Source organism: Triplophysa rosa, linkage group LG21 (genome assembly GCF_024868665.1).
Source record: "Triplophysa rosa linkage group LG21, Trosa_1v2, whole genome shotgun sequence".
NCBI lineage: Eukaryota > Metazoa > Chordata > Actinopteri > Cypriniformes > Nemacheilidae > Triplophysa > Triplophysa rosa.
In genome coordinates, this window is record NC_079910.1 from 6,490,817 (window position 1) to 6,618,426 (window position 127,610).

At 39.1% G+C, this 127,610-nt stretch overlaps 12 protein-coding genes across 23 annotated transcripts; 4 read left to right on the forward strand and 8 right to left on the reverse strand.

Annotated features, from left to right (window-relative positions):
* Positions 1-740: 740 nt before the first annotated feature.
* Positions 741-7,394, reverse strand: selenoi (selenoprotein I). The gene is made up of 10 exons (XM_057363493.1): positions 7,246-7,394; positions 5,448-5,516; positions 4,869-4,977; positions 4,378-4,452; positions 4,032-4,294; positions 3,836-3,944; positions 3,686-3,734; positions 3,180-3,360; positions 2,846-3,028; positions 741-2,689 (listed from the first exon to the last, which is right to left on the reverse strand). Exons 1-10 carry the CDS (start codon positions 7,300-7,302, stop codon positions 2,582-2,584), a joined length of 1,203 nt encoding a protein of 400 aa, XP_057219476.1. The 5' UTR covers positions 7,303-7,394; the 3' UTR covers positions 741-2,581.
* A 592-nt stretch (positions 7,395-7,986) lies between these two features.
* Positions 7,987-24,657, reverse strand: si:ch211-197l9.2 (protein SOGA1). The gene is made up of 11 exons (XM_057363445.1): positions 23,688-24,657; positions 22,440-22,664; positions 20,295-20,453; positions 18,065-18,130; positions 16,856-17,974; positions 16,650-16,736; positions 15,579-15,740; positions 15,230-15,481; positions 10,378-10,421; positions 8,917-10,273; positions 7,987-8,804 (listed from the first exon to the last, which is right to left on the reverse strand). The coding sequence occupies exons 1-11, from the start codon at positions 24,450-24,452 to the stop codon at positions 8,664-8,666; spliced, it is 4,377 nt and encodes a 1,458-aa protein (XP_057219428.1). The 5' UTR covers positions 24,453-24,657; the 3' UTR covers positions 7,987-8,663.
* Positions 24,658-25,593: 936 nt separating this feature from the next.
* osbpl2a (oxysterol binding protein-like 2a) lies at positions 25,594-34,764 on the forward strand. 2 transcript variants are annotated; one of them, XM_057363491.1, is made up of 15 exons: positions 25,595-25,728; positions 28,673-28,767; positions 29,060-29,159; positions 29,255-29,330; positions 29,497-29,631; positions 29,710-29,807; positions 29,904-30,086; positions 30,199-30,306; positions 30,474-30,563; positions 30,667-30,793; positions 31,333-31,452; positions 31,545-31,668; positions 31,780-31,870; positions 32,087-32,212; positions 34,178-34,764. In XM_057363491.1, exons 2-14 carry the CDS (start codon positions 28,731-28,733, stop codon positions 32,187-32,189), a joined length of 1,392 nt encoding a protein of 463 aa, XP_057219474.1. In that variant the 5' UTR covers positions 25,595-25,728; positions 28,673-28,730; the 3' UTR covers positions 32,190-32,212; positions 34,178-34,764. The 2 variants fall into 2 exon arrangements, with proteins under 2 accessions (XP_057219472.1, XP_057219474.1); XM_057363489.1 differs by lacking the exon at positions 34,178-34,764 and having other exon boundaries at positions 25,594-25,728.
* Positions 34,765-35,204: 440 nt separating this feature from the next.
* cables2a (Cdk5 and Abl enzyme substrate 2a) lies at positions 35,205-49,542 on the reverse strand. 2 transcript variants are annotated; one of them, XM_057363487.1, is made up of 9 exons: positions 48,090-49,542; positions 45,004-45,096; positions 43,485-43,562; positions 42,626-42,722; positions 42,066-42,231; positions 41,362-41,459; positions 40,947-41,053; positions 40,498-40,702; positions 35,205-40,128 (listed from the first exon to the last, which is right to left on the reverse strand). In XM_057363487.1, the coding sequence occupies exons 1-9, from the start codon at positions 48,611-48,613 to the stop codon at positions 39,988-39,990; spliced, it is 1,509 nt and encodes a 502-aa protein (XP_057219470.1). In that variant the 5' UTR covers positions 48,614-49,542; the 3' UTR covers positions 35,205-39,987. The 2 variants fall into 2 exon arrangements, with proteins under 2 accessions (XP_057219470.1, XP_057219471.1); XM_057363488.1 differs by lacking the exon at positions 43,485-43,562 and having other exon boundaries at positions 48,090-49,541.
* Positions 49,543-50,232: 690 nt separating this feature from the next.
* xkr7a (XK related 7a) lies at positions 50,233-63,356 on the reverse strand. The gene is made up of 3 exons (XM_057319414.1): positions 62,105-63,356; positions 56,341-56,540; positions 50,233-53,578 (listed from the first exon to the last, which is right to left on the reverse strand). The coding sequence occupies exons 1-3, from the start codon at positions 62,821-62,823 to the stop codon at positions 52,614-52,616; spliced, it is 1,884 nt and encodes a 627-aa protein (XP_057175397.1). The 5' UTR covers positions 62,824-63,356; the 3' UTR covers positions 50,233-52,613.
* Positions 63,357-65,559: 2,203 nt separating this feature from the next.
* LOC130545086 (delta-type opioid receptor) lies at positions 65,560-70,242 on the reverse strand. Its single transcript, XM_057319415.1, has 4 exons — positions 70,160-70,242; positions 69,773-70,000; positions 67,938-68,293; positions 65,560-67,723 (listed from the first exon to the last, which is right to left on the reverse strand). Exons 2-4 carry the CDS (start codon positions 69,979-69,981, stop codon positions 67,155-67,157), a joined length of 1,134 nt encoding a protein of 377 aa, XP_057175398.1. The 5' UTR covers positions 69,982-70,000; positions 70,160-70,242; the 3' UTR covers positions 65,560-67,154.
* Positions 70,243-72,458: 2,216 nt separating this feature from the next.
* Positions 72,459-73,136, reverse strand: LOC130545322 (neuropeptides B/W receptor type 2). The gene has a single exon (XM_057319759.1). The coding sequence runs from the start codon at positions 73,134-73,136 to the stop codon at positions 72,459-72,461; it is 678 nt and encodes a 225-aa protein (XP_057175742.1).
* Positions 73,137-88,264: 15,128 nt separating this feature from the next.
* Positions 88,265-99,491, forward strand: myt1a (myelin transcription factor 1a). Of its 4 annotated transcripts, none has more exons than XM_057319886.1 (23): positions 88,265-88,360; positions 90,608-90,699; positions 91,161-91,215; positions 91,350-91,380; positions 91,465-91,527; positions 91,630-91,865; positions 91,987-92,931; positions 93,061-93,195; positions 93,291-93,381; positions 93,471-93,590; positions 93,687-93,901; positions 94,271-94,479; positions 94,609-94,836; positions 94,933-95,087; positions 95,209-95,271; positions 95,798-95,866; positions 96,177-96,239; positions 96,699-96,782; positions 96,941-97,162; positions 97,436-97,527; positions 97,616-97,719; positions 97,831-97,974; positions 98,126-99,491. In XM_057319886.1, exons 3-23 carry the CDS (start codon positions 91,161-91,163, stop codon positions 98,267-98,269), a joined length of 3,468 nt encoding a protein of 1,155 aa, XP_057175869.1. In that variant the 5' UTR covers positions 88,265-88,360; positions 90,608-90,699; the 3' UTR covers positions 98,270-99,491. The 4 variants fall into 4 exon arrangements, with proteins under 4 accessions (XP_057175869.1, XP_057175871.1, XP_057175872.1 ...); XM_057319888.1 differs by having other exon boundaries at positions 94,289-94,479; XM_057319887.1 differs by lacking the exon at positions 88,265-88,360 and adding an exon at positions 88,367-88,632.
* A 395-nt stretch (positions 99,492-99,886) lies between these two features.
* On the forward strand, positions 99,887-105,646 carry pcmtd2a (protein-L-isoaspartate (D-aspartate) O-methyltransferase domain containing 2a). The gene is made up of 6 exons (XM_057363358.1): positions 99,887-100,142; positions 101,048-101,361; positions 102,910-103,012; positions 103,118-103,289; positions 103,373-103,496; positions 103,738-105,646. Exons 2-6 carry the CDS (start codon positions 101,055-101,057, stop codon positions 104,163-104,165), a joined length of 1,134 nt encoding a protein of 377 aa, XP_057219341.1. The 5' UTR covers positions 99,887-100,142; positions 101,048-101,054; the 3' UTR covers positions 104,166-105,646.
* A 131-nt stretch (positions 105,647-105,777) lies between these two features.
* Positions 105,778-119,669, reverse strand: asxl1 (ASXL transcriptional regulator 1). 4 transcript variants are annotated; one of them, XM_057363354.1, is made up of 12 exons: positions 119,121-119,669; positions 115,451-115,740; positions 115,233-115,350; positions 114,933-115,092; positions 113,741-113,817; positions 112,689-112,773; positions 111,989-112,108; positions 110,985-111,151; positions 110,805-110,901; positions 110,614-110,719; positions 109,576-110,506; positions 105,778-109,445 (listed from the first exon to the last, which is right to left on the reverse strand). In XM_057363354.1, the coding sequence occupies exons 2-12, from the start codon at positions 115,606-115,608 to the stop codon at positions 106,434-106,436; spliced, it is 5,031 nt and encodes a 1,676-aa protein (XP_057219337.1). In that variant the 5' UTR covers positions 115,609-115,740; positions 119,121-119,669; the 3' UTR covers positions 105,778-106,433. The 4 variants fall into 4 exon arrangements, with proteins under 4 accessions (XP_057219337.1, XP_057219336.1, XP_057219338.1 ...); XM_057363353.1 differs by having other exon boundaries at positions 105,778-109,451; XM_057363355.1 differs by lacking the exon at positions 111,989-112,108 and having other exon boundaries at positions 105,778-109,451.
* Positions 119,670-120,067: 398 nt separating this feature from the next.
* On the forward strand, positions 120,068-121,301 carry thap3 (THAP domain containing, apoptosis associated protein 3). 4 transcript variants are annotated; one of them, XM_057319119.1, is made up of 4 exons: positions 120,068-120,319; positions 120,438-120,645; positions 120,719-120,889; positions 120,975-121,301. In XM_057319119.1, exons 1-4 carry the CDS (start codon positions 120,246-120,248, stop codon positions 121,266-121,268), a joined length of 747 nt encoding a protein of 248 aa, XP_057175102.1. In that variant the 5' UTR covers positions 120,068-120,245; the 3' UTR covers positions 121,269-121,301. The 4 variants fall into 4 exon arrangements, with proteins under 4 accessions (XP_057175102.1, XP_057175103.1, XP_057175104.1 ...); XM_057319120.1 differs by having other exon boundaries at positions 120,722-120,889; XM_057319121.1 differs by having other exon boundaries at positions 120,438-120,636.
* A 165-nt stretch (positions 121,302-121,466) lies between these two features.
* On the reverse strand, positions 121,467-127,267 carry dnajc11a (DnaJ (Hsp40) homolog, subfamily C, member 11a). Its single transcript, XM_057319118.1, has 16 exons — positions 127,149-127,267; positions 126,386-126,515; positions 126,078-126,151; positions 125,841-125,942; positions 125,627-125,764; positions 125,389-125,511; positions 125,235-125,308; positions 124,955-125,144; positions 124,775-124,860; positions 124,237-124,353; positions 123,995-124,150; positions 123,723-123,792; positions 123,438-123,495; positions 123,198-123,340; positions 122,831-122,960; positions 121,467-122,673 (listed from the first exon to the last, which is right to left on the reverse strand). The coding sequence occupies exons 1-16, from the start codon at positions 127,218-127,220 to the stop codon at positions 122,648-122,650; spliced, it is 1,689 nt and encodes a 562-aa protein (XP_057175101.1). The 5' UTR covers positions 127,221-127,267; the 3' UTR covers positions 121,467-122,647.
* Between the last annotated feature and the right edge of the window lie 343 nt (positions 127,268-127,610).

The window sequence follows — 127,610 nt, forward strand, 5'->3', positions numbered from 1 at the left end:
TTACTCAAGTAATTTTTAAACTAGTGACTTTTACTTGAGTAAAGATTTTGGCTACTCTACCCACCTCTGCTCACAAAGACGTGTCAAAATCTGCAATATGAAAAAATGATACTGTGGAAACACTTATATTTAATGGGGCAGCACAGCGAGATACAGTTACAACACGGCTGGATTTGGTTTTACAATATATCAAGTGGTTTTAACCCAATAGTTTTGAGGAAAAAGAACCGCATACAATTTATTGATCTCCACAGCATCACACAGAGAGTAAGTTGATAAATGTATTATTATCGATTCCAATATGGCTTGGAAACTGTCACAATAGGGAGAGCTGGAGTTAAAAAAAAGTGATAATACAAAAATAATATATGAATACTGACTGGACATACATTAAAGAATCCAGCAGGCAAATTGACAGTAGCCACCCCTGATAATGAATGCATGTGAAAGTCACAATCAGATTTAATGTTTTGCAATCAGTCATGGATTGTAGAAAATAAGATTTACCACCAGTGAGTTTAGTAAGTGTAAAGGAGCAAGGATTTCAGTTTTAATGTTGTTGTGGATACAAAAGGAAACTATCGCCATCTGCTGGATAAATAAGGTAATGACCGATAATTTAAAACGACCGATTTCTCCATATTCTTGTTTAATGAAGTACCCTTAGTGTTAGCACACAGTTCCTCACAAAAAATATATAAAGTTAGCATGTAGTGGACAGCCAAATTATTCAAACAATGTTCACATTACAAAAAAAACCGTTTACTGTGGGTACAACATTGATAAAATACATTTGCCTGTGTCATTTCTCTTAAATTCTGGCGATATTAAGAGTATAAAGACGTTTTGGTGTATTTCACTGTTATGGAGATTAAAAACAATAAAAAGATGAACAATAACAATGCTATTACAACATGGATAGGGTTACATATATACATGTTTAACCATCAATTGTTCGGATTCAATAACTGCCACTCATCCCATAGAAACAAAACCTGGAGGTATGAGGTTTCTAGTGTGAGAGTATACAAATGTAAAACATACACAGATAAATACATACATACATACAGTACATATGCACACACGCATACAAATGTATATACACGCATACATTTAACTCACGCACAGTTTGAACAATCAAAGATAGCTTTAAAAAAAAGACAATCCTATTACCCCTGCTTAAGCCCACCAAAAGAAAACAAGATACCCTAAAAGAGGCAAAGAAAGAAAAAAAGGGTAAATGTTGGAACGAATTGGACTTAGGCCATGACACTGGTTGTTTGTAGGTTAAACGGTCATGTTGGTGGCACAGAGACTAGTGCTTTTATCGTGTTTAAAGAACGGAGCGAGGTTGACTCGCTCACTCAAAGTGCACTCTGTCCTGGTTAGGGTTTGAAGCACACTCTTCATTCAAGCACAAATAAACTCAATAAAAGTCAACTAGTGAAGCAAAACAAAGAAAATACAGATAGACGGAGGTAACTGAAAATCGGCATGCAGACACACCATCACCAATGTTAAAAGGAAACAAAAATAAATCCCTTTACCGGTCCAAACGGCAGAATCGATAATTCCACCTTTCAATTTGTCGGAGGTCATAAGTTTGAGCTGTGTGCAACATACTAGTTTGTGTTCACTGAAATGGAGTCAGTCTTCTAGCAATTCATCAATTGCGGTAGTCAAAATGTGCATTATTCTGTCATTATTATAATCCTATAGTCATAGTCACAGATCAGCAAAAGCACCACAATTTTAAATAAGCCATTATCTTCCCTGTTCCCACACACATATAAATAATAAGCTTCTATTAACAGAAATTGAGGCTGTTTTCAGTCTGTATATACTGTCCAAAATCAGTAATGCCTCTTTTTGCTTCAATTACAGTGGGAAGCGTTTAAAAAAGGAGATTACTTTTCCAAAATGAGCTAATGAATTGTAAATAAAATCTTCAAGTCAAATTAGCTGAAGACATTCATCACATCTTCTGTGTACATCATGTGTTGTGCTACATGTTATGGAGCATGCTGGAGTGAATGTGTGAACTCTTCCAAGAGAACCTACGAGTGAGAGTAAACCAACTGTACAAGGCTCCTGGTATCTCAGCTGAAAAGCACATTTCCTTAGGAAACAAGCATAATTCTCACCTTCACAGATACCAGACAACCAAACAGTTTCACTCCTGAGCTAGCAACACAATACAGCTCTTTCTGTTTCGAGAAATTGACCCCGTCACACAGCTGCAAATCTAGGCACTGTAGTTCCTGGGCTCAGTGGTTCCTGTTGTGCAGCTGCATTTTTTTAGATCAGCGAGTCCCATGGTTTAGCGGTGTCTCTGGGCTTGAAATGGTCCTATGGAGCAGCTCCACCTCTGGGCGCAGCGGGCCCCGTGGCGCAGCTCCACCTCTGGCTCATTGGTCCCAGTGATGCAGCTGCATGTCTTGGCTCAATCGATCTTGTTTACGGAGCAGCATCCACAGAAAAAGAAGGCGTGTTTGGTCAGTAAATTTTGGTTTCCTGGTGTTAGCTGTGTCTCCTTGGTGACTGGTGAAAGTCGGCTAGCTGAAGACTTTGCAGAGATAGCTTAGACCTCAGCAGCCTTCAGGCCGATTTTCTCCTCGTCCTGTCAGTCCGAATTGGGCTTTTTCAGTGAGAAGGCGCATATTTTAAAATGACCACTCAACTGCCTCACCTGCACAGCGACAAAAGGACAACGAGGAAGGATTTAAGTAACAGGAAATAATTATGCAAAGAGAAAATATATTTAACAATTGAATATTAAACAATAGAAAATGAACACGCTGAAAATATAAAATTCACAATAGCCTTAATATGTAGGTATACTCACAACTGATACACCATAGTGTATGTGAACAAGGAGAACAACAGAAGTCCATATGTACAGGATGACAGTTTCACTGTGCTGCACGGTCCCAGAGATCACCAGCATTACCACAGCTGTCATTGGCAACAACAACAAACTCAATGGCTTGCATCGAGTATTACTCATCTGGCATACAATGAGCTTGCACTGAGAGAGAGAGAGAGAGAGCAAGACAGAAAGAGCATGTTAGGAGCAGACATCAAACAAGATGTTTCAACAGGAACTGAAAGACACCCTTTGTTAGAGCTGCACAATTTGCTTATTTCCACCCGAGAGGCACAGAACTGTGAATACTCACAGTAACGTTGGAGAAGGCTGTGCCCACCATGAGATAAAAGACTCTGGGTTGCTTTTGGACAATGTTTGTGGGAGAGAGACTGATCCACAGTGTTGACAGCACAAACAAGACGGCCGGAGAGAAAACCGGCAACAAGGCCTCGTATACCGAACTGTGCTTCAGGGTGTTATTGCGGTACGCCCTGAAAGAAAAACACAGAGAGACAAAGTAAGAACAAATGAAGAGTTTGGTTCCAAAATGAGATAACTCTTAAACTTTTTTATTGTGCATTCCAATTAATATCAATCAAACTGCAGTTGGTTTGTTTTGATTTAAGCCACAATAACTAAAAAAAATACAGCTAACACAATAAAACATGTAAACATAATAAAAAACATGATTTTTGAAAACAAAAATTAAAACGGAGTTATCTCATTTTGGAACCAAACTCTTCAAATACTCCTGTTCACAAACCATACATTATTTATAGAATTTTTTTTTTTTTAATTCTGAATAGTTAAACTTACTTGAAGACATTAAAGAGGCTCATTGGCAAAGTAACAACAAACAAACAGGCTGTAGTGAAACAAATAGGAGATAAAAAGTCAGCCAATGACAATGTAGCATGTGACATTTTAACTATGAGAACAGCCAATAAAAGCGCAACACTGGCTCACCAATAATCATGACAGTGAAGAAATCTCTGTACTGAATATTCCAAATAACTGGTTTATACCACGTCTCCACACCAACTACTGCTGTGACAATGTACACGACAGAGATCGTCTGGCAAAGACCAAACTGGAGTTTATTTATCTTTGAAAGTCATATTTTATGTTCATCAACTTATCACAAGTCAATATCAAAAATTACCACTTGGCTGAGGTCATAGCCCCACGGCAGAAACAAAATCCCAGTGTTGTATTTCTCCCAGTGAGACAGTATGAATGAAAACAGGACAACCCATAAGAGATAATACAGTGCTTCCACGCTCACGCCAGTTTCACCCCGTCCGAAAACAGAATACACTGCTGCAACGAAGAACACGCATGCCCAGCTGTCCAAACCGTGGTCAAACAGTTCACCCAGCGGAGTGCTGGAGTTCGTCCTCCGAGCCTGTTTTCCATCCACACCGTCTGCATAAAACACCACAAAAATGTAAACATATGCATACTCGTGATGAATACTTAAAAAAGATAACACACGCACACACACTTACCTAAAGTATAGGCTAGAAAGTTAAACAAACCAGCAGCTATCCATACCCAACTTGGCACATGTGTGTAACCTTTCCCTATATCACAAAAAAAGACAAATACATAAATTCCACTGTGTCAAGCAATATCAGTTACATATTAACATCAAATATCTTGAGACAACTGACTTTTCAAGTTATATTGTGAGCGTTTATACTATGAGCAACTACAGTGTACCTTGTGTGTATGAAGCTTATACATTTAGTGTTTATAAGCGCTTTTACTGTATATGTGAGATCTGTGACTATGGGCTAGTTGATGAGTAAAGAAAAGATGAGCTGGAAGGAGACCTTGATCTTTCTCATAAAAACATCATAAATGCAAACTTTTCCTTTGTAATGACTGCAGCATTAACCAATAAGTAACTATACAAAATAACCTCTGACATCAACCAACATATCAAACCTCACTAGAGGTAATCATGACTATTACGAACACCGTTTATAGACCTCACCTGAGGCATAAAAGTCAAAGTCATAGAAAGACAGCAAGCTGAAGGTGAATACTAGGAACATGAACCCTGTGAACGTGATGAGGTTTGGTGCCAGCCATGTGGGCAAGACCTGAGACACAGAGACATGAGAAATGAGCGAGTTGCAAATGGTCTGATCTCTCTTGCGGTAATCAGACCCAGACGGAACATTCATTAATGTTGCATATACGCAAGTCAATGAAAGCAAAACACTGTGTATTTTGAAAGTGCCACTATATGCACTTGTATCTTCCTTGTGAAAAATTGACAGACAAGAAAACGATCAAACTTAATACTCTAAATTAAAACACAAATGAATACAATATGTTATGCTTCGTTATGCCTGAGCAGACATTTGTGTTTGATTGTCTCAATATGAACCTACTAAATCTTTATCTCATCTTTTAATCATGTGATCCTTTGGTAAGGTCTAATTTCTTTATCTTTACAACTGTACGTGAAGTGTAATTTCACATCAGTGACAACAGGAAGGATCTACAAATGCTCTTGTGCATTCTGGTTAACCCCCGAAATGAGGATCTTAGCTGCTAGTTTTCTCACCTTCACCACTGTGTTCCAGAAGGGGTGCATAACATAGATAGAAAGGGGGTTGGAGTCCACCGCACTGTACTGTGAAGAGCAAAAAGACGACACATGAGATGCAGAGTAAGACAACACGCGTCATACCACAGTCTGTTCAAAAATTGTGAAAGCTCAAAGCATTATACACCGTGTCGGCTACATTAAAAAACCTCCCAGAAGTTGCAATAGGCATTGAGTACAAAAAAGCTATTGTCTGCACTTATTTGTGTCTATAGATGGCTTGAAAATAATGCTGCTCAAAGGAATAACCAATTCCTCAGCATGTGTCCTTGGGGGCCTAAGGATAGAGTAAACCATCCAAAACATATGGACCTGGGACAGTCCGAAGATAAACTCTTTGCCTAAAAGGCATGTTTTTTAAGCTTTGGCCTGCATGAGCAAAGTACATGCAGTTATGCATATCAAGCAGGGATATAAACAACACACTTATAAATATTTAGAAAATATGCATTATATATTGTGATCAAATTGAACAACCCAATATCTGTCTACACGTGTGGTGTTGTTTTTGTAAATATAAAACTGGAAGAAGCAGATAGACAGTTGGGTGGAAACAGCACACACCTGCAAGCTTTCAATAGAGCTATATATTTAGCTCTATGCTAAATAGTACTGCCTACGTCAGAGAAAACGTAGCCAATAGCCATACAGAGGTCTAGTCTTGCAGTATGTTCAGTATGCCCTACAAGTATGTGCAAACCAACATAGAATAGTATACACCTAACAGAGCTTCTGTAGCTCAACTGGTAGATTGGTAGCGCTGAGTTACCAACGGCAATGTCAGGCGTTTGATTCCTAATACTGATAAAATAGCTTGAATACCCTCGCTTTAGAAAAAATGATCAGGCCAAAAAGTGGACATGCTGAGACAAGTCCTCACACTACATCGTAATAACATCTCTAAAAGGTTATTTCATTTCAACCATTTAAAAGAGAATTACTGAGGATAAAAGACTGAACCCTTTAATACACTTGCAACCTATAAAACCTGTTGAAGAAGAATATTCACTTTCGTGTGATGATGTAAACCTGTGATGATCTAAACAAGTCACGTGTCATGTTTGTTGCAAGCAAATGGTTAACAATTTGATAGACAAATAGTTTGTCGAGCCATGAAGAGAAGTAAATTCTGACCCATGTATTCTGCAGTAACGCTTGGGTAATTATTACATGAGCTTTACCATGAACGACTAAATCACGAGAGTGTGACTCACATTCAAGTCATGTTTTAACTATCAAGATCCGTGTCTGAGGCGGAACCATGAGCCCATCCCTTAACAAATCAGCCTGACTAACTTAGCCACAAAATAAAGCACGCAAAGCACCTACAACAAAGCTAAACACTGGAACGTGTGTTTACATTTAGCTTTTACTAATTACTTTTTTAACATAGTCTCTTGATGTTTACAAAACGCCCACTTTTATTACCATTGTCAACCCACAACGGTACGTTAGTCCAGCAACGAAGCAGTTAATACTACAACGTCTTTAACTATATTCTTAAACATTGCAATCTGGAAAATAAAAACTACCGTCGTGGTTTACCGATTCGTCCAAATAACACAAGGGGAAAAGCATTGTGTTTCTCATAAACTTATGTTTAAATGTGACAACGAGCAGCTGCTGCCCTTCTCGTGAGCGGCACACACCGGTAGACCTCATGCTGTCATGATAGCAGTAATAGCATAGCACAACTAGCCGACACGCTAAAGTCCGACGCATTATGCTTAATATCGTGAAGTAAGGACGGCCTCACCTTGTATTTATCAAAACCTGAGAGCTGCTCTTGGGTGACATAGTCGTAGAAAACCATGATGACCGCAACACGGCTCTGAGACGGACCGAAATGTAGCAGCCGTGTCGGCTCAGGGTATCCGCAGTGCTGTGTGTACTGCGTAAGCGGCGGCGGTGCAGTGGCGTGACGACTAGTGCTCCGCCCCAATGGAAAGTGATGTTTCATAATAAAAGCCCGCATGAAACGTCAGTAAAACATCATACAGACACAATCCCACTACATTTACTATACTATTGTTTTGAGATATTTTTTAACAATTATTATAGTTTATATTTGAGCAAATAGCTCACACGTGAACCATGTTCATTTATTTTTATAGTCAACCACTAGAGGTCACGATAAATCTATGTAAGATTCTTAACCAAGGACAAGTTTTGCTCAAAACAGAAAAGACCACAAAAGAGCACAGGCACAAATGGAAGAGTGATCATGTAGCCATCCTAAAATTGTAGCCTGAGTAAAATGTTAAATGCTAATGCTGAAATAAAAAAGGAACACAAAGAAACATGGAAAAAACCCTACTCACTAAGCAGAATCAGAATAAGGATATATATTGTCTCATGGAATCATGAAAAAAATCACAGAATTCAAAACAATTTTCTTACAATTTTTTTGTGGTTACAGAGGGATGGGGGGGGNGGGGGGGGGGGGGGGGGGGGGGGGGGGGGGCGCATTATTAGGGTGGCATGTTAAATCAGTTTACAGAAATCACTCTCTGTTTAAGATGCTTGGCCCCAAGCAACTGATGTTTGCATCTATTAAATACAGATCTTGTTACATAGGCATCTAATACAATACTAAAAAAACATGATTTCTACACACAATGTATTGTGGATAAAACTTTACATAAAAAAGCTACATAAGTCTTGACACAAATAAATAGTTTTTAGATAAAAAAAACCTTGCCTAATTATCTTTAATTTAACAAAGTACCTTTATCAAAACTTGCTATTAAAAACTTTACAAAGTGGTAACATTGAATTGATGAAGAGTTACAATACAATAACAGCACCAGTAGATCTGTAAAAACCCTATTTGTTTCTTTGTTACAATGTTACATTTATTTTAATGTCATTAACTAATATTAAGGGTTCACGCTAGACTTCATTTTCATATTTTGCTTTGCTTATTGTTGGGAAAAATATGCTGAATACTGTGGAATGGATTTAAACATGGTAAACTATTTTCAACAGAGCTGAGAGTAATACACTGTTATTAATAGCTGGACACAATCAAATTAGACAAAATATTTAACATATATATTAAAATATTCATAAATATTTATGAATGAGGGGAAGACATGTTGAACCTGCCTATTCCTAAATCATCTTGTGCAGTCTGTGCAATGATGTCAGATCACATGATGACTCCACCCTTCATTAAACAACAGGTTCCCCTTTTCCACCAGCTAGGAGGTATTCACGTGGGCGGGGTTTGTTCTGACCATGCTTGATGTTTTTGTGCGAGTGTCGGGTAAAGCAAGAGGTCAGAGAGCGTGAACTGCAGTCACAAGCTCCATCCTGATGAAGAGATGAGAAAGAATAGCGAGTTAAAGTCACTAAAGTTACTAAAGAGCCATTGAGAGAATGTGCATGCACTGCAAAATATACAAATTCCAGACATTTTACTAACCTCCAAGCTCTTGTTTTTGCTAACTGAACCCTTGTTAATTTGGCTGCACACTGAATCTTCTTTTTGGCCCGGTTTCATAAATCTGCGGTTAACAATCTTGGTGATGCTGTCATTTCTGACCAATGGCACCGCTGGTATACGAGAGGGGGGTTGTTCGGATTTCTTCGAACCCACCAGACCGATGTTATCCCTACGTGCTGCCGGCGCTTTCTCCTCTTCAGGGTTGGTCTTCTCTCCTCGACCACACACATTGCGCAGAAACTCCTGGACTAGACCGTACTTATGAATCCCTACGTTTTTCCGGCTTCCAGGTTTATCACTGGCCGGCGCTGATGTCGAGCTTGACCTGCAGGTTGTGGAACGCGTCCATGCGGAACCTGGGGAACAACGTTGGGGCGCGGTCCACAGGCCACGTTCCTTAGTTCCGTACTCCAGCCTGGATGAGGAACTTAGGGAAGATGAGGAGGACAGAGAGGAAGTGGTGAAAGAGGATGTGGAAGAGGAAGACTTGGAGGAAAAAGGAGTGTAAGCAGAATGTCTGCGCTGGATTTTTGGAGAGGCGGCGTGTGGCTGAAGCCGTTCGGCCAGACCGGGTACCCGGTCCAAAGAAGCTGAAACCTGTTGGGTTCTTGCAGATACAAAAGAGGTCACCCGGGGTGACCAGTGCTTCGAAGCGTAAAGGTTTTGAGGGCCATCTGTTTGTAGCCCAACGGTGGTCACCTGTGGCTGGGATTGAGTTTGAGTTCCTTTGCTGACGACATTCACGACACTGCTTCCAGAATCCCTTGCTCTTCTTTCCAAAGAGCTCGATTGAGAAGTTTGCAGCACGCTGGCGGTGATTTCCTTCATGTCGTCACTCAGGTTGGCTGAGACGTCTAAATGACTGAAAACCAAGTGAGACGGCGACCCAACACTAGAGTTTCGAAGCCCAAAAGAAAATGGAGAACTGATGCTATTGACTGAATCTCTCTCCACTAAACTCTGGCTGTCAAACGGCAAGCTCCTCAGCCAGGTTTCATACGACATGACCCAATCTTGGTTTACGAGGCCATAGGAAACAGCATTCATATGTGGTTCATGGCTCTTCTCACAATCTTCCTCTATTTCTGCCATCACAGATCTCATATGGATCCTTTTTGCTGATGGGGGGCTGTAATATATACGAATGCTGGTTCTCTCTGGAGCAGTGTGGCTTCTTTGAGTTGAATTTTCACTTAGATTCAGACCAGGAAAACTGGGAGTCATAATAGGGCAGTCCCAAGTCTTGCAGGGACCTTCCCGGTCCAGAAGAGCAGCCTCTTGACTGAGATACTTCCAGTTCTTGTTGGATTTTGGCGTGACGGTTTTGAGGGACATCCTGTTGGAAAAGAAACTCTTTCAATTACATTTCAATTAACAGAGAATTGTATTTATATATTATTAAATAACACAGATGACATGCAAAGAAATAATCACGCTGACCTCTGCATGTTTCCAACACTTTCTGTCTTTCTGCATCCACCTGACTGAAAGTGAGACCAAAAGAATGCTATTTGTATGATCATTGTTATTCGTGTGATTATTTGTTTTTTAATGAAAAATGTATGAAAATAAAAATAATTGTACAAACACAAAGAAGAAATAAACAGCACAATTGAGAAGAAATCAATCGATCTCAGAATAAATGTTGTTGAAGAGACTACATAGCATTGAAGATACACAGATATATCAAAGTGTCTCTAGTTTACTGTAGGAAAAGTATGTCAGGGTGACAGTTCGGGATTACGGGAAAATAAACAGAAAGACTAGCAAGAAAACTCTTTGGATCAAGAAAAAATACAGCCTGCTGTTTATTCAGGCTTAACTTAACCCCATCAGAACCTCTCACTGTCTACATGCCAGTTTTATTTTTAACATTAAAGTTAACAACAGGACTTTTTGTTCAAAGTGAAGACTGAAACTGCTGGCAACTGATATAAAAAGCACACTATCTAAAAGTAGATATAACAGCTTAATAAAAATCATTTGTATTTCTATAATCATTTGTATAAAAGACACTCTTGTTCATTTGAATACTAATTCCTCATGCCCCTGTCTTTCACTTTGTTTGTAATGAAAAAAGAATGATTAAAATGAATGTAATTATTATTTGAAGGTCTTTGTTATCTATATATTTTGCATGTTGCTCTAATTTGTTTTTGCACAATTAATTTTGTCTTTGTGCATTATAAAACAATAAAAAAATTCTCTCTCTCTCCATTTGCACAATCTTGCACCCACATGTACTGTAAAAGAAAGTAAATTCCTTCCTTGAACTTTATCTGAGCTCTTATAAGTCTGTGTTTCACTCTCTGTGGTCAATGTGGTTTGGCTAAACCCTTTTTAGAGTCATGATTAAAGCTTATGTCTCCGCTCAGCCTGCTCTCCCACAGTTCCAGATAGGGATTAGCCTAAATTCTGTTGCCATGCGCTATTTTACAACCCTTTCACACATGGCTCACGAGACTGTGTCGGTTTTCCAACCTCTCTTAGTGGTGTTGTGAAACAAGGCCATTTGCAGAGCATTATATATAGTAATGCATGCGTTTTAAGCCTAATAAGCAGCACAATTTAGCAGTATTTGAAAAACTGGATTAGTTAAAAGAGGGATTTTGGGATCTGTTTTTGTTAACAGCTTTATGAGTCACAAAAACAAGAAAGAAAAGTTCAAAGCTTTAGGTGTATAAATGTAAATAGATAAAGTTATAATCTTCTAAAGAAAAGAAAACAAACTAAGACTCTAGCGATGCTGCATTTACACAGATAGTGAGTGGGATTCACAACCACATTTACCAACATGTTGTAATTCTATTCAAGATGGCGCCGCGGATGGCTGCCTCGGTTTGGAGTGCTCTAGTACTTATGTCTTTTTTGTTTGTTTTTCCTGTTTTAAGCTACTCTTCTTTAATCACTTTTACCAGGGACGAATTGCTTAACATTAAGCAATGCCCTTCTATCTATCTTTTCCCTAATTTTGTAAATTCAGATGTCTTACTGGACATTTTACTCGGAGGAGCGGCAGCTCTGTACAAACGCTCTAAAAGACGCAAGCGGGGAAAGCGAGCGGGTGCGCTCGTCAGACTCCGACGACGCGGATTTAGGACCCCGCTGCCGAGTATACACCTGGCGAATGTCCGCTCCCTTACCAACAAAACGTACGAAATACTTTTACTCACCAGGACAAACAAAGATTTTTCCAACTCCGCTGCGCTGTGTTTCACAGAAACATGGCTCAATGACACCATACCGGACAGCGCGTTACATCTGCCGGGTTTTCAGCTGTTCAGAGCGGATCGCATTGCCGAGTCAACAGGGAAGACACGTGGTGGTGGATTATGTTTTTATATAAACGAAGGTTGGTGCAGAGATATAACAACACTGAAGAAGATGTGCTTTTCGTACTTAGAAGCGTTCTCTATCAACTGCAAACCTTTTTATTCGCCACGCGAGTTTTCCTCATTTATTCTCGTGAATGTTTACATTCCTCCACATGCTTGTGCGAGCGCGGCGCTGCAACAGCTGGCGGATTACATCACTGACACGGAGCAGCAACACCCGGATTCTCTTATTATTATTATTGGGGACTTTAACAGAGCAAACCTCTCCCGTGAGCTGCCAAAATACAGGCAGCATATCACATGCCCCACCAGAGACAGCAACATTCTGGATCACTGTTACACCACAATACGGGATGCATACCACTCTGTTCCCAGAGCAGCTCTGGGTCTCTCTGATCATTGCCTGGTTCATCTTCTTCCGACCTACAGACAGAAGCTTAAATCTGCCAAGCCTGTAGCAAGAACAGCAAAGAGATGGAGCAGCGAAACAGAGCGGGCCTTACAAGCCTGTTTCGACTGCACGGATTGGAGTGTCTTTGAAGCTGCAGCCACTGATCTGGATGAGTTAACTGACACAGTGACATCCTACATCAGCTTCTGTGAGGACATGTGTATTCCCACCAGGACTCGCTTAACATACAACAATGACAAACCATGGTTTACAATGAAACTGAGACAGCTTCGTCAGGCCAAAGAAGATGCTTACAGAAGTGGGGACAAAGTCTTGTATAATCAGGCCAAAAACACACTGACAAAGGAGATAAGAGCAGCTAAGAGAAGCTACTCTGAAAAGCTGAAGAACCAGTTTTCAGCCAACGACCCTGCATCGGTGTGGAAAGGCCTGAAAGACATTACCAACTACAAGCCATCATCCCCTCAGTCTATGGGTAATCAACGACTGGCTGACGACCTGAACGACTTCTATTGTCGTTTTGAAATGCAGAGTCTCACCCTTCACACCCGCCCTGACCCTATCTCTGCTATACCATTAACACCTCCTCTTGACATTCAACCTGCACTTAAGATCTGCGAAGAGGATGTTTGCCAGCTTTTCCGCAAACAAAAGATCAGAAAAGCACCAGGCCCAGACAATGTCTCACCCTCCTGCCTGAAAGTCTGTGCGGAGCAGCTGTCGCCCATCTTCACTAATATTTTTAACAGATCTTTGGAGCAGTGTGAAGTCCCTTCATGCTTCAAACGCTCCACCATCATCCCTGTACAGAAGAAACCCAAAATATCTGGACTTAATGACTACAGGCCTGTTGCTTTAACATCTGTGGTCATGAAGTCATTTGAGAGACTTGTACTGGCCCACCTGAAGGACATCACCAGACCACTTCTTGATCCCCTCCAGTTTGCTTACCGAGCAAACAGGTCTGTGGACGATGCAGTAAACATGGGACTGCATTACATCCTACAACACCTAGACAGACCAGGGACTTACGTCAGGATCCTGTTTGTAGACTTCAGCTCGGCCTTCAACACCATAATCCCAGACCTCCTCCTGCCCAAGCTTACCCAGCTCTCTGTGCCAACCTCTACCTGTCAGTGGATTATTAACTTCCTGTCGAACAGGCAGCAGCTAGTGAGGTTGGGAAAATTTAAATCCAGCACATGTACCATCAGCACCGGAGCTCCTCAAGGATGTGTTCTTTCTCCACTGCTATATTCACTCTACACAAACGAATGCACCTCTACAGACCCTTCTGTCAAACTCCTGAAGTTTGCAGATGACACCACAGTCATTGGCCTTATTCAAGACGGTGATGAATCTGCCTACAGAAAGGAGGTTGCTCAGCTGGCTGCCTGGTGTAGTCAAAACAACCTAGAGCTGAATGCATTCAAGACAGTGGAGATGATAGTGGATTTCAGAAGGAACCCTCCATCACTTCCTCCCCTCACCATCCTGGACAGCACTGTGGATACTGTGGAGTCATTCAGGTTCCTGGGCTCCACCATCTCTCAGGACCTGAAGTGGGAGTCCCACATAGACTCCATTGTAAAGAAGGCCCAGCAGAGGTTATACTTCCTCCGTCAATTGAGGAAGTTCAACCTACCACAGGAGCTACTGACCCAGTTCTACTCAGTGGTCATCGAATCTGTTCTGTGCACTTCAATTACTGTTTGGTATGGCTCGGCCACCAAATCAGACCTACGAAGACTACAACGGACAGTTCGTAGTGCTGAGAAAATTATTGGTGCTCCTCTGCCCACACTTCAGGACCTGTACGATTCCAGATTGAAAAACAGGGCAAGAAAAATCATCATTGACTCCACACACCCAGCACACAAACTCTTTGATCTGCTGCCCTCTGGCCGGCGCTTTAGAGCACCGAACACCAGGACTTCCAGACACAGAAGCAGCTTCTTTCCCCAGGCAATCTCCCTCCTAAACAGATAACTGCTCCTTAAGAGCAATATTCCACTTCCACTACTCCTATAGTGTGCACTATAGTGCCTTATTATATCTACATCTTATGTATACATGTATATAACACTACCTCTACTTACTAAATTATCCATTTGCACAAGTGTACATACAATCTGTTAATATGTTTATTCTACTATATACTACCCTGTACAATGTCTCTTATATGTTATTATCCCCCATTTTCTGTAAAATAAAGACTATTTTATATATGCACAATTTAGAATCTTTTAGACTGTAAATCGTATTATATTGTATTGTCATTGTGTTGAATGTCTGTACTAGAAGCTTCCAACACCAAAGAAAATTCCTTGTGTGTGCAAGCACACTTGGCAATAAAGCTCTTCTGATTCTGATTCTGATTCTTCTAATTCCTGAAAGATTAAATAAATGTAGCTTGTCAGAACCAAGCTGTGTAAGAACATTAGCTCTCCAAACAGGTCTTATAACAATATTTTCTTGCTGCATGAAGTGAAAAATGCTAATGCAAAATATTATTTCTGTATACTACTCCAAGTGCTGCTCCTACCTGTATTTTCTTATTTTGTTTGGTCGCCTTCGAACCTTTACATTCCAGCCGCATGTGATTCAAGTGTTGCAAGAGTTCCTGCCGCTCAGAACTCCAGTTTCTCTCGTGGACCTTCAGACGTTTTGTCAGATCCATAACTGCAGTGTAAGACTCCGCTAACAAGTGCTTAAGTTTTTCAATGTGGTCCTTTTGCAAAGCTGTGTTCTGGTCTAATGGACCCCTTGCTTCCACCTTCCCAGCTGTACCCTCGAGCTATGAAGCAGAGGCGATACAAGATGCATTCAGAATCAGAACATATTAAACAAATTAAACTCCTAAAGGACATTTAGGGGGATCTTTTGGTTCTCACTCTGCTTATGAGGCTCTTGAGCTCCGCACATTCAACAGCCCAAGCTGCTTTGGCATTTGCAAACTGACGGGTAACATGTTGGGCCGCCCTGTGTTCTCCCAAAAGTTCATCGAACAGATTCTGCAGAACTGCTCTTAGGTCTGACAACAGAGCACTGCTCACCTGTGAGAGACATATACACCTTTTAAGGTTTGCATGCATCCTGACTTAACTACTGCACTACCTATGCACTATTCTGTAATAATTTATTTTGTATATGGGCAATTCCGCGAAAATGTCAACCTAGCCACGAAAAAATTAAGTTTTTACCAGCGGTTTTTACTATGGTAACAGCACAGATTTTAACATTTGGTGGTTCAAATACCCATGTGAGATCTCTCTTCAAATTTGTAAAGCATTTGTTTCATTTTTAGTGCATGATTTTTCATAGTCAGGTAAGTGCCATTTTCAGGATCATCACATCCATAACGCTACATATTCCTCATAAATGGACACATGAAAATGATTATAAAGTAACTATTTTATGTTCTATAAAGAGGCATCCCTTCTCCATTCATTGGGTATTATTGCTTCAGGATTGTGCATTTTATTTTACAGAAATCCTACAAAGTTTATCGTCTCACAAAAACCGCGTCCTTTTTTTGTCACATCGATAACGCATGTTTATTTCCCTTTTTTAAATATATATTTTTTCATAGACTGACATTTTTTTAATGTTTAGACTCTATCACAAGGGTTCAGTAAAATATAAACAGATGGTTCAATATAATCATAACAAATTCATTCTCTGAGCATTTTTATGTCACGTCCATAACGCAAAATGTCACGTCCATAACGCTGGAATTGCCCATATTTAGTGCGAGTATATTCACACTAAAAAAAGAGATGCTTTATGCACTTTTTTCAAATTGCTACTTCGTTTTATACACTGTAAAAATTATTCTGTGTTGTAGTAGATTTCATGAAATGAATTGAGTAAACTTTACTTAATAAAACTGTGTTATTGTTTTTAACCTCATTTTAAGTTAAAATTATGGACAATTATTAATACAATTGTTTTTTACAATGTACCTGACTTTTGCACTTCTCTTGTGGTGTGTTCTTGCATCCCAGTGACTCTGTGTCCGTTAGAAGACAAAGATCATTTGGACAGTACATCTGAAAATAAAATATATATTCCATAACTACATTGTGCTGGAATGTCAGATACAAGCTTCTTATTAATAAACAGAAATACTCATTCAAGAGTCATGACCGCAGTAACAAAACAAATTTACCTCAAACATGTTCTTGCCATCTCCTGCGGGTTTCTCTCCCTGTCTCCATTGCTGAAGGAACCATCTGAGTTGCAGCGTGAGTAGGACTAAACTATCCTGATCACATCCGTTGCTATGAGGAACTCTTGGATGAATAAAATGTTCTTCTACACCTGGATGCCCCTGTTTGGCTTGATTCCCTGTGTCCTTCTCTTCAGCTAACGTGGCTTGTTCCAGATCAGCTGCTGGGCCCTCTGGCGTGGAGTTTAACAGCATCTCAAACTTTTCTACAAGTGCACGCAGTTGGGCTTGTAACACCTCCAGTCCATTGGTCAGGGGACTCAGCATGGGGTCCAGAAGCCACTGATGCTTCTCGCATATTGGATCTACCTCCGTTTTGTTCAGGTAGGGGGAACCAGGAGGGGTCATGTGGGTACATGCGGATGAGAGACCATTTTTAGCCGGAGCTGTCAGGAACTGAATGGTTGATCTGACAAGCAGCGCTTGATCATGAACGGCAAGAAGACCTTCTAGATCCTTCACACCAAGCGCACATTGAGCTTTTCCTTCGTCTCTGCTCTCATCAGAAAGCTCCTGTTCCCCACCGATTGGCCCCTCTCTGCGTATGTGACTCATGAAAGAGTTCTCCACGCGCTCCTCTTCTGAATTTGTCTGGTCCACTTGCATATTCTCATTTGTCTTCACTCCATCATCCAGATGTCCACCTCTCACCATCTCCCCCTGCTCACCAGGGCTGGTCGGCAATGCCAATCCTTCACCTGCCACCTTCATCAACTCGTCTTCCTCCAGACCTGCTCCTCCTTTCTCAGGCAGTTCGCTCATTTCCGCTCGCAACCCACGGTTCTCCACCTCTAGCTCCACAATCCGACGACTCAGGAGCGTGGCCTCCTCCTCCACCAGGCGTAAATGAACTTTGGCCTCTGCTTCTCGGGTGTGGGAAGAATTAACGGTGCCCGCTTTAGCCTTGTTTTCATCTACCTCACCATAAAGCAGACGGTACTTGGCGAGCTCGTCGCGCATCATCTCAGACTCCATGGCCATCTTAGATAGCTTCTTGCACATCAGTGCCGACTCCTCTTTGGCAAAGTGAAGCTGGCATTTTAAATCAGCACTGTCATCCTACAGAGGAAAGACAAATGGTCGGCATTAAAAACACATCACAAACTCTTGAAATAGATAACCATCAGGTTGATTCCCAACCCAATTTACCTGTGGGAAGAGTTTTTTATCACTCTTGCTGGATGTTGATCTCATACTTCTCCTTTTCAGAGAATTCTGTTGATGCACAATACTGTTATTTTAGCAGCTTCAACAAGTATTTAAGTTTAGACACTGAAGTTCATGTATGAATGTCATCTCAAAATATCAAACCAAGTGCATTTGCAGAAATATGATGCTAGGTCTCTGCGTACAGTAATTTTAGTGGATTTTTAAAATGAAAGTTTACCCAAAATAAAAATGCTGTCATCATTTACTCATCCTTTTGTCATTTCAAACTGCATGACTTTATATATTTAGAAGAATGTTGTTGGCACCTATTCACTTGCATTGGTTTTGTGTCCATGCAATAGAAGTGAATGGGTGCCAGTGCTGTTCGTTTACCCACTTGAGTAAAGTATGACAGAATTCTCAATGTTGGGTGAACTATCACTTTAAGTCAGTTTTTCACAAGTTGAATGAATCCTAGCAGGGTAACCACATATAAAGTAATGGACCTGTTCCACAAGCCAGAAAGTGTCCAAATGTCTTTTTTCTTCATTTTAAATAACATCTATTGTAGTAGAGCATAGCGCTTACAACCCCGAGGTCATGGGTTTGATTCGCAGGGAGTGCACATACTGATAAAAGGATGAAATTTATAACTTTGAAGCACTGTAATGTCAGATGACATTGAGCATCTGGCCAATGGAAAAATGCAAATGTTGTATCATTAAAAACTAACAACTATTACATTTTATGCATCTGTTTTACATTTCTTTTAAATGCCACTTGATTTAACGTTTTGTTATAATGCAATCACATATATTTATGTTTGACTAAAGTGTACAGATACTTTTTGGGGCCAGTGCAGCATCACCTATAAAACATATTCTTGCTATTGTGACTAAAGATGTCCTCCTATGGTCATACTGTAAGTGTTTGTATGCATTACATTCATCACAGTTGTTATTTTCCGCTCTACCACTGTCCAGTGTATTTAAATTCTCAGATAAAATGCTTATATCCAAGGAAAGCATTTACCTAGTAAACACACTCAATTATGGTCACATACAGAGATGCCAAGAACTCAAATTCTGCTACAGCAAACATCCATGCTGCTCTGAGTATGTTAAGAATGCTGGCTAGAGTCAGTCTATCTGTCTGCTGCTCCATCTAAGGTCTCACAGAGATCCCTACTAGCATAAATAGTAGAGGAGTATACAGACTATAGTTTAAAAGGTTCCCTAAATGTTATAATTATAACCTCAGTGATCTGAATGTCATGGAGCTGTAACAACATTTTGTAATTAATTTTATGATTTACGGCATGATTTGCAAAACGACTTTTGACTTTTAATGGACCAGTAACAAGTGTTGCACGTAGATCCTCATGTTTCAGGTAGCGTGACGATGGCCTGATGTCTTCATAAGCTGCTGTAGCTGATTTGTTCGGCTGGTGAGGATCAGAAACGGCCAGCAGCTGTCCGAGCCGAGCCGCTGCGATCCACCTCTAAGCACTGGATCCTGGATTAAACTGCATACGTGCTGAGACCTACAGGCCTTTGTTGCCAATAAAGGCGGACGTCTGCTTAGTATGGCGGTGTCTCCGTGATTCATTTTGAAAATCAAATCAGATTGAAGGCTGTGGAGGATTTGAGCATGCCTTGATGTTCATCAGCATCTACAAGTATTTTTAACACGGATGCCGTAATTGCATTTCATCATGTGATATCTGGCTTGCAGCCAAAACTTACATCTCCCCTTCAGACATATTTATAGATGGTTAAAGTACTTTGACACACTCTCTTCGCTCTTGTCTTTCAATTGCCCTGTGAGGTTTTCTTTGTTCTTTCTCTCTCTCTTTTTCTCAGTGTATCCACAAGTGAAGAATGACAGCTGTGGGTTGAATTCTGACCCTCAGATCACACTACGCCCTACCCGAGCAGCCAGCTGTCTGTTACACCCGTTACAGTTGGGGTAAAGGTCAAACTGCCATCCAAAATGCATCATGTTATCAAGGAGTCTAGGCAACAAAACTGTAAAGTGATACACAGTAAGCACAGGTGTGAAATCTAATGACAAATGACAGCATGATAGAAATATTTATTGCCAGTTACACACACGTAAAACCATTTTTATATTTTAGATACTAAAAAACTTTAGTGTTAGGGTTTAGATTCTGTTCGAGTTCAGTGAAGTTGTTTATGACTGAAGAGCAGCAAAGATTTGGTGATTGTACCTCTCTTGATTTGTCCATCTCAGTTTGCAAGACCTGCTTCGCCACTTCCAGACTCTGCAACCGCTCGCGCAATTCCTGGTTTTCCCATTCAAGCTGGGAATTTTTCTTCTGAATGGCTTCGAGTTCACCATGCAGACGAAGGGAAACACTTTTTGCCACCTGGGAAAACAATATTTGGATGGAGTCATCTAAATATAATGCAATCACATATTCGTGCCACTTAAAAATAACTTCCCGTGGCTCAATCTGACATTTAATTTTCCCTTGAACATTTTAAACAAGCTCTATTTGTAGAAATAATGACACAGGAATTTTATCTGGACTTTTTAGACAATGTTGCAAAGGGTACATTTGGTTGCCATGTTTCTGCTGTTGCTAAGTGTTGTGGTTTGTGATACTGAGGGTGTGAGGTGGTTAGTTTACAGCTCAGAATTTAGAAGGTGGGTCGAGTCTCACATGAAGTCCCTCCTTTCCTATCACCATGTGCCCTTGAGCAAGGCAGTAATGGACAGATTTCTCAAGGGGTTGCTAACAATGTCTAGGGAAAGCTTTTAGAGTTTATGTGATTATGCCGTGACTTTCAGTGCATGACTGTATTCTAATTCTCAGGACAAAGCTGGCTGTTTTATCAGTATTGCATTTTTCAGCAGCAGCCCCATTAACTCGTTTTTTTATTTTTACGAAACAAAAATATATTGAAATCTATTGGATAATGCAAAATATTTAATAATACAGTACTTTCCATATTTTGGAACCGGTGCTTATATTTCTCAATGTACTGTATTCCTTATGGATAATTCAATATATTGTAACTTTGTGATATATGAATAATGTATTATTCTATATATTTAATTTTCAAATATATATTTAATATGTTGATAGTTAATATATAAGAAAATATTTCATTTTCCATGAGAAGGAAATGTCCAGCTCGCAGAACACTGAGGAACTTGAGGGAGTGCTGGTGAGTGATGGGCACCCTCATTGGCCCAGTTTTTATAAGGAGGTTATCTATTTCTCCAACATGTCTTTAAAATAGATAGACCATGGACATGCCCACAACTCATACAAGCAGCTGCACTCCAACACTTCCTCCTTTTGATATTGATGACTACAGTCCTTGACACATATACACATGCAAACATACATGAACACTTCAACCTAGATTATGTACTGCCGTTCAAAAACTTTGGGGGAAATTTAGGATTATGGATTTGTTTACATTTTATGACTTAAAAAGTATTAAGAAATATTGATTCTGCACTATTGCTAGTTTAATAATCAATAAACAAATTGTTGACATTGATTTTATTGCATCCACAAGGACACACAATGTTTTGAAACATTGTTAAATCGTGTTGAGATTACATGTATCGCCAGGTTTTGCACAAATTTGTCACTGGCTGCTCAGTTTATCTTCAGAATTGCCTCAATGATGGCCGTTAGGGCGATTCTAAAATTGCTCCGTTATGCTACTCATTAAAAGAAAAACCTATATAACATGATGAATATACTGTATAATATATAGTAAAGTTTCTACACTTGCAAAATAACATTTTCACACTAGACAAAATACAAGCTAAGTATCGGTGAAGCATGTTTACAGGAAAAAACAAGAGGATTTTTTTGTGTAACATGGAGCTGACTTAAAAGAAAACAGGCGCTTTATATGGGTTGGCCTGCTGTGTAGCGTTCCTACAGAACACTCGTTCTTTGATTGGCTGCGTGGTTTAAACCAAAAAATGCTCAAGCCTGTCACAAATCACGCAGCAGTGATTCCCTGCCAAATCGAGAACGGAGGCTTGAACATATGCTGAATCATAAAAACAAAGAGCATTGACTCACATAGTGACTTACTATACAACATTTTATTGCCGCTAACCGTTAAGCAATTTCAATAAACATCCTGTACCCAAGAATGCCATGGACTGCATCCAAAACCCTAACAGTGGTTTTCCTCTACGCACAGACCACTGTAGCTGTTGTTATGTAGCTTAATTGGACCACAATCATGAGGAAAACATCTATTTAATTATACTGTAAATATCAATGGCACACTCAAATGGTATGTTTTCCTTTATATGTAAAACGTTTGTAAGCGTGACTCTTAACTCTGTCACACAGATGCATTCGAGCCTTTCTTACCCTAATATCATATTCTAGTGTCCTGATAAGCTCCCCATCCACCTGCCCCGTCTGGGCTATGCGAAGGCTCCGTCTCTCTGCTTTCCTGAGTCGGTACTGAAGGATGCGACAGGCCTTGTTGGCCTGGTCAAGCTGTTGCCGTAGCTCCTGTAGCTGGTACACATCCTCCTCCATGTATATGTCCCTCATCTCCAGCATCTCTGAGCGGAGCTCCTCCATCTCGTCCTAAGCAGCAGCAAAAAAACGTATTAAAAATAATTTATTTTTTCTAAGTAGATATGCAGATAAGTGTTTTAGCTTACACATTTCCATATTTGTGTAAATGTCTTTAAAGTTTAAATGAACCATTTGCAAATCTTATTGATATCAATGCAATATAAATAATACGAGAATATAAGTAAAAATCCTTTTGTGCAGATATTTGCATAAATTTATATTTAGATGGCCTGAGAGGCATGACAGACATATGCTGCCAATTACATTGCTTAATGATGCCTTCCAAATGTGTTTTTTTTTTTTGTAAAAAATTACTGTAAGTCTGTGTTGGCCTTACTGATGAGCGCATTAACCCCTAACCCCAGTGGCACGTGCCAAAGCTAACTCACTGACGTGTTGTTTATGGCCTTCAAGGATAACCTGACAGCACTTGTGTTGACTTTTTGATTTCTACTCAGCACCTGGCACTTAATCACAGCAAAGCTTGTCTTGTTCGCTTCGTGTACCCATCCACCTTGTCAGAAGTAATGAGAGATGAGACAAGCCAATTACCCGAGGAGTCAATCCTACAGTCTAAGCCGAAGCATCACGTGCAATTTATTTACTTTTACAATTTAGTTTAAAATATGAGTGAAACAGTGGAGTATGTCACCCCTTAAAAGCACGAGGAAGGCTCTTTTATACAAATTAGGATTATGGTTTGCATTCTTATTTGGAATTAAATTATGTGGTACATGGTACAATGGGAATTTTATTGGTTTTAATTGAAACTATGGTATCTGTGGGTCTCTGGGCTACTGGTTAGGTGTTATCTGCAGATGGGATCATGGGAACCAACAACATTACTGGAATAAAGCCCAAAACACGTTACGTAAAGGAATTTTGTAATGGTAAACAGCTAATGGTTTGTAATGGTATTTGTTATTATGAACCATGGTAAATCAACAGAATTTCTAAATAAAACATTTTTTACATGACTTTCATCATTGCTGGCTAAATGAAAAATCCAACACATCGACAAATAACCATTACCTTTAAATATTCATTTTCTGATCTTAGATCTTCAATCTCCCTCATAAGATCCTCATGCACCGCATCAGTTAAGTCACCTGCCACATCCGAAAACGCCAGAGATGTCCTAAAGTTCAAGCGACTGTCCAAAGAGACGTAAGACCTCTGGTCTCCAGGAGAGATGCTTCCCTCTCCGAATCCAAGGCCGGGGGATAAGGTGGTTTTATCCTCACCATCTTCGTCTCTATGTCGTGATATTTGCTCAATTGAATCATTCATCATCTCTTCGTCGGCCCCGCAGTAGCTGACCTCTGGCTCACCACACTGCGCATTAGTGGAGTGCTTATGTTCTTCCGGTGAGTCGGAGATCTCAGAGCTGCTGTCAGTGGAAGACAGTTTCCCGGAGTCCTTGCTCACATCATCAGAAGTAATGCTTGCATCCGATAGTTTCCTTCTCCCGGACGATTTACTGCGATTCCTTCTGCGGGTTGACTGATTGGATTTCTCGGGGCGTTTTATCGACTCTTGTTTCATATGGATGGCACCATTTGTTGCGCGGCGGCTGTTTACCGTGCCAGACGATCCACGCTTGGATTTGGTAGAATTGATCTCTTTAGTTTTGCTCTGTATGGGTGTCAAGTTGGTTTTCGGAGGCTGTTTTGAAGTCATCTGTCCCGACTGCTGGAGACTGCTCCCGTCTCCATAGTCTTTATCCTGCCCGTCCCGTACGTGATAGGATGAGCCTGCATTAGACACAGGATTGGATTCAACGTTTGTTTTTGTCATTTTTGGCACTCAAAGACGACCGACCGCAAGGAGCTTTCATTCGTTAACCTTTCATTTTTACAGTTTTTTTTTCCGAGGAGAAAGACTAGCCTGTAGCGGTAAAAATCCTCTCTCTCACGACCCGAGATCTCTTAAGAGTTTTTGTAAGATAAAGTTAAGGTAAATCTGGATAAAGAGGTTAATTTAGCGGTGAAGTGACTGAATATCAACTTTGCAGCCACGTGCTTTTAAAACTCAAAATCTCCGCCCACAAAACGGGATCTCTCTCTCTCTCTCTCTCTCTCTCTCTCTCTCTCTCTCTCTCTCTCTCTCTCTCTCTCTCTCTGAGTTAGTGTGAACCACAGAATGATTAAAAGCGATTACGATAAATTACGGTAGTGCCACACAGGGTTTGTCTACATCCCTGCGTTTGTGAAATATTTGTTAAAATATTTAAGGTTATTTGTATTGTTTTAATTTTTTCGTGTATCATTAACAGGCATAGGACTGATCATGACGACTAGGCTATAACGTCTGTATAAAATCTATGAAGACAAAAGTGTTTCGATTTTATAATACAATTAAATTAAAATTATTTTTTATCTGACATATTCAATCAATAAATGAGTACGTTAAAATTATAACTACTGACACAAAATGCAAGGAATTTAATGTCTACAGGCATTGTCCTGCCATCTAGTGGCTGCAATGAAATTTTCTCATTTAAAAGTCAAAAACTTTTGTCGATACTCGCAAATAATAACCACAATAAAATGTTTGATTTAAAATTAAATTAAGCTGTGAAACAGTCAAAGCAAAACATGTGTTAGAATGTGTAATACGTGCATCATTAAAAGCTACAGATTGGCTTTCTTTTCATTTAGATGTAAACATATAAATCAATAAGCTCTCTAATATAAATTCAGTTCAAATGCTTAACTGCCGTAGCCGAAGGCGATATTTATCGTAACGATTATAAATAACCCCCAAGCCTGACCTTTTAGGACCGACCCCTTTATATAACTTCAACATAGCCCCGCCCCTACAAGAGGTTAATATCGTGCGTTTGCAGAGGATTTGAGAGGGGTTTGCAGAGGCCTTTTACAATAGGCTACTACTTCTGCCAATCAAAAATCATCCCGCCTCTTTTTGCATGGGACCCGTCCATAGCCTTCCAATCCCGTCTGTCATTCCTTACTAGCGAAATGTCTCCGCCCCCGTGTCAGCCTTCCCAAACTGGATGCTTGTTGTCTGTCCCAGCGGAGAAAGGATCGATCCAGCTTTACGTTATTCAAAGGTAACGCGATGCACGCACGTTATACAGCTTGCCACGCAAGATCGAGTTTACATGATGTGATATTTTGTGCAGTGTGTTTTAAAGACATCGGACGGGTTGTTGAGTAATATGGGTGTTTGTTATTGACCGCTTCGCTGGCACTGCTAGCGGCTAAAGCGGGTCAAAACAGCTCGAGCCAGATACTACGTGCCTTGCGTCTACATTGGATCTGATGCCGATCGAGTCGAGTTATTCATAGTATCAGTGTTTGTTTGTATATCTAACAGGGCATAACTTGATGTCGGCTCGCCCTTATACACGCATCGCTAGTCTGTTGGCTAGGCTGCTGTTATGGCAGTAACGTTACCTGGCTTGGGTGTGTTTAGTTGTATGCAGTGTTTGTGTGCTTATCAAATTATAAAACGGAAATTTATATGTAGTAATAGTGATTTCCTATAACTAATAAGTATTCAATGGTAAATGTAATCGGTCACACTTGAGAATGATGGAGAGAGAAGCCCATTCATCCACCTGTCTGTCAGTTGACAGCAATAATGCAAGCACATCTACCTGTCAAAAGTCAGTGCAGTTGTTACTATGGAGTATTTCTGGGCATCACTTTTGCGTAGCCAGAAACTTCATCTGTTTCCAAAGCAATAGCCACTTGGTTGTCATAGTCACAGTAAATGTATAGAGTTGTTAGACTAGTTTTATTTTTTATAGTGTCATAATTTGTCTGAAATACATTAAAATACTGGATTATTTATTATGAGAAAAGTATGAAAATCTAAATGTTGCTGTCTATTTGTCAGCATTGCACATTTTTGTGTTAGAGTAAAGCTTTTGTTTGACCACTTAATCCTAAACATCTATTGTGATTCATGGGGTTGTATAATTCCTAGATTAGATGATCTGGAGACTTTTTAGTCTGGTACATTTGACCAGGCTACATTTTAGCCTGGTCAAACCTTTAAAAACATCTGCAGTATTTAGGGTCTGTCTTAAGACTACATAAGGCTGAGGGCACAGCTTTGCACCCAGCTTTCACATCAAGGTTTATCTTTGTTCCAATCCAAACTGACCTTTGGTCAGTCATAGTCCACAACACACTTGTCCACACAAAACTGCCGGGCTACGTGCTGCTCAGCCGGCCAAAACGTCCTCTGAGGCCTTTACCACATGGGCTATTTGAATTTGTGATAGCTGTAACAGCAAGTGTCTGCTTTGCTTTTATTAGTTGCAAATAATTTGCATGGTGCTGTCTTCCGTTATATTGGTGATGGTTTTTTAAACTGCTTTGCATTTGGTGTTTTACAGCAGAATACAGCTTGAACAGGACCTTAAAATACTGCGCTTTTATAGTTTTACTTTTTATCCCTTTTATATATGTTAACGTCATTATTCCTGTATGGTGGTTTCTTATAAATAAGCCGACGTAGTGAGGTGCTAGAGTCGGTTGCTGTAATGACAGATGATTGCTGACACCCACTCTCTTTGCTATGAGCCGCCATTGGCCATTAAAGAATTAGCTTGGTCGGACACTTTCATCAGATGGTTTTGCCAAGCACAGCTGTTTAAGGTCTGCAGTGAGGCGATAGTGTGCTTTGATTTGTTCTGTGTGTTGCGTAAGGGAGTTGAGGTCAGCATTAAAGCAGCCATTCCCCGTGATGCCAATTTTCAAACTTTAGTTAGTGTGTAATGTTGCTGTTAGAGCATAAACAGTATCTGCAAAATGATAAAGCTCAAAGTTCAATGCCAAGCGAGATAATGTCTTTAACAGAATTCGCTTTTCAAGGACTACAGAGAACGGCTGGAATCAGACTATAGTATACTTCCCGGGTAAATGATGCCACTATTCCGAGTTCTTGAAAAACCTCCGCCCTAAGGAATACGCCAAAAATGGGGCTATGCCTTCCTTAGAGAAGAGGAAGAGTAGTCCGCTGGAGTAGTGTTTGGTTATCAGGGATTGTAAACATTTGACTGAGCTGCGCGATTAATCACTTTCACTTTCAACACAGTCCTACAGCTGGTAATAAGAATTCAGCTACACACATTCTAAGATAACCAACGGTCAAATAACAGCTTCCATGACTTTAACATCGGCTGTGAAAGCTGTTCTGTGTAATACATTGATATTGTGTGTGTGCGCATACCTCTAAAACACTTCTATGAAACGTCCTTTGAAGTCCTGCTTGCAAATGTCTCCTAGTCAATCTGCTTGTTTTATTATCCAACTTAGGTCCAATATAAAAAGGCAAAACTAACGCTTCTGTTATTAGTGTTAATATAACCGCTCTGACCCAATTGGTCCGGTGTCATTTCCCTCACCATAGTAGGAAAACAATTGCGATCTCTAACAAAGATTGACGTTTGCACATACACTAGCAGACCTCCATTACACTTCGATTGATCCCCGCATGTGTTTAACTGAAGAAGTGAAGTTGACGCCATTGTTACTATTTATTGCTAAAAGCCAAAGCTGATGAATACACGTGCACTGAGAGGGGAACCAACCAATCACAACAGTCTGAGAAGCGTAAGCTCGCTGATATGGTATGGGTGGGACATCTTCAGACACACGCTCTAAGTGGGGATCGATCACGACAGACCTGGTCAGCTTTACCAATCAGAGCGTTTCGGAAGGAGGGATTTTATATAGACAGGAAGAAATCCAGTCGTTTTGTTAGAAGAGGGACAGCGGTGAACTATAGACTTGAAATATGTGAAATTTAAAGGTTTTTTTTTAACTAGAAATATGAACATCCATTGTTAAACACCCAAAAAACATAATCAAAGCTTCAAAAACAGCAAAAGAATGGCTCCTTTAATAGCCAGTGTGTTCAAGCCAGGTTAGTTGGAATGGTGACACCCAGTTGTAGGTCTTGATCTCTGTTTAACAGCTTTGCGTGCCTTAAATCTCTTTAGTAATCAAATACAACCTGTGATTCTCTGCTTTGATTTACAGAACACATTCAGGCTGAGAACAATGCCTTCTGATTGACATCAACAGCACTAAGTCCATCATGAACAGCGAGGAAGAGTTCTATGATGCTGAGACAGGTGATAAAGAAGATAAAGTTCTTGTGATAAAAATGTGCATAAAAATGTACATAAGTTGAAAGTTACTGTCTAGACTAAACATACAGCAACCAAAACAAGCTGTTTGTGAATGCAAAAAGGCTGCAGTTATTTCAAGACAGTTACAGACATTTCTATTATTTGATATTTTTGTGTGTATCATTTTAATGATAATCGATTAATACAATTCTTGAAAATGAACAACCCTAGTTCCAACTAAAAAACACTGAAAATGTTGTTCTGCGCATTCCTAACTGAAGCTTCATTTTCTTAGGTTTGGAATCTGACGACTCGTGTGAAGTCAGCTATAAAGATGCCAGCAAGCAGACAGCGAATGGCAAAGTGCCATCTGAGAACGGTGTTTGGGAGAGACGGTAAGCTGGCTGAATATTGCCAACATGAAATAATATCCAGCAGCAGGAAGCTGAATCTTTGTTTAATGTATTTATGTGCATATATGTGCGTTCAGGACTACTCTCCCAGCACCCATGTTCTCCAGAAATGACTTCAGCGTATGGGGCTTCCTGAAGAAATGCATCGGAATGGTGAGCGTGTGAACGCGCAGTGGCTTCGATTCTTTCAAAAGCTGTAAATTAGTCAGAGCTCGACTCGCTAAACACATCATCGAAGGAGACATATTATTTACATTATGGTATTATGTTGTCTATTTGCCAACCCGTTGTGTTTGTCTTCTCTCTGGCAATGCTTTAGGAGCTGTCGAAGATAACAATGCCTATTGTTTTCAACGAACCGCTGAGCTTCTTGCAGAGAATTACAGAGTACATGGAACATACATACCTCATCCATAAAGCTTGTACACTTTCAGACTCCTTCGAGCGTATGCAGGTTAGTGCTTCATTTATCACACGAGTGTGCCGGCACAAGATCTGAATGTTTATTAGACCGCTGCGTCTCATCTGTCAGTTTGTTGCCGCGTTCGCCGTTTCTGCTGTTGCATCACAATGGGACAGAACTGGAAAACCTTTTAACCCTTTGTTAGGAGAGACGTACGAGCTCATGAGGTAAAGCTGCATTCATTTACTGTCAAATAGCCTACTGGTCTTCTCTATGCACATGTAAATGTAATTTAGTTTACGCTAATTATTCGCTCATTTCAGGGAGGAGGAGGGTTACCGCATGATCTCGGAACAGGTCAGCCACCATCCACCAATCAGTGCCTTCTACGCTGAGTCACTGAATCAGGACTTTTCGTTTCATGGCTCTATCTACCCAAAACTCAAATTCTGGGGGAAGAGTGTGGAGGCGGAGCCTAAGGGCACCATGACGCTCGAGCTGTCAAAGTAAGTTATATATTGACAACAAGACCTGAGACATTGTGGTCAGTTCGGACTTGGAGGGTTACAAAAGAGATTTGGGGCATGAATTATGACTGAGCTACTTGTTCTTCCTCAGGCACAAAGAAGCATACACATGGACAAACCCTATGTGCTGTGTGCATAATGTTATCCTGGGTAAACTCTGGATTGAGCAGTATGGAACAGTGGAAATAGTTAACCACAGGTATTGCATGTCTTCTGTTCTATCTAATGACTCGCATTAAATTATCTTCAATTTTCTTGTGTTTTTCCTCTGTAACATTTTCCAGCATTCGAAGAGCATAAAATAAATCATCAGACATTGTGGATTATTTTTTAGTCAACGTACTGTTGTCTTTCTATTCGTTTCAGCACGGGGGATAAATGTGTGCTGAATTTTAAGCCTTGCGGCATGTTTGGCAAAGAGCTGCACAGAGTAGAGGGACATATCCAGGCCAAGAGGTGAGCAGTCACTCGTATCGAATGTCATCGGGTATATCTGGCACACTGCATAGTCACTTTAGAGCATTCTGATGTATCTGGTTTTGATCCGTATGTATTTTAGTAAAAAGAAGCGTCTGGTTATCTATGGGAAGTGGACTGAGTGCGTGTACAGCATTGAGCCAAAAGTCTACGAAGCCAATAAGAAAGCGGAGAAGAAAAGCGGAGGAGATTCCAAGAAACACAAGCAGGTAGTAAGCACTAGTCTTTTATCTCCTACTGTAAAGCCATTGTGTATTTTCTGTTCGCTTTTCACATGGAAGTCCTACACACATCCTCAAATGAAGTTCCGCAGATTACCACAATGGTCTGCTCTAGGACTGAAAACGGATTTTCTGACCAAAAGTTTCATAAAAATGAAATGATGACAATATTTTTTGCTTTAAAAGGAAATTGTTTGTTTTAAGGCCAACAAATCACACTCAAAATACGACAGTAGCGAGAGAGAGTTTGTAAACGAGGCAGAAATATAAAATGGGTGCAATATCACTACACACTATGTTGGAGTGGCAGCCAGATTCTGCTAATGTTTAGTATTAACACAATATCAAGAATAACAGTTATTATCACCCCCCCAGTCTGCATGCATTTTTAGAATTACAGAGCCTCGTCATTTTACAAATTAAATATGCGTTCATCGCAATAGTTTGCGGTCTCTTGATCTTGCTTTTTCTGTTGATTAATTCTCATTTTGGCGGAGGGTTTAATGTTGGTATCTGTATGTGATTAGGAGCAGAGTCCAGGTGGTGATGATGCGGATGAGATGCCAGATGTCCAGGAGACGGTCACTATGATCCCAGGCAGCACGTTACTGTGGAGAGTGGCCCCTCGACCCCCAAACTCCACACAGGTACCTGAAGAAATTTCTGTTTAATATTAATTTCAGTTTTATCCGTGAGGGTTTAGTACTTACCTGCGCTTTGTTTCATTGCTTATGTTTAGATGTATAATTTTACCAATTTTACCATGACGCTCAATGAGCTGGAGCCCGGCATGGCTGGAGTCATCGCACCAACAGACTGTCGTCTGCGACCAGACATCAGAGCAATGGAGAATGGTGATATAGGTATGGAGAACAGTCTCGCTTTCTCTGACGCAAACCTTCAGGCCATTCTACTGTATTATCATCCATTAAGTTCTTGGATATGCCAATTGAATACTTTTTCTTAAATGCCAGACACTGCAAGTCAAGAGAAGGAGAGACTGGAGGAGAAGCAGAGAGCTGCTAGAAGAGAACGTGCTAAAGATGAGGCCGAATGGTCCACAAGGTGACTAATGAACCAAAGACTATTGTGAATGATGTAATGATGTATTTTCTAAACAAAAAACTACTTTTTAACTTGACAACATTTCTTTTTGATTGGTGTTGTTTTGGCTTTGGTGGATCTGAAATGCATTCTATAAACTATTTTTAATACTTAAATTGAACTAATACTTAAGAGTTGTTTATGTTGATCCAAAATGTTGGCCTGTCCTCTTCTCAGATGGTTCCAGCAAGGCAATAATCCTTACACTGGAGCAGCAGACTGGATCTACAAGGGTGGTTACTTCGACAGGAGGTACTCTGATCTTCCAGACGTCTTCTGATTTGGTCGGAAGGATGAAGAGAGGTCCTGAGATTCATTCTTTGCTTTCCTTCATAAAGTCCATATCATTTCCTCTCTTTTACAAGCTCCATTCACATTTCTTTTTTTTTGCCGGAATGATAGATTCAAATGAACGTTTATCGGACAACGCCTCTCCATACCTTTGACTGTTCACGAGAATTTATTTATTTATTTAGAAAATTAGGGAATGCCTAAAACAATATTCTTTTTTTTTTTGGATGTACGTTAGGTTTAGAGCTAACATTCTGTGCAAACCTCAATAAGATTGTTAGTCTATATGTAAGTACTTAGCTTTCCATGTGTCCGTTGCCTAGTTACACTCAGGTGTTTATTTTATGGGTATATGCGGTTAGCGATGGAAGCGCTGCAGTGCCATCTGTAAAGATTCTTTCTTATTGTTGAACCGTGAGGCTGCTCTGAACATGTTAGGAGATCGTGTTAGCGTCATTGTGTTTTTGGTCAGATTAAAACTTTTTATCATCTCTGTTATACGATTTCATTTTTCAAAGGTGTGTTATAGGCAGAATGTTGTTGATAAAATTCAGCCGATTTAGTGACTGATCATGAGAAGGAAACTGTGCAGTTTTTCGTGTCATCCCATCTCTGTTGCGATAAAACGGTAATATCTCATTAAATTTGGCTCTCAGGCCATTTCTCTCCATCTCTGTGGTACAGGAGAATTTAAACCGAACATTCTCATTCCTCACTCGTTTCAAATATTTTAGACCTGTTTGTTTAGTTTTATTTTTGTGCGTCAGACAAAAATGAAAGCTGCTTATGAACAAAATGTTTACCTGCTTTTAAAAGTAGCTTTTTTAAATAATAGAAATAAAGCTCTTATAAGTAACTTCTTATTCAACCTGACACCAACAATGTTTTGTTTATGGTTGCCAAAGCGACTTTTCTCTTGTAGAAACTAAAGCCATATAACTCATCAGGACTGCAATGTTGTGTAATTGAATGATACATCCTGGTGTGAATGAAACAGAGATGGGTGCTAATCTCTTTGTGTTTGTTTATGCACTTACGGCTTGCAAATGTCAGCTTACCCCTCATATATATATACACGTACCAAAAATGCTCATTCGATTACAGAATGTGCTTCATCGTTCACATATATTTGACAGGACAAGGGTAAAGACTTCATCAAACATATGAATCGAAGACAAGAGCTGACCTCAGAGGACTTTGAAAAGACATAGCAGTCTTTTGTTTTCAAAACTCTAAATAATACTGTGATTTTTTTAACACTCACAAATTCCCACACGCTATGCAAAGATCGATTGGAATGTATGTCTGTTTTGTCTATGAATCGTATAAATACGTCAAAGAGCTCCACTGTTTATGTGAAATACTTTGGTTGGTGTAGGAAAAACGAGTCAAGCATGCCTCTATTGCAGAAGGTTTTGTTGGCCGTTTTGCACAGCTTTAGTGTGTTTCCCTTTAGCCTCCATTCGGCTGATGTATGGTTTAATGCAGAGACAGGTCAGTGTAACTGATAAAGATTAGAAATATTTATTGATCATCTATTGTGTAGCACAAACTTATTTACCTTTACTAAGTAGTATGTCCCATGTAGTGCATACAATTCCAAAAGCCAAGCTTCAGGCCATGTCATACTTTATAGAAAGTACAAATTGTTTCCCTCTGTATTTTATACGATATATTCTGGCATGTCTAAACACACAAGCTAATCCCAATATCAATGCTTATTAGCAATTCTGCAGAAATATCTAACCACACTATTTCACCAGCTGCTAACTTAATGGCTTTTAATGCCCTTGAAATCATGAGACATTAAAAAAAGACTCTCAATTGTTTCATGATTTTGTGCCATCTGTGACGTTGCTGTAGCAATCACAGTTAGATAAAGTAAAGCCGGTCACATTGAATGCAAGTATGTAAAGCAAACATACACTCAAAAATGTCTGTCGGTTTTAAGTCATACTCTGTCTGTGTTCCTGTTAGGTTGTGACAGGGGTTTTCAAACTGAGGTCCGGGACCCCCAGGGGGCCTCCAGAAGGTTGCAAGGGGTCCCCCAGAAGGTTGCAAGGGGTCCCCCAGAAATGTTCTAGGAAAAAATGATAAAAGTTCACAGTGTGAACACCCCTGGGTTGTGACACTAGGATTTGTTGCTGTTGTGAAACTCACTTCACAGATAGAGGCCTGAATTTCCACTGTGGTGCAATGCTGGCTTTACATAGTTGAACATGGTATATTGTGACTTTTTACTACCTTTGTATAGACCACCACAATTCGTGACAAAAATGCACTTATGAATTTGCTAATTTGTAAGCTAGCAATATTAATGATATCTGTCAGACCTCACTGATTAATAAAGTTTTTGTCTTTAAAGTCATATGGAATTGACAAACATCAGATCAGAATTTTTGACAAACCATTTGGAAGAGGTTCCATAATATGTAAGACGGCGAGAAAATTGTGAATTATATATTGTTGTGCATTAACCTAAAATGTGAACTGATCTTTATCAAATGTCCTTGATAAGGGGATCTAATTAAACACATAATAGAAAAAACTCCTTGTCTGTGTCTGAGTTTATACAACTTAAAATGGGCTAAAAGGTTTTTCCTTGATTATCTATCGTATATGTGGTTGTGTATACCAAGGTGATGGAAGGTGAAAGGATGGCAAATCAATAACGTATGAAGATAAGAAATATGATAAAGTCTGGATTAAGTCTCCATATGAGTTTCCCCTACTATCTTTATCTTCCAGAGTATCATGTTATTATCTCTGTATACAACTTGAAGCCACCTAGTTGGTTTTCCTGAAAAACAAAGTAAACTAACAGTTATAATCAAGAGTTGAACATTTAAAAGTCTTCTAAAAATAAAGATTTTTTTTCCGGTGACACAATCTTTCATGATACAAACTTCACAGACAAAATAAATACTTGTATAAATTTAATTCCAACGGAAAAGACAAAATACTAATAAGGTAAATTATAGTTTTAAGATTATTATTAATAATCTAATAGCATTTGAGAGCATAATGCACGTGAAGGACTGTAATACAAGAGGAGTTCATTCAAGTACTGAGGAGCTAAACCATATAGGGCTTTATAGGTAATAAGCAAGATTTTAAAGTTAATGCGATGCTTTATAGGTAACCAGTGCAAGGTTGACTGAACCGGGCTAATATGTGCATACTTTTTTGTACATGTAAGAACTCGACCTGCCACGTTTTGGACCAGTTGGAGTTTTTGTAATAAGCCTGCAGGGCAACCACCTAACAGTGCATTACAGTAATCTAGTCTTGATGTCATGAATGCATGAATTAACTTCTCTGCATCTGACATTGACAGCATATGACGTAGTGTAGATATATTCTTAAAATGGAAAAACACAATTTTACAGGTGTTGGCGACGTGGCTCTCAAATGACAGATTACTATCGAATAGAACGCCAAGATTCTTTGCTGACGACGAGGGTTTTATGGAACATCCGTCAATAGTTGAGCAGTATTCTTGGTTGTTACGTATGGTGGTTTTCGGTCCAATAAGTAACACTTCTGTTTTGTCCGAGTTCAGTAAAAAAAGTTGTTACTCATCCAGTTTTTTTATATCGCCTATGCATTCTATTATTCGATGGAACTTCTGTGTTTCATGAGGCTTCGAGGAAATATAAAGTAGAGTATCATCAGCATAACAGTGAAAGCTAACTCTGTGTCGCTTTATTATATCTCCTAGAGGTAGCATGTATAATGTGAAGAGCAGAGGCCCTAAGACTGAGCCCTGTGGTACACCGTACTGGACTTGCGATTTGCGTGACACCTCATTGTTTATTGCTACAAATTGAAAACGGTCGGATAAATAAGATTTAAACCATTTCAAAGCTATTCCCTTAATGGCGACGTAATTTTCGAGTCTATGTAGGAGTGTGCTGTGGTCAATGGTGTCGAATGCAGCACTAAGGTCTAGCAGCACCAATAACGAGATACAACCTCAGTCAGACGCCAATAGCAGATCATTTGTAACTCTGATCAAAGCAGTCTCTGTACTGTGACATGCTCTAAATCCAGACTGGAATTCTTCATTGATGTCATTCCTTTGGAGGAAGGAGCATAATTGAGTTGAAACTACTTTTTTCCAGAACTTTACATATGAAAGGTAGATTCGATATAGGCCTGTAGTTCCCTAGTTCTCTAGGGTTGAGTTGGGGTTTTTTGACAAGGGACCTTATAACAGCCACCTTATATGCTTTAGGCACATGTCCTAATGTCAGAGATGAGTTAATAATACTAAGAAGAGGATCTATAATTTCTGGGAGCATCTCTTTGAGTAGATTTGTAGATATAGGGTCTATCATTCATGTTGTTGATTTAGATGATCTAATGATTTTAGACAGTTCATCGTGATCTACGGTAGAAAATAATTGCAATTTCTCCTTAGGGGCGCTGTAGTTAGTTTATTCAGCGGGTTTCACTTCTGGTTGGATTGTTATAATTTTTCTCTAATATCTTGGATTTTATTTGTGAAGTAGTTCATAAATTCATCACTGTTCTGCTGATATCCAGAATCTGAAGTCGCTGACAATTTATTTTTTAGTTAATTTAATTTTAGTTAAATAAAAACCTAGGGTTGTGCTGGTTTTCTTCTATTAGTGATGAAAAGTAGGCGGATCTAGACGTTTTTAGGGCTTTCCTGTATTTTCGAATACTATCCTTCCATGCTATACGAAATACCTCTAATTTAGTTTTCTTAAAGTTGCTCTACATTTTTCGGGCCGCTTTCTTTAGAGCCTGAGTGTGTCCCATTATACCACGGTGTTGGGCTGCCAGTTTTAATCTTCTTTAAACGTAGAGGAGCAACTGTGTCTAGCATTTCCGAGAAGGTGGAGTTAAAATTTTCAACGGTAATGTCCAAATCTTCAACGTTATTTCTCATGCTAGAGATTTGAGACAATTCAGGCAGATTATCGAGAAACGCATCTTTAGTAGTTGAAGTTATTGTTCTACCATATTTGTAACAAGGAGTTTTATTTGCAGCCATAGGCCAGTGAAGCAAACATAATACCAGATAATGATCCACAGTATCCACACAGCACAAGATCAGTAAACGGTCCAAAGTACATTTCAGTCATTGACATACTGTAAAAAAGGAAATAAAAATAAATAAACTTTGGAAGGACTTTATATTCAGCAACACTCACAAAACAAAACTGGTTTCTCATGCAGAATGTCACAGATACCCTCACAGTGCTTGTACCATTCTAGATCCACAGAAAACATCCACGAAAGTATTACAGGAAACGATGTATTCTCACATACACACACAGTTTCTATAAACACACACGTTTTTTGAAACCTTATCTAAACCCACATGCTTTTCAAAAAATGTCTCAATGTGATTACTGTGGTGGATTTGTAAAAAAATAGTACTGCTAAAAGGCACTTCATTCTTCAAAGTTCAGTGACGATTTACACGTTACAGTATAAGTGAAGTACAATTACAATAATTCGCTCCGATCCAGTTGCTTTCTCACAAATTTTCTGTCTCAGCCCTGAGGGGAAGTTGCAGATGCACCACATACAGAGCTGTCACATTAAAAAGACCACCACTAGATGGAGGCCATGTGCTTTATTTTATTAAGAAACTCCAATATATTTTTTAAACAAACCAATAATTCTGACCATGAATTCTAATTGGATGAGTCAATTTGGAAACAAAACCACACATGCCCCACCACATTATGTATTCATTGTGTTCGGCTTACAGTAAGAAAAATAAAGTATATTGGTAGCCAGATTATTAATTATTAATCTAACGCTTATGTTCATCATAATTGCTTTTGGCACCATATTTAAAATCGGCATGAAATGGAAGTAGCAATTGTCTTTCTTCCGTATTGCGACATATACCCAAGTGAAACTACTTCTGAAATGAGAAAAAAATGTAGGGCGGGACTTGATTTCATCCATGGAGAACTGATTGGATCGTTGAAAGTTGGGCGTTGCCAACAAAATGGTAGCAGATTTGACTGCCACTTTGCAATCAGTCAGTCATTGCAGCCCCGCCCTCGCGCCATTCCTCGTGACCAGAAGTTAGAGAAGTCGTTTCGAGGGGAGAGGAGGTTAACGTTTTTGATTAAAGATTAAAAAAATAATGTGCACAGATAAATAATTTATTATAAATATTGTACCACTGTGTAAAACAATTAGAATTTGCATTTTTTATTTCATGCCGACTTTAAAAGCAATAAGCCACTTGAGTCTGTGCATAACTGTGATTTTACTACAGGCAAGGTGGTTTGACACTCTTCATGTTGCCCCTTTTCTGTAGTAAACTCAAAGTAACCCATAACCTCTTGTGGATTATTGCTTTATTACCAACTGTAGCTTCTTTAGGAGTGAAATGTCTGTTATTCATAAATCAAAGGCTGATTTAAAAACAGATGTACGAATAAAAAATGTTGCATAGTGAAAGTGTGATAATGCTCCACACTGTGGTACTGTGCAGGTTTAAAAGCAAACATAGGTCTGAAGCATATTAGTATTTCAGAGGGATTGCAGGACATTGGGGAAAAGATAAGACACCATTTATGAACACTGATAAAAAAGATTGATAAAGGTTATCTCATATTCAAAACTGCACAACATAAACCACACAACTTTGGTCACAGAGGTAAGGTTTTCTCAGTGACCAAATACACAACAGCTTAATATACATTTGTAAAAGCTACAGTTTGGAGCATGTTGCACATTTGACAAACGGCAAACAGAATACAGTAGTAACCTCAAATAAAACAGATTTCATTATGATAATTCTCAAAGCTGCATTAAAGGGATAGTTCAGCCAAAAATGGAAATTTTGTCATCATTTACTCAGCCTGGTTCTGTATAAAACTTACTGTTCTAAACACAAAGAAAGATATTTGAAAGAATGTTTCTAACCAAACAGTTCTGGGGCACTATTGACTACTACAGAAGAAAAAAACTACTATGGTAGTCAGTGGTGCCCCAGAACTGTTTGGTTTCCAACATTCTTCAAAATATCTTCTTTTGCTTTCAAAAGAACGAAGAAATGTATAAAGGTTTGGAATAACTTAAGGCAGAGTAAATTATGACAAATTTTTCATTTTTGGGTTAACCATCTCTTTAAAGAATATAACAATTCAAATTTAAAAACATCTGTAACTATAAATAAAAAACTGGTAAACAGTTCAGTTTCTTCAAACATTTTACATACTATTTAAAATGGCACGTACACATTAAAATTAAATTTGTAATCTTTTTTACATTCAACACTATCAATTTATTGTCTCATTGAAAAATACAATTTCACTCTAAAATCAAGGTGTATACTCTGTGAATGTTTGATGACTACAAAAAACCCACTAGAGAAGCACAATAAATGTGCCAGTTAAATGTCATCTCTAACATAGAGTGTCTGGCTGGATACGCATCGGAATGCTCCACCCCCCCCCCAAAAAAGTACAAAAGAACTCCTAGCCCCAAAGAATAAAAAAACATATATATTCAAAACACATAAATTATGAATTAAAATAAAATTAATGTCATCCATAACAAAAATATTGCATAAATAAGTAAACACATGAAGAAAATACCTTTTTGATTAAAAAGTCTTCGATAAATGTAGTTTTTCTATAAAAAAAGCGAAATGGGAAAAAATATGTAAATCAGTATTTGAAGTAAGCCTCCATGTGATTTATAAAATCAGTTACATGATGGAAGTGAAAAAGGGAGTGGAGAAAAAACAACTGATCTGGGATTGGTTGAATAGGGTCCTCTATGGTTTAGACCTGCTGTACCAGTCTGCGATAGTGGGGCATGACCTTGCTGTCTGGAAGGTAGAGTGCCATCTCCAGGGCAACCAGAACAGTGAACTCTAGTGAAATCAGCTCTTTGCGATTTATCCGAAAACGCTCCTCCAACCTCTGTTCAAGGTCAAGCAGATCAAGGACAGGTTGAGGAAAGGAAGAAAGAGTAAATATATCATTCTTCAAATTATAAAATAATGTTTTAGAATATATGCATAGATAGTAACCATAATCCATTAAGCAGATAAATTACTATTACTGTAAATCAATGCATCATGTATTGTACTGTAGTAATACCATAGTACACTGGTCATATCATATGGTTGTACCGTGACACCATAACACACATAACGGTGTGGAATAATTACCATATTGTACATGGTACTTGAGAAGCACTACCATACATTAGTATGTTCTAAAAACATGGCATTACCATGGTACTTTTATTAATGCAAAACAGTAACATTTCAAACACGTCCCACTTACATCCATCAATTGCTTGACCTCGTGTTTCTTGAGGTCACTGCTAATCTTGGCCGCCAGTAAAACGCAAGCGGCAGACACCAGCTTTCGGTTGTGTTTATTCAGTCGCCCCTGCAGAACCAGCTTCTCGAAGTAAACATAGGCCATCGCTATGGTAACCGGCTGTAGCCCACACTCTTCACTCACAGATCGCATCTCCCTTTTCAAACTGTGGTGCACGTTCAAATGCCACGGAAGAAAAAGACACAAACAACACAAAGCACATCAAATATAAAACGCATTGCTATAACTTTTGGACCCCATTTTTATCCTATGTTAAAGAATTTCCTATTAAAACCATATTATTAGGACAATATTTTAGTATTTAGATGATCTTAAATCTAACAGACATGCACTAAAAGCAACAATGCTCGGGTCTTTAACCATTTTCTCTTCCGTCACAACCACTTTACCTTCTGATCTTGCTGAGAGTCAGTTTAATATGAGGAAACTTCTCCTTGAATGTCTCATTCATGTCTTTCTTCAAGTCAGATGGTTTTACATACTCGATAACCGTTGTCTGCGTGGAACATAAGGAGACTTTTGTTGCAGATGGCATAAAACTGCATACAACATTTTATAGCGACTACTACACACTGGGGCTATATTCAATGCTGAGCTGATATACTAGACATCATGCTTCTAGACTTTAGCTGTTAGACCATACTGAGCTTATCACATGACATGCCTATGTGATCTGATATAGGTCATGAGTTGGGTTCAAAGATTACCAAGCAGTTTATGAACACTATCATGTTATGGCGCAAAGCAGATGTATTTTCAAAGCATGTTCACAAGCATGATGAGTTTAGTAATCAGGGTTCTTACCACATAGGACGCAAAAATTAAGACTCGCTTGTGCTTCCCGCAAGGCCACTGGGGGTCGCTGAGTAAGTTTGGGTCATAGTCTGATAGCTCGTCCACACCTGCCATGAATTACACACAATATTATACATACAGGTATACCAACAGTGGCTTTCCAGGTAATAGATACAAGTACAGCCGCGGAAACAATATGGGACCATTCCGAATTTTCATTAAATCAGCATTTCTATATGTACTGTGGCCATTCCAGTCCAGTGTCTGTTGAACTTCAACACAATCAAACCTAAGGAGTGACAAAGTTATCCAACGGCAATGTGAAAGACTGACAGCATGACAAGACGCATGAAAACTGTGAAAAAAATCGATGGCATCACATAAATAAATAATCACAAAAATAATTGTTGAACGTTTCCTAAATGCAAACAAATATTACTGTTGTGTTGCTTGAAAGTAAATATGAACTTGTTTTCTTTGCAGTATTACAAAGAAATATACAAAGCATCTTTTCTGTTATTTTGACCTGTTTTACCAGTTTTCATTTTCTGCAAATAAATGCAAATAGAAACAATATTTTTTATTAAAAATTTCATTTATTAAAAAAATCATTTTACCTAAACACCTACCTATAAATAAAAAATTCAGAAAAACTGAAAATGGAATGGTCTCTTCTCATTATTTAATCGAATAAATGTAACCATGTAACATACCAGTATCTTGGCCCATACTGCTGATTCGGGAGGGTGTGAAGTTCTTTTGGGTGTTGATGCGGTTTCGTGACATGAGGGTCTGACCCAAAATGGTTTCAGGCAGCCCACTGCTTTTCTGCCGGACCAGGGCATTCGTTGGGAGTAGGAAGCGTGCGTACGACACAGTCTGCAACCCACAGACATCCAAAACAGCAGTCAGAGAGGCACAGAAGTATATGTATATGCATTTAAATATGTATTTAAAGAGATAGTTTGACACAAAACTGTAAAGAAAGTCAGTTTTAGAGAGACACAATGATGCACAAATTTTGGGTGAACCTTTAATGTTTGTATGCTTAAAGCCTCTTTAAAAGCTATTTGAATCTTTAATCTACAAGTCTGCGCAAACAAAAACATATACATTGCGCAAACACACACCCTGTGACCCGGTGTATACCGCACCTTGCCAAAAAACACTTTAAAACCAGATAGTCAGCATAACATACACCACCACGAAAACAAACATCTTGGAAGGTTACTGAAAATCATTTCTCTTGACAGAGATGAATATCTCATCTTACCTTTCCAAAGTCCACCTCCACCCCCTCGAGTCCTGGGACCATATCAACTACCCCACCGGAAGAATGTCTCTGTTTCTGGCCTTCTAGTTTTGAGTCACTACAGCAGGCAGATGAATTATTAAGAGTTAAAATTGAATAACATATTAGTGCAGATGTAGTCTCTTCTCATACGGAGATAAAGACTCTTCTGTGTTGTTGTTGTGTGCCTGGTGCAAGTCACCAAAAGCGGTCTATTAATAAACCAGCATCAGAGTTCAGTTGACTGTCTATGGGCTGCCTTGTCTGTAAACAAATCATTATCTTAAAGCTTAGAATGACAAAGGCGATGTTTATGTTTGTTATTGAGGCACATTTAAACCCCATGAAGTTAAAATAGAAGATTTAGACAATTTAAATGCGTATGTTCTCCTAAACGTTGATGTCACTTTCTTACAGATAAGATGCAATTTTAAAGGGAATTTATTAAAAAAATAAAATTGGTCCCATTTTTTATAAATTATGATATTGGCTGATGTATGAGAGATGGACAAATCACTGACATTGTTCAATTCACAAGCTAAAATGTAATAACAGATCTAACTTGAAGTTCTAAACAAAGCTGGATGGCACACTATCTATATAACTTCAGTAAATATATAAAATAGACCTAACATGTATGCCGCAACCATCAGCGAACAATAATCCAGCTTTGTGATAAAGCCTTCAATACATTTACTTCCATTAAAAGTCTAACATCTAGCATTTGGATCTGGATATTTTAGGCTTCGTTAAAAACAGTTGATTTGTCCATGTCTCGTCGTGTGGGTTCACATGATATGGAATGAATGAAGGTTATTGGCTGACTGTGGTTGCTCTGTACCTGATGTGATAACTCTCTCCATAAGGCAATACAGAGAAAGCAGCACATAGGGATCTCTTGGCACAGATCAGCACAACCCTGCAGGACACAGATGGCATATGTGCACAAAACAGACAACATCAGTCAAGAGCTCAAGCACACACCCAAGGTCACAGCAACATGCAAGACAAATAATGAGAGATCACTGAAGTGAAGATGGTGACAGGATGACAGGCCTAAAAAAAGTCAAACCATTCAGATCCAATTTATGGTATAGTATGTAAACTGCAAGAAAAACATGTATTTTTACTTTTTTTCTGGCAACCCAGCTGCCGGAATATTACAGAAAACCTTGTTAATGTATATAAATGTCAAAATATGCTTTTAATTCAATTCAGTGCAGAGGTACAAAACACTGTATGAAAGCACTAACCTGGCTAATCAAAAATGACATTTTTGTCATCCATACCATAATTGATTTTGAAACTTTTTTTCGTTTAGGTGTCGCAAACTTATACAAAAAAAGGCACATTTCCCAGGGGAGGATGAAAAACATCACAAATACGGTCAACAGCAGTGACACAGGTTGTGCTCAATGAGGGCACATGTTACATACTGATGATGTCATGAGTCTGAGATGAACGCGAGTCACGGCATGATGACAGGACTGATGATTCGATCAATGAAAATGAAGGTAAGAGGTAAAAATGTGTTTTGCCTTATGAACAAGATCATATCGATATAAACTCATAATGGCTTTAAAACAGGGCAAGACAGAGAGTTTACTGGAGGAATCCAAGTGAAAAGAAAAGCACTTTTGGAAGCACTTATCTTACGTAAGAAAGTTCCATTACATTTTAATGGCTGCGTCTACATGCAGTTCTATCACTAGAGGATGCCACTGCTATACAAGGCTCCTTTTAAGATTTAATTTAATCCAACACCGTTGTTCCGAGCAGGCAACCTCATCTATATCTCTTTCATCCCTGTGAGAACCTAAGTGAGTTATCCAGGGAGTATGTCTGTTATTATGTTATCCAAGGAACCACGGAGTCTGTCTGGAGGTGCAGTTTCCCACTTGGTGCAAAAGAACACTGGAGTTATATAACCTAGAACACGGGACCCACTATCGGAGCATCTATTTTTTATATTCACCTTATGTTCAATTATGTTCACCTTAAGTCATTATGGTTTCTGTGACAGTGTGAAGTGCTCTTATCAGAAATGTATGCAAGTAAAACAATAATATCGTGATGATTTATTATTTACAAAATTAACTGTGATATAATGTGATCATTTTACATACTTGAAAACAAAATATATTATATTTATATTATTGTATATATTTATATAATGTGTTGATTTTAGATTTTGGTGAAAAAAATGATTGAGCCTTGATCTAATGCCACAGTACCTCTCACAGATTTCCTCTGAATGGTTTGATATTGATATTTCCAAGTCCCCTATACTACTTACAGCTCATCAAAAACATAAACCCTCTTTAGCGCATGTATTTCCTGCATCACACCCGCTGACTCACCTGCTCCCTCGAGTATCATACTGTCTCATATTCTTGATGAAGTGCACCTTCTTGGAAACCTTAGGCCCCGGAGACCCAGAGAGGTTACGTGTCCTGCAACAGAACAACAAATAAAAAGCTAAATTAAATGCACCTTTCTTTGGTATGAGCTGTCGAGATGACAGCTTTTGTGTGTCACACGTCTTCAAGACTGTAGGCCAACTCTTTCTCAACTCTTTCATCATTTACTCACCCTCATGTCCATCCAAACCTGTATGACATAAGATGTTCTGAAGAACGTTGGGAATCAAACAACATTGGCCCCAAATTGAGACATTTCGCAAATCTTATTTTCTGTTCCACAGAAGAAAGTCATATACAGGTTATTTTTGGGTGAACTATTCCTTTAAAAAACGGATTACGTTGAAAATAAATCTTAGGCTAAATCCCCCTGGCCATATGAATTAAGCCTTGAAGGCCGCATCAGTCAATCAACAGATCTTCCATAATGAGATGAAAGGGTGAGGGGAACAGAAGCGGATATTTCTACAGATAAAGAGAGAGAGACAATAAGACAACCAGGAAATAAGGTCTGAAATGAAGTCATGAGACATGTTTTACACGACCAACATCACCTAAAGGCAGGCACAGCTTGTTTTGACAGGTTGGTGGTCTTTTATTTGACCGACTCGGCACTCTCCTCATTAAAACAGCTCTTAGTTACAGTGAGGGAAATAAGTATTTGATCCCCTGCTGATTTTGTAAGTTTGCCTACTTACAAACAAATGAAGGGTCTATAATTTTTATGGTGGGTTTATTTTAACTGATAGACACAGAATATTAAAAAAAATCAGGGGAAAAAAATGTTATATAAAGGTTATAAATTGATTTGCATTTCAGTCAGTGAAATAAGTATTTGATCCCCTACCAACTAGCAAGAATTCTGGCTCCACAGATTGGTTATGTGCCTATATGGACCACAGATTAGTCCTGTCACTTTAAGAAAGTACTCCTAAATCAGCTTGTTATGTATATAAAAGATGCCTGCCAACAGAATCTGTATCTTCCAGTTCAACCTCTCCAACACCATGGTCCAGACCAAATAGGTTTTAAAGGATGTCAGCGACAAGATTGGAGACCTGCACAAACCTTGACTAGGCTACAGACAGAAGCTTGGTGAGAAGGAGACAACTGTTGGTGTGATTATTTGGAAATAGAAGATATACAAAATAACTATCAAATGCCCTTGTTCTGGAGCTCCCTGCAATATTTCCCCAATGGGGTAAAGATGATCATGAGAAATGTTAAAGATCAGCCCAGAACTACACGGAAGAAGCCTGTTAATGATTTCAAGACAGTTGGGAACACAGTTAGCAAGCAAAACATTGGTAACACATTGGTAACACGCTATGCCACAGTAGACTGAAATCCTGAAGCACCCGCAAGGTCCTCCTGCCCAAGAAGGCCCGCCTGGCTCGTCTTAAGTTTGACAATGAACATAAAAATGATTCAGAAAAGGCTTTGGCGAAAGTGCTGGCACTGCTGTGAGACCAAAATGGACTCCTGTGTTTGGAGGGAGAGAAATGCTGACTATGAGCCCAAGAACATCATGTCTACAGAGAAGCACAGTGTTGGAAACATTCTGCTTTAGGGCTTTTTCTCTGCTACAGGTATACAGGATGACTTCACCGCATTGAGGGGCTGAGGGACGGGCCCATGTACCGTAAAATCTTGGACGAGAACCTCCTCCCCTTAACTAGGTCACTGAAGATGGGTCATGGATGAGCCTTTAACATGACAAAGACGCAAAACATATTGCCAAGACAACCAAATAGTGGCTTAAGGAGAAGCACATTAAATGTCCTAGCCAGTCTCTAGACCCTAGTCCTATAGAACCTCTGTGAAGGAGGCTAAAACTCCAATTTGCTGAGCGACAGCCAAGAAACCTTAAAGATTGACAGAGGAGTGGACTAAATGTATCCGGACACATGTGCAAACCTGGTGACCAACTATCAGAAATGTCTGACCTCTGTGCTTGCCAACAAGGGTTTCTCCACAAAGTACAAAGTTATGTTTTGCTTGGGGATCAAATACTTATTTCACTGACTGAAATGCAAATCAATTTATAACCTTTATATAACATTTTTTTCCCCTGATTTTTTTTAATATTCTGTGTCTATCAGTTAAAATAAACCCACCATAAAAATTATAGACCCCTCATTTGTTTGTAAGTAGGCAAACTTACAAAATCAGCAGGGGATCAAATACTTATTTCCCTCACTGTATGTACTGTGACAACAGTGATATATCATTATGCAAACCTTCCATCTGTCCTACGTGTCTGTCTTCCTTGATCATATTGCCTCTGCTGTTACAAACACAATGACTGTTTATTTCTAGAGTCAGTTTAATGCAGCAAATAGGGTAAGTAGTCCAGTCAATACACTATAGATAATGTCAAATGTTTATATCATTTTCTTTATGATACATTATTAAGTTAGTAGAGCAACAAACACGTAAACACAGCAACGTTCGGGTGCAAAGCTTTGTCTTTTTTAATTAACTTATTTAAGTTAAACTCACAAATATGTACAGCTTTATACTGTATGTTTATGCTGTCAGGTTAACAGGGATGCTTATTGTCATGCGTAAACAACGAGATCCCCCTTCATAGATGAAAATGAAAGTTGCATACAGAAAGGCGGAAGTTGACGGTTCTACTTTGTGTTTTTCTCTCAAACGTGTAAGTTACTTGTGCAATGAGCATCGTTTTGGTGTTACTTTAAGGACGTAACGTAAGCATTCATTTAATAACACTAGGGGCAGCTTCCAGGACTCCACTTTCAAGATTTGGGAAGAAACACATAATCCATAACAATTCAGTTCGTGCTTATGCAATTTATCATTATAAATCCTAAGCATAAACAATTGTGATCATACGAATTATGTGGCAGACAACAGCTCTACAAAAGGACAGCAAAATGCATTGTAGATGTACACTACACTTGCTAAGAATGGAGTAATATATGCAAGCAATCCCTGCCAGAGAACAATCGCGCAGTCATATTGTCTACCAAGCTGCGTTAACTAAAATGAACTAAACGCACCTTTGTCGTGGATCAGGTACAGAGGTAGATCCCGGGAACTGGATGGGTGATTTGCCGGCTCCAGAAAATGGATTCAGCGGTCCAGAAGTCGGGGAAAGGGGGGGTCCCTGAACCGACAAAGGATCTGCTCGTACATCCTCCGTGAAAACGTCGCTACTCCCTTGACTAAATGTCGGGGGGCTCAGAGGAGCAGGGTGGGTGTTAGTCCTCGGTAAGGGGGTCGCAGATTCGCCGCTAACAGAGACTGACACTTGAGTGTAGGTTCCATAGCTGCTGGTTGTCGACAGAGGGGGACCCGTCGGCGCCGACGCTGCGACATCCACGCACTGGTTCTCGGCTTCCCTGGGGCCAACAACGCCGTTGTTTAGATTGTAAACCGGTCGTCCGTCTAAAGATATGTTGTTCAGAAACAACAGGGCCGCTTGTCTACGACGAGAGTCCCGGCTTTTTCGCATGTGCTCTTTGAGTGGTTTGGCTGTATTAGCTTTGGGACAACCGCGAGCACCGCAGGCTGCGGCCGCCATTCTACTGTGAAAATCTAAAAGCAGACACCGCCACCAGACCGGTTGAGTCTTTGGCCACGCCCACTGACATATTATTGGTCTACATTTCTGAAGTATGCATACGAATAACCCTCTGTTACCACTGATTGGTCGAAATGTATTGGTTCATAAATTTGTACATTCATCGTTTTTTTAAATCCACGTGAACCGGAAGTTGCGACACATTTCGGAGGCAAAAGGAATTTCAGAAAAATAAGTGGGCGTGGCTTGCGTTTTCACCGCGAATTGATTGGATGTGTAAAATCAGCTGTTGCATTTATTTTGAAATGAAACTGGCAGCACACTGACAGTTGAGGGGGAGGAGTTAACGGATGCTCCGGCCAAGCCGTCTAATTTATGTCATTTGAGATTGATTGTCATTTCAGGGCGGAAGTGCATTTTCAGATTTTAATTGAAGATTATGAGGCTACATGAATTTTAAAAAGAAAATGACCCACATTGATGAGCTATTTACTATAAACACTGAAATATTTCATGAAAAAATAAGAATTGTTTTTTATAATTTCACTGGGACTTTAATGTGTAGGATGAAACGGATGGCTAGGAATTTCGTCATCCAAATAATTGATTCCTAACGTGGAATTTCTGAAGTTAAATGAATTTAAGGTATGTGCATACTTCGTTTAGATATGGATTATGTACGTATTTTTTTGGGGGGGGTCAATGATGTATAAGGGTATCTATTAATATTCTAATATCTATTGCAGTTATTCAAACATTAAGAATTTGGTGTACACATAAATGCAAATCAAAATTTTAAGTGATTTTAGTGTTTTTCATCTATGAATTGGACATAACCTTTAAAAATGTCATGTGGTGCGACTGTGATTCATCTTAAAATTAATTAATTTCCTTGACGCTTAACATTTGTTTTTACAAATCTTTAGTATTTAAAGTGTTTAGAAACAAAGTATTTGTATTTCCTTGAGTTTTGGTAAGTAATCATCTCATATTTTTGTTCTATAATTTTGTCTTAAATTAACAATTTTTTTCTAAAAATCACATACAACTGATATAAATGTTTTAAAAATACCATTCACTTAAGCACTGTATCAGAGATGCATATTTCAGCCACAAAAACTAGATATATTTTCCTCCCCCTAGTTTCAACTCCTCTACAGTCATTTTAATAATTTTAGAATAATTTTGATATATTATATTTGGGCATTTAGTTTTTTATATTTATCTATTTATTTTTTGTTATAGTCTTGTATTTGAAATGTGATGTATGTGATGACAATAAAGGCATTTGATTCAATTCAATACTTATTTTTAATTGAATACAATTATTGATATTACTGTTCGCACCACATGATAAGTTGTCATTATACGTCATTGACCCTTTATAAAAAAACACAGGTTGTCAAATTGTGTTTAAGGTGTTTCCCATTTATAGATGAATTGTTTGAATTCACAGGTAATGTTTACATGACTGATTTGATCTATGCCAAAATGTTAACCAGTATGAGACATAATAAAAATACCATGTTCTTTTAATAAAATATGTTTATTTGAATGATGAATTTTGAAGCTATTGTCTAAAAATATGAATACGGTTGAGAACAGGATTATTAATGTGACAATACTAGTAATACATTATCAGACATAGTACAGCTAGAATTATTATTTCATAATCTACTTGTGCACTGATCCTAAAAACTAAGCAGTGTGCTGAAATACTTTTTAAATTCATTTCTTTTATTTTTACAGCCATCTGTCTCTTTTTGATCTAGTCAAATTCATTCAGCCCTAGGTGATTCATATTTAAGCATCATTGGCCCTATACAGTACCAGCCAAATGGTAGGGAAAACCTTGGATGAGACTTCCGCCATGCTTGGCAGCATGTACATATTACATAATACAGTTTAGAGTTCTAAAAGCTTGTGAATGCCAATTGGTACCAAATTGTGAATGGCACTGTTCGGATTATCGATTGTGTGGATATGTTAGAATTAGGATGCCAGTATACCTAGGTATCCAAAGTAATGGGTTCATTTCCTTCAGGAAAAAACAGTGGGTGATAAAAGCTTGGATAAAAGCTATTTAGCTAATTTCCACATGAGTGCATTAAAACTAGTTTTTATGACATGTACAGTTCAGTTTAACATTAAAAGCACAACAAAACACAATTTGTTGATGTTTTGGTCAGGTCAGTAAACACACAACTTTGCTTTATTTTCGAAATAAAACACATGACTGAAGTTCAACTTTTTGTTGTTTTTTGTACTCGACAGCAACAGTCTTGCAGGTGCAGTGTAAGGCTTAACGTCTTTCATTGCGTCTATGGTAAAATCCAGCATTAACCAGAGTGAATGAATATGATCCACATTGATAGCATACAGAAGCTGTGCTGAGGTGGTCCAGCTAGCACCAACATGGTAACACAGTACAAAACAGACATACATAACAGTTATGCCAAAAGTGTTTTTGTTTCAATGAGTTAACAGACCTAGCGATAACATGATATCAGTCAACATATCAGAATGAATAATGAAAATTTTCCTATCAAACAGCCATATAAAGTCAAATAAAAATGATGACATGTTCTCACCAAAGCTGTCATTTGAGTTCTAGAACAGTGTTACTCCAATAAAGAAACATTTATTGATGGCCTAAATATAAAAAGTAAAAACCACAATAAAACCCAAAGAGTCATTAAAAACATGTAAATGAAGTAATATATAATAATAAGACAGAAGACACTGTGCAGATTTCTTCATATGCATTTTCAAACGTACAATTCACAATTGAAACATTTATGAGTATTATTGCAAATACATAGGCTAATGCAAATGACATGAAATGGCATAATCATACTGCTGATTACATTTTTATGAATCATTAATGAATCGTAAAAAGAGAACAGTTTCAAAACATGTAAACATATGCTGTACGATTTTCATTCTTTCAACTGACATCAGTACAATGAGCAAGTTTAACATTTGAACTCTCAGATGTTTGTTAGCTTAGACAAGTATGTCCTTTTTAAAATGCTGCTGTACGACCATATTCCCTTTTGAATGTCAGGCATTCAATAAATAAACTTCCTAAATAATCAGGATTCCTTGACCTTGAGAGAAACATTATAACTGAAGATGCACCTAACCACTTTAAAGCATCAGACTTATTATCTCTATTAAGATACTAATGTCCTTTGAGAACATTTACAAAAAAAAGAAAAGCAGCGAAAATGTCCACTTAAAAGTGACCTCAATGCTGAATAATGGTCTTTTTACAAATCAAAAGAGGAGATTAGAAATCGTATGATTGAAATTTGTCCTCGATGGCATTACATTCTGTGCTTAACAATGCATGATAACTTTATCAGGAGCTTTTTCAGTAGCTAATTTTAATTTATAGAAAGAACCGTGGACACAATTTGTTCTCATAATCCTCAATGTTTTAGACAGAAAAGCCGCTGAAGATGGTTGAAATGCACCTTTCAGATGCTGAATGGCCAAGATTAAAGTTATTAAGGCCTTGGTATCACAACCTCAGAGGAACAAAACACATTACTACCGATTAGATACAGTAAATGCTGTTCAGGCCAGTAGCCACGAGAGTTTTTAAAACATCCAGAAGGGTGTTTATGATCTGTTTAAGCACCATCACTTTTGATGTATCACACTGAAAGGGTTGTTTTGTTCAACATACATTGTCTTTGTTGCTTTTGTGATCTACCAGTTTTTTTGTTTGGAACCGCATAGCATTTGGCTTCCCGCACAACCTCCCAACCCAATAACCTCTGGTAATATCGGATGTCACCACAGGGTGGCTCTTTTCCAGACACCGGTGCATCATGCCAGGCCAACACGGGGGCCTTGCAAAGTTTCCCATCCCTCTCCCAAACATCTACTGCATCTCCACCAAATAAAGCTAGAGAAGACACACTTTGCACACATTACATCCTGAATTTAAACAAGATAAGCAGCTAATCTATCTTGTGAGCATCGCTAACGTTCAGACTGTCGTCTCATACTCCATCACCTCCTTCGGTGTGCCTAGACACCGGTACTGGATCCTTGGTGTGACCGGTGCCGCACTTTCTAATACTAAGATGGTCTTTCGCAGTCTGCGATCAATGAAGTGGGCGTCCCACGCTGGGTACTGTTTCCTTGGCAGGTCGATGCGAATTACCGGACCCTCTGTCCTTGGGGTGAGGCGGGGTGCGGGGGTTCGTGAGCCCGCAACGGGACGCACTTTAAAAACGTCCCCATTGTCTCCGCCAGCAACAGACTCACCTCCTTTAGTCCTCTGCAGTGTCCGTGGCGGGCTGCTCACTGCATCCAAAGGGGCGGCAGAGGTGGGAGAAGAGATACATGGATCTGAAACAGCACCCACCTGCACCCCACAGCATCCAATATAGGTCCCAGACACAGGCCCGTCAGGATGCAGCAGGCAGTAATAGACAAACATAAAAAACGTGCCCAGGGCGTAGCTGCAGGCTACCACACAAACTATCACCACAGCGTAGAAGTCTGAGGTGCGTGGACTGCGGTATATGTACCAAATGGCAGTAAGGGCCACGTTCTCAACCAGGACTATGAGGCTGTAGAGGAGCAGACGGCACCGCGTGGGGCCCTCACGCACGCTGAACCAACAGAAGATGTACACGATGCCCACCATCATGTTGTAGATGATTTCCTCCCATTTGGACATGCAGAAGTCGGTCTCGCCCTGGATGATCCAGAAGGTCATGGCGCACCAGTGGGCCACGATGAAAATGCCAAAGTAGAGCTGGAAGATGGAGGCAAAAAGAGCAAAGGCCATGGCACGGGCTCCCACTGTGAACAGGTGCCACAGCACGTTCACCATCACAGCTTTATACGACATGGGGAGCTTGTCGTCACGGGAGTCCCGTAACGCCTTCTGGTAAGATCCCATCATCCAGCCCAGAGACACCAGAGAGGCTGATGCAGACAGACCTGAAAGAAAAGAAACAGCGAGAATGCAGAGTGGGTGGAAGCAAATAAACAGTTGAATTATGCTATTATTTACAAATTCATTTTCGACCGCTGAAAAAATACGAATTAGGGATGTTTTATGTGGTGTTTCATGTATTAGAGAGGATAGAAAATGTGTGGCTTTCAAGTCACAATGTCAATTGCTTTCCCAGGCAGCAAGAGTTTAAAGGGACAGGTAACCCAAAAATAAAAATTCTGTCATCATTTACTCACCCTGGAGTTGTTCCAAACAGTTCTTGGCCACCATTGACTACCATAGTAGGACAAATTACAAGGGTAGTCAAAAGTCCCCCAGAACTGTTTGTTTTCCTACAATCTTCTTCTGTGTTCAACAGAACAAAGAAATTCACAAAGCAATTTTTCCTACTATGGTAGTCAATGGTGGCCAAGAACTGTTTGGGTACAAGCATTCTTCCAAATATCTTTCTCTGTGTTCATCAGAACAAAGACATTTATTCAGATTTGGAACAACTTGAGGGTGAGTAAATGAAGACAGAATTTTCATTTTTGGGTCAACTGTTCCTTTAAACTCTTGCTGCCTAGGAAAGCAATTGTCAATCAAAAGATGATTCAAGAGTGTCATGAAATGTGTTGGTTTTCCAAGTTAATCATGTGCAAAAGTCAACGATTTCAATATGAATTGTAATGACATTTTACAGAGACAAAATTATATGTTTCTGAGTTTCAAATAAAATCAATCTACTAATGTTAATGCTTAAAATGATGAATTAATCTAATAATATAAAGAAAGAATAGAAACCCCACAGCCCCTTTAACAAAAAAATGAAATTCTGTCCGAGTGCTAGCATGAAGAAGCTCTCATGAATTTTTGATCAGGTGCTTGTCTGACCATTCATCAGCTCACCCACTTCCTCAGGAGAAGTCAAACGGAGAATCTCCTCTAATCAGCAGGAACAAAGTCATTACTTCTCCAGCCGTCATCGACAGCACTAAATGTGATTCTGAGTGGTTGTGGCAGACCCAGCAATATCCATAACATCACTCTTTGCACACAAGGGAAAATCCTTGCACTAAAAAAGTGTAGGTCCAGCCAAACCAAGGAAAAAGTCTTGCCCTGTTGTCTGTATTCTGTGCACTGCTGACTCTAAGGTGTGCTCTCCTGAGAGCCGGGTATGCCTTGCTGTGATATCACATTTAGCTTCTTTTTGGCATTCATTTTTATCTTTGAGAAAATTATGTCTTCAGCAGTCTGACTGAATGTTATACGAGTAAGCCTTCCACAAATACAGCTCCGCTCGAACCTTTTGTCAGTATGGCACAGAAAGAAACTGGAACATGGCGTAAAACGACAGCCTTTCAATAAGGATCACATCATGCAGTTAAGTATCTCTGGCTGTTCTTTTGAGTCACTTTCCTGTTTGACATTTGGATAAAATTCCCTTGGGAACATCTGACAGAGGCAACAATTGTTCCCGTGGACTGGTACTAAAACAGCAGTGAGTTCTCGCGGCTCTGTAAGCAAAGACACCTGTCAGGTGGGTTTGTAACTATTGCATGTCCTGTTTTGTCCTGACAGAGCCAAAGACAGATTGCAGTAATAAAACTACAATTAACACTGATTGTGAAATGTAACCATGACACTAACATGTACAGTATGTCTAATTTTCTGGACTGGGTTTCCTGAAACCTTCGTATCACTATGTCGTTCTTAAGAATATATCACTACCACTCTTAAGGTATAACTTAAGAATGACGTAGTAGAGATAAGAAGGTTTCGGGAAACCCAGCCCTGGTCATTTTCTAAATTGTTCTTTGATTAATGTAATTTTTTATGTTAAATGGTATTTCTCTTTTTTCATTGCAAAATTGCATTGCGCTCTTGCAGGGCATAATAAAACAAATTGTGTCAGAGTGCCTATTGACTATCTATTGACAGAAATGCAATATAATATACTGTACATAACGATGTCTTTAGAGGTATATAAAGACCTTACATAATGAAGGGTTATGTTTCTATATCGTTATGTTTCTATCAACTTAGAATGAGCTATTTCTATTATTTGGATTCTATTTTTATTTTTATATTTTTATCAAACTACAGTTTTATGCACAATAATATAAAACATGTACCATGTATTTCATATTCACTAATATTCTTGCTAAATTACCAGTTAATGTGAAAATGAGCTGCTATGCACTTGCATGTTGTGAAACTTCACTCTAAACAATAATTAAAAATTAAAAACTAAATTAAAACATACAAATTAAATGTATAAATGTAATTTAATTGTAATATTTCTGTTTATATTTAAAAAAAAAACATTGAAACAGGAAGTGCTTCTGGACCAGTGTTGTTTACGTCTTGCAAAACTATATTAGCTATAGAAATTGTTAAAATTACCGTATCTAGGATTGTGGAACATTTTAAGGTATTGATGCACGTATATGCGTAATAATATGTTGCCCAGTCTGTAAAAACCCAGCTCAAGTAATTTTTTTGTGATTTACTATTTTCTACATAAAATTCTTCTATATAATGTAATGAACATTCTGTAAAAATGTAACCTTGATATCTTTAATATTGACTGAGTAAGGCTACATCAAATATTGAAATCATTGTGAAATTAATTGTTGAAATCAAACTTTATTCTTGCTATCTCAGAATTAGATTTTGAGACCTGTTTTTTTTTACAGACTTTGCACATGTAACTGCTGGACTACGCCATTCTTCAATCATAGACATTGTTTGGAGAGGGACTTACCCTGCAGGGGCAGAACCTGGCTGGTCTGGACCACAATGCTGAGCTGCAGAACGAGTTGAGGGGCGCTCTTCATAAAGGTCTCCAACAGCCTCAGCATGCTGATATCAGCGCTCTCAAACATCATTCGCCAGTAGAAATGCTTGTGTTCATGGCTTCCACGCCAGCGGCTTTGCACACCCAAATATAAGGCATGAACATACCTGAGATACAGCCAGGGAAGAGTATAAATATCATCAGAGTGAATCATAAAAAATAAAAATAAAATAAAAGATGACCTTTAAACATTTCTGTGAACAAGTTTTAGTTATGGAATTTAAAATGCAAAACAGTTCTCAAAGATGTAAGCTTATATACCGATAGTCTGTGTGGATTCAATGTGACTGCGACCAGCTGCAATACACCTTGTCCGGGCAGCATGCCAGCGAACAACAGAGTGTTCCAACTTTCCATGTTTTGTCCACAGCAACACTGTCGCAGATGTCTTGTGAGACACATCAAGGTCACTTGATATAACACAGATGTCAAAAAACATGTGTTTTGAAGAGGAATCACTATCTCTATCATTACACTATCTCTTCACATTTCGTGAAGTATGACCCCAAGAGCACATATCCAGTAAGATGGATGTTAGTGCCACAGAAAGCTGAATTAACATAAACATCATCATCCTTTACTGAAGAGCGGGCCATGACAATTTTGGTAGATATGAAGCAAGAAATGATCAATTTTACAAGTGAAGCAGCTGTGCTTTGAAATATATTTATGTGACCTCCTTGCAAAATCTCACTTTCACTGGCGTTAATTTGTTTCTTTTGACAGGAAGTTTCATGATATTTTAGCTTGTTTCAAGGGTGCTGAGAGTAATCGCAGTGCTTTCTGGATGTCAGGAGATTGGCAGAATGAATCACCCTGACTTGACACGTTCTATAAAATTTCTCCACATCCTTTCACAACTTGCTGCGCAAGTGAAAAAAAGCAGCCGCTGAAAAGCAAGCAGAACACAGCCTGAGAGGATGGCTGTCAGCAAATGTACTTTTGACAAGCGACTTCTCCTATTGGATGAACAAAGGGTATATTACCAATGAGAGAAAAAGCATTGAAGCTGTCTCTTTGCTTGTAAATGTTCGTCCCCCTGCGGGCACTAGGATGCCATCACACAAAATCAAAGCCTGAACCCTGACCAGAAAACTCTTTATTTCCTCCGAAAAATGAGTGTTGAAAAAAATCACAGCGTTGACGTCTACACAGACAGACAGCTCCAAGAAGATCTTTAAACAAACAACAACGATTGGCAGGCAAAGCAAATCTCCATGGAGACAACTGACAAACACTGCAATTTAGCTTTGCCCATTACTTTGCTTATAACATTACCCAGAGGTTTTCAAACTCTTATACCCTCTCATTTATTATGTGAATCATATATAGGATATAGATAGTAAATATGAACAACAATCGTTAAAATAAAAGAGCAACACTTTTTTAACACCTTTGAGTTTTGTATTTCACCTGCCACCGAATTCAACAGTTTTCAGTCAAATTGGCCTATTTTGTAACTCAAATGCAACAGCTATAGCCATCAGTCCTCATATATACTGTACCTTTATCCATACAATCATTAAAAGATAGTGAATGAACGGGAGAGAAAGAAAGAAAAATACTTTAAATAATCCTTTACATTCTGTATCTTCATGCATTTTGTTAAAGGATCTATAAAGACAGAGAAAGAGACAGACAGAGAAAAAGAAAGCACTTCTATTTTCCTAATTCTGTTACCCCACCAACACACTTTAACGCAGGAAATGCTGCAGTGTCTCAGCAGGGCTGTGCTTTTCAATGAAAGATGACAGATTGATTCTGTCTTGAATCACAACAATGGAAATTGATTTCAAGTGATTTTATAAGCATTTCTTAGTTATATGTTTAGCAGACCAGAATCCGCCTCCGTCAAACAGTTTCACCATCAAAATATTTCAAAAACGTCCTTCCCTGACTGTTCCTATTCATTTCAATCAAGTACAGTAATGCTCACAACTGTCATCCTGGTTAACTTTGACTGTCAAGTGGTTGTAAAGCCTACATTAAAATTAGCTTCATTAAACTTGATAAATCTTATGTAAGAATACAGCCGACCATTTTACAGATTTTAAAATGCACTATTTCTAGGTATGTGTTTAGGTCAAATGATTATGGTTGTTTATTTCTCCTAAATTTCACACAAAAACATTGTTTCTTTTTGCATTTATTTGCAGAAAATGAAAACTGGAGAAATGGGTCAAAATAAAAGAAAGATGCTCTGTATTTTTCAGACCTCAAATACTGAAAAGAAAACAAGTTCATATTCACTTTTAAGCAATACACAACAGTGATGTACATGTATTTAGGAAAAGTTGTCATTTCTGAGGTTTCTGAAATTCAACAAACACCGGACTGGAATGGCCACAATCCATCTAGAAATGCTGATTTAGAATCAAAATTTGCAATGGTCTCTTAATTATTTCCACGGCTGTATATTTTGGAACCTAAAATGATTTAGATAGTCAGCTAAGATAAAAAAGAAAATGTGAAAAAATGTGAAAATGTGACAAAAAAATAAAATAAATACAGCTGACCAATGATAAGGCTCTATACTGTATGTGTAAAATAGTTGAATAAAGTAACCAAATGTTATATATGAATTAAAGCTTGACAATTTAAATGGCTTTGGGGAATAGGCACTTAGGAAAATGGCAGAAAATGGCATTCTTGCATTTGTAGCAAATACCACTTTTATGGCCTTTCCTGCAGCAGAGTCCTGAGAAGATGCTTTAAAATGTTAGTTTTAGCACCCAATGCATTGCTCAGCCCTTCAGATCTGTCATTCACAAACAAACCTAAATCTCATTAAAATCCACAGTTGCCTGCATCTTCCCCCAATTTATCAAACACACAGCACCCACACCTTAAGTTTTATTAGGTTTCTTTTCTTCTCACAGTTAATCTCAGTGAATCCATTCTCAGGGATATGTTTCAAGAAGACATTAAGATGTTTGGCCAACAGTTACAGACATCCTTCCCAAGAACCCTGCCCTCCTCAGCAGAGCTTAACTTTGATGCCCACAGGGGTGAATCAATCTCACAACAGCTGTAACTTATCTCATTGTAGCAGATGATATATTTTTAAATTGGTGCATTCACTTTTGATCATCCATATGAATACACAAATGTATAATGTCTGAGTGTCAGCCCAGCTGGAAAAGTCTAATGCATTGGATCTATTTATAGCTCTTTTGAAAGGCAGAGAGGATTTTAAACAAACTCTTGGCATGCTCAACAGGGGAAATCTCTAATTAAACCGTCCATGATGGACTCAATAAAAAACTATACTCAATAAAAATCTGTTTGCTGAAATATGAATCAACACCTATCAGAGTTCAACTTCTTTGGCCGAATATGTTGATGACAGCTCATGTGAGCATGAATTGAGTGAACAAACAACTAAAGTACAAAGTAAATAAGACTTCTCTTTTTTGTTAAACAATGCATTTAATCTTCATGCATCGGGCAGTGCTTTACGGGAAAATAAATAAACTTGAATGACTATCAGGCAGGTGTTCTCTCAGGGGTTTCATAGTAAAATACAGAATTGAAAGCATGCATTGAACTAGGTCAAATTCTCTGCCTTAATCTTTGCAAAATATTTGGTCTTTTATGCCTAAAAAATGTGGATTTTGAATGGAACCTTATTTGTACCATCAATTACAAAAACCTCAAAAACACTTTGGCACAAATCACCCACTCATCTGAATTTGCTCAGTCGCCTCTTTCACAGATCATTTTACTTTAAACTGAATGCATTGTCTACCCACCTTCATGTCACTCATGTCACTTTTTATATGGAATACAAAAGAGGTTGTTATTATTACATTTTCAAGGCAATACCTCACAATGCTAAATGATCAGATAAAATAACCCAATTTATGCTTCAAATAGCAATTAAAGCTTTCTGGAAACATCACAGACACTATAAATACCCTTTACTTTCACATCTACACCTATTGCTTCTCACCTGCTGACTGCTGCAGGTAAACACAACATCTATAATCCCTCTAATGCAGCGATGTGACAAGCCCAGCGCTGGTGGCAGATTTAATGGCATTACTGCTAATTCCAATCAAACAAAGACAGAGCGTGTGGAAAGCTCCGCTCAGAAGCTTTTAAGCAAAGATTCAGTCAGAAAGTGTTCAGTGGGTTTATTGCAGGCCAAACAAAGAAAATGGTCAAATGTATTACTAATCAGGAACTTTAAATAGCAAACAGATAGAGTGACAGAGCACAACATTTTTATTAGACATCAGCTGCAGTCCCAGTGCTGTTTTTCTGTGGTTGCACTAAAAATGTTTTGAATGAATTATATATTCATTGGTGCAAAGCTCAGCGGGGCTTAGGCTAAAATTCTCAAAGCTAATTTGTGAATAAAATGGGCTAATGGTTCGATTTATTTAAATGAGATTAAAATTATTCCCTCCTCTCTGTCTTCTTGCTGGCTGGCTGTCTTGAATTACTGAAATTCATCCTTTTCTAAAATATATGAAATGGTAAATGTGGTATGACACGCTGCTAAAATGACAGCAGGCAAAGGTCAGAAACCCAAGAAACATACATGCTTTTCCAAAAATGGAAATCCTTTACCAAAAGGACATAGGCAAAGGACAGCAATTACAAGCAGAATGGTGCTGTGACAGGAGATGACGTTTGATTGAAATGGCTGGCAGCTGCGTGATATCAATGACAGCAAACATCATTACTCTGTTTCACCCGGCAGGTTAGCCAGCAGGGTAATGTCCACTCACACAGAGCTTAGCCCCGTCACTGCTGATCAACACAAACGGGAGAATGAACATATCACTGCATACACATGCCTGTATGTGTAGTTCTGTTGATTTATACAGTATGTGAATGAATTATGGAGGGCATGACGTAAATTTCATCTTGAAATTAGCATTGGCATTGACTGAAATGTCATAGAGTGCTGTCTATAACCTTATAAACACTTACACAGTCAGCTCATATCAACAGTATCCACAGTGCAGAAATTATAACATGTTAAAATCAAGCAAAAAAACAAATCTGCCCTATCTTTTTAAAAACTGAAATGGCAATGGTAAATAACATGAAAAAGAGTAAATTCCAGTGAGCTACTCATTTGCAATCCTGTAAAGACAAAGGGATTTCAGAGTGTGTGCATATATAAGGCGATTTCTAGTGGACAGATTGAATGAGTGGAGGAGTCTCTCTGGGAGATTATTGACCCAGAAGCTCATAAGAGGTGGAGGAGGAGGAGGGGCCCCGAACCAAATGGCTTGGAGATAATGATGGACTGGCAACAGGAAATACAGCCACATTAATAAAAATGAAGATTTCCTCTCCTCACTGACAGGAATATCTCATATGTGATTGTTATATATCAGCAGTGATGTTCCTATGAATGTGATGTCCTGCTTGTTCTCTGCTTGACCATTCTGAATTCCTATCGATCTGTGCAAACTACATAAATATTGACCTCATAAAGTTGTAGTCCTCTATTGAATATGTATTGCCCTTCTATTGATATGGTCTTGATTACCCTAGACTTGGGTGTGTTACGCTTTTGTATGAGAGAGGACAAACACACCCACACACAGGATGAAGAACTGGAGATATAATGTTGCTGAATGAACTGCTGATGTGACACATTACAGGATTTTACACTAGGTTTTATCATTATCAAGAACGCGCACTCACATACCTCCACACCTGTGCCAGCTGAAAAATATGCACGATGCTTTGAAAGAGCCACACACATGCTCTGCAGCACGTCTCAGCCCTGCTCCGGGTTCCGGTGACCACAGCGGAACGGCCAGCGCCCCGTTGTTCGCTGTCCTTGGTGCTGAACCGACTCTCCCCATTGGACGCCGCTACCATAGCAGCCGCGGCCGTGCCGCTTCCGTTCGAGTCCAAGTAATCGTACGCGAACCATCGGAAACTGAGCACCTGCACCACGACGGACGGAATGAGGATGAAAACGAGAGTCAGCGCGAACCACCAGTAGTCCCGCCTGAGATAGTAGTCGGCAGCCAGCCACAGGTCTGAAGCACCGTCCGAAAAAAACACCAAGAGGGCGCATAGGGTCCAGCAGCAGTCCAGGAGAGAAAACTCTTTCCCGACGGGACGGCACTGTGGCGGATTCTCCGGACCGGGCAGGCACGTTGGCGGAATGTCAATCTGCAAAGAAACGGCTGTGCCGTCTGATTTCGCGGCCATGTTTGTTGTAGAAAAGAGAGTGGATGGAAAAGAGAGACGGGAGAGAGGGAGCGAGGGAGGGGGTCGCGTGTCTGTGTGGGAGGAACGAGGGAGGGAGAAAAGAGGGCTGGGAGGAAAACGGTCCTCGTTATTCCAGTATGAATTTAACCTGTTTTTCTCGTGAATGATGTCAATAACATGACTGCGTTGGGGGATTTTAAGCATAGGTGAAATGTAATTGATAATACGGCGAATTGATAATATTACTATATGGTTGATACCCAGTCTCGTGGTCTTAATCTAAAGGTGAGATGGTTAAATCTAGCTCTTACATATATCGTTATTTCTGGTTAGATCAGATGCATTTTAAATTGAATTAATCAGACAAATCTAACAAATGCTTAAAAATACAATATAATATTACAATCTATTTTATAATTATTATGAAATATAAATAACAATTAATTCATTATTATCGTTACTAAATTATTATCGCAATAATAATAATATTCATGATTAAATACATAGGACACAACCGTACAACAATTAGAAGTACTTCAAAGTCATTTGCATATAACGAGCGGCGACCAATGGGCATAATGGCTAAATTGATGTTATAAAGTTTATTTTTAGTGCAAATGGATTTTTAACACAGCTCGTCAACAACAACAATCAGTCCACATTATGGTTTTATGCTGTGTACGAGAATCAGGCTCTGTAGAAATGCTATAGATAATGTCTCACTTAATAAAAGAAAGTACAAACCAAATTCATAAAACGTATTGTTTTATTTATAAACCCGTTTTGTATGGAAAACTTAGTAAATTGATCGTATAATACTCAGTTTATTGCATTTCTGTAGCATAATTTCTTATCTACCTATTGGTAAAACCTTTGAGTGAAACTAGACAGATTTCTGGTGTTGGCAGTGAACCGTGACAACCAGCGCAGATCCGTGTCTGTGCTTGGGCTGCCACCTACTGGTAACATTAAGGACGCTTAAGGGATGGGTCATTTGTAAACAGATTAACTGTTTTTCAGTAGAAACAGTATCTGTAGATGTCCCCCCTTTCTCAGAGATAGTATGTATATATAAACTTTTAAAATGGTCTTACTAAAACTGATAAGACCATTTTGGCTCAATGGCCACCTCAATGCACAAACACAACAAAAATATCTAACTACACTTACATTTACATTACATTTAGTCATTTAGCAGACGCTTTTATCAAAAGCACCTTACAAATGAGGTAAACAATGGAAGCAGAGCGTAGGGATCTAGCGGGATACATAAGTCTGTATTAGCGAGTGAAGATATGGGGGTGCCGAACCAGTGGTGGCCTTGTAGGCCAAGAGCAGAGCTTTGAATTTGATGCGAGCGACTATAGGAAGCCAATGTAACTTAATGAAGAGAAGCCTAGTTGAATGGAGAGGTGGTGATGAATCTTTGGGTTGGCCGGGAATACAAGCAGTTCTGTTTTTACAAGGTTCAGCTGCAGGTGATGGTCCTTCATCCAGAGTAAAATATCACTCAGGCATGCTGAAATGCGTGCAGAAACAATCGGATGAAATGACAGGTGGAGTTGTGTATCATCCGCATAGCAGTGATAGGAAAAGCCATGTTTCTGAATGACAGAACCTAGGGATGTCATGTATACGGAAAAGAGCAACAGTCCAAGCACTGAGCCCTGAGGCACCCCTGTGTTGAGATGTTGGGACTCAGAGACCTCACCTCTCCAGGATACTTTAAATGACCTACCTGAGAGGTAAGACTTGAACCATTGTAGCACCATTCCAGAGACACCCATAGCATTGAGGGTCAACAGGAGGATGTGGTGGTTAACGGTGTACGGTGTAACGGATAACCAGTTTTATAGGCAAACTGCAATTTATTATCACAAACGCAAAATATCTGCTTAATATGATTTAAAACCAATCTCTCAGAAACCTTCGTCAACTGGCAGTTACGGCTATTGGTCTGTAATGTGCAAATTCAGTGGGATTAGTTTTCTTAGGGACTGGTACTACACATGATGTCTTCCATAAAATGGGTATCCTTTCCAAGTGTAAACTAAAAATATAGCTAATCACCCAGCAAATTTGATCAGCACAGGCTTTAAGAACTCCACCAGGGCCTGCAGATCTCTTATTTTCAATTCTCTTGAACCCACTTCTAACTTGTTCCATTGAAACCCTAAATTCAGGGACAAGTTCACGAGTTACGAGTGGGAAAATGAGATGAACTTGAGGCTGAAGTGGGATCCAAACAGGAACGCCACCTTAAGGTATCCGAAAGGAAACATTTTTGGTCCTTGGATCCTCCATCAAATCTGTTAAAAAATGTATTAGTTTCATCCACCCACATCTGTCCACCAGAGGCGGTATATCCTTGTCCTCTATTTCCGTTATCAGACATCCTGTTTAAATCACTTCATACCTCTCACATTTTTTTGTTGTAATTGTTGTTTCTTTTTTAACTAATAACATTCCTTCCCCTCCTTAATCTTAAGGAGTTTATATTGTTTATAACTGTTCATACATTTTTTATTTCATTTTTGACAACTTCTTGGAAAGCACATATAACCTGTAATTATTATTTATCCATGGATATTAATGTTTAAAATGTTTTTCAGCTCCAAACCAAAAGTTTCTCAATGATAGACATTGATTTTAATGCTGGTGGCCTTGTTTGCAAAAGCTAAATGTCTTCAAGCATTTCAACCGATTCATATTTCTACTTGTCAGCTCTGATCGATAACCACATGGTTAATGAGGAAAGTGAAACTTTTCAGGCTAAAATGATCATATTTAATAAGAAACCAAAATTGTGTAAAAGTACAATTATTTTGTTATTTTATGCATTATTAAATCACTCTGTATACAGAGAAATATTAAATATATTTTTGTATTTTTTGTTTAGTCAAGAGTTTAATTAAGATATAGGCTGAAGAGAGAAAAGAAGCGAGGCATACTGAGCATCTATGAAGCATTAGAACACCATCTGGAAAGCATTTTTTTTTATTTCTCAGAGAACAACAGATGTTTCTAAGATCCTTCACAGTTGGCACTTTTAAGCTGGCCATATAACAAAGAGTTTAAAGAAACGTGATTTCAAGAGCCTCAAGATCACCACAGATACAAGAGATAAACAGAAATCTAAAAAATGTTTAAGTTTCCCACGTCTTAACTGTGTTTCACAGATGTCAAACAGATGTTTTCTGTGAAAGATTCCTGTCTTCATTAGCACAAGCCTGTCATTCTGAAACATTGTTAAAGGTGACAAATTAAATACAGGCAGATAAGTATCATAGCAGATTATTTTATTTCCAGACTGTACTGACATATGATTCATCATAAAGCTTTTAAGGTAACACCTTTAAATATAGATACATTTACTGAGCAAATATGTTTGTGTAATAGAGTAATTATTTGTGTGCATTATATACTGTATACTGTATAATTACATTACTTACTTTATGTTGAAGAGATAGTTCTCCCAAAAAGCTAAATCTGCCATTATTTACTCACCCTCTTGTCATTTCAAACCTGTATGACCTTTATCTTCTGCAGAACACAAAAAATATATATTTTAAAGAATATTGGTAACCAAACAATGGCAATACCGATTCACTTCCATTGTATAGACACAAAACCAATGCAAGTCAATGGGAAATTATGTCGTTTGGTTCCCAACATTCTTCAAAGTATCTTCTTTTTTGTTTTGTAAAGAAAGTTATACCGATATTTAACGACTTGAGGGTGAGTAAACGATGAAAGAATTTTCATTTTTGAGTGAACTATCCCTTTAAAGGTTGTATTTTCACAACTTTGTTTAGCACAATTATCAAATAAGTAGCATATGCAATTCCAGTACACCAATTTCATAACAAAAGCAGCATGTTTTCAAACATAATACAACAAACAGTAATCATACATATATTTTATATAAATATAATATAAATATTTGTTAATGCTACAATAAACAATGAAGTCAGAAAAGGGGAAAGTGCTGGTTCAAAAATAAAAAGCCCTTTATCCCTAAAGGAATAGTTCATTTTCAAAATAAAAATTCTGTCATTATTTACACACCCTCTTGTCATTTCAAACCGGTATGACTTTCTTTCTTCTGCAGGACACAAAAGAAGATATTTTGAAAAAGGTTGGTATAAGAAAACCGTTGGTCTTCGTTGACTTGAATTGGTTTTGGGTCCATACAATAGAAGTCAATGGGGACCAACGGTTTTTGGTTACCAACATTTTTCAAAATATCATCTTTTTTGTTTTGCAAAAGAAAGAAAATCATACAGGTTTAAAATGACAAGAGTGTGAGTAAATGATGACAGAATTGTTATTTTTAAGGTGAACTATTCCTTTAAAGAATTGATGGTCTTGTAAATTGTTCACTAATGTGAACTAGGACAAAAGCCTTCGTGTGAAGTTTAGCGTCACGAAAGCATTTGCTTAAATCTTAATCCTGTGTTCATGTTCACATGACCTCACTCAATTGCACTTTTCTTTTGGTTAGAATACAAAAATCACTGATTTAAAGAGAACCATTAATTTACACATGCTGGAATGGCACCTACATCAATAACCTCTTCTTTATCATGTAAAACACCTGCCTCAACCTCACCACATTCCCCCTCTTCACGCCTCAGTGACTTCTTGCGCTGTTCTTCTAAGTACAAACCGGGGTTGGCCGACATGCAAAATTCACGGAAACACCGTTTGAAGTTTTCGTCCAGGAAGGCATAGAGCACAGGGTTTAAACTACTGTTGGCATAGCCCAGAGCGATGCAGAAGTGCATGGCCGCCATTGCGGCCCGGCTCCCGCCGAGATCTATCTTCCCCAGGGCTTGGATCAAAGCTAAGACCTGTACTGGCATCCAGCACAACACAAAGGCAGCGACCACAGACAGTACCATATAGGTGATTCTCCTCAGATTACGGTCTTTTTCCTTCGAGCCCGAAAGGAGACGTACGCTGTGCAGGCGACGTATCATCAACCCATAGCAGCAACTTATGATCGCCACAGGAATCAAAAAAGAGAAGAGGAAGATGCATGTAGCAAACACAGGCTCCCAGTGTCCTCTTGGGTCAGGAAGGGTCACTACACACTCGACACCTGGATGGAAGTCGGAAGTAAAGTCATTTAAATTAGTACCGTGATTTATGTTGAGTGATGAGTCAATGGAGAATGGAATGGAAAAGACATTCACAAACTGAAAGCAGTGTTACGTTTGAGAGCACAGCAAGATATATGAAAAGATTCAAATGGGTCATGGTTTGCTTCAGAATGGCAAGTTGATGCATAGGATTATAAAGAAGGACATGTGTACCGTTAAAATCCTCCTCCACCTGACCCATGATCATGACTGGAAGTCCTACGGCGGATGCCAACACCCACACAGCCACGTTGATCAGCTTGGCTCGAAACGGGGTACGAACTGTCAGGGAGCGCACGGGGTGGCAGACCGCTATGTATCGATCCACGCTCATTGAGGTCAGAGTAAAGATACTTGTGAACATGTTGTAGTAGTCAATGGCCACCACGATCTTGCAGAGAGCCAGACCAAAAGGCCAGAATCCAAGGAGGACATCTGTGCCTTGGAAAGGAAGAGTGGCAAGCACTAGTGCGTCAGCCAGGGTCAGGTTAAAGATATAAATGTTGGTGGCCGTTTTCATCTTTGTGTACCTGCGGCAATTACAAAGATATTTTTTTACAGCATGCTTTTGAAAAATATGGATCAGCATAATGACAGAGCTTTCCTGTGTAAGCAATGCCATGGATGTGTTATGAAATGCCAGGAAATAGTTTAAGCTTTATATGCACTTCTTTGAAGAAAATGTATCACGCAAGTAAAGAAAAATGCAATTTCAACACATATCACTATGCTATTGTCACTGTTTGGAATATGTTGCTGGATGACATGACGGTCCTATTGAGAAATACAAGGGTGAGTAAGGGCATCATTCAAAAAGCATTTATTCACGGTCAAAGCATATGTTGGATCTTTCTGAATATGAAATTAGGACTGTAGAAATTATATTTTGACATCCAAATTCAATGAAACTGAAACGGTGAGAGAGGCTGGTCTTAGGAGGTAAGAAATTTCTGCAAGCAGTGCCTAGCAACAGGTTTTAAAATAGGCCCATAGGACTATATATCACCACGTCTGTGAGTAATGACCCTACACGTGTGCATGAACACAAACATTCTTTCCTGAATACCACAGGGATTTTAAACACACCACATCTTTTATTGTAACAATTATTTCCCTTTGAAAAAGACTATGAGTTCTAACATCTTATTGCAGTTACCTCTGTACATTGAGCATGGCAATCCTTAAGAGCTACGCAAAAACATGATAGCAAACAAACAACTACAGGGTCGTGCCTGTAATGCTACAGCAAAACAGCAGGAAACAAGTGTTTGTAAATCACAAGGATATTTTGCATTTTCCTAAAGCTGTCACACTGTGTCAGTCTCCGCAATCAAAGCTGAATACATTTGTGACACTTAGGCGATGCTTTCCATGTTAAATGGCGAAAGGCCTTACCACTAAACGTTGTCAAAAACTGTATAATTAAACGCAAGCTGTGTCTTGCCTCCCGTCTACAGCTGTGTCGCCAGGGAGGGTTGGAAAAGAACCAAATGTTAATTTAGCAATGTAATGAACAAGCAGCTTTGACGTGACACAAGAACTGCGCATAACGAGAACAAGAAAAGGGTATCAGTTTAAGAAAAACTGTCACCATGTTAATGTACAAGTTTTAGATTAATGCAACTGTAAAATGAGTGCTCTGACCAAAAATATAAAGCACAACAGCATCAAAATAGACCTGACAGACTGTGGGAAAATGTAAAAACAGCTCTTTTTTTCTGGTGGACGTTGCTAAAACAACATGAAGTGTTTTACACGACTAATTTAAAACCACATAAAAACTAAGGGTACATTAAACTTTGCAAAAAATGTGATTATTTTAAAGTTTTTTATAGAAGGTCTGAAGCGGTCTTAAAGGATGTAAATGTTGGTCCAACACCTAATTAATAAAGGAATGACACCTATTTCCCCAGTGATCACATTATTTTGCCCAACCTCCAATAAAACTGAACTAACCACCCCTCTCTATAACACACTCCAATAGATCGCATATGAACATTTATTCTCACCTGATAATTACATACATGACCAGGCAGTTCCCCACGAGCCCCACCACGCACACTATCAAGTAAACCACAACGACGGTGATCTTTATGCTGGTAGGTAGTGGTCCATCTACATCATCTATCGCGCTTAAATTCCGCTGCAGGAGCGTGTCGTTTAACATCTGCTGGACCAGAGCATCTCTAACACCGGGCAACTCATCCATCAACTCCATCCTGAAGCACTTACAACTGCTGACGAGAAGACGGAAAACTTTGTGTCACAAGCATAATACCCTTTCGCCTTAATTCCTACAATGATAAAACTGTTTAGTAGGCTGTTGCAAACAATTATGTGACGCTATCCGGTGAAGCTGGTACATAAAAACACAACGCAGGAAAAAAGATTCTTACCACTTTGGATGTCATATTTAGCGAGATAAATTTATGAAGAATGTCAGCGTTGAGTTGTTCGTGCGCGCCTTGTGCTACTGCTCATTACTGCACAGCTTGCGCATGCGCTTCGGTGCGTACAGGCTCGATCATCAGGTTTAATCAGGTTTGTGTATATGGGGGAGAGAGAGCGAGAGAGAGCAACCGGCGTTTTAATTATGTTCTTTAATAAGAACTCAAACAAATCCAAGAAAAAGTTTACTTTCCACTCACATGGGAATATACGCCATATGTTCTTGCTGGGTTATTTATAGTACTATGCATGTTGTTGGCTTACTTATCTTTGATAAGGATATTTGTTTATAAAGAAAATATATGAAAAATAACATATGTGTTTGTAAGACCTATTTATTATATACAATTGAACGGTTGAACACGTTCCACTTACATATACTGTAGGCTACACCCAAATGGTGCTGGCTTGCTTACAGTTCTTAAAGTGATATAAGGATATTTGTAAAAAATATATACATGAAAAAATGAAATCTGTGTTTATAAGATCAATATTTATATTATCTTATGCAATTGAAGGCATGATAGAATCTTTCTAGATAGATTTGTCTGTCTTTTATTTAGGTACACATGTGTTTGATCATGAGATACTGCATGTTTGGGGCTTTTATTAGCAAGATCAGTCTCTTTTATTTATTGCTTTAGATATATAGAGAGAAGCTGTCCTCTGCTGAAGGGCATTGCACAAGATGTGAAGACACAGCCAGATTTTTTGTGTCCAGATCACAAATGTCATATATCACATTTGACTAGTTCAAGACAACGCATTTTGTTTCTGGCGAATTTCTTTCTGAGCCAGTAACATTGTTTGTCTTTTTCAACTATGTAAAACTTGATAATAAACAAATGCTTCATGTTAAAAAATGAAAGATGTATTGGACATACTTATTGTTATTGTGCTGCAGATATCCAAGGACTAACTCATAAAATATATCTTACTAAACTCAGCTACTTTCCAAATACTGAATGTCCTTAATAAAATACAATAGCTTTACATTTGATGACTCATGCCCTATACTATAATGTTTACATTTACAATATAATGCACAGAAGTACAGTAGATAAAATATAGACTCAAATAAGAATTGATATTTAGCCTTTAAAATGTTGTAAAAGCATAAACAAACAATGTAAAATGCCTTTGCCTGTGCCTTATTTACAGTAAATGCCTTTACTCGTGGGTGTTGGTGATGCAGTATGATAGACAGAGAAAGAGAGAGAGGTAAAGCTGGAGAATATTTATTCGTGAGGTTGTGGTGGGTTACAGGGTGTTTATAAGGCAGTACACGTGGCTAACACCACTCACTGAAGCTCGGAGTGTCGAGATAAATGAGGGGATATTTTCTATCCCGGTAGAGAACACTCAGTGATATGTGAGGCAATCAATTTCACCCTGCACCCATAAAACAGCGGCTTTCAAGGCTTGAGGACTCGGACCAGCGCCAAGCAGAAATGAGAGAGCTGATGCAATATTCCTCTGTGTTTGCATATTTGGCTGTAGTTGTTGGCCAAATCATGTTTTTCTTTAATAACATCAACAGGTTTGTGTAAGGGTAGGTTTAGGGGATAGAAAATAGGCTATCATTTGTCTGGTATAGAAACAATAGTGAGGTGTGAGACGTCTACACTATTGTATGGATACAAGCCTCAAACCATGCATGTTTATTATGTGTGAGTGCGCAGAGAAACAAACATTGTTGGATTCATATTTTCCCCCTCAGAAAAGATCCATAGGAGATGAGACAAACACAAAGTAAATCCTGTGTTTGAGAATCACAATTACTTTGCAATTACATGCCCTCAGTTTGATAAGAAATGGCCAATGGAAATGCTCAGAAAGTCTTAGATAACTAGATTCACATTGTTGGTTACCTGCATGCTCAATAAAATCACATTCTCTAGTGTTCAGCATGGAATAAAACATAAGACATTACAAATTAAGAAGGGGACAACTGAGGGTAATTGTAACATGCTCAATAACCCCTTATTCTGCATGTGTTCAGTAAGATCATTTCAAAACAGGATTATTGTCTTGCCATAAAGCCATTCTAATCTGACTGTACATGTTATAATGTTTATAACATGCCTTTTGAAATAATTGTAAATACATAAACAAATGTTATACCTGTTCATAGAAGTCATTTACAAACAACTGCTATTTGATGTCGTTCTGCCCTCTGCTGGTGATATAAGGTATTACGTAACATAAACGTCATGTTCTTCTCTTTTATTTTAAGTTCTCTTCTTATTATAAGTGCATTATTAAATTATTAAAAATGGGTAAATCGGAGGTAAGAGCGACCACTGTACTCAGGCGGAAGGGGGTCCAACAGAACAGGCAAACTGCAAGTACGATGAAGACCATCACAACTCTCTTCCTGGCTTTGTCCAGAGCTCTCCCGTTTGAATTCAGTCGCGTGCGTCGTAGTTTGTAGAGTATCACACTGTAGAGGATGCAGATAATTGACACTGGAACGACAAACCCGAGCACAAGCGTGTAAATACGACTGGCTTTAAACCAGAAACTCTCAGGGACTGGAAAACTCAAGACGCAACTCTTCCTGCGCTCAGCATCGTCTGTACTGACACACACCTCGGCGAAAACTGTAAAGGGCATCACTATGATTATAACCAGAACCCAGATGCTGATGCTGACCGTCTTGGCTAACCTGTAGGTCCGGTGGGACACGCGCTTGGAGCGCAACGTGGAAACCACCACTAGAAAGCGGTCCACGCTCATGACAGCCAAGAAGAAGATGCTGGAGAAGATGTTGTAGTGATCTATGGAGAGGATCACTTTGCATAAAATGTCACCAAACGGCCAGTAGTTTAACAAGTGCTCGGCAATGTTGATGGGCAGAACCAACGTTAAAAGGTCGTCGGCGATGGCCAGATTTAAAATGAATAAATTGGTGACGGTTTTCATTTTGCCAAATGCCAAATGTAGAAATTACGGTAAATGAACCTTGTTGGAGATTCGTTTCCCGATGGGAAGAGTCTGCGGTCAGGTTGCATGGAGATTCCATTTGCGTTGTAATCGTTGTTTTGTTGTCCATCGTATCCTCGTGTTCCATTGCAGCAAAACCTTCAAAGTAGAAGAAAAAAATACAAAAATGTACAAGAAGAAATAATGTATACAGAAGAAATAAACTTCAAAAACAATATATGCTGCACATATGTTCACAGCATATTTCTAAATATTCCAATATATTTGGAATATATTGTAATATTGTTATAAAATATTCCACAGGCTATTTTTTCGTTGGAATGTTAAATAAATGAAACGGCTTTCCCTTACATATCTACTTTTAATATTTTTATTATAATTTATGTTTTAAGCGGATATATAGGTTATGGTTTTAATGAGACCCAATCATTTTAAAATAAATGTCTAGGTTGCGCACAAGGGCAATGTTTCTTAAACAGAACGTTCCTATATTCATGAAAGGAGTAACAAATTAAAGTATATCCAAAAATCCCAGATGTTTATAATAATTATTCTTACCTGACAGATGCAGATACGCGCGATCTGCTGCTGGTCTGCTCTGCTACATGAACACTTGAAGTGGCACTGCGCCACTAATGCATAATGTAAGACCTTCACATGTCGATGTCGATCGTTTTATTAGTTCCATCACATACTGTATCAGTTCATACTTTCCCGCAGGAAACTACAAAACACTTACACTGAAGACGTAAAGAAGTAAAAAAATCAAGAAAGTAAAATTTCACTTCTGGTTATAATATGATTTGTATGTTAATGTTAATTGATATCATTGGAATCAGTTGGGTTTGCATACAAGCTATTCACTTTAAGTTTTCACCAATCAATATCATGGCTGAGATGGGGAGGGCTGTTAACACACCTTTGAGATAACGGAACAGTGAGTGTGACAAACACAGAAGCACTTCAGTATTTTCACAGTTGGGACATTTGCCAGGTGACACAGGTCAGAGATAAGGAATGGGTTTCCAAACTGCAGATAAATATGCAAATATTTCATGTGTTCATATGCAAATAAGTGTTTAAAAAAGGAACCTTTACACAGTTTGCAATTTAGGCCAGATTCATTTTGCTTCATTTTTGTTCATACAAAAATTCTGAGGGTTATGAATGGGTATTTGTTAATCCGGATGCCTGCAGTCATTTTTTGTGAGGGGCTGAAATGTCAATGTTTTTAGTCCTCAATTAAATTCTATTTTTAACATTGTTGTTTCCATTGCAATTGACAAAGTCAATTCCCCCCAAATACAACCGTTTTATGTAGAGAAATATACAACCATAATTAAGTCATGCATACGGTTCTCAAACATCCAATCACATTAGCATGCTATTGTGCAGGAGCTCTAATCATTGTGAGAAATGTATGAGTACCTGCTGGTTTGACAGATACAATTGCATACTTGTTTGCAATTTTAGTTTTAACTTCGAATCTTAGATTAGAAAGCATGCCGTGCAATTACCGGATTTATTAAATTCAGTATCTTGTATACAATGATTTCAAAAGCATGTAAAAAGCTTTTAGAGAAACTATAAGTTTTAAAATGTCTGTGTTTGAAAAGGATGTTGAGTGCACTAAAAGCATTCTGCAATAGACTCCCATGTTCTTTCATGACAGTGTAAACACGACCAGAACATTTCTGATCCACCTTCGAATGGTACCTTTGAAAGATTTTTTATGGACTTGGCAGCATTTGCCCTTCTCGTTAAACACGCTCAATGATATAAAGTGCGAATCAAAGCAGAAAGCGAAATAAAAGTACAAATGAAACGTCAGGAACATCTTGTCATTCTCTTTGAGGTATAGACTAAGTAGATTGATTGTGCTCTGTATAGCTGCGATATTCTCTGTGGTGTCAATTAGAAGAACTTTAATCTCTGTGTTATATTCTCTCACTCAGCTTCCCTTGTAAATTGTTTCTGAGTTCTTCATGTCCTGATAAACTACAAACAGCGTGACTTGTGTCATGCTATATTATGCTGTTTAGGTGTAGGTGTTTGTGCTGAGATGCTCAGGATCTTAAAAATAGCATAAAAGTCATGTTACTATAGGTTAATAATAAATTAGGTGACTTTTTTAGCATCCACGATAGTTTGGCCAAACATAAAAGCTTTACCAGAATAATTGTCAGTTTATGTCTACTAAAAATATCCATTTAATTGGTTATATAGAAATTCTCAGATTTTCTTCAAGCAGATGAAAAAAACGTTTTTTAATTGAAAGTGAAGGTGTATAATAGTATAACTGTATAGGGAGAACTATCAGAATCAGAATCAGAATCAGAAGAGCTTTATTGCCAAGTGTGCTTGCACACACAAGGAATTTTCTTTGGTGTTGGAAGCTTCTAGTACAGACATTCAACACAATGACAATACAATATAATACGATTTACAGTCTAAAAGATTCTAAATTGTGCATATATAAAATAAAGACTATTTTACAGAAAATGGGGGATAATAACATATAAGAGACATTGTACAGGGTAGTATATAGTAGAATAAACATATTAACAGATTGTATGTACACTTGTGCAAATGGATAATTTAGTAAGTAGAGGTAGTGTTATATACATGTATACATAAGATGTAGATATAATAAGGCACTATAGTGCACACTATAGGAGTAGTGGAAGTGGAATATTGCTCTTAAGGAGCAGTTATCTGTTTAGGAGGGAGATTGCCTGGGGGAAGAAGCTGCTTCTGTGTCTGGAAGTCCTGGTGTTTGGTGCTCTAAAGCGCCGGCCAGAGGGCAGCAGATCAAAGAGTTTGTGTGCTGGGTGTGTGGAGTCAATGATGATTTTTCTTGCCCTGTTTTTCACTCTGGAATCGTACAGGTCCTGAAGTGTGGGCAGAGGAGCACCAATAATTTTCTCAGCACTACGAACTGTCCGTTGTGGTCTTCGTAGGTCTGATTTGGTGGCCGAGCCATACCAAACAGTAATTGAAGTGCACAGAACAGATTCGATGACCACTGAGTAGAACTGGGTCAGTAGCTCCTGTGGTAGGTTGAACTTCCTCAATTGACAGAGGAAGTATAACCTCTGCTGGGCCTTCTTTACAATGGAGTCTATGTGGGACTCCCACTATCAGTATCTAAAAGTGATGCTTTTGAGCACAGACATTTAATAAAAGACAGGAATCAATCTGGAAATGAAAGTGGCACTTTGGACAAAAAGGCCCCTTGGAAAAATCATGCCTTGCTTTGGTGCCATTTTAAATATTTTGTAAAGGCAATAATTATAGCTTTTGCTCTGCATGCACGAAAAGAATGTATTAGATTTAAATAGGAGTTTTTGACTGTGCAGATGTTTTTAATTTTCTTTTTTTTATTTCTAATATTCAAACCCAGAAGAGACATTTCTCTACATACTAATTTTCAAGCTTTATAACCATGGTGATGATGTGTGATTCACTCATTTTCAGATGAGCGATTTCAGGGTGTCTAATTTGGTGACTCAAAAGGAATGCATGTCCATGGACAGAATCTAGGCATTCATTCAACCATTCACACATACATATACAAAATCACACGTCATGTGCGTAGACCAGTGTTGGGTGTAACTAGTTACTAAGTAATTAGTTACTGTAATTTAATTACTTTTCCCTTAAAAAAGTAAAGTAAGGGATTACTCTTATTTTTTCTGTAATTTAATCACAGTTACTTCGGATGTAATTGAACTAAATACTGTGTAATATATACAGTAGTGGAATTGACATTCAAATTCAAAGTCTAACTTTAAAATGCATGCATTAATGTATCTTTCCCACATTTGTAATACTTTAGTCAGTTAATAAGAATACTTTATGTAGTGTTATATCATTTATTTGAATGAATTAAGAGTCGTTTCGTGTCTAACCTTGAATCACATAACTAATCAAGGTTGATATAGTATACAGAAAGTAATAAGTAGTTAAAATCTTTTTGGAGAAAGTAATTTGTACAGTAATCTAATTACACTATTGAATATGTAATTAGTAACTAATTACTTTTTCAGAGTAACTTACCCAACACGTTGACCAAGGCTGTATTAAATTTCAGATGGTTTCTTGAAAGGTCACCTCTTTGAGGAAAGCTTGGGAGAATGTTCCAGCAATGCTTCATTCTAAAAGCTCCTACCCAATAATCTTGCATACATATGGACCATACATATGACCACTTCCATACTTTTACATGATCAGAAAGACTAAATACTATGCTGTGGGTGTCTTCTTTAGTGCAGTTCCTTGTTGTAGACCAAGACAATGATTTTCATATTTCAGGGATGATTTATTAAATGAAGGTTATTTTCTAAGAAATTCTGCCCGTGAGCTTTCAAATTATTTTCAGCCTTAAAAACTGTGTGTGTTACCTCACAACCATTTGCTAATGGATAAATGATGGTGCTGAGCTAATTTTTAGTAATAGCAAGAGGCAGATGGATTATAAATTAACTTTCTCTCTTCTCTCTCAGGCCATCTTTATAAACCCATTTTTTTAGATGCAAAGGTTTCCCAGTAGGCTGTTGGGTTCAGTGATTTATTGAGAATGTTGGGCATTATTGCAGTATGTGGATATGTTTGCCTTTATAGATATTCACTTATGTCTCTGTGCAGGGTTATAATGATGGTAGAAGTGAGTTTTCAATAAAAATGTAGTAAATGTCAAGATTTCGTTTTTGGAGTTTTAGGGTGCAAAAAGCTCACTCTTTGAATGGACATAAACTATTTTTGCCTTTAGGCACATGGCGATACAACAGAAAATACACAGAAGTTGTTTTTTAAATCTCACATGCACTGAAACTCAGATTGAGAAAGACACAATTCTAAGCATTAATTTCTTAACATGAAAGGCATTGCTCAGCAGCTTTTTGTGCACGATGAATGGGATCAACTTCTAAGTTCTGTGCCTCTAAACAAATGATGAAAAATATTGTCAGTCAGTCTGTTGCCTGGGGAACAAGCTCAGCACAAGACATTTCTATTGATGACCAATAACACCAAGCAAGATCTAACAGAGATGTTGAAAGTGTCCCTGTCAATCTTTTCTCAGTAATCCCAGGTGTTATTGCTTGTTCAATTATAGCCTTGTCTGAGCTAAATATAGACAATCAGTCTAGAAGAAACACATTTGTTGTTTGTTTTTCACTGGCTCTCTGTTGTTATGTTTCAGAGAGAAAGGTTGGCATTTGTAAGGGCTGCCAGCAAGAGAACAAAAAAGCCGGCACACCTCTAAACAGAATGAGAAAAATAACACAAAACATTGGACAAATATTGCAAAATTTAGATCTGACACACTACAATTTCAGACCATGTGTAAGATGAAAGAAATCAGTGACAGAACATAAAAGTGTCAGAGGAGACTCACTGCTCAAGCTAATAATGAAAGCGTTGTTATTGCCTGTATGAAGGGTTTAGAAGATGAAAGGTCATGAAGTGCTGAAGACTTTGAGGGTGCTCAGGCTGAGATGGGAAATTTTATAGAAATACTAAGTGTATGTCAAAACATGTAATACAAGCTCTTTTAAAGACTTTTCACAATATATTTTTTGATAAATGTACCATCAAAAGGTGGCGCTAAAGAGACATATTCAACTTCAATCTGTTTTGATAAGATTTTATCTATGAGTTTCGATCATTACATACGTTCAACAAAACATTCTCAAAAGTCAGTACCACACATATATTATGATTTGAACCAGGTGATATGTGCTATAGGAGTTTTGGGAGTGCTGCATGCATGACTAAAATGACGTTTTCCTGTACCAAATTAGATTTCAGTATACATTTTATTATCGGGAAAAAACTGCAAAGTGCATACTGTATATAAACTAGAACCGTGAAAAGAGGGAATGACTTGAAATGGGAAATCTGAAAGCTGATTGGAATGAACAGTCATTAACCTCAGACATTGGAAAGAGTAACAGTTGAACTGTAAGGGATACACATGACCCCATGAACCTTGAACATCCATCATAGTACAGTGAGAGTTTAAATCAATAGCATTTTACATGAACCATCCACCCAGAATTTAGTTGTGTATGCAACACAAGACAGAAATAGTCTTAATAGCAACATAGTTAGAAACATATATTCACAATAAAATATACAATTTCAAACTTTCAAAAGCTTCCTTATTTTAAAAGTTCAAAAAGTTCAATCAAACTGGTTTTGTAAGTCACTTAAAATATAAGAATTAAAAAATTGAACTTAAAACATATTATACTGACTTATAAAAAGAAGTTGAAATTGGTTGAATTTCAGTAAAACTGGTTACATTTAACTCAGCTACAGTGTATATGAAATATATGAGTGTATATGAATATATAAGTGTCCTATAGTGTAACAATGCAAAAATAAAAAACAACAATGAAAATGAGCCTTTCTTATGCTATTTTATATTATTAATATAAATAATAATAATTATATGAAATAATATATTATAAACAATTTGTTTTCAAAAATTTTGCTATCACACCATAGAACACATTGAAGATTTTTTGTCAACTACCCATGCATTGCACTACAAAAGACCAGTGCAAAAGTCTAGAATTTCTTAAGTCAAGGTACATTTACTTGAGATTAAAAAAATAATGTAATCGTTTAAAAAATTAACCAAAATTAAGTGTGGCAATTTGTTGTGTAAATGTGGCTTGGCAGCAATTTGGTCAGGTATGTTGTTGTACATTGAAAACGTTGTAATGTTCAATGTTGTACATTGAAAACATGTACATGCATGTAATTTTTGCACACACATTCAGTAGCATCACATACCTGTCACTATAGAATTACATGTCTAGACATGTGTCTAAAACACTCGACTCGTCAATGGATGTTGGGATGAAATGTCATCAACACATCAAAGATTCCCCAGGGGGTGCAAAAGACATTCCCTGATGTAATTAAACCTTTAAAAGAATAGAGTACAGAGTGGAAAAAGAAAACCACAAACAGACAGACACAGAGAGGGAATATTTTTCTCCAGCATGATTCCGAATTCAATATTATATCCGCATGGAATGTCAATCTCAAACAAAGACCACATTAGCACTTCACCTCGTTCTGGAGTTACTTATAACTGTTGTTCCAGCATCCATTGTTAAAACAAGAGAAAAGAATGACTACCGACTGACGCCATGCTTATCTCAGCTCAGCCGTACAGTTGATAGGCTTTTGGGAGGTCTTTATGGCACAGGAGTCATTCACCGGTCCTGCTGTCCAAACGCCCGGGGCAGTTCCTCTTCACTCTCTTCTCCTTCACTTCCATCACTTCTCACCCCCGATTCCAGGAGCATATGTCACTTAGAAGTGCTCTGCTAATTAGAAGGCTCTTTTGTCTGTGGATTTTTCCTTTCTCTGCTCTTGTTGTTGATTGTATTGTCACTGGAGTATCTGTGGGAGTCCTGCCGTCCCGACAGAAGGTTTTTATTGGACTCTTAATGAGTTTACTTCGGGTGGTCCCCTCTGCAAATCTGCACCTTTCATTCGATGCCCAGAGTGAACAGAGCCAGATTTTGGTCATCGGACCCTCTTATCGCTTCAATACAGAGTGTTTAAACGCGTCTACGTGTGTTTTGAGCAGGGATGTTTCCAGGTCTTTTATGAAAAGAACAAAGCACTTTATCCAAGAAATACATGCAGTTCTGTTTGAACATGCTCAAACCTTTGGTTATACATTACATTTATTAATTTAGCTTTTATCCAAAGTGACTTAAAGTGCATCAATGTATGCGTTTACTCAGTGAATGTGTTGCTTGGGATTTGAACCTATGACCTGTGCACTTCTATTGCAATGCTCTCCCGTCTGAGCTACAGGAAAAGTGCAGCGCTATGTGTTTAGCTGTCACACAAAAGCATATGCACACAATCATACATTAGCCGAACTGTCAACAGCGCTGATTTGATATTCGACTCTCTTGGGAAAGTGGCACGTGTGCCATATCACAACTAGTAAATAAGTATTGACCCCAATGACCCTGCCCTGGCATTCTCTAGGGTCATCTCTCCTGCAGCACCTGCTCTTTGAAATAAAGAGATCAGCTAAGGTCACGACCCTTGTGTATCAAACACCTCTGTGGGTCAAAGGTCAAGCATTGACTGGTGTGACTGTCCCATGGTGACTTTGATTCTCTGCATACTTCTGTAACGTGACCTGGAAGCTCTTACTTGCCTCATTTGTTGATTGGACTGATCAGGAGTTAATATGAACACTTTGTATTATTTGTATAAATTAAAGAAGTGCAGCATTATTTGCACTCATTCTAAAACAGCTCTGATCATATATATAAATATTACATTAATAGTTTATTTGCAAAAACAGATAACTGAAAATAAAAGAACATTTCATTTTCAAAAGTCATGTTCATTATTATGTTATCATGTTTTATTGTGTTCGTTAGATGTATTTTTTTAGTTATTATTATTTAATCAAAACAACGGCAGTTTGATTGATATTACTTGGACGGCACAGTAAAAAACATGTTTCTTGATGCTATCTGTTTTTGCAAATGAACTCTTCACTTACATAATTTAATAAATTAAACTTCAAGAAATGTGAAACTTTGAGCAATTAATGCAAATGCTTCAACTGCAGAGCAATGCAACAAACTAAAACATTTACAAAAGGCACAAGAGTGGATATGAGTGTTTTCATTTTGTCTGAGTTTACTATTCATACATGTTTAAGTAAAATGATCAATTTATTTTCAATATGTGAACTAGTGACAACATTTCTCACACATTCCAAATTAAAATATTGTTTTTATTTGCAGAAAATTGAAACAGGACAAACTGGTCAAAAAAGAAATAAAGATGCAATGTTAGCATATATTGAATACTGCAAAGAAAACAAGTTCATGTTCATGTTTAAACAACACATTAATAATGTTTTACATGTGTATTAGAATTAGTTGAATAGTGAATAAGATGGAATAAGCCTTTTTCACAACTTCTCTCAGTCTTTCACACTGCTCTTGGCTGACTATGTCATTAAGGTTTTTTGTTGTTGTTGAACTTCAACAGACACTTAACTGGAATTGTCACATTACATGCAGAATTGCGGATCAAAGGCTAGACTTGAATGGTCTCTTAATTTTCTCAGCGGCTTTATATGACGAAAGATGTCACATGCAGTGAAACTGACTATTTAACATCATATTTTAAACTATTCAGTAAAATTTAAATAGTAAAAAAATGAAACACAAAATATTTCACTAAACAGCAAAAATGTAAGTTAATACAATGACAATTAGCTATAATTTGCCCAACAAAAAACTGCAGTAAATACATCAAATAAATGTATAACATCCAGAGTTCTTGCATGCTGACATTTATAAAAAAGCAAAAATCTTTGTCGGGAAGTAAAGTTTAACCATATGTTTAAAATCGGTCTTCGTCACATAGGCGGCCCTTGCACATTAGTGTCGTCTCATAATGTTACACAGCAATAGTTTGAAATTTTAGTTTGGATAATAGAATTCATAATGTGGTGTTAAATGAGGGTTTTGAATTGCATGTTTGAAAGCAACACACAAAATCACTGCTTTAGAAAACACACATGGTATTCATTTGATTAGACCCTTACAGGTAAAAAGCCCTTGTCATAACTTCACAGCTTCCCTGTATCTCAACTAATCCCAGCCTCCTTGAAATAAAGCAAGAAAACATAAAGGGGAGGAATTTTTAATGACTGCATAAATGCAAATACCCCCAATGTTTTACATGTGAGAGATGAATGTAAATATATAATTGCATCTTAACCTTTTGTGATTATCCTCCCCCAGTGATTACTATGAATTGCTATTATCTGAAAAGTTGCAGATGGTCACTGAGTATGGATATTTGAATAGGAATTTCCAGATCAGCCAGTCAGCTGTGCATGCTCACAATATCCACCAATTTAGCCTTTGTAGTGCTGGGGAAAGCAGTCTCACCCCCTCCAACGTATGTACGTTCTATACTATCTGGATCATTTGCATACAGATGTCTAGTCAGCCCCATTTGGGCCTGAAAAGGGAGGGCTGCAGGCCTTGCAAAAAGGCTGACTAGCCTGCAATTTCCGAGCATATTTCTGAGTACCATGGCTACTGTGTTTTTAACACCGGGCACAGGTGGCATCTTAATTACAAAGGCTATTTTTGTGGGAAATGGTGGGGGCCATTTGTATCGGATCACTAATTGACCATTACCTCTCCAAACACTATTAGCACCACTCAGATCATTCAATATAAGTGCCTGATTATGACACAGAATTACATAATGGGTAGGCTAAGACTTACATGGAGCAACACCTCAGTGTATCCATCATATATGGGTCAAGATGACCGATCTAGATTTCTGTGTCCAGAATGTGAATAATTGTGGGGCACGGGAACAGGTGGAGCAGAGATTCGGGATGAGGGGAGATGGTCTTAGTAGTGAGTGAGAAAGAGAGAGCGCAGGAGGGATGGTGTGAAAAGAACTTGTCCTCTGTTCAGCTACTTTTGTCTTATTCTCTCATTGAGACAGAAAAGTATACTTTAGGACAGCTGCTAAACTGATTTTCCCAGAGCTTAGCTGCATGACTGCTGTGCCGAAGGACTTGAAACAAAATCGAGGCCATTTTCATGTTTGTAATGTGTAAAGTTTTCCAAAACTTTCCAATAGTTCTGGTTGGAGTTTTGAAGTTGTAGTCCACTGGCATATAAATGCCTGTTTCATTTCACAATATTTCATTTAATATATTGATTTTAGAAAAAGTCAGTAATGAACTGAAATGTTTAAATATGATTATTGTTGGGTTTTATTTGGTATTAATATACAAATTATGTAATGTAATGTTTTTGTATGCAATATAAACATTCACATTAAATTTTAGTTTTGAATACTTATGCTTTTGCAGATTCTGATAAACCAGATTTCCAAACAATGTTACCAAAACATACACATTCATTTTTTGTTTGGATAGATTAACTGCTTTAAGTGATACCATGAGGAAAAAAGTTAAGGCAAATGTTTCTCAAATGAACACTGAGAACAACAATTAGAGATTTTCTATATTTTTTTCTATTTGTTCATATCTTACTGATTAATGTTATACAGTGTCTAACATTCTCTACTCAGTCATATTTTTTTTATTTTACTTTTTTCCACACAAAAACTGTAGTTGTTTCTTTACTCTGTTCCCTCCCCCATTTTTTTCTCACAAGAACCTTAAAAGGGAGACTAGCTGCTCTTGCCTGATATCGCCCTCCAGGGTGACAGCTGTGCCAAGAAGCCCTTCACCACACACACACACGCGCGCGCACACACACAAAGCTCATTTAGGGAGCCCCTGGCTCAGTGGCCTGGAAATCACACTCTAAGCTCCGCCCCAAAGTGTGGTTACCCATTGTTATTGTAATGAGGCAGTGTGCATGTGTATGGAGATGGAGAGTGTGTGGGTTTAGGCTTTCAGTCCCTGATGTAGACATATTGCACATACATTAACAGAAGTTTACTCCCAGCTTTACTTAAAGCTGATTACTAAAGCTCCCACAATTTAAAAAAATACTGTATAATAACAACATATTTATCATCTGCTGTATTGTACCAGAAACGTACATTTACCGTGACAGGGACTGACACTTAAGCTCGTCCTCCTCAACAACAACAAAAACATACAAAAACAAGCTTAAAATCATATAATTCAATGACAGAACTCACATTTGATCAGTGTCAGCTTCATCTCAGTCAAATGATGTAATTTCCTCTGAGTCAAACCATAGGCGTATTGCACACATTTTGTGTAAAGTTTTATGTAAACGTGACAGGACTGACCAAAAACATGGGGACAATTGTAAAATAGTCTTTATTGAATTTATGTGTAATAAATTGATATGACTGATAATAACTTAAACGTGCTATTGATGGAGGTTTTTTTTCTAAATAACATTTTTTAGCATAACAAAACTATGACAGCTGTAGGTCCAATTTGGCTGAGGACAAGGACAAGGACAGGATTTGTGATTTTCAAAAGTGTTTTTAATAAAGAAACAAATATCTGAGAATGAATGTAATGAATGACATATTCCTTTACAGAGCAACTCACAGAAATCAAACATCAGTCAGTTTTAGACATTTTTTGGATGAAATACTTTTTGGATTAAATATAAACTGTAACATTTCAAGGACAGATAATGTACGTTTCTGGTAGAATGTCCCATATGTACTGGGTGTTAGAATGTAAATAATTGATCTCTCTCAAACCAACAAGATAGAACCAGATATCATAAAATTCTTAATCATTAAAACGAGACAGTCTTTACTCAAAGTGCACTGTCTATGAATAGAGTATGTAGTTTATGAAAAAAATTGCTTTGATTTACAGGCTGCGTAAACTTGGTGCACTTTAAAACTACTCACAGATAAACCTCTAAAAGCTTTTCACACTTCCTGCAGGCCTTGTGTCCACTAAGTATAGATTCCTTAATAAGCACCCTTGTCCTCCTCAATACGTCCCATGGTCCCCCTCCTTACCATGGCAACAGTAAGTTGGTGATGGGGGGGGGGGGATTCTCAGCATCATTATCAGCAGGCCCATCTGTCATGGGGGGTAAGTCTTCAGCTCTTGGAAGAGGCCTACGTGCTCCAGCAGTAACCCAGCACATATGCCTTCACACTGGGCTGACAGTGGAGAGAGTGGGGGAGAGTGGGGGAGAGGTGCACCAGACAGCACAGATTGAGTTTGGGAAAGAAAGAGTGAGCCTGGTCTGAGGGCATGAGGTTTTATTGATGGATTGATTAACTGATATATAGACTGAGGGATTTTTTGAGAATGAATTGAAAAACAACTGACAGAACATTGAAAAATGAATTAAATTAATGTGCTGTAAAAGAGAGAAAAAACTTCATATCTTTTACACAAAAGACAAAACAAAGTTTTATGTATTCAATTATGTACACAAATGTTTTATAACAACAGTGAGGAAACAATAAGTTCTGGCTATGCTCTTTTTAATTACGTTATGTAAAATCACACTTTTAAAGTGGAAAAATTATACTTAACTTTTTATTTAAAAAGTTTTAAAAGTTCTAATAAAATTAGAAATCCCCCACAGGTAAAAAATCCCTCATGACATATGACTGAATTAGTACAAGACAAGCTTTTGTTTTCCTTTTTAGAGGTCATTGTTTGGGGACACCGAGTGTGAGGCGCAGCCTGATTGGCTCGTTGCGGGAAACAAAAGTACTTCGCTGCCTCTGATTGGTGGACACACACTAAGCCAAATCAGACCGCCCACCTCCGTAAGTTTTCTTTAAAGTAACTTTCTCTGTGATGAAGTCGAAGGCGAAGAAAGGCGAAGAAATCATCGCAAAGATGAGGCTGTGTAAAACTTTTCTCGGTGAGTCCAGGATTTTACTTTCCTTCTAATTATCTAGTTCTTTCCTAAATGCAGTCTTATGCGCCGTAGTTTTGCTAATGTGTTCACGTGGGTGTGCGAAATATTTCTTTGTTTTTAATAAGAACGACACCTAAAAATTCAATGTATTACAAATGATAAATTTGGCGATTGTTGACAATGTTTGTTAGTTAAGATTCACGTTTGTTGGAGAGATTTTAAACGTACCTTGGCTGGCAGAAGGAACAGATGTTGTTGTCTTCCTTTTTCGTTTACTTTCATTTTAAGTATCGATGCACATTTTTGACAGACGAGACGTTTTAACTACTTCCAAGTTATTGACAAACATGTAGCCTATTATTGTTGCATAGCCTAGTGTGTCTGTATCGTTAAAACTAAACTAAACCGTATCTAGACAGTTTCCGAACAAAGGGAACTTTTGTTTCCCAGAGGGAGTTGTGCCTGAGACTGACGGACTTCTGGCATATTAGAACTTTTGCATTAGGGAGGGACGCTGTCGGTTCAGTCCATCTGGCAATGGGGGGATTCCGGGGTGTTGTGCTCAGCTGGCGTCCTATGTAATATTTATACACAGTGTCTGGCCAGTGTGAACAGACTGTGGCTTTAATTGTATGCTGGGCCATCCATCTGTATGAAACTTTAGGATGAGGGCTAAGCAAAGTTCCAGCTGGTAACCGAAGAACTTCGGCTTCATTAAATATGCAAAACTCTCAAAGGCCTTTGCTACTATGCGAAACTTTTTGAAGTTAAAAGCCCCTACCCCTACCCCCTTTTTGTCTTCACATTTTCACCGTTTTTTTTTTAGTAGTTTTCTATTGTAGAATAACTACATATGAGTCGAGTTTTTACTCACTGACTTTTTACTGCTCTCTTGCCATACGATTTCATAATATGGATGAATTTATTTTCATAATATGGATGAATTTATATGATCAGTTTTACAATGTTTGGCTTTGGATTAGCCTACATTCCATTAACGTTTGCTGGCAACTTTGACAACAAATTATAGTATTTAACTGTTTATCGAGATCAACTAAATTGTTGGATGCTATATTTATTTTTCCAGAAACAGGTCACGCTGTTAAGCTTCTAAAATCATAAAGGAAAGCAGTTCAACGCTTTTAAAGCAAGATAAGTGTGTCATTACGCTAAAAAATAGACCCAAAATACATATTATGCATTGTGAAAGGTATTCATAGCCTACTGAATATTATCGTTTATCAGAAGCGAACAATAGCCAGATTTATAACATCTGATCTCATGAAAAGGAATAAAACGAGCTTGTTTTGATGTTGAAATTAGGTTATTTTGTTTTGAGTTGTGTAACTTATTTTTATGTGTTGTTCGGTCAGTGCATTCATTGTTACACTGCTCAGTGTTTGCTGAAGACGGCGCATTTCTCCCCCGCCACCGATAGAGCTCTTGTCCATGGTACTGAAACAGCGCTGTCTTCGGTGCTGAACTTTCGGAACGACCCAGAACGAAATGGTTTCAAATTTAAGAAATGTTTATATTTAATAAATAGCTAAATATTCAAAACGTTTTATATATACATATATGTTTTACTTTAGACAAGAAATGCATTGCTAACCTTGCATTTTAGCTACTGGATTATGCGTCAAATGACTTCCCCCTTGTCAAAATCCACAGTGTGTGCGTGTGTATTTCATAACGGGTGGGTGGGGGTCAACAGCGACCCTCTCTCCATCTTGTGTTGTACACGATTTACTATGATGATGATGATGTCACAGCGCAGGGTAGAGGAGGGGTGGACAATGGGCCTGTGAGCGAAAGGTAAGTCAATATCGTTTTCGCCGACAAACCGTGTGGAGAAATGATTTTGGCAACATTTGTGATAACATTAGGTGCCGATTGAAGGATATACGCGCATTGCATACAACATGAGGAGTTTTGGGACCGATCCTGTGCGAATTATTAGAGGTTTTTAGCGACACTGTTTGAAGGAGAGGTGTACAACAACGAAGTTAACAGACAGAGCCTACAAAGAGCAAGAGGCCGTTCGTATCTCCCTGAAAAACATCGTCAATGGGATACGTTTGCCGATGGTATGTTTCTTTTATGTTGTTTAGGACGCTGATGGAAAGCGTGTGTCAGATTCAGTGTTTAAATAAGGGTTGCTCGTTTTGTCCTTTACTCTTGACGCCAAATGGACGCCGGGCTTGTAATCTCTTAAAGAAGCAGTGTTATTTGACGGTGTTTACATTTTCACATTTCGTCTCAATTTTGGGCGCGTGTAATAATTGTGTTTCAGGCCATAGTTTTATTGTGTATATACGCTTTCACGAAACATTGTGATGTTTGTAATGCCTTTTGTAAAAACCTATTAACTTAAATGGGCCTGTATTCATATAACACAATTATTCTGTTTCTCATATTTCGTGGGTTAAAAGGAGGTACATTTATAGTCATCTTACGTTTCTTTGCGTGCGTGTTTAAAAGAATACGGTTGAAGTTTAAAGGTAGGCCTATTCATTGAAAGTTTGTTCACATTATAAGTCAAAGCCTATATCTTCTATGCATTGTATTTTGTGGGACTAAATAAATAGTGATTAGAAACCCTTTAGCAACGGACAAGTAGCATATGTTTGGACCGCTGTCGAATTGTTTTCTTAAATGCTATTGTGTGCGTCATTCGAGAAACAAAACAATACGAGCGAACCATCTGTTTACTTCAGGATAGGCCTACATAATGCACATCATCTATTTGATGATCGCATATTAAATTCATACTGCTTCGTAGCCTATATATGTCTATTTAAGCTATTTGTAGTTTGGACTTTATTGCTTTTTAAACACCGTTAAACTCGACACAAAAAGTGCTTTTGGCGTTGCATTATGAGTTACATGAAATATAAAACTTAAGAAATAGTCAGTTGGAGGGCATCAGTCTTGCAAACATTTATTTCTTGTATTGCTTAAATTTTCCTCTCGAGATAAGAATTTAACGTGTACCTTTAACAGTGTACAGTGTTAGAAATGCGAAAGGTTTGGCTGGTAGTAATTGAAAGGCGTGGTGGTGTGCTTCTCGAAAGAGGTTATGCGCAGCAGTTTTTTTTTAAGGCAAAGTCTCCGACGGGGACAAAAGGAATCCAACTAATATTATAATATTATTCATATTCCTTATACTTTAGTTTATTCTTTTGTGGCTTACTCTGTGGGGTCAATTCATAGATACATGGGAATTAAACGTCAAACATTTGTATGCATTTTATTCTTCCCTTATACGCAACACTGAGCTATAAGAAAGGTTTACGTTGCGTAGTGCGTCACGTCCGCAATTGTTGCGGTTCTCAAGGGAATTCCCTGCTCTGTTACGTGTGTGTGTGTGTGTGTGTGTGTGTGTGTATGCGCGCGCGCGCGCGCGCGTTAAGTAGCTGAGCACCAGGTGCTAGTTAAAACGTAATCAGACTACATGTAATGACGCCGTAATAAAACAGCTGGGTCGCGGTCGGATCTCTCGTCACTCAGGATGCATAATAGACACTAGGCCCATGAAGGCACGCAGACTCGGTGTCAAACTGTGATGGACTGTTGAAAGGCCATAGTGGCCAAAGTGTATGTGTCCTCAGGGGGCTATTCAACGTTTGCTTCCGAAATGTTAAAAGTAATAACAATAAATGATGCAACACTTGTTTGTGAGTCTACATCACCAGTGAAGATTTGTTTGCTTTTTATTCTTGGGGCTCCACAAGCATCAATTTGTGGTTTGCTTGATGTTTGACTCGCTATACATTTCAAGCACACTAATATGATAAAATGTAGTACTTTTCTCTGGTCAATGTGTTAGATCAGTAACATCACATTATAACACTACAAAATACTTTTATGTTCCATCAATTATGTTTTGCACATGGCAGTATCACTAATGCTAAACCAATTATACACACTTGCCTTCATATACATGAACGTTGACTATGTTGTGTGTTAAACGCCATTATGTAAGTTGTTTCCTTGTTCCATGCACAGTATGATAAGATTGAAATGGTTGAGTTCATCTCTCACATTCTTTCTTTCCCTCAGAGAATGAGTTCAGGGGGCAGCTGCTGAACCAGAGGTGGACACGAGGGGACAGAATCAGCAGCTGGGAGAACAGGAGGATTAAGAAAATAAAAGTATGACATTTTTTATGTGTGTATATCTATTGTGTAATTACACTCAAGAACAAACAGGCTGCAAATTCTTCATTCCCCTCTTAGCCTTGACATCAGTCCCAGATCTGTATCTTTTCCTCTTCTCGCTTTCTCATACTCCCTTGCCATTTCCCTGTCTTATATTTCACTTTGCCACCACTAATGTTGCATTTCGATTGGATGTGTATTGTTAATTTAGCACTTACAAAGCATTTAAATGGATTCGGGGCTACTTTGTGAATTTAGACCTCCTCAGATTTGAGTATCATTTCACACACACAGTCTTATGAACTGAGTTTAAATTATTATCAGAAAGACATTTGAAATGCAAAGATAAGAGAAGTTATACTGTTTTGATGTAGGGATTATAAAGAGTAAATATATGATCCATAATAAACACATCGCGCTAAATAAAGGTCTGACCACCCGTGTATGTGTTTCAGATGAGCCAAGAAGCAGATGAGAAGCGCACAAGGACTCGCTCAAAAGGCATCAGAGGTGAGAGACACTGAACATTTTAAGAATCTACCAGTCGAACAAAGAATATTTTTGGGACACTATAGTTGTCTGTACTATTACAATTATTTACGTTCATGGCTGACATGGCGTTTTTATCTCTATCCTTAACTTAGTTCCTCTTGAGCTCGTCGGACAAGAGTACAGGTGAGATCATGAGCTGTAGTGTTTTACGTTTTATGAGTTTCGTTATGTTAATAAACACAGCTAATCAACACATTTGTTTAACAGCTGCCCTACGCCAGGATGCGACGGCTTAGGCCATGTCAGTGGAAAATACGCACGACACAGAAGGTTGGTAGTAATGTCTGTCTCTCATAGAAGCAAAAACTAAAAAACAATTAAAGTGAAGTTAACACATTCCCACCTAATCTTTCATCTCTCTCTAACTTCCAGTGCACTGGGTTGTCCATTAGCGAAGAAAAGAAAACTCCAGGAGGCAGAGGAGAATCAACCAGCTTCCAAAAAGAAGCCCAACCCCCTTAAGCTAGCCATGGATGATGGGTTCAACGCAGAGAGCGACACAAACAGTGAAACAGAAACGAAAGATGAAGGTGCAGAGTCAGAAGAGGAGACGGGTGATAAAGAAGTTGATGCGAAAGAAAATACACCAACATCAGAAGCAATGACAGGTGGGTTTATGTCCATTAAACCATTAGATTTATCAATGTTAGGTTATTTTATCAATGAGAATTTGATAGGAACAGTGTGTGTGTGCAGCTTTTAATTTACATCCATCCTTGTTTGCTTTAGTTGAAAGTTCACAAGCAGATCCAGAAGAGAAGAAGTCACCAGTCAGAGATGCTTCAAGTCCAATTCCAGAGATTGAAAGTGAAAAGGAGCAGGAAAATACTGAAGACTCATCCATTCAACAAATCACAGTAGACACTGAAGCTGAAGAGGGGCTTCAGGTTGCCACAGATATTCAGGCTCGGGAGGAAGAGGTAGAGGAGGAGGCGGAAGAGATTACAGAAGAGGAAAGAGTGACACAGCAGCTAAAAGAGACCGATGAGACTGTGCAGACAATAGAGGAAGAAGAAGAAGAGGAAGAGGAGGAGGATGGAGAAGAAGAAACGCAATGTTCCAGCCAGAAGAACAACTTAGACCACCAATACTTCAGTGGAGACTTTGGCAAAGTCCAGACCAAAGAGACTGAGGAGACGGAGAGAGACAGTGAAGATGATGAAGGAGATGAAGAGGAGGAGGAAGAACAGACCCAAGTAGCTCCTTCTGACTCCCTGATCGCCCCTGTCACCACTTTAGCTCAGGAATTAGAACCACACGTGAGAACCACTCTTGCCGAAGACGAGGAGGATGAAGAGGAGGATGAGGAAGAAGAGAGAGACGACGCTTCGAATAAAGACTCGCCCACTGTAGTTATCGAGTTGGGGTCTGACGGAGACGAAGATGAGGAAGAGGAGGAGGAAGATGACGGTGAAGAGGAAGAGCCAGATGAAGCAGATGATGATGACTTGGACAGCATGTCACTAAGGTCAGAGGTCACGGATGACTCCGAGACGTACGACATGACACGGGGTAACCTGGGACTGCTGGAACAGGCCATTGCACTGAAAGCTGAGCAGATAGGTCGCAGCTCCGAGGAGAGCTGCTCTCCTGAGCAGCAACGGTACCACAGCCCAGAGGGGAGTTTGGGGAAAGGCATGGACATCACGGCACGCAGAGGATACTATGGCAAAGGTGATAAGAAGTGCTTAACTTGTAATGAATTTTTGGACTTTTTATGACCCAAACGTAACGTCTAGAATATCAATGCATTCAAGTGGAGCTCAATTGGTTTTATGTTTCCTGTCTGTTTCTTGAGCATAGAAGGATCAAGATCAGATAAGAAGGAAATCAAGTGCCCCACTCCAGGGTGTGATGGGACAGGTCATGTGACTGGACTGTACCCACACCACCGCAGCCTTTCTGGGTGCCCACACAAAGATCGAATCCCTCCAGAGAGTAAGCATTTTTTAGTACTATGACATGTATTCGGTGTTTAAATTAAAACGTAAGCTTAAATTTCTCTATACTAATGTGTCTCATCTTGGCCCTAGTCCTGGCAATGCATGAGAACGTACTGAAGTGTCCAACACCTGGATGCACAGGGCAGGGACATGTCAACAGCAATCGCAACACACATCGCAGGTACGGCCTCTTCACTTATTTTATCTTGGCCTTTGAAGCTTCAAAGTCTGTTCTGTAGACCATAATGTTTGTCTCTTTCATTCTTTCAGTCTGTCAGGCTGCCCCATTGCTGCCGCAGGGAAACAAAAGAGCCAGGAAAAGCAGTCACAGCCTCAGACCTCCATCAGCGATCCATCCACTGGAGGTTCTAACTCAGACAGAGTCCTCAGGTGAGTCCTCAGCTTGATCCTCAGTACTCAAACAGACATGACTGCTTTTAAAGAATCATTAGGATGATCTTCACGGTCTTGTTTTTCTCTCTGCAGACCGATGTGTTTTGTGAAACAGCTCGAGATCCCACAATATGGCAGCTACAGACCCAATTCAATGCCAGCCACTCCTCGGGCAAACCTGGCCAAGGAGCTGGAGAAGTATTCCAAGGTGTCTTTCGACTATGCAAGCTTCGATGTGCAGGTGTTTGGCAAGCCCATGCTTGCCCCCAAAATGCCCACCAGCGAAACCTTACCTAAAGCCTTCAAATGTAAGAACCTTCATTCTTTATATATGTATGTGGTCAGTTACTGTTTGGTATACAAATTCATAGTCCGGTATTTTTTGTGCAGTGATTTTGTGTAGTGTCAATAAAATCATTTATTCCAGTATTCTAAATAAAAGAACCGTATTTGGAAATCTATCATGTAATCTAGAATTCACAGCGATAAACACACATTACCTATTTTTATTATTTTTTACAACTTGGTCATGTCTACTTTGATGCTTATAATATCTTAATTAGTTGATGTATACTTTACACGTATAAGAAACACACATAGTCATACATTAAATATAAATAGCAAATGGGGGTTTGCTTGGACAAGTAGCTTATAGAAAGACATATTCTTATTAACAGCTAAACATTTTCCAAAAGCCTCATCCCCGAGCCACAGCCTATCTGGAGGATACACCAAAAGCAGCTCCTCTTCCACCTCCAGCGGGTACGACTATACCCACGACGCTGAAGCTGCTCACATGGCTGCCACTGCCATTCTCAACCTGTCCACCCGATGCTGGGAGAGACCAGAAAACCTCAGCACCAGACAGCCGGACCAGGGCAACAAGGTGGGTATCTTTCTCATATAAGTACAGGTCATTTAACCTAGCTTCCAAAGATGACTAAAATTCATCTTGCAGCAAGAATGATTAGTTTCCATATAGCTACACAGCTAAATTTCCATTGATTTAATCTAGGACATGGACATTGAGGTGGACGAGAACGGCACGTTGGACCTCAGCATGAAGAAACCCAAAAGGGAAGGAGTGAGATCACCAGAACCCTCCTCACCTTCGTCGTCATCTTCTCAACACCACGGTGTCACCTCGCCCCACTCAAGCCACACCTACAAACAAGAAGAGTGGGAGGGGCCTCTGGACTACACCAAGTCAAACCAACAAAGAGAAGAGGATGAGCCAGAAGAGGTAAATATTACATTTTTATTTCAAGTGAGAACTGTGTATCATGTCTTTGAATTAGGCTGTCACAGTCCATACGTTTTGATGCTCTATTGTTCTCAGGTGGAGTACACCATTCACTCATATGCCTCCTCTGAGGGAGAAGATGATGATGCCACTCAGGAGAGCCTGGAGGACAGGAAGTACCCTGGTGAGGTCACTACCTCCAGCTACAAGGTCAAGTTCCAGCCCAAAGACTGCAAGAAAGAAATTTTGGTGTAAGTGTCCACCAGCAAACTATTACCATTACCATAGAAATAATTTCGTAGAAATAACAAAACAATGACCTTAAGCAAAAATATTACACAGTGATGTAATTGTCTTTTTCTCTTTCTCCAGATGTCCTACCCCGGGTTGTGATGGCAGTGGACATATAACCGGGAACTATGCATCTCACCGCAGGTATGGCAGATGCAACAGCATTTTGTTTTTTAGGCTGACCTGCACCACTCCTCATTTCTTTTATTCCTTCTGTTTTCATTTCTCTCAATCCAGCCACATTTTCTTCCTTCTGTAGCATTAAACTGTGCAGTGAATAAATCGCAATTGGCCCATTATGCACCACTTGGTGCATTCAGCATGTAGAATGATGTTAAGCATGTGTACTATTTAAAAGTGCTATCTAATTAACCTCGGTTACCCTATTTAACATCATTCATGACCATCTAATCCTAGTAGTTAACTAGTGAACAAACAAACTATATTCATTGTTTTTTTAGATGCGTTGTTCTTTTAAAACTAGAGAGTTGTAAATGCTCTGCTCAAACAACACATAGCCTACATAATGAAGTCTTTTTTTCTTCCGTGTATGTGGTAACTCCTCATTCTGATTTGTATTGTACAAATCAGAGATTGTATCCTCTTTCATTCCTAAATTAAATCTTCTCCCTCGATTCTTTCTTCCTTCTGCTTTTCTACTGCTCTGCAGTCTCTCTGGTTGTCCCCTTGCTGATAAAAGTCTTCGGACCCTCATGGCTGCCCACACTGCTGAACTCAAGTATGTCTATGCTGTTTCCTCTAATGAGCCCTCAACACACTTTACTACACACTTGACTGCTTTTACTTGAATCTACTGAATACTTGTAACACTTCTTACCGAGTATTGTCCTTCCTTGATACTGCACCTGTCTTTTTGCTGGTCACTCTTATTATGCATTCTTATGCGTTAATCCCTTTTTCAAGGAACTGTGTTCCAGATTTGCATCAAACTAGCTGATATACAGAAAATAGGGAACTCATGCTTAAACTTGAATCTTTGATTAGATATATTGTATTTATGCTAACCTATCTTTCTGTCGAACCTCCAGATGTCCTACTTCAGGTTGTGATGGATCAGGCCACATCACTGGAAACTATGCTTCCCATAGAAGGTACAGTAATTAAAAGTCTTGCATCACATTTTCCCCATCACAGCTCTTTGCAAATTGATGACTTTATTATTCCATGTATTAGTATTTATGTCATGTTTTTCAGTAAAAAATATTAAAACATCCTTAAAACAAGATACATTTACTCGAGAGTTGTGTACTTAAGATAGTACTTTATAATAGTAAAATAGTTGATGTTTCTAACCCCACTAGCATATAATTTGTATTTGCTTTAAAAGACCTCACCAAATTTATGTTTAAAATAAGAGGAAAGAACTACAGGTTATTGATAATGGGGTAAGAATAAACTTAATTTAGGATGTATTCTCTAAAAAACAAAATGCAGATCAAGAAACTTGACTGAGCTATTTTCCAGCTATCAAATGTCACATTTCATAAAACTCAGTCATAAACTCGATATAATATATATCAAACTTTATATATTCTCTTTTGTCTCTTTAGTCTGTCTGGATGTCCACGTGCCAAGAAGGGCGGAATCAAAACCACCCCAACTAAGGATGACAAGGAAGATTCAGAGCTGTTAAAGTACGTTTTGATCAAAAAATATGTTTTGTTGAAAGAAAGCATTGAGTTATTTCTAAAAACATCCCACATTCATACATAATACATAAGACTGACTGCCAGTTCATCACTTACCATTATACATAAGACTGACTGCCAGTTCATCACTTACCTCCCTACAGGTGCCCAGTGCCAGGTTGTGATAGTCTGGGGCATATCAGTGGGAAATATGCCACCCACCGCAGTGCCTATGGGTGCCCGCTGGCAGCACGCCGGCAGAAAGAGGGCATGTTAAATGGCACACCATTCTCCTGGAAAGCTTTCAAAAGTGAAGGCCCAACCTGCCCCACGCCAGGGTGTGATGGCTCAGGACATGCCAATGGCAGTTTCCTTACTCATCGCAGGTATAAACGGAGTCTGGTGAAATTAGCAGTAAAATATGGATAAGAGGATATGATTTTTAATCCAGCTGTAGGACAACAAAGCACCTTTGTGATCAGACTTGCATACAGACATGCAAAATACTTTTCCAAGATTTGAAACAGAACTGCAAGAGTTGAGTTATCAAAGAAATACTATATAAATGTCTCTGTTTTGTAATGTTGCAAAAGACTGAGGCTTATTTCAGAATGATGTAAGATCACAATAACAAGTCTTGTTTTATAATCTGTTTTCAGTCTATCAGGGTGCCCTAGAGCTTCGGCAAACAAGAAGAGAGCAAGGTTCCCAGGAGATGACTACATAAGCAAAAAATTCAGGGCAAGTGATGGTAAGCTCAAAAAATCTTACATTTTTAGTCCCTAATATGTTTGTGCTGTAGTCTTCATTCATGTGTGTTTTGTTTATATCCCCCTCAGTTCTTGACAATGATGAGGATATTAAACAGCTGAACAAAGAGATCAATGAGTTGAATGAATCAAACTCTGAGATGGAGGCAGACATGTCCAACCTACACACACAGGTCTGCCTTCACCAAATTCCCTTACTATCACATAAAATTCAGTTTATGATATTGAAGGCCCACTAAACGTGACTTCTTGAATGAGCTGATTATGTTTTTTTATCTCTATAGATCTCATCCATGGAGAAGAACCTCAAGAGTATGGAGGAGGAGAACAAGCTCATTGAGGAGAAGAACGAGGCTATGTTCATGGAGCTGTCAGGCCTGAGCCAGGCTCTCATCCGCAGTCTTGCCAACATCCGTCTACCACAGATGGTCAGTCTGCTGCATCCCGTTATGTTGTAATGACTATAGCCTACACAAATATGGTACATTCTGAAATGAATCATTGAATCTAGCCTTCTAAATATACAGGAGGCAAATGTAATTGAAAAACTAATAAACTGTATTTTATTGCTTACTACAGCAAGAGCCAATCACCGAACAGAATTTTGACACTTATGTGGACACACTGACCCACATGTTCACCGATAAAGAGTGCTATCAGAACCCAGAGAACAGAGCCCTACTTGAGTCCATCAACCAGGCCGTCAAAGGCATCGAGGTCTGAGCAGAGGAGCAACGACTGTAAGACACTGTGGGTTGCATAACCAGACCAACAACATTAAAATCCCATCAAAGGACATTCAGGTTTTCTATGCGGCACCTTCCAAAATGAGGAACCCGTGGAACTCAGATGAAAGGACCAAAATCCAATTCCAAATTAAGCTGCTTAGCAATTTTGATGAGATATGATCCTTTGCCTCTTAAACCAAGCTGGCTCTTCTTCTTTTGGGGGTATTTTTTGGAGTAAACCATTTGGTACTGTTTTATAGAGCAAGTATCACCAACACTGATTTGCCTTTCCTACGTCTCTCAGTGCATTGGAGGCTGCTGTGAACAATAAGTCGTGAGATTTTCTGGTCGTGTGTCTGTGTGTGTGGGGTGGGGGGTGAGTCTGTATGTAAGTTTGTGTACCAGATTGTTTTTATGTGTACTGTCTGAAGGTGAATTAATGATTAATGGCCTCCCTCTGCAAAAATATGATTAGTAAGTGGCAACACTGCTACATTTGAACCCTGTATGATAATGTTGTCTCATATTTGGTGTAAATGTGCTCTTGTTCCATTCAGTAATATTTATAGTATTTGAGAACATAGATTGCACTTCCATGAATAGTTTGTAGTTCCATCGTCATGTGATTATTGTAATTTATTATTATTATTATTATTACTATGACTATTTAAATTGGGTCCTTAAAATATACATTTAATTTATTATTTATTCATGTTAAGGTTTATTTAGTTTATTTATTGATCAGTGTCTATTTATGGACTTAATTTATTTCACAAAACAAGATTCTATACACAGCTTTTAGACAGTTATAAAGAGGAGAGACATTGCCCTTCTGTGTTGTGAAAGAGGCAATATTTTAAGAATATCAACAGCAAATTGTTTTATAAACCTTACTATTTATTTTAAAGACAGAGATGTATAATCTCTTTTTTAAGTGCAAATATTTTCTACCTAACGATTTTTATATTGTTTTTTAATATTCTCCTTTATTTAATGAGTTCTGTTTTCCATAAAAGTATTTTGACACCCTCCAGAGTGAAGTGGGTTGAACAGATATGATGTATTTATTGTTATTTATTTAGTATTTAAGAACAAAATTGAATGGAGACCTTGTTGCATATTTATTTTGTAAATGTCTCTGTGTTAGTGGTTGCTGCATATGGATAGTCTTTGCCCATGTTGTTGATCAAATAAATGGGAATTCTATCACCTACAACAAGGAGTATGCTGAGCATGTTATAGATTTGCATTGACACGGTTGCACCCCCAGTTTCCAAACAAACATTCCCTCAGCTGGCTGAAACCTAATGCATACAGAGTGACAATGTTCTACTTCTTTTCAGAATTTACAAGAATTTTCAAATATTTACTTCAAACATGTTAAGAATTGCATTTGAGTTGATGTTAGTACTGAAACACCGTGTTGATAAAAAGCTCGACTTTCTTTCAGTGTGTGCATGTAGCTGCCTTTAGATTGAAAAAGGTTCTTATCAAACTTATGAAAGTCAACGATATGTGTATTTCGTATATTACGAAATCCACGTAGGCTACAAGTGCAATTCAGGACTCATGTAACATATGGCCCATTTTCCGGTCTGGTTTGTGTGCGTGACGTCAGAGTGTCATCTGGGCAATGTTTACATCCAGCGCTGCTCGCGCTCAACGTTTATGGGCAGAAGCCGAGATAAAGAAACAAGAGGAGGAAACTGACTAAATGGACAGCGTTAACAGACCACAGTCTTTATTTTAATTAATCGATTTCGCTTGGTCGACTGTAAAGTCGTCGAGGTGTTTACGCGTGAAAACCCATAGCCTCCATTCCTATTTCTGCCGTCTTTGCCTCCATTTTTCACTTCTTTCCTTTGAAGGTAAGACAAATAACATATCGTTATTTGGACCGAGTCGTGCTTGTTGTCATGGAGTTTAATTCTCGCATGGTAATATAGGTATTCATTAATACGTGTTTTGATACCAACGAGCATAACGTTTAGTCTCGTGTACACAACGAACGACAAGTGAATAAAATAATTTGATTTATTTTACATGTATTTCACCTGTATTTGGGAAATTTCCTGGGTGTTCAACACAAACGTGGTCGTGTACAATAATAGATGTATTTGTCTGTGCGGAGCTCCGCAAAACAATTGACGTTTGACGTCAAAGTACCGCGAGAGCAAATCACGAGCCATGCTATGCCGCGTTCTCTCGCGTTATTTTGAAGTCATACGGCTATCGGTCTCCGCGGCGTGCATGAATGGGTTTGTTGCCAAATGGCACGGCTGCATTTGAGCGCACGGTGATTGGTGAAAATGTTCCTCACATCTGCAGTTTCTGCCACAGCGTCTCTGGGGAAGCTTAATGTTTACAGCAAAGTAGCACAGCGCCACCGTCTGAAGACTTATCACAAATACACACTTTTTTGTTCCCCGAATGTATCCATGTCATTGCATTAGATAACAAAATGTGAAATATACAAAACATAGACAACAAATATGAAATATACAAAATATAATCTGTTATTAAATATAGCATAAGCACAATTTTAAAGTTCACACATTTCACTGAAAGAAGTTTGTTACATTGTCAGATTTGGATTTGGACATCATCTGGTTCAAACTAATTTGTAAGATTCTGTTTATGCAATTACACATTTTAGGGGCTTAAGGGCTTAATGTTATTTCTAAGATAAGATATCCTGCATTCAATGTTTTAGGGCGTTAGAATGCCCCCAATGTAGGTTTAATTCCTCAATGTATGTTTTCCTCCAAAAAAGGGCTAAAATGGGAGGCGCAGTCAGTGCTGGGGAGGACAACGACGAGCTGATTGACAACCTGAAGGAGGCACAATACATTCGCTCTGATTTGGTCGAACATGCCTTCAGGGCTATCGATCGTGCCGATTACTATCTGAAAGAGTTCCGTGACAGTGCCTACAAGGATCTGGCCTGGAGACACGGCAACATCCACCTCTCGGCACCTTGTATCTACTCTGAGGTGATGGAGGCCCTAGACCTACAGCCTGGCTTGTCATTTCTCAACCTCGGCAGTGGCACGGGCTATCTCACCACCATGGTGGGACTTATACTAGGTTAGTGAATAAACTATCTAGAAACTGAGTTTGCTCTTGTGCTTTTAATTGTTAACCTGAGATCAAGTAAAGCCATGGATTCACGGTTTCAAATGTACAAAAGCTGTCATGTGTCACTCGACCTGATTTTGCCAAGTGGTTGATGTCCTCAGGGCAACATATTTTGTTGACCTAAGGACAACATTTTTATAAATAAAACCTAAACCCACACCAAACCCCAACCCTAACCATAACTTACCCCTAAAATCAGAGGGAAATGATAAGTGAAAAACAATGGTCTAGAATCACCTAATCCTGGTTAGAAGATTAAAATTGAAATCTGATTGGTTGATTTAAATGTTATCCCAGGGTCAACATGATGTTGCCCTAAGGACATCAACCACTTGGCAAAAACAGGAGAGCCGTCATGTGTCTCAGAAAGGGTCAAGAGGAGTTGATAGGTAGGCCAGTGGCCTATCTCACGAAGCGAGGTGAACAAACACTGAGTTGCAGAGCAAGTTTTGTGTTGACAAAACCAGACAAACCCAACCTGGTTTAGATCAGGTTCAGCTGTAGCACAACGCTTGGTATAAACTTTCTCTGTCAACTCCGGTTTGATCCAGAGTTTGTGAGGCTCGTGCACCTGAAAGTGTTACACGTGTGGCAAACAGCCAATCACACGGGAACATGGAAAGCATCATCAGTTTGATTGACTTCTCGCGAGTAGCTGACGAGATCATTATGAAAAAATGTCATGAATTGAAACACATTTACAAGGCAGGAATAAACACTGCTGCAGTGAAAGTTTGAGAAGGCAGCTACTGACTATATCGATACAGAATCAACTGAATTTAAATTATTTTTATAGGTTTACAATAAGATCAAAAGATAATATGTATACTTTATTACTTTAAAATGCTTTATATATTAAAGTTTGCTTTTATACGAATATAGTTATATTAATTTAAATGCTATGTTTAATATTAATTAATATTAATTATCAACTCATATAATAATTATATGAATGTGTTTTGAATTATACTCAAGAAAAGATTTTCCCTGCAACATCTTATCACTTGTGAAGTGGCTTCACTGCGTCAGATATACGTCACTTTCTCACAGCTGATTGGTCCAGTTTTGGTTTGCGATATCTAACCCAGAATAAAACCTGCTCCGGAGCAGGTTAGCCGTGCAGCCTAAGTTACCATGGCGACTCAAAACCAATCCACTTTCTTGAGCCCGAAAACTCTGAGTACGCTCAAACTAAATGCGAACTTACCTGGGTAAAAACCGAAACCGGCTTCATGATACAGGCCACTGGACAGATACAGCCCCAAAGGTGTGTTGTTGTGAACGGAAAGGGGTGCTTGTGTGTTTTAAAAATACAGTGGAAATATGAATAGGAAAACCAGTGTTAATGTTATTGCCACCCTACAAAAAACAACAGAAGCCTGCAAATATTCTATTACTTTCACTTTCTGGAACACATTAGAACAAATACTTATTTTTGTAAGTTTGTTGTTGAAGTAACATAAATTAAGGGTTGTACATGTTATGTCTCATTATCAGGGCCATTTGGTGTAAATCATGGTGTTGAATTGCATGAAGATGTTATAGAGTATGCTTATCAGAAACTGGACTTCTTTATCAAGACAAATGAGAGTTTTGACAGGTGAGTGTAAAGATTACTCCCTGGTTTAGGTTGTAAATTTCATGTGAAAACGGATTTATCTGTTCTGTTATTGAAACATTGCTTAAGGAGATATGTTTATTCCAGGTTTGAGTTCTGTGAACCTTCCTTTGTGGTGGGGAACTGTCTTGAGATTGCCCCTGAAAGTAAGCAGTACGACAGGGTTTACTGTGGCGCAGGGGTCCAGAAGGAACATGAGGATTATATGAAGAAGTTGTTGAAAATTGGGGGTATTTTAGTACTGCCCTTGGAGGAAAAGGTGAATAATCCGACTGATTTTACAATGCATCTCAAGCTAATTCAAGACAGAAATGTTATTTGTTTACACTTCTCATGTTTCAGCTCACTAAAATTACTCGGACAGGATATAACACATGGGAAACGAGAAAGATTATTGCTGTGTCCTTTGCACCACTTGTGCTCCCAAAACATAGAGAAAATGGCAAACCTAGACCAGTGTCCTTGCGTAAGTGATATAATTTGTTGGCAATGCATACATTCTGGTCCAAAAGTCTTAAACCACATTGTAAATCCATGATGCAAAATGTAATTCACTCAACTTTTTACCTAAAATGTTAAAGACATTGGAAAATACAAAATAAAAGTTTGTGTATATAGTATATACACTAGTAATAATTATTTTTCATTAGTGCATGTGCTAGAATCTAGTCAAATACATACTCACCATGTTGTTTCATGTTGCCCAGCTACCATGTTTGAGGTGCTGAGTCTCCAGGATTTGGCTCGTATCAAAATCCGGCACATCCTGAAGAAATCTGGGTCTGGATCCCTGCCCATACCCAGGAGAACTGGATCCAAGAGAAGACATAACCTGAAACATAAACGAGAGCACCTTGATACAGCTCTGCTGACCAACAGTTATTTATTCATGAGTCGTCTGATCCCCGGACCAATGGATAACAACAACAACCAGTCAGCAACAGACAATGAAGATGATGAAGACGAAGACTGCAGGGGGGGGTGTGAACAAGAGGAGAAAGAGGAGAATGTGAGGAGGAAGGAGGGTAGTGTTTTGGTGATAGAGACTCCTGTGAACATCTTGAGGGAGAGGATACTCAGCCTACCCCTCCCAGAGCCTCTCAAGATGTATCTTCTTTACTACAGAGAGAAGTAGACCACATTTCCCAGAGTCATGTTATTAAGTACCCACAGATCCCTTGCACTGTCAAACCCATGATTTTTTTAGTCAACCACTGTCTTTCAAAATTAAATCATCACATCTTTCCATTGCAAGGTTCCCTTAAAGGAACAGAAATTATTTTTTGTCTTCATTTACTCACCCTCAAGTTGTACAAGCATTCTTCCAAATATCTTTCTTGGTGTTCATCAGAATAAAACATTTATACAGATTTGGAACAACTTGAGGGTGAGTAAATGAAGACAGAATTTCTATTTTTGGGTGAACTGTCCCTTTAACGTTCAAGAACTTTTTAGGTTATGTACTGTATTGGTCACTTTCACTAGGACATTGCACCCGTTTGGTCTATTACTGTTACTATTTGATCAAGATACATATACATTGTTATTCTGGGTGGATCAATCTCATTAGGTTCTGTGATGGTTTAAAACATCTGGATTTAGAGTCAGTAGTACTAACTATCATCATTGAATCATGTCAGTTGTGGTGAGTGACTTTAAATGAACACTGAAGGACAAACATTGAACAAAGGTGGCTAATCATTTACTAAATCATATCTGCAATGTTATACGCCTACTGGTTTCAATTTTCATAAAGATGTACTATAACAATTACTTCATATTCAAATCAAAATGTAAGTCTCCATGTATTAATAGTTTATGTAAAGTAAAACTTTCAATATGTTGAATACAAGCTATTATAGCTAATTATATTCTTCTGGCGTATGAATTTGTAAAATCAAATGTTTTGTGTGATTTATTACACTTGTATTGCGCAAATATAAAAAAGTATTTTGTCCAACAATCAGTGTCAAAGAATTTCAGGAATTATATCCAAAGTGTTTTGCCAGTTTAATCCTTTCATGCATAGGTCACTGCAGTGGACAGCTTTTTTTATTAAACGCATGTAGTTTTGGTGTTCCTAATTATGTTTTTGCGTTGACGTGCACTTTGTTCAGTGATGCAGGACACAAATAAAAAAAACGTTTTAGTTCTATAGTTGCGGTCATGTCAAACCATATTTCATATTTCAGTTTAAGGACAAGTTCCTTCAAGTTAAAAATCTATTTAACATGTTGACAAACCATGTTTTATCAAATGTTCTGCAACTTGGTACACATAATGCATTACAATGCAAATGAGTGTGAACATGGCAAATACAACTTGTTTATTTTAGCTGTGTGTCAAATGTTGAAAATACCAAAAAGTCCAAAATGACTTGTATGAGGTTGATTGCAAAGTTTACAAAATGTCTAAGGAGAGCATAACAAAAACAACAACATTAAAAATGGATGTATTCAGAGACATAAATGGACACTGTAGTCTCTGCAGCCATTTAATGTAACAATAAATGAAATGTAAACACTGGATAGGAATTGGTCCTATGTGTGGAACATGGATTAAATACAGACTTTGGATTTAGATTGTAGATGACCATACTTAAGCATTGTTTATGATGTCTGGAGACATGAAATATACAGTGTATATATATATATATATATATATATATACAGCTATAGTATTTCCTACATATATGGAAGAAGCCAAGATGCTTTTCGTTGAGTTTAATATTTTTTTGTGATGACAAAAAAATTCAAAGAGAAAAGATCCGCTCTGTTTCAGCTTTATTAGATTTGAATACTGTGCTTAACCGCCATATACAGACTGGACTTCACTTTGGATAAGTAAATAAAAATGAAAACAAAATAGTGAAATCACTTAAACAAAATAACGAAAATGCCATTTTCTCGTTTAATGATTTAAAAAAATATTTCTTTGCAAGACATCACACACAAAATTCTCTCAAAGCTCTCTTCACAGAGAGGCTTTCCGAGACGAAAACAAACAGTAACGTCACCATCGTCACACTGAACTGATGACTGGTGTCAAGTAGATGAGGTAAATGTTTTGTTGGGGAAAAAAAAGGCACAATTTACAATCAACCGTGCCATGTAAATTCACGTTATAATACCAATAATAATAATAACAATATCATTGTGATCATAATAATAACAATAACACCATAACAGCAATAGAAAAAATATGCAACAAAAATACAGACTGAATTTTATCTTACAAGTAATCTTCCAGCCCTACTGTATTTCAACACTCATGCCTCTTCTGTGCTCCCAAGAGTCCGAGACTTCTTGTGGTGTCTAACCACTTACAAGGGGCTAGAATGTATGGAAATGGCCAAAGCGTTTGCTCTGACCAATAGGCTCAGTTTGGAGAAGCTGCATCGAAACTATCTGACCACCAGACATGACACACACAGTTTGGAGGGGCCAATGCAATCATCGTGGCAGAAAGCACCACAGCCCTGGCACATGATCATGGCCTTAAGTCGGCAGGAACACTTGAGTGCCACTTCCTCTGCAGCATTGTCTGCGAAAGCCTGAATGCTAAGTGTAGCACTCTGACCTCCACCGCTATTGATGCTCATGCGTGGCCTTAGCTGCAAAACACCGTCGGCTAAACTTCGAGAGAAGCCACTACCGTCCACCATGGAAACGTTAGCTGTGTAACTGAAGCTGGTTGAAGAGCCCCCGCTGACACCACCACCACTCTGCTGCAGTTTTGGTAGCTTGCCATAAAGCTGATATGGGAGACTGGAGGCAGATGAAGAAGGGGAGGAGGAGACTGGAGAGGCTGAGGTGTCTGTTTTGCGGCCGTACGTACTTTTGACTTGTTCTTTCTTGGCCATTCTGGCAAAAGACATTTCCATATTCAGTAGTCCTTCCATAGCTCCACCACCACAATGAAAACTGTCCAGAGAGCTCTGAGGCTCCTTTTTGGTTATTACAACAGAAGTATTGCCACTGATAGGAGCAGGTGAGTTTTTGGTGAGAGCTTGTTGGCACGAGGGGCGCAAAGAGACCTCATTTTTAATTGTAGCTATAGGAGAAAGCTCTTGCTGATACATCTGAGACAGTTGAGGTTTAGATGGGCGCCAGTTAATCTTGACAGTAGGTACAACCTCGGAAGGACAAAGGTCACCGCGTTGAGGTGAGGGAGCATCAGGTGTGGTTCTGCACACAGCCTGGGAGACATTGTTGGGGTGCTGTTGAAAGGTAGCAGGCCTTTCCTGAGTTTCACCCCGTGAAGGTTGAGGTCCAGGGTGCTCTTTAATGACAGCTGACTCATAAACTGAAGCATTCTGAGGGTTTATATCCATTGAGGTCCTGCTGGAAGAGTTAGTGGGGAGGGATGTTATAACAGGTACCGCCCCTGGGGGCGCTACACCTGGTTGTTGAGAAGCAAACAGAACATTTGTAGACCTTGAGTTAGCTTCCTCAAACAAACATGCCATTCGCAAAGGAGCAGAACCTGGCGGAGAAGATCCAAAGTTTCTACTGGCTCCAGGAGACACTCGAGCTTTGTGCTGAAGCTCAGAGCCACCGGGGTCTATGGGTCCTCCTGTCTCAGATGGGCCTTTAAAACGTGGACCCAGGTTTCTGGGATGTCCTCCGGGTTGGACCGAGTTACCTGCAGGGGCTCCTGGGAGTCGATTAATTTCCAGTTTGCTGGCTGAGTGAGGTTGGGGTAAGACCTTCTCTAAAGGAAGGCTTCCTTGAAGAAGCTGTGTGACAAGAGGATTGTTGGCCTCTACAGAGGAAACTGGTCGAGATAAACCTTGAACTCTTCTGGCAATTGGCGGAAGTGCAGAATTTTTTAATCCAAAATCATCTAAAGGGCCTCTGCTAACAAGTCTGGTTTCATCCTCTGTCAGGACAAACATCTTGCCACCATTGCTGTTATCATTCAAATGTAGATTTCGGCTTTGGTCCCTTTCTACTTGTGTCAGATATGGTTGCGAGGACACGGTGGCAGTCTGATCCTGTGCATGGTTTATAGCAGGGGTACGAACTGTGTGGGGCTTTTGAGGCTGAATGACTGGCTGATTTGGCAAACCATTAGGGAAGCGAGCTTGAATGACAGTCTGAGTATGGGTGGGGTTAGACACATGGGCCTGTATGACTGGTTGCTGGTGCTGAGGAGGATTTAACGTCGATGAAGAAAGCCACCTTGAGGTCTGAATGACAGGTTGATTCTGTGATTTTGTATTGTGAGCTTGCAAGCTGTTACCATCTGTTCGTGTTTCGTGCCAGTCTATTGATTCATCCTCTTGAGTTTCATTTTCAAAGTCTGATGCGGTCTCTGTTGAATCACTGTGCATTCCAGTGTCTTCCTCAGCAGAATTACTTGGCAGACAAGGTAGAGAGGACAATTCATAATTGACATCAGCATCACTACCTCCATTTTTATGTTCATTTAACAACCCCTCTCTCACAGAATGCTCTTCACTATTTTCTACCCATCCGTTTCGGGCTGTAACAAGTGTCTCTTTGGAAAATTTCAAGTCTGAGCCATGCTGGATAACTCCAGTTGTCCCTGGTTGGTGCTCAGCACCATTCTGTTCACCCTCCCAGGGTTGAGAAGCAGCAGCCAGGGTCCTGATGACATCCACACCCTGGGCACCAAATCTTGGCAGCGAGTCTGGTATAGAGGTGGGCACTAGGGAAACGGCATCTTTTGATGATGAGGTACAGACAGGGGTAGTCGTTCCACTCTCACTTGATTCCTCACCTCTCCCATCTTGGTGACTGCAAAAAGACTCTGGCTCACTTGGCGTAGGCACTGGGGTGTCTAAGGTCTGCTCGGAGGCTTTGTCACTTGGGCAGGCAGTAACCTCTTCCACTCCGCAAACCTCCTCAACTTGGTCCTGGAAAGCAGGACTGTCTGTTGCAGGTGGTGATAGCGTAAGAGTTTTCGAAGACTCTGACGGTGGCAGAGATGGGTTTGAAGACACAGATGATGGAGACGGCATAGTTAGTGGAGTGGAGCCTTGAGGCTGGTCTGTTGAATCTACACTGGATAGCTGTAGTTGTGTTCCAGACGAATGAGAGCTCGCAGGCGATTCCTGCTCCTCCACGTCAACTCTTCCTCCTCCTCCTCGTCTTCCTCCTCCTCCAGGTTCAATGGGACCCGGGTGCTCTCTCGAACGCCTCCCACTGGAGCGATCCGGTATCCCAGTACCACCCCCCGGGCCGCTCCCCCCTGGCCCTCCCCCATCGCCAGAGGCTGCAACAGCAGCAGCGGCTTCCCGCTGGGCACGGGCTTGCTGCGCACGGGCCTTGATGTCCGCAAGGGTGCGCGCCCCTGTCCCAGAGCGCCGCGACCCTTCGATGGGGGGGACGATGCGGGGACAGATTTGGTACGTTGGCCCCTTGACCCACGGCGGTTTGATCCGGGACAGCTGTATCTAGTGAAGAGGGAGTGAAACATACTTAATGAGACACTGAGGAACATTTATTCAAACAATGAATTACAACAATGAAGATATTAAACAAAAACGTATTAAGCATAAACGTATTAGTTCACCATACCCGGATTGGCGGGACCTTGGGTTCCTCTGTTGTAGGCTGGGGCTTTTCTGAGTACACACAGTCAACTGTGTTACGAAAGGACTGACGCTCATCCAGCCGCGCCCTTTTCTCGGGAAAGCTGGTGAAGGCCTGGGACTCGTCTGGCCTTCTCTTCTGCTCTTTAAGCTGAATGGCTGGGCTTGCTGTGGAGGGACTGGCTGCCGGGCTGCTCTCCCTACTGCTTGTGCCAGTGCCTGCTGTGCCAGTGGTAATGACCGAAGCCCCGTCATCCAATGGGTCTGTGGCAACTGCAGCTGTGGAGGAGGAAGATGAAGAAGAGGAGTCTGAACTTGCAGCAAAGGCCTGTCTGTCTGACGCAGAGGAGGGAGAGGAAGAGGGGGACGAGGATGACGATGTTGAAGAGGAGGATGAGGAAGGAGAAGATGTGGAGGCAACAGCTGGTTCGGCCACTTCAGGCATCAGGCGTGTGGAAGTTTCTGGTTCTGGTTCTGCTTCTGGTTCATCGCAGGTTGAGCTTGTGGAGGCTGGAGGAGGGGTAGGTATGGGAACAGGGGAGGGGACCGCCTCTACAGAAAGATTTTCTTCTGGACTTTCCAGTCCAATTTCTGCTTGGAGAATCACTTCTCCCTGAACTGCTGTGGCTTCTGGGACTGGCGATTCAACTGATGGTACAACATCTGTAGTTGCAGTGCTCTCTGTTGGTTCTGCTGAGGGTACAGGGGCAGCTGCTGTTTTGCAAAGTGTGCGTCGAGCCTTGCGTCTGAGGTCAGCCCGTGAGCGGCGTCTGATTCGGCCTTCCCTCCGTCTTCTTCCAACACTTCGTCTTTTGGGTGCAGCCACTGGCACAGTATCAGAGTCTGGGACTGCACTTGCAACATCTCCTGCATCACTCATTGTGAGCTTTAATGCTTCCTCTCTAGTCAGGCCAGACCTAAAGAAACAAACGAAACAGAATGCTATAATTAAAAGATATAATTTTACAATCTCCAGAACTTCATTACAATAACTGAAATTGCATTTTTTTTCATGGACACAAACCTTTGACCATGGTACTCCTCAAAGAATTTCTCCTTCCATGCCTCTACTTTCTTCTCCTTTTCCATCTCTTGTCTGAAGCGAACCTGCATCTCATGTGTGAACTCACCTTCAATTAAGCAAAAAAGTTTATTTTACTTACAGTTGCACAGAGCCGTATATATTTTTCAATGTCTACAAACAGTAAGACTCACCCTCAGCTAGCCGTTCTTTCCAGCTCTGAGAGGCATGAGTGAAGAATTCATTATTGAGTGCTGAGCTGCTTAGCCGAGCAAGTCCATCTGGGCCAATCTACACATTACAATCCAACAGTAATAAAAACATTTTAAAAAACTATTTTACAGAAAAAGAGAAGTAAAATGTTTAACATATACCTGTCTGTCCACTTCTGGGAGAAGCTGAAGAAGTTGCTGTTGAGAATGAGATGGGAAAGCAGCAAATGTGCGTGTGTTGATGAGAGCACGAATGTTGGTGTTGACCAGAATGGAGCCAGGAGTTTCAAAATCCACCTCTACACCGCCTCGGTTTCTCTTCATTGGACCTGTAAATACAGTCCTGCATTAAGTATAAAACTGGTTGCTAAATGAGATCTACGGAGTATCTCCACAGGTCAGAAATCATATGCATTCAATACTAGTGCATATAAAATGTACTCGTTATTGCACAAACAGATGATGGAGCGCTGTTATTTGCTATGTTGAGTCCCACATTAGCTGTTGAATTTTTATATTAAATGAGCTTTGCAACAGGCTTGAGAGACTCAAATTAATAAACACAATGCTTACTAACAAACGTTAACAACACTTAAAGGTAATTTAGACACACTTGCTTGTTAAGCTAGTGTTGTATGACTGTAGAGAATAAAATCTTAGTACACTAACAAAAAACTGCAATGACATTTTGTACTCTGTAGTACACAAACCTGATGTGAAATTTAATAGAAGCAATTGGGTAAACAATAGAACTATTACTGATACTGCTATACATTGATATCTTTATGTTTGAAAATCTGTCACAGTTGATCTTTTTTTGAGCATTCAACACACATTGCACACTTGCAGAAAGAAACAAGTCCCACAGAAGATTCACATAGCAACTCAACAGCATAAAACAAACCATCCACTGTAAATAAGCTTTAAAATTAACTCAAGCATGTCTAATACATTGTTTCTTCAGATGTCCAAATGCTAGACTACTCATGACTGGGGCATTGTTTCTCCTTAGTTGGCTATTCTGTGTCCTATTAAGCTATTCTAACGTAATACCTGTAGCAGGTGAGGAGAATTCCCTAACAATGCCTGTTCTAGGGGACAGTAAAGAGCAAGAAGCTTGGGGGAGGTTTTTACTATATGGGTCCTTGGGTTTTCATCCTCTGTACCTGAACGAAGGCCCCGCATGCTCTTGAAGTGCTGGGTGCGTTTCCAGCCCAGCTCGGAGCGGGTACGGAGAGTGGGGGCTGGACCCCCCCTAGAGCCTTCCCTGCGCCTCCCCGCTGCTCCTGAGGGTAAAGGTGGGGGGATGAAGGCTTAAAAGACTCTGAGAACGAGTGAGTGCGGGTTGGGCAGCTGAGGCATGAAGACTAGTTGCACTACAGAGGCCAAAGTGACAGGCAAAGATTTGGCATGTGCGTGAAACACAAACATCAAAGGGATGGATATCCCAAGGCACAAGATTAAGAGGAAGAGGGGTGAATGTATATCTCTAAGGTGCAAATGCAAAGCAGATATCCAAGGGTAACAGTGCAGGGCTAACAAGACAAACCAGAAACATTGCTCGCACATTGAGGGGTGTTGACGTTCAAGTGACAAATACGTCAGTGGCTTCTAGAAAAGATGCTGTTTTTAGTGCAAACTTAACCAACGGAAAAAGAAAAGGCGGCCAACAGGAGGGAACTGCCCTTCAGGAAACTGCACTATAAATGATTAGAGAGTGTCAGTCCATAAAATTACAAACAGTGTCAGGCCACTGAGATTTAAGAGCATCCACAGTGAGAGGGAGCAGGTAAACAAACCACTGCAGAGTTGGGGGAAAAACAGAAAAGGAGGAGGAAGGACGAGCAAGAAAAGAGCTATCATAACCTGATGGGACGTGTTCCCCGTTGACCTTGAGAGGAGTGAGCACTACACGGGGCATCATCACAGCTTTCTTCCTCTGCCTGCCTGACTGTAAGAGATGGGAGAAATAAATGTGAGAAGTACACACACAGACACAGGTCCTGCCACAGACATGGAAAACAACAGCATGCTCTTGAGAAGATGCTTGGATGGAAACAAATATGATGTCTGACAAAAGCTGAGAGTGTTGTTTATTCTTAACAAAGAGATGATCTTTATAAAAATGTTATGCACAGAGCTCTAAAGAAAAGGACAGCGAGTAACCTCACATGTCCACTGTCACAGAGTGAATTCATTTCTTATGGGAGCTAAGTGACTGGCTTACACAGAGGGATTGTGGGATTGATATCAGACCATGCAGTAAAAGCATCAAAGCTGAGAAATGTTCATTTATGCAAACAAGAAGCTGGGCGGAAGTGATTTGTTATAGGGTGAAGGTTCTGTCAATTTAGTACTTAAATCTCATTGTTCCATATCTCTAATATTAAATTGTATCTATCCTAACAAGTGTAGTAAATTAGCATTATATGTGTACTTTTATGTATTCCAAAATAGAGTTAAATTTAATCTGTACAAAGCAACCAAACCATACAGTCACAAAAACTGTCCATTTTACAGACACACCCAAAGCAGCCAATAAGAGCAAGGACAAAGATTACATTTACAGTAAATGCACCTATAAAAAAAACAAGTGACAAGATTTGACTCCGACATTATGACACTAAGGAATTCTCTGACCCGAGCACAAAAGGTCTTAGTCATAAAAATTTGTTCTTAGTCTTTGGGCTTTTCTTGATCTGACTCACAACATCAACTGCACTACACCAATGAATCATTTTCACACAGTGACATCATGCATTCTGTGAGAGGATGTACTCATGACTAATGTTCCGAGGAGTCAAGTGCTGTGCTTAATGATGAAGGCGATAATGGAAGTCCTGCATTGAAGGGTCCTGCGTGTAAGAATTAGATGGTGTTGACTCATGGTAAAAGGTCAAGTTAGGCACTGCAGGTACCTGTGAAGAGCGACTCAGTCTGGTCTGTAGTGGTTCTGTGGAGCAAGATGCACTGGAGGAGGTCTCATCCACAGAGGCTAGAAGAATAAAAGGAAACCAGCAAAGCACCTGTCAATCATCCACGCTTAGCAAATTTTATTTAAAATGATTCACATCACACTGTTAAAATCCAGCACAGAGGGCGAGTCCTACTCCTGGCACCTGAAACAAGTGATAATGAACCTACATCGAATAAAATTCTGCTACACTAGTAATAAAATAGTATGAATAAAAAGTGTTTTAAATACAAAACTTCTCTCAATATTGGATAAAAACAGCAAAAAGACAGGACATAATAGAGTAAAGTTGAAGCATATTATAGTAGCATAGAACCAGATTCAATGTAGATGAGCTAAATGTAGGAAATTTAAATATGTTACCATATGACCTATCAAACATTTAACGTTACAGCATTTATAAAATAGGTTGGGAGACATAAGTAAGATGTTTGCTAGTATTCCCTAAGGCAGCGAACGCATATAGTCATTTAAAACGCACATTTTGGGAAATAGCACTAGTTCTGACAAGTGACAGAATAAATAAATATTTACTTGAAATATGGCATATGGTTTATCAGATGTTTTAGCTAAACATCTGATAAACAATCTGCGAACATATGCACGATAAAACATCACAAGCAATTTGCCAAAAAGAAAGAACAAACATGGTAGCAAACTGTCATTATATCTGACTTTGTTGTTTTAATGCATAAGTCTTTGCTATCTGTCAAAAAAGAAAGGAATCTTTAATTCTCATGAATATGTAAAACAGTAAATGTGACAACACACCCATGTCAGGCGTCATATCGCTTATACTCTTTCATACCACACACAAATACACGTTCTAAAATACCCTCATCTAGGTCACTGCTGGATGTGTCATGTGCTATGGTATCCATGGAAACACACACATCCTAAGCAAAAAAGGAAATCAATGTCTCTCAGGCACTACATGCTACTTAAGCTCAGGGTATTTAATGCTAATCACCATTTGGAATCAAAGCTTTTTTTAAATAAAAAGATGGGTCTCTCTACCTTCCAGAGCAGTTTATATAAGCTTCTTTAATTTAAAAGCCTTTTTCCTTCACTGCAAAATATGCAGAATGAATCAATGGGGGGAGCAGAAAAAAAAGAAAAGAATGAAGTCCACAAACCATCATTTTCACCACTAGCAGCAGTTGTTTCTGTGGAGTCACAGCTCTCCTGCTCCGCCCCTTCTGCTGCTCCAACTGTCGCGGTGGATGCTGTCGGGGTTCCTGCCATATCTCCAGATTCGGCTGCTGACGGGTTCTTTGTCCACTGTAGGGCATTTTTCTGTGGGATACAGACAGTCATAAGAATATGTTTTGTGCACTTGTGCGGTCAATGTCATGCAATCGTAATTCTGTGTCTAAACCAGGGTGAGGATGTTTATGGTATAAAGCCAGTGCAGGACAGATTTGCTGTGTCTTTACCTTCAAGGTAAATAGACTCATCCTTCCAGGCAGCTTGAAAAAAATACTGTTCTTTACTCGGTCTCCTCTGACCTGAGAGTGAAGCATGGTGACCAGACAGGCCAGTGGGGCTGTGCCACTACAGGAGGAAGAAGAGAGAAAAAAAATGTATAAGTGTAGCAGAAGAAGAAAGTGAGGTCAGACTTTAAGGCTTCAGTGGTAAAATGAATACATCTTACCTTCTGTTTTGTGATGGAGGAGGTTTGAGAAAAACAGAGAAATACAAAACAGCATGATTATCGAAACTCTTTACACCATTAAGCGCATTGTTAATGGAATCAACATGGCAACTAATCTCTAACAAATGGCTTCTGTTTTCAAGCAAAAATATGTCCATGTAAATATGTCATGTCTATTACCGTAAATTCAATTAATTTCCACCATACCTCATTTCTTTAAGTCCCTTTGTTTGAATAACGTGCAGAATCTGTTTAGGGGTCATTGGGGCATCAGAAAAGTTCTCCAGAACCTGCAAGCAGTCAACAACAAATGAAATCAACACCTGTACAATTTATCAAGTAACTTTCTGAAGTATGATTTAAGTGTTTTTTTTTAACGTTTATTTTAAGACAGTATTAACGATTCACAGCTTTTCCAATTGATTTCAGAAATAAGAAATCTGCACACTATTTTGGCTAAAAAAATTCTCAAAAAGTAGCTGCTATTATAAAAGTTCCATCCTGGCCTAGCGCACGAGACAACCCTTTGGCCTCTTTGGTGGCATAAATGGGACGTACTGCATCCACTATCTGAATCTAGAACCAAGGACATCGAAACAGGAAATGGAACAACACTATCTAGACACATTTATTCATAGAATGCCAGGTGCACTTCCTGCAACAAAGCAGTACAAGGAGCTACGAAAAAAGTTAGACTGTGAGAACTTCAAGTAAACAAACTACTAGGCCTATGTATTGCACGACAGACATCCTAGTTATTTATAACACAGTACTGCCTAGTAGGCACCAAGGCTCGTGTGTACGTAATGCAATTGAAAGAAATGGTGCATTTATGCATTGCTTCTGGAGACGGAGTCTATTTCTCCCATGAAAGCGATTTTGTTGTGCCAAAGGGAATGGAAATATTACACACCACTACAATTCAGAGAGCAGACATTATTTCTAAAATGTATGTGGAATAAAATTAAATGAGTGACTTGGTTTTCTGACAATAGAGATGAATGTCTGGTGCCAACATCTCTCCAAAACAGCTAATAAACACAATAGGAGACCTGTCTGTGCTACAGAACAAAGGACAAAGCTTATCTTTTTAGCTGTGTCTTATTCAAAGTGCACCATCTAACAGATCTCTGGAATAAAGACACATCAGACTGAACAAGGAGTTGAGGTTACAAACAAAGGTTTAAATTGATCTAGAAAAAGGCTCACTGCATTCTCATTTAAATTAGTATAGTTTCTCGTTTCCAGAAACACCAGATTTATTCCAAGAGGGTGCAATGAAACTAGCAAAAATGAGCCACAAAAAACAAACCACGGCTCCACTCAAATCCTGTCAAATGACAAAAAAAAAACAGAACTAATGAGAACCAAATTTTCTTGCCTTTATAATTTAGCAAGAAAGCCACAACATTAATCGCAAGGAAGGAAGAGTGGTGAACAAAAAAAATCCCACACTAAAATAGAGAATGTGCAGCAGACGTCATGCCCTATGTTGCAGTGTCGCCGCCATCTTGGGAGGTTCATACTCACTGCTATTACTGTTTTGATATGTACCGTTAGTTGCTTTGTTTGATATATGGAGAAATCGAAAGTGAAAGAACCAGGGCCTTTTCCTGAACGACTCTGCGTAATGCTATTGCAGTTTTTAACACAGCAAGACCGACCTACCATAGATAGATTTCCTAATCAAACAAGAAAAACAAAACACTGCATTGAATGCACTAGCAGCGATCCTCCCAAGATGGCGCAACATTCACACGGCGTGGCGTAGCTTCACATTCTCTTACATTTATGCATTCTCATAGGTGGCATGCTTGCTTGACACATCCCATTGCAGCAAAGAATATCATCAAGATAATCTGATATTCATTGGCCTAGAAGCTAAGCATTTGGTTACACCTTTACAGGACAAATGGTTCCCAGAGCTGTCATTTCACACCGCTACTTTTTGTTTAAGTTATTGAATAATGCTGGAATGCTCATTGAGACTTCTTACTCATTAATGTTACAGACATCATGGAGATTCTACTGAAGAATGTGCACCAATGTCCCTTAAACTGAATATAGGTTGTGTCTGCCTGCATTCTATGCACTTGAGAATTTTTTGGCGGGTTTCAGTTTGCCCTAATGCCCGCGTCTCCCATCACCATAAGAGGAACTGGTGAGTGACTATCTCTCTTCGGTTCCAAACATGGTACCTGTCCTTCGTTCCAGACATGTCCATGCCAGCTTCACCAGTCTCTTAAATTCATGTGATACCTGCAAAAGAGCAGTCTGAAATTTGTTTGGGTGGTGGTATTACTTGGGCTGGCAACCTTCCAGTGATAAAAAGACATTTCAGTTTTGAGTAATTCATATTACAGGATTTTAATAATATGAGCGGTGATGGTTGCCAAGCACAAGTGATCCACACCCAAACTTCTAAAATAAAAAAATCTACTTTCATCAGATAATGCTGTCATGAGCTATTCAGATATTTTTTCCTAATTTAGCCAAATTGAAGCAATGGCCGCCTTGCTTTCTTTGGGTGGATCACAAATAAAGAGCTAGCCTGTCATGGGAAGAAACACAAAGACCTGAAAGAGATGATGACTCTAACCACCCAAAATTGATTGAAACCCCAGAATTCAACTGCAAATGACATAATTAGTCTTTGACACTTTTATCTGTTATAAGGTCTAATGATGGAGAGCTTTTATAGGGTACCGTGACACACTGTTTATGTCTTTTTATACCTCTAACATAAAGGACCACAAGTCAGGCATACAAAGGGTAAAATCCCTTTAAACATGTCAACACATTATTGTACAAAAAATTAGACAAATTTTACATTGAATTAAATGGCACAAAGAAACCATGAAGAGGCAGATCACGTAAACAATAACCATCTATACATTGATGAAAAACCGCAGGATGCATCATTCACATGTAGCAGTATATTCTGTAGATCTACAGCAGCACATACCAATTTCATATACATACGAACCAACATTGAAAATAATAATGCAGTTGTTTTGTCGTCACTGGGTGCATAAACATATGCATTGCTTTGAAATTAAAATTCTGTGTGTTACAGATATTATACATTAAACGCGTATTAACGTTACATGTTCATTTTTTTCTGTTTATACACGTCAATGGATCACGGACGGTATATAATACACGGCCTACATTTCCATCAACCACTGTTTAAAACAAGAAATCCAATGCACAAGATGATGTAGATTTGTTAAATCTGGCCTTTACTAGACAACATATATCATGTCTTACACAGAAAGACTGTATTTTACGTATTGCCCTCAGTTCGTGAAAGAAGCCCCGCAAACAAAGGGTCAAACAGGCAGAGCTGCTAATACGCTAGGCTACCAGCGAGCCGGGCTCTTTCATTCAAAGGGGACACAAACACTAGAAATGCATGCTTATGCTGTCAACAAGGCAAATCTTGGTACATTGGTTGAAAAACCAGATGTACGCAAAGTCAAACGCTGAGTTTTGAAACACCTACTCCCTCCAGCTACCAAGCGCCGCGGCTGCGGTTTGTGAAGTGTCCAACCCGAAAACAACTCGAGCCCTTCGCGAGACAGCTTTGTTCGCAGCTCCCATACAACACCCTAAACCCCACGCACGGGGATTAAAACGCTATAATTCAATAAAATGACGAAAATATTACCATGCGAGCTGCCTCTGCCCATGTGCGCTCCTTCTTTCTCTTTTGTTTGTCCTTCATTTCCTCAACGTTGTCTCGCGGGTGTGGGTTTAATACAGAAGCCTCTGCTCAAATCGGCGGATATGAAACGTGTGCGTGATATACTGCAAGCCCGCTAGCGTGCTAGGCTAGCTGTAAGGTCTTTGATATCCTCTCACTCTCAAGTTGAAAATGTATTTGCGCTTTCGCCCTGGACTCGCACGTCTTGATAAAAAAGGGGATCAGTTCTTGCAGCAGCAGCAGCAGCAACGTGCACGCAGTCCAGATAGTTTTTCAGTAACGTATTGCTGGTCAAATAGTCGTAAACACAGACAGGGCACAGAACAGGCGAGCCCCGACAGCCACTACTAGCGCCTTTGGCATACTGCAGGAAATCCTCACTCTGGAATGCAAGACGAGGAGGACACAACAACGAGGTCAAAGGTCAAACACACTGCAGGAATGCAACACAAAAACAATCCTCCCCATCCCCCTCTTTACTCGCTTCTACAGCCACGGCTCATCTGACGCATCTGATGGGTTGTAAGACCACGCCCATTATCATGTGCGGATAGATCAAATGTGACTAAAAATAAAAAGCACCGCACAGCATCGCACAAACACAAAAACTAATGATACATTTTGAATGCAGTTTTTAAATAATTCTATATAGTTTCTATCAGCATACGGTTAATCCATTCAACAAAACACCTCAGAAAAAGCGTTGATAAAAGTAAACCAACCGTACTTTAGAAATAGACGGTAAAATATGCCTACACCCAAATGAAAATAAAACGTATCGTGGACCTGTGGAAAAACCTTTACGGACGATTAATGACTGAATACTTTTAAACGCTCATGCAGTTGAAACACTGAGAGACTTTTATTTTGAAAGACATATGGCTCAATACCGAAAAAAACATAAACAGGCTTAAACATAATTTAGTATATTATACAAAATTCTGATTTAACGAATTAAGAAACGCTTTTTAAAGATATGTATTGTAATATATAAGTGAGTAGTATTATTACAATTAACAGATTAAAGAATGTTTTAATCAATTTGAGACACTGCGGGGCACGATAGTCGCCATTTTTGTTCGGGGCAAAATGCCTAAAAGTTGTTCTGCATTTAATTGCACCAGTAGGTACAAAAGCAAAAATCCTGAGATAACTTTTCACAGGTACGTAATGATAAGACACCTCGATATCATAATAATTTGAAAGTATTTTAATAAAGATTTCTATATTTCGCACTAGAATGTAAGTTAATCGGAACATTTTATCTTTATCTCTTGACAGATTTCCTTTTAGTAAACCATCAGTTCTTAAACAATGGTTAGAAAATATCGGGCGTGACAACTTTCATCCAAAGAAACACATGGTCGTCTGTTCCCTACATTTCACCCCAGAATGTTTTAGTGGTTTCGGAAACCGCAAAAATCTGTTGTGGAACGCTGTACCAACTCTCTTCAGAAATATCCTACCTCGGGATGCAAAGGTAAGACAGGTCAGTAACAGCTTGAAAAACAGAAAAATATGTGCTGCTCATATGGTATTCATTGTCATTTTTGTTTCACCAGCAGACGATTCATAAGAGACTAAAAACAGGTTTTCATTCTGCTGATAACTTGGATGGCATTGGACGCGAGAGAAAGTGCTCTTTCGTTGAGGACACTCAGCGATTGGAGATGCACAAGGATGCTCAACCAGTCTCTTACATTAATGAAGAGTCTTGCTGTCAAACTACAAAGGTGAAGGTTCAAGCTTACAAACAGCTCCGTTTTCTAGTTGTGTTTGTCACATTTATGCATCTTTCTTATTATTTAATTTTCACAGGATTTATCAGCCACAGACCACACCTATACCATTTTGGATCCATGCAGAACCAAAGCCCGTCTCTTTGATGTTTTAGATACCAACATGTGGCTACAGAGAAGATTACAGGCCAAATGCAAAGTGATTAAAAGAATGAAGCTTAAATTACAAAGAGCTCATAGAGAGCTTCTGACTTTACGCCGTAAAGTGAAGGGCAAATGTAGCCACACGCATCTCCAAAGATACAGTTCTCAATGTAGTATGGCCTTAAGACCCAGCAGCAGTAAACATCTTTTAGGCGTAGAACTGCTTTAACGTTTGGGGACCGTGTTGATTTTGTTTTCCTCAAAACAGGTAGACAAAACAATCAGAAACATGACAAAGTTAAAACTGAGATTTACCGTATGTTTTGTAAAGATTTGTGTAAATATTTTTTCTGCCCAATAACATGTTTTTTTCTGATATAACTTTTGAATAAATCTTTCTGTTGGGTAAAGTACAACATACGTACATTTCCATGGTTCCTTTATTTTAAAATGACATACCTGTCTATACCTGCTGCATGTGGTAGGCCGTTAGTATAACAATACTAACACTCCAGACAGCAATTACAGATATACATGTATAGTCCTTTTAACATCTGCAAGTCTGCAGAATTGACATTTCATATAAATTAGAGTCAACCAGAAACGAGATGCCATACAGCCAGTCTCTCAAATTAGGAATCAATTGTTCAACATTACAGCAAATAAATGTTCTTGCATATACATCCCAAAATACCAAAAAGGCATCAAAAAGCTCAAATCAACTAAAAGACTGTAAGGGCATAGATCTGAGAAGTACGTGTGACGTATGGCACTAAAATGCAGGATTTAAGGGTGGTGTTGCATAAAACTACAATGTTTTCCTTGCTATTCAAGTCTTTGAACACAAGGTGGGAGACAAGCCCTACAGACAATACCGTACATTGTGTGCATTGGCCTCTTCAATTCTTTTGACACTGCCGACGAAGAAAGACATGATGTCCAAATGACATCCACTCAAGGGAGTGAGGAATAATGCATGCTATCTGAAGACATTGTTAAAAGCTAACAGGCAAGGGTTTTACTAATCTTAGTATGGGCAGCAACATGCTTTGCCTCCTGAACACTTTATTTAGCAAAATTGGGATTGGGACGCTGGTGTTAAAAAAGTCAGACATAGAAAGAGGCCTAACAGCTGGGGAATACCATCTCCTGTGGGATTCAGTGAGCTGGTTCGAGCAGCAATGGTTTTTCTCTGTTGTAATGCGGGTGAAATAGCGCTCTCTATTGAGTGCTGATTACAGGCACTGTTGTGGTCTAGAGATGCTCCAGTACAGTTCACATGGATTCACTATTTTGGAGGGGGGGGGCTGAGCATCTATTTTAAAAATGGGGTCTACCAAACAAAAAGAGTACATCTGATATTTAACTTTTAGCATTTTTTCTTTGTTTCTTTATCTTTCAATTTTATTTAAGGATGTAAATGAACTGTTCTAAATATCAAACATACTTTTGAATAATATTTAAAACAGCACAAAATTAAGGATAAATAGATATATGAAGACTTTCAAGGGCACAGAGCTTTTCCAGGGCTCTACTCCAGAAAAACTGTGTCTCATAAGTCTTTTACACGTTCCTAGTTGTCCCGTTCAGCTCGACAGATACATGTTCCTAATTGTCATTATCAATCCTGTGGGCTACAGAGGAAAGGAAATACAAAAAAAAACATAGTTTTAAATTACGAACGTGGGCAACATTAATCTTTACCGCTGGTTAACACAGGAATGCATTTCTCATCATGAAGTCAAGATAACGTGCATTAAAATAAATGCTGAATTTCTAGTTTGTACTCACATTGTTTTGGTATCCTGAGTGCTTCTGTGTCACCACATAGAACTTGATGCATCACACCTCTGAACTGATACAGCACCTTCAGGCTCTTTTCTTCGCCTACACAGGGGTCGTAAAAGCCCGGTAAACCAGCCTGAGGACATTCATGCACAAACAACCAATTAATATCTACAGCGTCACTGAACATGCATATACTTCCCACACATTAAATGTTTGATTTTATTTGACTATAAATAATCTCCGGGGGAAATCAGGCATTAAGATGAGGAAACAGGGACAAGAGGAAACTAAAACTAAAATCCAGAAATCCTTTTGAGAATTCATTGCATCCTGTATGTTGCATCACAAAGCGAACACAACTGTGCTTTACCTTAGAAGCTTCTGTGAGAACGAGTTTAGAATCCTTCACTAGGCACTGAAGAGGCACCGTTACATCGATGACCCTCGCCCTTTCGTGTTTACGACTGTTGTCTGTCACAAACTTGCCATACCAGGCATTGAGGATGATCAGACCTAATATAAAAGCAGACCGAGTCAGTGATCTTCACTTGACAATCCAATTCAAATCATTGCCAATGCTATTGATCGCAGACACGCTGTTGGGTCTTACCCATTCTGGACTCCTCCGCTTCGATAATTCTACGCACAGACTCTTGCATCAGCAGAACCTACAGTGAAAAGCGATTTCAAATAATACTGCTTGTATATGCATGTAGTGTACGCACGCATTCATCACTGTGACACTGGGACTGATGTGCAGATAGGAAAGATAGCCTTATGCTAACTCATTGTTTTTCTATCTGAACACAAAACGCCTGCGACAAAAAGTTATGGCAACTTTAAGCGGCCATGCATTATAAATTATTTGCAGTGTATTTAGAAGTTATGAACTCACGGCAGTCTCTGCCTCTTGCTTCTTCTTGGCGATGTCTGAGGCCGAGCTTTCCCTTTGTTTCTCAAGCTCCCTAAATAAAAGAGAATACATTCACTGCTGATTCAACGTCTGTTTTTGTACTTGGTTTCACCAGCATTTATTTCAGTCGCCTGTGTTATTCGAACTGAAGGGGAATTAAACACTGCAGAATAATGTTAGGATGACAGTTGGCCCTTGAAAGCCAATGAAATGAAATAAGTGGACAATGTTATGTCATCAGCTAAAAGGCTTACTGCTCCTGATGTGCACGAACATAAGGCCTGATGACCAGCCTCTGGATGGCCAAGTAGAACACAAGGGGTCCGACCGTGGCATAAAAAACAGCGCTGGGTAGAAGCTGGTCCGTTAAGTGAAAGGGAAAGAAGTACGTCTGGCTGGCTCTGTTCAACCTGAGACACAAGAGACAAAAGCAGTGATTCAGAGGTATTGAGAAACCACAAACGGGAAACATCCTCAAATCATAAACGTGCTTTACTTGATCTTGAGGGACACGCCCTGAGGTACTCCAACACTGACGGTAGCTCCCAGGATGCTGTGACGACTGATCTTAGTCTCAGCGCCGTATTCCACCACGGTACCGAAAAACCCTGACCTGCAATGCAACATAACGCAGACATCATTGCCATTAGTTATAGTTCACCCAAAAATAAAAATTCTGTCATCATTTACACACCCTCTTGTCATTTCAAACCTTTAAGACTTTCTATCTTCCGCAGAACACCAAAGAAGATATTTTGAAGAACGTTGGTAACCGAACAGCACTGGACCCCCTTTCACTTCTATTGTATGGACACAAAACCAACGCAAGTGAATGGGGTCCAGTTAACGACATTTTTCAAAATATCTTCTTTTGTGTTCTGCGTAAGAAAGAAAGTCATACATGATTGAAATGACAAAGGGGTGAGTAACTATCACTTTAACACAAACTATCCACACATAGCAATAAATGAACCAAGTTTATATACAATTTAGAAAACACAAAAAGGAAAAGCAACAAAGAAGAGTATACATACTTGACTGAGCCCTTGATCTTGGTCTGATCATCATCCTGAAATTTGTACTGGTAGCTCATCATAATGAACGTATGTGGAATTCCCAACTATTGTGATAAAGAAATTAATAAGTACAACAACAGAGTAAGATCTGTCCAAGCATGAAGAGGAAAAACCAGCTTGTACAATAAAGCAACCAACCTGGACAGCAAAGGTGAAATGACTGCTTTTGGTGTCCCGGACGATGCTGGTGTTCATGGAAGACTGAGTTCCCCAGCGCCACTGTAAATAGCCCATAGTGTTTTTGTCCAGATGGCGTGCAATCATAGTAGTGAGACCCGGCCGTACACCGCGGGATGAAAACTGCATGCCACACTGAGCCGTCGCAAAGCTGAAAAATATAGATATAAAGATATAAATTGTTTTTGTAAAGCATACATAATATAAATAAATATATGATAGTGGAACGTGCTGGACTTACCAGCGTGAAGTCAAATTACGGAATATCTTCAGCCCAAAAAGAGGGCCATGCGTGTCTCCTGCCCCAAACTCAACCTGTATAAACATGTATTAATCATGCTCAGTTTTTTTTTATAATGCAACTCAATTGACTCTATTCACCTTTGAAATCTCACCTCTCCCCAGCCTTTAGCAGAGGTGACCCGTCGCAGGGCCAGGTTTATGTTTCCGCCACCATTGCCGTTGTGTGTGGAAAGAGAGCCAGAGAGAATGGCTGTATCTGAGGCTGTCAGAGGGGCCTGTGGACAGCAAACAAGACTTGTTCAATCACGAGTTACATTTGTAGTACAAAAACTTCACACAAGAAATCTCTATGAACGTACACACTGAAATTAAGATATAGAATGCGTCTACCTCTATGGACTGGGATATGTGCATCCTGTTGATCTCAAAGTGAGGTACTGCGCTGCCGCCGCCAGCAGAGATCTCTTCATAATCCTCCTCGTAATGATCAAAGAGGTCAGTTGCATCGACACCAACACTTATTGTCCCCTGAGTGACAATGTGAACAACCAGTAAGACAAAGTTAATGGTGACATGGGTAAGCCTGAAGGCACTAGGGTCATACCTTAGGGTTGGTCCTTTGCTGTAGTCTCCTCTCCTCTCGTTCTCTTTGAAGTCGTTCATACTCCTCACGAATTTCTGCTGGAGTTCTTCTCCTTTCCACCACCTACAAGTTATCGATGTGTGCAAAACAAGTTACATTATATACTGTATATACCATAATACAGTAAGGAATTTCTTGAAATACCATTGCACTGTGGTATCTAATGCTAAGTATTAGACTTCTGAATCATCAACATACCTCCCATCCCTCAACTTCCAGTCCTCTCTTTCCATATATGTCATAGATTGCTCTGGATTGGGGGTCGCTTAGCACTGAACAAGAAAATCACATTTCATAAACATCAAACATTCGTGGGTTATGAGTTCTTTCATTATGTACTCGTCCTCGTGTCATTCTAAATCTGTATGATTTTCTTTCTTTTGCAGAACACAAAAGAAGATATTCTGAATAATGTTGGCAACATTCCCCCCCCCCCCCCATTGATTTGGACACAAAACCACAGGGACATATTTGAGAATCAGGCTTTATGTATAAAACCAATGTACCTTCATATGCTTGGTGCACCAAGTTAAAAAGTTGTTCTGCCTGCTTCTTAAGCTCTGGATCTCTGTGCTTGTCTGGATGGTACAACATGCAAAGACGGCGATATGATGCCTTGAGCTCTTCCTGCGTAGCCTGAATGTAAGGATAAAACTCTTTCGTCATTCATCATAAAACACAACTGCAAAGTTTCTCTTTCTACGCACACATAAATGCGATGACGGGAAGTAAACACACAAAGACTTTTAATTTATAAAAAAAAAGTACGTAGCGACCGGCAGAACAGGGACTTTTGTGAACACACATTGACATTTTTCTCAACAGATGCTTATCTGCTGAATCTCCCCAAGATCGGATTTCAAGATAGACAAAGTAACAAAAACCGATTGAATATCACACAAATTGTTCAATTTACGTATAAACTGTGACCCCTCAAAGTACAGATTTGTAGTTTAAGTAAACTCTTTAGGAGTTTTAGAGGGTACTTATTAAGTGTTGCTAGAATTGTTCGCTCAGAATTTTATGATTCAATCGTAACAGAAGCGAGGGTAATGCCTTTATTTATTTCTTTGGTTTATTAATTGATATAGAGCAATGTTTCTGCATTAACGCAATGATAAGTAAGGGTCACGGTGTGCTGGATGTGCCACAGCTTAACGACATGCTGCCGGATTTTGGTTTTAAAGTATGATATCTGAGTTCCTGCTTTCACGCTCCCCTTACGGCACTCTCATCTGACACCTTTCCGTAAACAAGAAAATGCCATACCTCCCTACGGACGTTTAAGAGAGAATAATAATCATCATTGTCGATTTCATCTTCTTCCAAGGCCGCCGCCATATTTACCACCTTTCCCCCCGCCCCAGCGCCAGATCAAACTACGCTGATCTTCGGTGTGCACGCTTGCAACTCACGAAGCTCACCAGCGCCACCCGCAGTATGGGAGGAAGAGGAACTTGGACTAAAAGTTGTTACTTTTAACATGGCAAATTACAGTGCGATGTCCACGTTTATTACGTGCACGTTTTTATTAGTGACGGGATTTGTACCCATTTAGATGAATAAGAATGAATTCGCAATATATTTTTTTGCGAGGACATTCAGTAGTGCAGGTATCGACATGGGTTGCAAAAGTGATTCGTTACGTTAAGATCTGACAAGTTAAATGCTCTAAAATAGTTCCAAATTAAAATTTACTATGGCTACTGAACAAAAATGGTTCTGAGTTAC

Excerpts from the sequence above, each read along its gene's own strand:
- xkr7a (XM_057319414.1), bottom strand. The coding sequence starts at position 62,823 with ATGCTTAAAATCCCCCAACGCAGTCATGTTATTGACATCATTCACGAG. Across the intron at positions 56,541-62,104 it reads CAGCTGGCACAGGTGTGGAG|GTATGTTCATGCCTTATATT; the intron begins GTATGTGAGTGC and ends GCTGTATCTCAG. Across the intron at positions 53,579-56,340 it reads CCAGGTTCTGCCCCTGCAGG|GTCTGTCTGCATCAGCCTCT; the intron begins GTAAGTCCCTCT and ends CTTTTCTTTCAG.
- si:ch211-197l9.2 (XM_057363445.1), bottom strand. The coding sequence starts at position 24,452 with ATGACAAAAACAAACGTTGAATCCAATCCTGTGTCTAATGCAGGCTCA. Across the intron at positions 15,741-16,649 it reads AAGAGAAGTGCAAAAGTCAG|GTGAGCAGTGCTCTGTTGTC; the intron begins GTACATTGTAAA and ends TGTCTCTCACAG. Across the intron at positions 15,482-15,578 it reads TCAAGAGCCTCATAAGCAGA|CTCGAGGGTACAGCTGGGAA; the intron begins GTGAGAACCAAA and ends TCTGCTTCATAG.
- osbpl2a (XM_057363489.1), top strand. The coding sequence starts at position 28,731 with ATGAACAGCGAGGAAGAGTTCTATGATGCTGAGACAG. Across the intron at positions 29,632-29,709 it reads ACTCCTTCGAGCGTATGCAG|TTTGTTGCCGCGTTCGCCGT; the intron begins GTTAGTGCTTCA and ends CTCATCTGTCAG. Across the intron at positions 31,669-31,779 it reads AATGGAGAATGGTGATATAG|ACACTGCAAGTCAAGAGAAG; the intron begins GTATGGAGAACA and ends CTTAAATGCCAG.
- LOC130545086 (XM_057319415.1), bottom strand. The coding sequence starts at position 69,981 with ATGGAGTTGATGGATGAGTTGCCCGGTGTTAGAGATGCTCTGGTCCAG. Across the intron at positions 68,294-69,772 it reads GTCATGTATGTAATTATCAG|GTACACAAAGATGAAAACGG; the intron begins GTGAGAATAAAT and ends TAATTGCCGCAG. Across the intron at positions 67,724-67,937 it reads GGTGGAGGAGGATTTTAACG|GTGTCGAGTGTGTAGTGACC; the intron begins GTACACATGTCC and ends ACTTCCATCCAG.
- pcmtd2a (XM_057363358.1), top strand. The coding sequence starts at position 101,055 with ATGGGAGGCGCAGTCAGTGCTGGGGAGGACAACGACGAGCTGATTGAC. Across the intron at positions 103,013-103,117 it reads ACAAATGAGAGTTTTGACAG|GTTTGAGTTCTGTGAACCTT; the intron begins GTGAGTGTAAAG and ends TGTTTATTCCAG. Across the intron at positions 103,290-103,372 it reads TACTGCCCTTGGAGGAAAAG|CTCACTAAAATTACTCGGAC; the intron begins GTGAATAATCCG and ends CTCATGTTTCAG.
- asxl1 (XM_057363353.1), bottom strand. The coding sequence starts at position 115,608 with ATGGACATATTTTTGCTTGAAAACAGAAGCCATTTGTTAGAGATTAGT. Across the intron at positions 112,774-113,740 it reads GACTGAGTCGCTCTTCACAG|TCAGGCAGGCAGAGGAAGAA; the intron begins GTACCTGCAGTG and ends CATCTCTTACAG. Across the intron at positions 111,152-111,988 it reads CATGCGGGGCCTTCGTTCAG|GTCCAATGAAGAGAAACCGA; the intron begins GTACAGAGGATG and ends CTGTATTTACAG.
- thap3 (XM_057319119.1), top strand. The coding sequence starts at position 120,246 with ATGCCTAAAAGTTGTTCTGCATTTAATTGCACCAGTAGGTACAAAAGC. Across the intron at positions 120,320-120,437 it reads CCTGAGATAACTTTTCACAG|ATTTCCTTTTAGTAAACCAT; the intron begins GTACGTAATGAT and ends ATCTCTTGACAG. Across the intron at positions 120,646-120,718 it reads GGGATGCAAAGGTAAGACAG|CAGACGATTCATAAGAGACT; the intron begins GTCAGTAACAGC and ends TTGTTTCACCAG.
- dnajc11a (XM_057319118.1), bottom strand. The coding sequence starts at position 127,220 with ATGGCGGCGGCCTTGGAAGAAGATGAAATCGACAATGATGATTATTAT. Across the intron at positions 124,861-124,954 it reads ATTTCACCTTTGCTGTCCAG|TTGGGAATTCCACATACGTT; the intron begins GTTGGTTGCTTT and ends TTATCACAATAG. Across the intron at positions 122,961-123,197 it reads TTCTCACAGAAGCTTCTAAG|GCTGGTTTACCGGGCTTTTA; the intron begins GTAAAGCACAGT and ends GAATGTCCTCAG.
- LOC130545322 (XM_057319759.1), bottom strand. The coding sequence starts at position 73,136 with ATGAAAACCGTCACCAATTTATTCATTTTAAATCTGGCCATCGCCGAC.
- myt1a (XM_057319886.1), top strand. The coding sequence starts at position 91,161 with ATGAGCCAAGAAGCAGATGAGAAGCGCACAAGGACTCGCTCAAAAGGC. Across the intron at positions 92,932-93,060 it reads CAGAGGATACTATGGCAAAG|AAGGATCAAGATCAGATAAG; the intron begins GTGATAAGAAGT and ends TCTTGAGCATAG. Across the intron at positions 93,591-93,686 it reads AACTCAGACAGAGTCCTCAG|ACCGATGTGTTTTGTGAAAC; the intron begins GTGAGTCCTCAG and ends TTCTCTCTGCAG.
- cables2a (XM_057363487.1), bottom strand. The coding sequence starts at position 48,613 with ATGGCGGCCGCAGCCTGCGGTGCTCGCGGTTGTCCCAAAGCTAATACA. Across the intron at positions 41,460-42,065 it reads CAGTATGGGCCAAGATACTG|GTGTGGACGAGCTATCAGAC; the intron begins GTATGTTACATG and ends AATTCATGGCAG. Across the intron at positions 40,129-40,497 it reads AGGTCAAGCAATTGATGGAT|AGGTTGGAGGAGCGTTTTCG; the intron begins GTAAGTGGGACG and ends GACCTTGAACAG.